Consider the following 103953-nt stretch of genomic DNA (forward strand, 5'->3'; position numbering starts at 1 on the left):
TCACCCCAAGGCTCGAGTGGAAAGGGGCTGTGTGAAAGGGTTTGGAGAGGGTTTTCTGCAGGTGGGGTTTCTCCAGGAAGGTAAAGCTGAGTGCATTGCAGTCCCTGTCCAACTGCTCTGGTTGCCGAGGTCCAGTTTTGGGTGGGAAACCCAGTGTGGTGTCTTCACAGTGATGGGGAGAATGTGGGGCTGTCCCTTGGCCAGCTCTTTCTGCCAGGAGTGCCTCTGTCTGCTCACCACAGCTGCTCAGGTGGTTTTGGGCCGTTCCCTCACCTTATACCCCTGGGAAGCTGCTCACTGATCACAGCCAGCAAAGCTGTGGTGGAGGCCCCAGGGGAGAGCATCAGCCCACAAAGGCAGTGAGGAAACCCATTCCGTGCCAGGTACCCAGGCAGGCACTGTGCCCCCTCCCACAGCTCCCTCACCACTCTAAAATACCAGCAATTCTGCATGGGGGTGTGTGTGTGTGTGTATGTGTGTGTGTGTGCGTGCTTGTGCAGATATTGTGTTTGAAAATGACCAGTGCAACATCTCAGCCTTCCCTGCTGTGCCTGTGGACTGAAGTGATTCTGACACTAAGCAAAGGAAAAGGAGGCTGATCGAAGCTGAGTGGAATTTTTTTATTTTTTTTTTTTTTATCTTTCTTTAAGTGCGAACACCATCTGTCTCCCCCAACTCCGTCAGCGCTTCCAGTCCCCAGGCAGCTTCGTTCTTCCTAATTACTGTCATTAGGCGCTGGGTAGCAATTAGGGAGGGATGCTGATGAGCAGCATCAGGAAGGCTGTGGTCCCCTGACAGCATCGCACAGGGAACTGGCCAGCCCCTTCTCTCCAGCCCTGGCCTTTTCCACCCGGGGAGCTTGGTGGGTAGCACGATATTTTCCTTTTTGGCAGAGGCCGACAGGGTGGAGAAGGAAGGTGCTGGCTGGCAGGTCCGTGTCCTGGAGAATGCTCAGAGAGGCCTGACACCACTGGGAAGGGGCTCCTTGGGGGAGCAGGACGATGGTGCTGGTGGGGGATGGAGCAGCAGCTCTCTGTGCCTCTGGTTGCCCCACGGGTGTCCAGCCACCAGCGACCGTATCTCCGGAGCAGCCCAGAGGCCGTGGGGATGGGCTGTGTGGGCCGAGCCAGCAGTCGCCCTCCCGTCTGGCCCAGGTGGGGCCGGGCACAAGGCTGGCTGGCCGTGCCAGGTCCCGCAGGCTGCCCTGGGGCCCCGGCCGTGCCGTGCCGCTCCCGGGTGTGGTGTCAGTGCCACCTCGTGGCAGCCGCCCCGGGACCGCTGACCTCGCTTCTCCCGCAGCCTCCCACGGCTGTTCCCCGAGGATGGCAGGGGCACACACGTGTCGCCGTGCCATGGCTGGCACTGGGAAGTGAGCGATGGGAAAGGTTCCTGTGGGACGGGATGAGATCCGTGTTCTGCAAGCAGATGATGGGGTGGCCACACAGCCCCGTCCTTGCAGCAAAGTGGGGGGATCAGGGACAGACAGACCCTGCCGGACGTTTGCCATCGGGGCATTACTTCATGCATGGGATGAAATGGTGCCAAGTTGCCCTCCCTGCCCTGCCTGCTGTCAAGGCTCTGCCCATGGAGGGGCAAGCTGGGGCTGTGGAGGCCTGTGGGAGTGCTTTAGGCTGGAGTATTTGGGCCTTTGGGTGAACTATCAGGAGACTAAACTGGTGGGTGAACCAGTAATGGGAGTGGAGAAGAAAAAGAGAGGGAGGAAAGCCTCACTTTGGAGACTGGGGAGCCTATGGGATTGAGAAGGCTTTGGCAGACATGACTGGTGGCTGCAGAAGACCCTTGGCCAGGTGTTCCCTCTCCTCACACTGCCGTGCACTGTTGGCCAGCTGGCTCCTGCCTCTAGGACCATGGATGACAACAAACCCATTTCCAAAGGGATAACAAGGCTTCTCTCCTTTACTACCAGCCTTTTTGGCGAGACTTGAAGGAGCTCAAATATGCTCATTACCTCTTCCAAAACAGGGTCAGTGGAATTGAAACGTCATGGGAGATACCAAAGTGATTTTGTAGTGAGGAGGACTTTAGCCTCAACTGCTTTCTCTTGTGCAGGGGTTTCCTCAGACTTTCCCCTGGCTCTCTCTGAAACCTCATGCCTCTGCAGCCAGGTGAAGCCCAGCTTCACCAGCCTTTCTAGGCAGTTGTGCAGGCAGTGGGGTGGGTGCCAGGCTGAGGAGGAAGCACAGCTCCTGCCTCACAGAGGGAAGTGAGAAACTGCTGTGGAAAGTCAAAGACAGGCAACATTTCCACCCCAACCCCCCCCCAAAAAAAGACTTTCCCTAGTTTTGTCCTAATGGCCAGCTCCTGGCATGGCTGTGGGGTGAAGCAGGTAGCCAGGCTTGGCTGGTTCCTGGCCATGCAGGCAGCCATGTGTAGGGAATGTGTTGATAAAGCCACTGTCAGGGGAGCCTCTCTGGCTCAAAGCCCTGCTGGACCCCTAAAACCAGGAAAACGGGGACCCCATTCAGACCTCTGAGCATAACAATGTGTTCACTTTATTCTTTAATTTTTACTGCCATATTTTTCATCTCTATTCCCTTGGCTCTCCATGCAGGCAGGATGGACAGCCCTTTGCACTGTATCTAAGGAGAGCACAGAGCAGGTTACAAATCCCTCCTGGGCAGTTTGGGAAGAAGGGCAGCACCGCCCCAGCACAGTTGGGCAGACACGATGCAGGGAAGACATCCCTGTGCCATGACAGAGAGGAGATCCAAGGGGATCTCGCTGCTTGAGGAATCCCGTGTGGATCCAGCTGCCACACTGTGTGCTGCAAATGCCAGTGGCATCCCATATAGGGAGGTACCTGACTTAAGCTCCAGCAGAAATGAGAGCAGAAAGAGGGGCTTTTCAATAGGATTTATATGGTTGTTTCTTTTTCAAATTCCCAGATCTGGGGTGGACAGTGCATCCACAGGGCTGGGCTGCCACTGTCACTGGGAGGGAAGTGGAGGTGGCTCCTGACAGTACCGCTCCATTTCCATATCGCCCCCATCTCCCCTGAAACAGGTTGCAGTGCTTCTAGTGACAAAACATCCCCCGACATGGCTGCGGCTCTTTTCCCCACTCCAGACACACAAAGGGTGTTTGAAGTTACTTCACAGGGTTGGGTGCAGAGCAAAAGGATGAGATGTCTGATCCATGCTGTGGCAATACCCCCTCTGCAAAGGGCAGGATGGCTGTTGTGGGTAACTGGGACACTGGCCCTTGAGTCTCCACAGTTTCTGCCACCCGTGTCTGATGTCCCAGGAGACAGCCACCGGGCACATGGATCATTTCTTCCACCACCCTCAGCCCCAAGGCTGAGATGGGGATCCATCCCTGGGTCATGCAGAGCCTCAGTCAGATGAGGGTTCACCTCAGTCAGTGTGTTAAGGTCTGGGAGAGGAACTGTGGTGAGGAATTTTGGCCTTGGCACCTGTAGCAGCGCCAGTGGTTGCCTTTATGGGACTAATACCATGAATCTGGCTGCAGTGCTACAGACAGGGGAGAAGAGAGGTGGTCACCCTTTAACAGTAGCGTCTGTCCTGCAGCTCCAGAGAGAACTCGGGCTTGGGCAGGGAGTCACCTTCCCATCATCAGAGGGACATCCCCTCCACAGAATGCCTCCAGCTGACCCTGCTGGGAGTATGGCACTTGGTGGCCCATTAGTGCCCGGTGTCAGTGCCCCCACACCTTGCTTGGCCAGTTCTGTTCAGTGTCCAAAGCCTCCCGGACGAGGAATCCACCTCATCTAGGGAAGAGCAGACCCAGAGATGGTGCTTCATGTAAATAAGCCCTCAAAGCACTTCTAAGTGACTAATCACCTTCTCCAGGGACTTCTCGCCAACCCAGAGTCTCTGTTCAGCCAGGGGACATCAACTGCTGTAATTACTCAGAATCAGCAATCCCACACTAATGAGTTCATTTCCCAAACAGAGCCCTTCCTGTGCAGTAAAGCCACTTACAGGTGGGTGAAGAAACCCATCTACGAGGAAATGCCTGGGATCAGCAATGCCGACCAGCTCTGGCACACAGGCAATGCCTTCAGGACACTCTTATAAATTAAGTCATCCTGCCTACGCTCACATCACTCCCTGACTGCTTTTGTGCAGTGTGGAAGCATCCATCCCAAGTGACACACGCTATTTCTGCAGCGACAGTGAGCTGAAGTGACGGTTGTCTGGGGCTCTAATGACAAGTTCAGGGAGCTCCACTGGACTAGCTGTCTCCACTGCCTGCCCCTGGTCCTCTCTAACTTCATGGACTGTAGGTCAGAGCAAGGACAGATTTTTTTTTCCCCTCTTCACTGCTTGGGAAGATATATGTTTTTCCCATCCCCAGGGCTCCTGGCTGTGGAGGGGGTTCCCATGAGTGCCAGTGGATGCCTGGCATTGTGTGAAGAGAGCCCAGAGGGTGGAAAGACCTGGGTGTCACAGAGTGCAGAAGACAGGGAGGCAGGACTGTGAATGGGGTAGATGTTGGATGTGCCTTGCTTCATATGGCCTCAAGTCTCCTTTTATTGAGGTCAGTAGCAAAAATCAAGCTGCTGTTGGGTGGGATTTGGTCCTAAAGTAACTCCCTGCTTCCTTTCCCCCTTCTGGTGTTCCAGAGCAATTGCCCATCCAGCGTGAGACCTGTCCAGGCACAACAGCTGCCTTGCAAATGGCACAGCAGTCCCTGCCACATTCCACCCTCACCAGTTGTGTCTCCTCTGCCTCTTCCCAATGGTTCAGCCATGGCAGCTGTCAACAGTCCATTGTAACTCAGCATGATCCACTTTGGCTTCCTCCAGCATTTACAGGTGTAAATGGGACTCAGCACAAAAAGGACAGTCATCTTAAAAGGCTGATCTTGCTAAAGGCAAAGCCTGGTTCTCACAGAGCTCATACCCATGGAAGGCTTTGCTTGTCCCAGGAACAGGCCAGAACTGTCAGTGTCCACAGGGGTTGGCCAGAGCACTCCAGCCCCATTCCCCTTGCCCTCAGACTCTCTCCTCTCTGGCACAGTTCTGGGTGGTTTTGGTGGTGACCAGTGCTGTGGCCCCCAGCTCAGTGGCGGGCAGTGGGAAGCTGTGGTTGCATTCCTCAGGCCGGGGGTACACGGCGGAGAGCAGAACAATGTCACCGTCAGCACTGCCCTGGCAGCATGGCCTCTGCTTTGCCTTGGCTTTCCTGGGTGGTCCTGGCATCTTCAGGCTCTCATCAAGATACAGGCACGGAGTTGGGCTCAGGGCACCATCTCCCTCTGGCATGGCAGGGTCCTGGCTGGGCAGGGGGCTGGCGATGTCTGTGTTTTCTGGGAAGGGACAAGAAAAGGGGGTTACTGGGCTCATGGAGTGGGGTCAGGCAGGTCCCAGGGAGATGGTCCTGTCCCTAGAGGAGAAGATGGATCCGGAACAGGAGGAGTCTGCAAGGTCCCCACACTTCTCCTGCTGCATAATTGCTCCTGCTTACAACCCGATGGGCTTTTCCCCCCCTAAAAGACAAGAGGGAAAGGCCGAAACTTGCACTTCCACTTCAAGTCCTCTCGCTGAACCCTGCCAGCAGCAGAAGAGCCCGGCCCGTGGCAGCTTGCCCTCCCCGACTGCCTCCCACTTAAAAATAGACTTGTTTACACACTTTGAATGCAGCCGTGTGCCTCCAGCCCCAAGCCTCCTGCCGCTTTCCACACATCCAGTGCCACAGCACTGGGCTTGCTGTGGTGCAGCCTTGGGGGACAAGGGGGATGTGGACCAGGGCATGCAACAGGAGACTGAGTAGTGCCTCCAACACTCTCCATAATGGCCAGATCTCTCTCAGCGCTGGATTTCTCCCTTCTCTTTCGTTTTTGGTATTTTTCCTAGGCATGTGCGTCACGGGCTGTCGCAGAGCAGAAAGGCCCCGGGTAATGTCCCCCCGGTCTGAGTCACCATCCAGCACTGCCAGAAGTGTGCAGGCAAGCCAGGGCACAGGGACCAGCTGCCCCACTGTGGACACCCACCCGGCTTGTGGGGCGGTGGTGAGAGCCAGCATCCCTATGCAGTAGCCCCTCTTGGGGGTCCTGGGGAGCCATATCCCCTACCTAGGAATGGGAGGAGTGAAGCCAGGCAAGACCACTTCTGAGAAGATTGTGCAAGGCTGAATCAGTGCCAGTGCAGGAGCCCCCAAGGGAGGAAAGAGCCGCCCCAACAAAATGGGCCATCATGGAGCACTGTGGCCTTACTCTTCTGGAAGTCCCCTGCTAGGAAAGGCTCAGCTCCATCCCTTGAACTCCAGCCCTAATTTTGCACCAGATAACCCTGTGCAGTGCTGCAGTGTCAATGGGGCTGGCCCTGATGTCTCACTAGGGTCTTTGGGATATGTGTTAGAGGATGCCGGGCATCCCAAGCATGAGAAACAAGCTGGGTAGTCCACTTAGGACCCCCATTGCAGCACCAGAGGGAGGGGCTGCCTCTGGAGCCATCCCCAGGTGTCCACCACTGCCCCCACTACTCCCAGTTCATCCATGGTCCTCTGGTTACCGGGGGAGAGGGCTCTCACCAGTGAGCTCACAAAGCTGCTCACCAGTGCTCCATCTGTGTCCCCTGTGGAGGGGTGATGGTGCCAGGACATGCTTTAAGCAAACAAAGGCACAGGGAGACCCAGCAAAGGGAGGGATGGCTCAGCAGGGTTGTGCTGGCAGTCAGGTACAGGCATAGGTTCCCAGGGAATACAGGACACTGTCACTCAGGCAGTGAGTCAGATGTCCCAAAATGCCATAGGATGCCTGCAGAGCTGATGTTGAGGTGGAGGAGCTAGCCTGGACAGGGATGTGCCGCAGGAGAGCCAGCAGTAAGTGATCCCATCTACTCAGGGTCTTCAGGGTGTTGTGAGAGGAATAGGAAGAGGTCTCCTACCTTTGTCCTCTTCATCTGCTGTCTTCCTTATTCTCCTCCGCTTTCCCATCTTGCAGGCCAGGAAGCCACAGAGGGCAGCCAGAACCAGGATGAACCCCACCACCACCGGGACTCCGAAGGTCAGGAAGGTGCTGGTCAGGGTGGGTGCCAGGGTAGGCTCTGCTGTGGGGTGAGATGCCAGTAGTGTCAGGACACGGGGGAGAGTTGAAGGAGGAAGGAGGGCAGCAGCATTTTTCACCTGGCTAGCTGGCCTGGGGGCTGTGGTGGCAGGGAAGAAGAGTGGCACTTAACTGTGACCCAGGTGCCACCAGCAACAAAATATCCCCCTGCTTGATGAGACCCTTACCCTGCTCCCTGTCCCTGGGTGGTAGGAGATGAGAGCCTCCTGCTCTTCCCACAGTCACCCCTGGGGCAGGTTGATACACCCTAGGGTGGATCATCTGACTTCTCCCTGCACCGTGTTCCTCTCACTGGAACGGTCTGCGCTCTTCCCCTCTGCTTTAGGTGAAGGTGGTGCTCCATCCTCCATTGCCACCCCCATAGCCATCCTCAGGAGAAGGTGCCTTCCACCTGCCCACCCCTGGGGTGCCCCCAGCCTCCTTGGCCCACCACCACCCAGCCCTGGGGAGCTCAGACTGCAGCTGCCCTTGTCCCCTTACTTGTGTTGTCCTTGAACAGGTCGGAGCACTTGATGCACGACTTGGTCAGGGTGTCGAAGCACTCGAAGGAGAGGCAGGAGGGGGCAATGGCAGCTTTTCCTGATGAGGACATGGCAGAGTGGGAGTGAGAGCCCAGCTCTTGCATGGCACAGCAGTGACGGGGCCGCCGGAGTGTGAAATCGCAGCGCCCCAGGCCCCGTGGCAGAGGGAGATACAGTCTGTCAAGCTGCGTCGTCTCCCTTGGGGCTCACAATCGCTGTGCTTGGCCTGGGGCGGATCTTCACCAGGGAGGAGGAGAGCAAGCGACCAAGCCCTACCCCTGCCTGCCTTTGCAATGTGCCCTCAAACTACCCCTCTCCTCCAAAATATGCTTCCGAAATCCCCGCAGCCCCTCGTGTGCCTCAGCCACGCAGCACCTCGTACGCAGCGGTACTGTGTCCCAGCCTGACCTCCTGGATCCTCACTCCTCCCCTGCCCACCTGAATGTTGCCCCCAGCCCAGGCATGTCCCCCAGTCTGCTCCTTCCTTTGCTTACACTGAAAAGCCCCCTCGACCTCCTCCAGTGTCTACAGGAGACTTTCCTGTGCACAGATCTTTACACGACTCAATCCCAGGGGCACAGATCTGGCTTGGATTGAAAATGCAACGGACCAGAGGAGAAAAGAGTGAAAGGGTACTGATGTTTCCCCTTTTAAAAGCTCCCACTGGTCCAAGGACACGTCCTGCCAGTGACTGCTCTGCAAGCAGGCCAACTGTTGTATGTTCTTCACCCCTATTGACAGTGCTCTCCATCACCTTGCTCTCTGCATCCTGTCCAACACAGACCTGGACCTGTGGCTCCTCAGCACCATCTCTCATTCTCCAGGGTTCAGATCTGGTTCTGCTCAGTAAATGTGCAGGGCATGGGCAAAGCAGGTCACACCAAGCAAGCCTGGTCCTCAACCATTAGAAAGGACTAAAAGAACCCTTTAATAGTCTTAAGCATTCCTGATCAGGAGCAGGAGCTCTGCCACCAATACCCACGAATCAATGCCTGATGCTTGAGACCTGAAGAGATGTATTTCAGTGCTGTAGGTGGATTTCTTCCCTTCCTACTGAACAAAAGTCCCATCCTCTTTCTCTTCACTCCATAGGAAAGAAAGGGGCCAGCCACAGTTGTTCGCTGGCTCTCAGCTGAGGGAAGCAACACTTCCCTCAGTGACCTGCCCTACCCAGGAGATTTATTGCTGGAGTCATGTCCTTCCAGCAGCTACAGCATCTGGACTCCTTCTAGGGAAGCCTCTACTGCCCAATGTCCTGGATCAAGGCTGGGAGGGGAGGACAAAAAAATCGAAAGGGTTCTCTGGCTCAAGCTGACAGAGTACCAGGTGTCCCCACTAGGCAGCTGTGGTCCTCTGATACAGGCCTGAGGACTTGGTCCCTAAATGTGCCTGCCCCTCACTAGTGACTGTTGGGCAAGCTGAGCCCACAGGCTCCACATCCCACCTCCTGAAGTCTTCAGTAGGATGCAGTCACCAGCTCCCCATGCTAGATCTCAGCCCAAGTACAGTTAGTTCTTTGGTACCCCATGCCCTGCAGGGGAGGAGCTGCCCTACAGCACATCTCCCTCCTTGCCAGCAACATTCCTAGAGGATAGTTTGCATCACAGCAATGTCAAAGCAGCCCCAACATAGTCTCAGCCCCACTGTGGGCACTGCAGGGCTCCAGGCAATCCAAAGTCCCAACCAAAAACTGGTCACTGCCCACAAGTTCCACACCTGCCATGGTTTCACTTCCCCATCCAGCCAGTGTGCCCAGGCCCTTGGTCCCTCACCCCTGTGCCATGCCAGCAGGAATGGCTGCCAGAGGGATGTGGGATGCACTGAGGAGCTGTGAGAGGCCAGCCATTCTTGTGCCTGTGGCTCAGTTATTCCCACTCCATCTTACTCAAAATAAAAATCCCAAGTCGAGTGAGTGGCACACCAAGCACTTCTCTCTCTCAGCGCAGCCCTGAGCCACAAATGGCACAGACAGCTCAGCACCCTCTGCCTCGATGCTTGCCGTGAGCAGGCTGCGCTCACCCTGCTCGTACCTGCTGGGGAAGCTGGGTCCAACAGCAGGACATCTCTCCATATCCCACTTTAGCTGACCCTCTGCCTCTCACACACCCCAGGTGAGGACCAGGGCTGGGGTGCAGGCATGGGAGTTGGAGAGACAAGTGTCCAGCAGCAGGGCAGCTGGAAGGGATGGAAAGCTGTGATGCAGTGCCATGACCCACAGCAGGGGGGAAAATTAAAGCCAAGGCTCACTCCAGTCCACATCTGAGCTCCACAGTGGAAAGATCTGGCAAGGAGAGGGCACCTGGAATCCTCACTGTTCCCAGTAGGCAACTCTTAGAAGTGCAAGTGTAGGATCTAGGGCTGAGAAGATACTTTGTCTTGTGAGCTGGTGGGGCTGAGGACATGCATGTAGGCAGAGGATCCCCACAAAACATCCAGTGCTCTGTCAGGATACTTATCCCCAAACCACCTCCCTGCTCCAAAGGCCTTGCTGTTCCTCTTGCCCTGGGGTGTTTCCACCTGCTAGTCTCCTTTTCCCAGAGACGTATGCTCCTCCATCATTCCCATTTTCCTCACCTCTCAAATGCCCCCACTGCACTTCCCCCATGTTGATCATCACTCAGGGACCCCCAGCCCCTATTTCTGGGGGTCCCACAACAGGACTGTCACCCTGCCTCTCTTTCTCCTGTCTCTCCCTCCTGCTTGGCCTAAAGTGTGGAGTGGGAAATGGTTCCAAGCATCTGCAGTACCACACTTCCAGATTAACTCTGTGAGCCCTCCAGTCAAATACGCACACTGGGGAAAGCCCAAACCAAGTAACCTACACAGTGCTTTCAACACGGAGAGTGAGATTTACATTAAAGCTCAGGAGCTGACAGATCCCATTTCAGGACATGGAAAGAAACCTTGAAGTTTCAAATGCATAGTGGGGAGCCCAGGGATGGCAGCCATCATGTCCTCCTGTGAATGAAGCATTCCCAGATCATGTTACATGGAAGGAAGATCCTGTTATATGTTGGAGCCTCATTGATGCCACTGATGTTACCCAATTTTCCCCCCATTTTCTCACCCCTCTTTATCATGCTCTACAGGTCTTCCCTGCCCTCATCCCAGCTTGTCCGCCTCCTCCTGGGCCAAGAAGATATGTTTGAATTTACATGATAATGCTTACTCAAGGAGAAAACCAGTGCTGACCATCCCAGCAACACTCACACACGTGTCTGCTCATGAGCACAGCCCAGGTTCTGGGCATCAGCTGTCCTGTTTTTCATCTCCCCCATCTTTGCCTCCCCTTCCCTTCATAACTGTGATCCTTTCTGGAATAGCAAAAGTTAAAGCTTGGTGAGTAGTTCGAGCTGTTTGCATCTCAGAGCTGAATACGCTTGATAATCGCACAAATGCATAATTAAAGAGCAGAAAAAATGACTCACTGGATAAGGAAATGCGCTTTTCTTATCTCCTCTGCAGAGAAATGAAAACCCCAGGAGCCTGGGTCTCCGGCTAAGTCCTTTTATTAAACAAATAAACCAGAAAAGGTATCAAATGAGCGATTTAAGAATTATGTCTTCATCTCAGAGTCAGACAGCTCGATTTCCAGTGCCGTTTGCTCCCATCCCACACCTGGAAGGCTGACTTTGGCTGAGGTCAGCTCGGATCAGCTGAGATCCCTGGGATCCCTGTGGGGGACAGGGCAGTGCTGGTGCTCCAGGAGCATGGAGAGTTGGCAGTGGCCTGCGAGGGCTCGTGCACACATGAGTGACTGGACTCGTGTGAGCGGTTCCTCTGGTCTCAGGGGTAGGTGAAGTGACTCACGCACGCACTTGCAAAACCGCGTGTAGCAGAAAATATCCCCCGAAAGTTCACCTTGTGCTCGTGCACACCGGAAACCCAAAGGCTTGTCGATCAGAGAAGCTGTGAGGTGTTTACTGAGCAGACCCAGTTACCTCAGGACAAACGTCTGACAGGATGCACCCAACGCCTCGGGAACATCTCGGCACAGCCTGACACCTGCCCCGCATTCAGATGGTCCAGTAAAATGCCTTGGCTGGAGCCAACTCCCAAAGCCCATTCAGCACCTCATCCTAACATCCCTTCCCAACATCCCTGTGCTGGCTGGTGGGAAACATCCCTTCCCAAAAAGTACCACTATGGCTATTAGGAGCCGATTTCTCATAGCTCCAGCATAAGCCTTCTCCTCGGGATGCCCTGGGATCCTTCGTAAACCCAGGTGGGCTTTAATTTTAATTTTAGGAATAATATAGGAAACCAAAGGTTTCAAGAGGTTCACAGTCACTCTAAACTCTAAACCCCAGAGCACCTCTGTAGGTGCTCTGCTTGCTGTCAAGGGGGTTTGTGACACTGCTTAACCACCTGTATGGGGTGTTTGGTGTGGGGCAGTGTTCCAGCCTGTGGGGCAGAATTTGTCTCCCTTCTCCTTGTTTATATGTCCCTGGACTTCCACAAGGCTGAATAAAAAAGGTCAGGTGTCCTTGCCTCCCTCTGCAAGGGGCCTTGGACCCCCACAGGGATAATGCTGAATACCCAAGGTAGACTTCTCAGTGGGCTGCTTGTTGAAGAACTTTCTGGGGTTACAGAAGAGTGGGTCAACACTTCCTGAGCTCAAACTCCCTCTGCCCATTCCCTCTCCCTGATCCACAGAGCCTAAGAAGGACAAAGCAGCACAGAGAACACAGGAAAAACCTCGTTTGTCTGATCCAGCCCTGAAGAGGCTGAGCCCTTGATGTCCCCCGGTGGGGAGGAGTGAGGGGTTTTTCCAGCTGGTGTGCTGGCTGCTCTTGCTGCTCTGCAGAGTGTGGGGGGGACTCAAGCCTTGGGTCCCTGGCACTGCGCTGGCTCCTGAAAGTTCCACCCCATCATGAGCAACACAGCGTTGGCTGAGCCTGGCTCTTCTGCCTGAAGGTGAACAAACAGTACTCCCTGCCCACTCTGCTTTGCAGCCGGGATGCTGCCCCCACCCCCATCCTGTGGAGAAGTGGCATCCTGTCCTGTCTCCCTTGGGCAACTGGGGGGGGAGGGTGGGGAGAGGGGGCAAGTGCCCCCCCAGTTTTGCCTGTGGCTGTTCACAGGGAGTGTTCACGTGCCGTGTCAGGGCCAGGGCCAGGCAACATCTCCAGCGCCAAAACAGAAACCAGTGGCTGAGGGTGATGTGCTGCCACAGGAAAAACCTCTGAACAGAGGGTTCAGCCAGATCAGGCATCCTTGAGGCTAGGGCAAAAATCTTCCCAGTACTCAGTGGGAAGCCACATCACTGCACTCTCAAGGCATGAATCTCCAGCAGATGACTCCAGAGCCAAAAATCAAAGCCACACTTGCCCCAGAACCTCCATCAAGAGAAGCCAACATCCTCTGGCTTCTCATAGACCTTTAGGTCCAGCCTGGTGTAAAAAGGCCAGAGTGCTTTTACTTGCACAGGCTTGAGTGCAGAGCAATGTTATGAATTTCCATGAGTGTGTTAAGGATGCAGTGTTAGAAGAGAACTGACAGGTGAATTTGGCCTGTGCACATCCTCTCCTGGCTGGCATCTGGGCACAATGCCTTGGCCATCCTGCCAAAGCCCAGAGAAGAAACAGGAGTGCAACACACAGAGTAGAGAAGGAGATAAAGGGGAGTATGAGGAGCTGCTGCAGCTGCAGGGCTGAGGAGGTGGAGAGTGACTGCCAGCAGCCTTGTGCCATATTCACCATCCCTGAGGATGAACTCCAAGGAACCTGTGGGCAATGTCTATTGATTCTGTTTCAAGGGAAGAACCTCCTCTCAGCTCGCAGGCATTCCCTCTTGTAACAGCCACCAACTTCTGAGCCTTTGAGGCCTCAAAGGCTCTAGCTGGAAGAAGGATGAGTTGCTTTGGCACAGGCTGTCACAAGAAGGGAGATGCTATGGGGAGCAAACAGTTCTGTAAGGCAGGAAGATATAATCCCCCCTCCCAAGATCCCCTCCCCATTTCCTATTGCAGGGTAACCACCTACATGGAAGTGTTGCCCTTTGCCACAGTCCCCAGGGAAGGCTGCCTGTCCATCCCTCTGGAAGTTTTCCTGGCCAGCAAAGGTCCCTTTCTCTTCCACACCGCACTCACAGCCCTGCAGAGGGCTGGACCACCAGAGGATGCAGGCAGGCTTCTGAGGGGCTGTGCAGCAACACAGCGTTTCCCATCACCCAACCTAAAAATGCACATTAGAGGCTGAGGGCAGGAACAGCTTTATACCCCCTAATAATCTTGTCTCTAAGCTAGATAACTAGGACTGCAAATCCCTGGTGATAATCACAGCCACCATGCCTGCAAGCTCTCCCCCAGACCATTCATCTGCCTTGATGATGCTTTAAAGAGACATCTAATGAGGATAATCTGATTCAAATCCCCTCCTGCTTTTGGGCAGCAGAGCAATTCAGGCCCCCTCAAACTCCTTCCTCCTCCATGGCTGTCTTTATTTCCCCTTCTTATATGAATCACTGTGGGGTTTCCTTTGCTTTTTGCATTACTATTTTAAATCTTTGATATGACCACTACAATCAAGATTCAGTCCCTTTAGAACCTAATTAACATGAAATCAGACTCAGTTTTACTCATAGCCTTATAATGGGATGCTGGCCGCTTCTTTAGCTCTCACTTCGGGTGCTGGGAACATTGCAGCCTGCTTAAAAAATTCCCTCTTTACCTGATTCAATCAGAACCACTTACAGGAGATACACACATTTCAAGCCTGGCAAGAGAGTCAAGCTTTGGGAAGTGGGGAAGATCTCAATCACACTCAGCTTTCAGTGCAGAGCAGATGGCGAACATTCTGACTATATAATTTATAGGACAGCATCACTGTGTATTAGTCCCATACAGAGGCTGAGCTCAGCCAAACCGCAGCTCATGCACATTCAGGGGGACTCTCACAGGTGATGCTCCACATGCAACCTGGGTAAGACCCAGGTTTTGAAGAAAGCACATGCTTCATGTTTCATCTCCTTTAAAACACAGAACAGAAGATGCAGTGCAGCAGCCCTTGTCCCAGCGGGTCTTTCTCTTCCCCCTGGATTTCCCAGCCTGCAAACCTGTGTTTCAACTAGGTCTGTATTACACAACATCTGCGTGCAAGCAACTCCCCATCCCTTCCCTAAGAGCAGCTCCTGCAGCAGCATGATGGATGCCAGGGCAGCCCAAGGCCAGGTGTTGGGGTTTGTTTGCCCTTCTTCAGGGCTGCCATGGCATGCTGGCACAGCCTGGCATGCAGCATGCTGGGGGTCACAATGCCCAAGAGGGATGTGCATCACCACCACAGCTCAATTTCAGCAGTGCCTAGCCTAAGCTTCTCTGCCCTGCCTTTCACCCAGACACATCCACAGTGAGTACAGTGAAGGACCTGTAGGTCAGGAGGGAGAATTGCTCAGGGTGGCCAAGTTGGGTTGTAATGAAGAGGTAAAAAGGCAACACCAGGTAGTTAAAACACTCCCTCTGGAGCAAGGTGATGGCAGCTCCAGCCTTGTCTCTAAGATTGCAGAGTTTTCAATCCCCTGCCTGGCTAAGAACTGTCCTGGAGATAAGTGTGCAAGATTGAGCCTTTACAGGTGCCTGGTGTGCAGGCAGAGCGACACTGTGCTATCCCAGGGCTTCCCCAGCTCCAATGCCTTTGATCCTCTGCTGTTCAGCATAGCAGCACGAGGCACTGAGTCACCTCCCAGGCCCACAGGGGAATGAGGATTAATTAGTTGATTCTGGCATCTATCTTTAAAGAGGGATACTCCACCACCACACGAGCCACAGGTTGTTACTGAGCTGAGTCAAATGCAGCCCTGGCTTCATATCTGTGATCACTGGAAGAGCAAGAAAAAGAAACAGCAGGGGGGGGAAAAAAGTTGAATGTTCACACTTGGGCAATGCCAATGCCGCTGTCAAAACTAGGACAGTGGCCAGCACAGAGGTTCAGGACAGCTTTCAGCTGACTGGTGCAGACAACGATAGTGCTTCAAGGACTGCCAGCCCTCAACAAACACCCAAGGTGTTTCAACAGTCCAAGCACAGGGCAGGAGCAAGGCAGGCCCAGTCACGGCATGGCACTGTCACCTTGTCACTGCACGGTGAGCACAGAGCAGGACGGGAGAGCTTTCATGGGACAACAGAAAAGCAATACTCCATAGTGACAGAAAATGGGGAAAGCCTCCTCAGCTTGTTTAATGCTGGCTGGGCTTTTTCGTTTTTTGCAGCATGTCTGAGCACAGGTGCTGCAGCTGGCCCTTCTTGTAGTGCCAAGAGGGTGTCGCGATCCAGAGGCCAGGGCAGAGCCTGCACACCGGGGCCGCCTTTCCCAAAGGGAGGTGTGTTCTCTCTCGTTTGTTTTTGTCCTTGCCCCACCTCGGTGCTCCTTCCCGTGACACACAGAGCCCACGGGGCTCTCGTAGCCAGCCCGCAGCTGCACCTGGCCCGGCGGCGAGGAGGCTGCCTGCATGTATGTAAAACACGGGCTCTCTTCACACGCCGCTGACTTCCCTCGGCAAAGGAGGCGGCAGGGCGCGGCACACGGGGCCTTTCCTGCCTCCTCTCCAAACGGCCCAGCACACGGTCAGCTCCGGGGGGACCAGGGATGTGACATCGCCGCATGTGGCAGCTCTTGCAGAAGGGGCCTGTGGCAAAGGAAACGTGGCCCGGCACGGGCTGGGAGCCCACGCTACTCAGCTGCCAAGGAGTCTGAGCAAGTCACATCATTCCAGAGTCCCCCGTGCCCGACCTCTCTTGCACACCGGCTCTTCACAGCCAAGACAGCCCCTCCTGCACAGAGCTGACCCGAGGGGATGCCTTCCTGCCTGGTATCGCCGTGCTGTATTAATATTTAACAGTGAGGAACAGATCCAGAGACTTTGATTTCCCCACTGGCCAATTCAAGGATAATTGAATTGTGCAGGGAATTTCAGCGTTTCAGAGGGTGGTTTCGTTCCAGTTCACACCAAAACCCAACCGTGCCGCAATGCCGTATGAGAAGGATTGCAGCCACTTTCAGGCAGCCTCCCTGCCGTGGAGTCAGGCATGTAAGTAGCACAAAAACAGCTGATCTCAGGAGGTGCCCAGACGGCAGGCCCCACCAAGCCCTCCCCCCCAGAACTAAAGTAAAAGTTAAACTCTGCAAAAGAAGGAAAAAATGGGTTTTTTTCTGAATTTTTCCACTCCATTCCAGATTTGCGACCCCAAAGTAATGTCAGCTTGCCCTTGTTACGCACCACCAGTGGTGGCAGATCCTGCTGTAGAAGCAGATCGAGCCAGGCACACTGAATTTTCACACGTGCCCGGGGTCACGCAAGAAATCAGCCACAGAAGTAAAATGAATCCAGTGTTTTTGGCTCCGGCCTCTGGGCTGTACCAGCTATTGCTTCCTCTTGCATATAAATCACTTTTCCCCACCAGTGAAGGACAGCTGGCCACTGAATGGAAAGTGGCAGTTGTTCAGCAGCCCACAGCAACACTGCACACCAGCTTAGGGTGGGGAGTGGAGAACACTCCGAGTGCAGAGGAGACTGCCAGGGGATCTGGGCCAGCTGAATGGAAACAGAGCAGCTGGAAACCAGCCACTGTTCCTGCAAAATCAAGACAAGTTAAAAACCCCACAAGAGGAAGCCTCTTCCTTGCTTTTGGCAGCAGAGCAGAGCTGACCTCTACCACAGCTCTGTTGGTCAGCTCCAGGCAGCAGAGCAGGAGTCCCTTCTTGTCCACCAGTGCGGTGAACAGTGGCCATGATGAGAGCAACCAAGGAGCTTTTACAGCTTGACCACAGCTGCTAAGTACCACAGCTGACCTAAACCAGCCACTCTCTTCAAACTACAGGTCTTGGCAAGCAAAGACATCCAGTTTTAACCAGTCCCCAAAGCAAATATCAGAGGTAGCCTCGAATCTAAAACTCTACCACCAGTTTCAAGGGTTGGAAGGGACAGATACAACCCCAGGGTTGGATTTGTCTCTGGTCTTTGTTCTAAGAACAGAGAGATCTTTTACTATGGATGCCATTTCAGTACGCAGACTTTCCCTTTGGCATAGACTGAGCATATCATGTTTTATCATGCTTAAAAGTTGGTCTGATTTAACTGCTGGTGCAGCAGTCACTCTTAGAAAACCTGGCACAGCAGAGAGCTGTAATCCCACTAGGTAATGCCAAGCAAGCTGATTTGTGCCGAAATCTCTCACAGATCACCTCTGTGAGCTGTTTGGCAATCAGGCTGAGGATACAAAATCTTCTTCAAGGGACTGGATTGAAAACAAAATCCTGTGGGTCAACCTGCCATAGCAGAAACCATATTACAACCTTATTTAGTTCCACCCCCCCCCAAAAAGCACTTGAAGACCAAGCTTACACCAGTGCAGCTGGTATGAACTCTTCCATACTAATTAAACCACTTTAATGTTGCTGACATTACTGACAAACAGAAACATCCACAAACTGAAACAGTCAAACCAGCAACACTCACAGGTACTTTCACCACAGAGAGGGGGATTCCTCTTTGAAAATCTCCACAGGGATAGGGAACTGAGGCAAGAAAGAGAAGAAAGTAACTAACTTCAAAATGTTTCTGTTAGTTTATAGATTTCAGTCAGCTTGGCAAGCTCCTTAAAGGAGGTTTGAACACAACAGAACCTGAGCAACCAGCCTTAATTCGGCTTCAGGCCTTCCATGTCTCCAATCCCAACCCAAGCACTACTTTCACAAGACCTTTATCAAACATTAGCCCTGGCTACTCCATCCAGATGAAAGATATCCTCAGCTGCCTTGTCTCCTCTGGTCGTAAGGGCAGTGTTATGGCCTGTCTGAACTAATAGCTGACAGCTCCTAGAGGTATTTACATAGTTGAAGATGTAGCTTCAGATGTGTCCCAACTACTTTGGGTTGTAAAACATGATGGACCTGAGATACAGTGTCATATTCTTAGATACGCTCCGCTTCCCCTGCCAGTTCTAGTAAATACTTTCTCCTAATAGTACGAAAAATATTTGCCCCAAGGTGAAGCAAGATGCTGCTCTTAAGGAACTAGATTTTATTATGTACCAGCTGAGATTCAGCCACCTGTAGGAAGTAAAAACAGCATCTTTCTTCTTTGAAAGTAGTAGAAGGGAAGAAATACCACATCTGAAACATAACAGTGGAAAAAAAAAAACCGTGCTTGAAGGTGCAGGGATGGACTGTAGCACATGTGGGTTACTCCAAAGCATTCTGTGTGGACAAAAAAAAAAAAGTTTCATTTCACTAAAAAAGGCACAATGAAATTACTCTTGAGGCCAAAGGGATTTAACCTGAGTCCATCTGTTATTAGAGTCAACTGGGAAGCAACCTAGGAGATGGAAAAGTCTCCTTGCCTTATAGGACTTGCAGAGGACACAAAAGAGTGGCTCATTTTATACCACTTCCCTTCCTTTCCTCCCACAGACTGCACCTGCACATCGAGAGCAAATCGAAACCAGCCTATTCTAAGCCATGGTCTTCTTTATTTTGAGGGACTCAAAGCAAGAGCAAGGCTGAGACAGCATAACCAACGCAGAAACTTGTTTCTCAGCATGATTTTCCCTTCTCTGGTGGACAAGTCCCGGTTAGTAACTTCAGGATGGCGAAGCTAGCTGAAAGTAGGGCATGCCCATTAAGCTTCCAATCCTCCTTACACAGCCACGACAGTTTGCACATGTCTTTCTCCTTTGGGTTTTAGCCAGAGTCCAGCCCTTTTGGGCATCATAACACAGCTGAATGGTTTAGCTCCTTTTGTTTCAGCTGACAAACACCCTGGCCCTCCCCCACCAGCAACAATACAACTGGAGCTGGGATTTGTGTGTCCTCTGAGCAAGGATACAGGCTTTGTGCCTTGCTGAGCTGTCTTTGCAAGGACTGCCAACACTCACAGCTGATTAAGCCTGCAGTGCTGCTTTCTGCTTTTCCTGTTCACAGACAGATGTCAGAAACAAGCTAACCGAAACAGTGCACACAGCAAGAGCTCTGCACCTAGGAACATTAAAGCAGACTAGGGATTAAATAAATTAAAGTAGAGGGGAGCTTAACACATTCTCTCTAAGCTTCATTTCTACCTGGCATGCAATTCTGGGCAAGAAACATCCCAGTGTTTCAAAAAGCACTATGCTGGCAGGTGGCTGAACTCAATGAACAGAAAGGGCTGTATTTGAAAAGCTTTTGCCACCACCACATGGTTGAAGCCACGAGTGCAGCAAAACAAATAACTGGGAGTTCAAGCTGCAAGCAAGGACCAGCCTACCAGGGCAAACTGGGGCAAGTGTTTGCAGGTTTTAGAGCCCATGCCACATCACTAATAGAGAGCACACAACTATTACATATTAGTTATTTTATTAAATTAGAACTCTCAAACCTTAATGACTTGCAGTAAGCACAAGGCACAACTTACTGCTGGTCAGAACCTGTTAGTAAAGAGATTATACACAGCATATGCCAAACCAGCTGAGACAACCTGTTTTCTGTGTGCTGCTGTGGTCTGGTCTGCTGGGTTTGCACCTCTGGTCAGCCCCAGAGGCTGCATTACTGGGGCTGTCTTGTAACAAGTGCAGTATTTTTCTTTGAGGATCTAAATGAAAGCTAAAGTGCTAGACTGATTATCTTCTTTAGTCTCTTCCTTCCCAATTAGGTACCAGGCATGGAAATAGTGAGTCCTTTGCTGGGCAGATGCTCACACAGCTGGATCATTACCTGCCAAGCTGCAGGCCAGCCTTCCTTCCCCTTTCTTCTCCTGGTGGACAGACAAAACCTGGCAGCAAGGTTTCACATTAGACTAAGGTGCTGCCTTTCAACTGAAAGAAAGCTGGAGCTTGTTGCCTCTTCTCTGGTACTTTGGAGACAGTAGCCTTTCAATATCCTCTCAGAAAATCATGTAGCTCTTGGCCACTGGCCAAGTGAAAAAAACCTCAAACTTGATCATGAAATGGGATTCAGATGTAATAATGGATAGGACTCCCCAATTCAAACTGCCCTCCCTATCTGTTATCCACTGAATAGGAATCAAACTTTTCTTGAGGTAAGCAACTAGGAATAGTTCTGGATAAGTAATCATGACAAGTCACACAAAAAAGCTTCCCAATGTGATTCCAACTGCAGCAGCTAGAATGCCTGACATGAAAAAACCTGATGAATGCATCTGAAGTATCACAATGAGAAGCTAATCAACATCAGATTTCCTCATCAGTGAGACGAAGGACAAGGCAGAAACTCCTGGTATGTGACCAGCACAGATCTGTAATATTCGCAGAAGTCGTTGAGCAGTAGCACCTCGAACCCCTTCCAACTGGAAACAAAATGGAGACATTATTTCATCAATAGAAAAGAAGAAGAACAACAGTAAGCTTTGATCAAATAAAGAACCAGAACAGGCATCAAGTGGCTAGCTACAGATAACCCCAAACACGCCCATTTCCTTCCCTAATGTTATGGAAGGTTCAGCGTTGCCAGCTGAAGTGCTGAAGGGCTTGCCAAAGGCATGGATTCTACCTGCTGGTAGGGAAGCAGTCTCTGAGGATGCAGTGACAAGTACACAGAAAAGTGAAGTGTGCTGCTGCTGAATGCCAAACTCTCCCTCCAGCTTTTCAGACCAAGCAGGTAATTGGAAAGAGTGGCATATCAGATGGCAAAATGGTCAGTGAAACCACAAAGTTTGACTGACACAAAACATTACATGGGCAAGGGAGTCACATGGCAAATAACAGCTCAGGGGCTCCCAGGAAGAGAAAATGCAGCAGGAAACAAGTGTATAGAGGCTTTGCATATCAGGGATGTTTTTTGTTAGCTTAGGCTTGGCTTCATGAGGTTTTGAAGTAGCACAGGAAGGATCAGATTACTAGAAGACTCATTTCAAGGGCAGCCAGACTCCTGTACCTCTACTGTTCTTGCAGCCAGATTCTTGTCTCTGACACTTATGAAAGCCAGTAACACATGTATTTATTGTTACATGTATTTATTGCTAATATAATAATGTTTCTAACAATCACAGAGCAGTGGAATTCAGCAATCCCTTGAGATGTCAAATAAGCACCTTACCTCCAGCTCACAGAATAGCACAGGACTGCAGTAAGCTTCTCCTAGTTTACAGACGGCATTCGTATCAATGCTGCAAGCATTCACCCTGCCAACTGAAAAAATATTTTCCTACATTACAAGCCTCATAGTCAGTCAAGAGAAGTTGTAGGAAATTCCACATCCACAGAACAATCCAGAGCTAATTTTGAGAGCAAAGTAGAAGGTAAGGCAACAGTGAGCAGTACAAACAGAACAGTACAAGTTTTGAAATGGAATTAGCACAGAAGTCTTTCATAATACTAACAGCAGGAATAGTACTACATCACTCTTCATATAACATTAACATCCTGCATAAGAGATCAGCACACCATCAGCGAGGAAGAGTCTTCCACTCACTTAACAAATGTCCTCCTGGCTCATATAGTATCACAGAATGGTCTGGTCTCCAAGGAATTCACTTCATCAAGACAGCCATAACACAAGACAATGCTAAGACTCCTTCTCTACCTCAGAATTAGGCCTCCTGACCCCCAAACTCCAGGGGGACAGCACCCATGTTCCAACACTGAGCAGTACAGTGCTCCAGTTCCTCAGAGCTGAAGCAGGGAGGGTACACAGGAAAGCACTGGGAGTCAGAAGGATTCAAGGCACAACAGGGCCAGACAGTACACAGCAGGGATACCAGTCTTGTATTAAGACTATGCTTCATAGTTTTGTATCTCATCCATTTAGATTCACTTTATTACCACAGTATCATATGCTTCTCACTGCTCATTAAGATTATCATTATGACAGATCTGCAAGAGCAGATAGAACAGACTTCTAGAGTGCCACACATACACAAAACAAATCAATAACACAAATCATATTCAGGGATTAGGGACAGAGAAGTTAAGCCTAAATGGCACAAATAAAAAGGAGAGAGCAAGTGAGCATGAGAGAACTTTGTTTTATCTAGGAAAACAATAAAAAAAAGCAGAGGAATTCAGAAATAATTTAAAGTTTCAACAAAGCCACTAGTTTCCTTTAGTTTGTTTCAAGTTAAGTTAGTGCCCTGTTTTAAAATCAACATTAAGTTGTGCTGCTTGAAGAGAAGGAAGAGGTGCCATACGTACCCCCAGTGACAAGAAAGCACACTTTCCCCAGGAAGAAGCTGGCATCCACATAAGCCAGGGAAGTTTCAACATTCTTCAAGCTGTCAGAAAAGTACAGACAATCTAGTTAGACAGGGAGGTTAAACTAGTGCAGCATAAGGACAACAGGAATAATTTTCAGAAGCACAATTAGAAAACCAATGATGTTAACATCTGCTGATTTGTGAGCTCGCAAAGTTCTGCTTTATGCTAAAAGCATGACATCAGAGACCTCTGTAATACCCACAGCTGTTTAATAACCCATAACATATCCTTTCTACTCAAGACTCAACAGTTAGAGTTAGTTTGAACAGTGTCCTCCATGATTTACAGACACTAAGCATCTGAATTCATTAATATCCAATGAAACTTCAGCACCACTTTGGCTCTTTCAGGAAGCGCTTGCCCACACATTTCTGCAGCACCATCTGTGCTGTAAGTATGCAGCTGGGCCTGTCATTTTTGGTAAATGAGAGCCCAGGATCATCAGTCACAAGTTAAGTAAGTACTAAAATGCTGACTTCTGTGCCTTAGCAAGTCTTTACTTGTGGCCTAGGGAAACAAGTATCATTTCTACAAAGGAGAGCACAAGATGATAGAAAAAGGATCAATCCCTGCAGACCTTCCTCTTTTGCCTAGAGACATCCGTAGTGCTGATCCCACTTGACCAGGGTTATCAGTGAACTGAGGACACAGACACTTGCTGGTTTTGGGCAGCACTGCCCAGCACACATCGACTTCTGCATATCACAGAACTTCACAGCAGCACCAGCACTTCCATCTAATTCTACAGACAGCATCTTTCCAAAGCTCAGTCCCTATTGTCATATATCCAGATCCAGAAATAAATTCTGCCTCCTCTGCTATGGCAACTTAGTGCACAACAGCCATGTTATTGGACAGAGCAGTTCAGTCCTAATCCGCTGCTGGAGGCCAGAAAGCCACTGCATATATTACTGAGTTCTTCTACCACAGCAAGTCTTGGGTTTGAAACCCACTATGCAGCAATTCCAACACAGTAAAAATGTAGATTTAGCCATCAAACCAAGAAAGAATATTAGTCCCCCCTCTCATCTTTTTGCCCTTCTTTTACCTGTACTTGCTCTTGATGTCAATCATAAACACAATCAGGTCTATCCTGGGTCGAAGATGATCCCTCTCTGAAGGTAAGGGGAGGGATCTAGCAAGGTGACTGAAAGATAAAAAAATTTCCAGTTTAACCAAATAGCTTGGCAAAACAGTATCCACTTACCCATAATCCCATAACCACAGCAGTTCACCCTGCAGCAAGTTACCAGGAAGCCTACTAATAACTAAATACGTGGGCATTGAAGAGACACTGTGATTGTTTAAGTGGTACTCTCATATCTTAGGCCCACTCATAGTTGCTGACAGGCACAATGGTAATTGCTAGACAAGGCTGGTCATAATGGGACACTTATTAGAGCATAACAAGGCTCACAGAAACATTTTCTCCTTGCAGATCTGTATGGCAAATCATTCCATTTAATTGTTACAAAGAGTCCTTTCTAACAAAGCGAACCCCGATTCTTTACTGGAATATTTTGCTGCCAAGTTTCAGTTAAAATGCATCAGTGCTTTTCTGTCACATTGCAGAGACACTGCTCATATGCTCACACAGGAGAGGTGACCTTTCCAGGTACTGATGAACCTTAAACCACAATTCTGTCACTAGGACAGCTTTATAGGTTAAATTATAACTCAAAAAGAACTCCTATTATATCACTACCCCTTCTTTTAACCCTTTCACTATGTCAGGAGCTACTAGGTTAGTTTAGGCATCCTTCTACACAGTACCACCACTGCTAATTAGAGCTGTTGGAAGAAATACAGGGTGGGGATTTTTGCATCTCTTCCCACTGAAAAGGCCAAACAACCACAAGCAACTAACAAGAGAAAACAAACAAGCAAATAAACCAACCAAAAACTCAGCCAAAAAAGATTTCAGCAGTACATAACTGGATCTTCCGCAGTGAAGAACATTATCAGCATTGCATTTTTGGAAGATCACCTTAATTTAAACTGGGCAAACAAACATCCAAGAAGTTCAATCACTCTCACAATCCACTTCCTCTCTGGAAGCCAAGGAACACTGATTCTGGTCTTCTTGGGGAATATTACTTCTAGCAATTTGGTCTCAAGGACTTAACAGTTTTCTCCAGCAGCCACAGACCATGGTACACATTCCCTTCTATTCCCTTCTGAGTAGTTTGTAGCTTTGTTTGCTAGTCTCCAAGTACAGGTGTTTTGTTTCTTCCATTTATGGAAGATATGATTTAACAAAAACAATCTGAAATTAGCAAAAGAGATGAGCAAAGTGAGCTTGAAAGACACACTGCAACACAAACCAGCTTATTAATTTAAGGTGAAATTTAGGGAGACTCTTTGATGAAAGTATCAGATCTCATTGTCTAGGGAGAAGAAAAAAGCGACCCAGAAAAGCACTGCATTATTTGGAATTCTGCTATATTTAAACCAATGTGACTAGATGATGTCAGCAGTCTCCAGATATGCACTGCAGAAGCCTCCCCCCCCCCGCAATAAGAAACACAAAAAACCCAAAGCCTGTAATTCTTTGCCCAACAGCTGTACCTGACAGGTAGACCTGTCAGATTACATATCATATTTGTTTGTAATGTGTATAATCCCAAAGTACCACTGTGGGGGTGTGGGGAAACCCCATGGACTTTGCTTTCCTGGCAATATTTACACAGGGATGGATGCATGCTCTGTAGCATGAGCACACAATTCTGTGCCTTTGGGCAGTAACCCAGCTGTAGTACCAGCAGCCATCCAGTTATGGCACTCCACAGCTCAGCAGAGGCTGCAGGTTTCACATAGAAAATGGGGTAATTCATTTACTATTAGTTAGCACAGACATCCAAGATGCCACAATCAGAGCACTACAGTCACTCTAATTAGCCACCAGAACATTAGCTCAGGTTGCTTTTACTGCATAGCCATGGATTACAGCAGCAAAATAACACAAACACCTTCTGAAGAGCTGACTAAACTCATTTGGTCTTGGCAAGAGAGCTGTCAAGGACATTTTATTGTAAAAAGTTAGTTAATCAAGCTTTTAAGACAGGACATGTCATGCAGCTAAAGCTGAAATTCCAAGTGCATCTTAATAGCTCGAGGAGGAAAAGCACGTGTGTGCATACAAACCAGAAAATAGCTACAAAGAGATCCAAAGCAATGACATCTTCCAGAAACACATGTTCGCCTGCAAGTACTTGCAAGCATTGTACCTGTCCCATTTTGTCCCAAGATGTTTAATTTCTGTCTTTCAGGCAGGGGAGAAAAAATGTGTTGCTCTCACACCTTTCCAACTTCGTAATCCAACATCTGTGCAACGTGCAAAAGGCGAGGGTATGTGCATGGTGAACGTGGGAAATGCTTTCCTCCCCGTTCCCAATCATGCCCAAACCGCCTGCCCTGAGGACAGAGGGGTTTGCCCGCTGCAGATGCGCTCACATCTGGGCAGTGGTGCTCTCTAGCGTTCGCAAGAGCGAAGTCTCTCTCTGAACCGTGTGCTCTACAGCTCCGACTCGGGGATGGAACCTGCGTTTTTAACCAACTTCGGTACATAAGGAATCTGAAGCGGAAGCTTTCCGTGAATTCGCGTCACGGCCGCTGGTCTGCACCACTTGGACCAGGTGGCAGCGGGCCCCGTACGGGCCCGGGGCCGCAGGCGGCGCATCCCGCTCCCCACCACTCACATGCTGATGTTGAAGTCCTTCTTCTCCTGGAGGATCGCCTCCGCCAGCTTCTGCTGGAGCGCCTCGTCCGTGCCCACGAGCTGCGGGCAGAGGCGAGAGCGCGGTCAGCCACAGCCGCCGCCGGCCGCACCAATGGGCCCCGGACAGGCAGCGCCGCGGGGCGGGGCCGGCGAGCAGGCAAGGCCCGGGACGGGCGGGCCCCCACAGCGAGGCCCGGGCTGGGGAAAGGGAAGGAGAAGGGGTGTCGGGGCCGGGCTGCGGAGCTGCGCCCCCGCCGGACCTACCAGGAGGACGCCGGAGTTGAGCATCGGGAGCTTGTCCAAGGGCCGGAGCACCGCCATCCTCGCGGGAGACGGCACCACCCGCCCGCCCGCCCGCCGGAATTCAAACGGCAGCCGGGCTCCGCCTTGCGCTGACGTCAGCGCTGGGGCGGGGCCTGAGGGGCGGGGCCGGGCCTGAGGGGCGGGGCCGGCGGGGCGGGGCCGGCGGGGCGGGCGCGGTTACCGGCGGGCGGCAGGGGGCGCTGCGGGGCTCGGCCATCGCCTCACGGGATATCCCGGCGCGGGAGGGAGCCGCGTCGCGTCCGGCTCCTGGCCCTGCACAGGAGTCACACCACGGGCCCCAGGAGCTCCAGGGGTCACACCGTATGCCTGACAACGTCGTCCAAACGCTTCTTGAGCTCTGTCAGGCTTGGTGCTGTGACCACTTCCCTCAGGAGCCTGTTGCTGTGTCTGAGCACTGTCTGAGTGAAGAAACTTTTTCTAATATCCAGCCTAAATCTCCCCTGACACTGCTTCAGGTCATTGCCCTGGGTCTTTTCGCAGATGGCAGAGAGACCAGTGCCAGCCCCCGGACTTTCCCTCACGAGGAAGTTGTGGAGTGCAGTGATGCAGGAGCACAGTGTGAGGCCCCTTTCAGCGCTCAGGTACCACACGGAGTGACAGACCACCAAGGACGGCAAATCACCATAAAACCCTGCAAAGCAGCGCTATTCCTGTGGCATCCCCATGTCCAGGGATCTGCTGGGCCTGAGGCACTCGCAGGCAATACTGGAGGGATGCTGAGGGGAGGAACTGGCCTTGCTTTGGTTGTGCCAGGAGGATCATGAATAGCCATTAGCTTCTGGGAAGCAGAGCCCTTAATTTCCAGGGCTGTGCTGCTCCCTGGCCCTTGCCATGAGCTGTTGTCCATTTGCTTGCTCAAGACTGAACAATAGTGAAGGCTTCAGTAAAATTCCACTGCCTCCTTACATTGCAGTTTATAATGTGAACTAATACATGGAATCATAGGATCATTAGATTGAAAAGACCTCTAAGATCGTTAAGTCCAACCATTAACCCAACACTGCCATGTTCAAAATAACCATGTCCCCACATGCCACACCTTTTCAAACACTTCAGAGATGGTAACTCCAACACACACTTGGGCAGCCTGTTCTACTTCCTGACCACCATTTCAGTGCAGAAATGTTTCCTAATATCCAATGGAAACCACCCCTGGAGCAAATTGAGGCTGTTTCCTCTTATCCTAGTGCTTGTTATCTGGGAGTAGAGACCAACCTCCACCGGCTACAGCCTCCCTTCAGGGAGCTGTAGAGAGCAATAGGGTCTCCCCTGAGCCTTGTTTTTTCCAGGCTTAACAACTCCACCTCCCTCAGCTGCTCTTCACAACATTTGCACTCTGGACACGTCATCAGCTCCTTCTCTGCCCTTCTATGGACATGCTCCAGCACCCCAATGTCTTTCTTGTAGTGAGGGCCCCAAAACTAAATGCACGATTTGAGCTGTGGCCTCACCAGTACCAAGTATGAGGGAAAAATGTTAACATAGTTAATACACTTCCATACTATAAAGACTGCTTGATAACACAGCTTGGGAAGGGAATTTCCCTACCACTGTGTGGCAGTAGCAACTGGCTTTGCACACTGAATTATTCTGTGTGAGGTTTTGCAGCAGCTCCAGCAGGCTCAGGCTCCATCCTGCCCCTTCCTGGGTGCGTTCCCCTTCACCCCTCAATCTGGTCAACCTCTCCCCTGCCTGTGATACAGGCTTGTGATACAGAGGCAATGCAGTAACAGAGATAGGCTCAGATTTTCCCATTCCGAGGTCAGAGCAGGAGGATGACATGCAGCTATGTAAAACCTCGGAAGGTCCAGTGTACCTCAGTGGCCTGTGGTCCACCTTGCTGCATCTCCTGATCTTTGCCTCATCCCTGAGTTTGGCTCCACCTTTGTGTGGAAGGCTCCACATGGGGTCCAATGGGTTCTCCATTCTGCTGCCTGCTGGTGCTGGCTTTCCCTGCCCTTTCAACCAGGATACCTGCAAATGGCAGGAGATGTGCTGCTGCAGTCAGGGGAGGAAGAGAGCTGCAGGAGAATGAAGACACATCTGCATCTCTGCAACAATCTGGAGAGGGGAGGCAAAGGGGAGAGAGACAGGGTTAACGAAAGCTGACATCACATGGCCACTGTGGCGTTTTTGATCTTGACAAAGGCAGACGGTTTCCCTCATTGCCAGCATGAGACAAATTACAGGTGAAGCAGAAGAGATTGCAAGATATTTCTGGCTGTTTTTGAGTTTGGTGGGGGGAAGGGAGGATGAATTCAGGGCAGATGTGTCCTAAAGATGGGAGACAAGCAGATGCAATAAAATAACAAAAGCTGGCTCCCAGGCTGGGGGGATGTAGAGAGCAAATAGAACAATGATCCTTTTGGGCTGCTGAAGGTGTGGAAATATGTTAAAAGCTCTTGCACACACCTAAAAGGTGTTTGTCCTCTTTCTGCCCCCTGTTGCCTGCTCTCTGGCCCCACTGAAGGGCCTGGGTGGCTTTAGTGTCTGGTCAGGGACATGGTTGCTGTGCCCTGCTGCTGCAGGTTTCCGTCTTCTTACCATGCTGGTGTCTGTTGACATTCAGTGGATCCAGATGAGTTACCACTCATCCCACAGTTAGAAAATTATTTTTCATGGTAGAGGACATTATAAGGAAGTGGAGGTTTGGGTTGGCAATGTGCCTGCAGCTCTTGCCTAGATTTGTAGGTTGGCAAGGAGAGGAAGGGAGAGGGATGAGATGTGGTTGGTGTTGGAGGCCAGGGTGTATTTTACATATCCCTGTGTGACTGTGTCAGGTTGTTTCACCTCTTTTTGCTCAATTTCCAGTTTGCAAAGTGGGACTAATGAGTTGATCTCTGCTTCTGAGTGGTGCAGGAGAGCTGAGACAGGTGTCAGTGCACTGGCCCAGAGTGTAAGCAGAAGGAACAAGAGCGGGGCATGATATGGAAGGAGAGAGCTCCTGATTTTACTCTGTGTGCCACTGTACATTTCTCTGATAGCACAAACCATTCCACAAATGGGCAGAAGTGTATTGCAGCCAACATGAAGATGCTGCCAAAAAAATCACAATTAACAGCAGCAACACTTGGCCTGGCCATCACCAGGGGTTGCTCAGAATGGGTCAGCTGCTACTGCAGCAGGACTACACCAGCCAGTACAAAAAATGTTAAAAAGCACACTTAGTCCTCATGTATCCATGGCCAGTTTGCTATATGATTCATCCAGTGCCTGCATCTCAAGATAATTTCTCTCAGATTTCTCTCTTTCTTCTTCTCCTGAGCAGCCAGAGGAGCAAAGGAGACAAGCTTCAAAGATGGTCTAGAGAAGAGCATGGTCCCAGTTGTCTTAGTGACTGCTCCCAGCTCCTGAGAACCCCATTCAGTATGAGTTCAATGAGATGTCACCTGCTCATGCTTTATTGGCTCCAGGCTGACTTCTCATCATCCCTCCTGGGAAGCCTGCAAGATAGAACTCGTGTGTATTTGATTGCACTTGTTCTCTCACTAATAGACAAAAATTATATCATTTGCAGCAAGTGCAAATTATTAGAGAAATTAATGACATTTTCACATATGTTGCTGGCAATTTCTGCTTCCTTTGGCAAAGGCTCTTCACAGCTATTTTTAGACCCAAAGTAAGTCAGCTTTTTTCATTCTGCTCTTTAATTTAACTCACTATACATACTTAGTTTTTGATCAACTCAGCAAAGCTTCTCTAATGGGTTTCCTTTTCTGAAGCTGCAGTAGCACCCAGAAGGTGAGTTAATCTGCTTTTCCACCAGACTATCCCCAACTGATGCCCTGCCATGCATCCTATGTGCCTTCTGCCTCCTGCAGCAGCTCCCTCACCTCCAGCAGCTGAGCAGGGAAGCATTTCTGTGACCCTTTTGTGTCCTCTACTGCAGACCTTGGGGAAGGCGAGTTTGATAAACTCCATCTTCTCCCATGCTTCTCTTTACATTGGGAAAGTAATATTGGGAGATTGGTGTTGCTTTAAAGACATGCATTGACCTGGGTCTGGTCATCTCAGAAGATGCTGATAAAAGCATCAAGAACAGTGAAAAAACTTGTTAAGAAAGCCTGGAATAACACTTAACCAGGCCTGGGATTAAGCTGAGTTTAGCACTTGCTTATGCTGTGATTTACAGGCATGCTACAAGCATGCTACATACAGGAAGTATGTGCCCAAGGTTGCCTGATCATCTCCTTTTTTTTTCCAGCCAAGGCTTTTTTCTTTTGTTTTGAGAAGGGTTTCATGATTTCTGGTCTGGCTAGGTGGCCCTCTCACATCAAACCTGACTCCATGTTTGCCTTCATCACGCAGGTGAATTTGTGGTTGCCCAGAAATATGGAGGGAGTCAGAGGCATGGTAATAGGCAGGTGTCCTGGGATGAATGGCTTTGAGGGGCTCAGTGTATGCACAGACACTCAGAGGCTTCCTCCAAGCCAGGTGAAGGGGGCTGGAAGGCCCCAAGGCATCAGGCAGAATGATATGCACAAGCTTATGCCTGGAAGACCTGAGTGGCACACAGCAGCCTCATCTGAGGTGAAAGCTGAACTGCAGCTGAACTGTTTCCATGCAGATTGAGCTGTACTGGCACATCAATGCCTGGAGCTGTCTCAAAGCTTCAGTTCTTGTTGGAAACCAAAGGATGTGACAGCACCTGAGCGCCCTGTCACAGGCAGCAAGCAGCTGTGTCAGAGGCATAGGGTCTTCAAGCGTGTCCCAGCTCCAGCAGCACAAAGCCCCATGTCTTTTTCTTGCTGCATCTAAGGGTGCTTCAGACTCATCTGGGGGGACTCCTGCTTGAAGCAAGTGAGGCTGCCATGTCATGACCTTGCCCACTGCTGTGGTGATGGCTGCAGAAAGATGTGATCACCATTCCTTGTCATGTGCTCCCAGTGTTTGCATGTCAGAGAAGTGAGCCAGAGGAGAAAATGACCTCGTGAGTCAAAACTATTGCTGTTCTGGGGTTTTGGCTGCCTGAGCAGCATTCTGGCATTAAGCCTGAGCTTAAACCTGGGAACAAGTTGAAGACTGACAAACACACACTGGCTCTGATGTGCCCCTGAGGTGACCTAGAACAGAGAGTTGGGACAGTTGGCTAGGGACAATGGGAGGAGCTTACACCTTGTGGCATGAGGATGCCTGGCCTGGCAGGCTCTACTGGGTGCCTGCAGCTTCACCACTGACCAGACACCTGGATAAATGAATAGTCTCCTACCTTGTGCCAGCAACCACTGATCTCCCACTCATTTTCCTTGCACACCTGGAAAGGGGTTTTCCTTTTGCCCTCTCAAATGGAATGTCTTTGCCTGTCCTTAACATTTGCTCTGAGGATGCAATAAACAATATCCTTCCATTTATTTTTAAAAATCTTTTCCTCCAAGCCACAGGTTTCTCTCCTAGTATGGTCAAAACTGTGAGGCTTGTGTTTTCCACCTCCTGCAGTGTGATTAGTCAAGCAGTTACTGTGCTGATGGTCAAGGTGAGTGTCATGTCTGAACTTCACTGAGGTTAAAATTAAGGCACGATTGCAGGCTCCACAATGGCAATCATCTGGAGTTCCCACCTTACTGGGGCAAACCAAGAAGCAGATAGCTAAACCTAATGGATCTGATGCTCCATGCAGATATCCTGCTAGGTATGGAGGGCTTGCAAGGTCTATAGTCAATGTTTCTAAGCTGTTATAAAGTTACATCAAGAAGAAGTGAGGCTCAGGAGGACCAAAAGAGGATGAAGAGGAAATCACAGAGCATATCAGTCAGCTCCCACAGCTCCATCACAGCCTGTCTCTGCACTGGTGGAAATCCTGGCACAGACCCTTACTGTGCATTACCCTTGGAGCTGGCAAGCGCACATGGGCTCTGTCACCATCCACAGGTTGGCTTGGAGAGAGGATGAACTCATTTGTGCCTGAAACATAACCTACTGGGAAGTAGTACCTCAAATCTCACAGCTTCTGGAGTGTAGCAGTCACAAATTTGGGCCTCATACATTTCAGTGGATACTATTAATCCTGAAAACCTTTACAATAACTCACTGGGGCACATCTGCAGGGCTATAAGTGTCAAAAACTAAGTGGGTGGAGGTAGACAGCACAGGCAGGAGAGCAGGCAGTTCTTCAGGCTGGAGCCAGTTGTTTGTTTGATTTTGCTAAAACTTTTTTGTGTTAAACAATTTCTAGGTCATGATGAAAATTTCCCTTTGTGGAAAAAAAAAACCAAACCAAACAACAAAAAAACTCCATTATGAAAAACCCAAACCTGTAGGTTTGCATGTTCCTATTTTTGTGCTGCTGAAAAGCTGAAAATGTTTAAACAAAACATCTCTTGTCAGCAGCAGCAATGACAGAACTGGGTAAATGGATTCAGCAAAAAGGTATTTCACTGAAAGCAAGAATAGTACTTCAGACAGTTTTTCTGTTTCCTGATGGAAGATTCTTTTGGTCAAAGTGTTGATTTCATTTTACATAAAAGCCCTGAAGGGAGTAATAACCTCCTTGCCTCTTCCACCCTTCTCTCTCTCTGCCTCCCATCCACTGATGAAAAACCACCAGCCCCCAGTCCCTGGGCTGCACACGCCGGTAAATCTGTGGAGCCTGAACTTTGTGTCCATCTCCATCAGCTCGAGCTCACACACGTTTGCCCCAGCGTTTCTCCTCCTCCGGGGCTGCAGCCGAGCTGCGGATGATGCGGGAGGACGGAGAGCATCCCGCGGCCAGCTCCCCGTGGCTCTGACCCGGGTACCATGTGCGGGTGAACTGGGGAGGCTCGTTGCCATAGCGACCGCTGCTAAAAATGCTCCCCGCTCCCCGCGCCGGGATGCAATCCGTGGCAGACAGTCGTTCTTGTGTGTGGGGGAAAGCCGGCTGTGGGGTACCCCGGGGAGGCTGGAGCGGGGCTGACACTGCCGGGGAGGCGGTGGGGGAAGCCCCCGGGAATCCCGGTGGGCAATGAGGCCACGCTGCTGGCTGCTTGTCCTTCCCCCGCCCGCCGCAGCTGCTCCCGCCATCCCTCCCTCCCTCCCTGCCTTCCTCCCGCCCATCCGCGCCTGTCGCCTCCCGCTGTCGCTCAGCTCTCCCGGCGGGGTCCCTTCTCCCTGGCACCGCCTGGCCGGGAAAGGAGCCTGACTCATCCCGGCTGGGACTCGGCAGGTGCCAGAGGGAGCAGTCTCGTCCCGTCGCCCTGCACCCGTGGAAGAAGGTAGGTGGCAGGTGGCAGGGCAGGTAGCGGTGCTTGCTGGGGATGCGGTGCACGGGAGCGAGGTCACGTCTGGGTCCCCAGTCAGCGGCAGCTCCGTGCCCCAAGCTGCAGCCTGCCCCAGGGTGCCCAGGTCCGGGGGAAGCTTCTGCGGTCAGGGTGAGCCCACGGCTTGTAACGCTGCAAGCTGGGTTGTGCTCCCAGCCATGCACACGGGAGGCTTCTGTGCCCAAATTCTCCTGTGTTCGGGCGTGCTGCTCCCAGCCTCCCCCAAGCAGTTTCAGCCCCGCCGCTTGCAACATTCTCCCTGGGGCTCCTGTCACAAGTGTACCCACGGCATCTCGGGGGCAGTGGGAGGTGGCATAGAGGATCCACGGGTGACATTGAAGACAAGAGGCTGGAGTGAGGTGTAGCACGGGTTTAGAAGGGGTCAGACAGCTTATCTATATGAGACACGCTTTTGGATGGAAGACCAAGGACTCTTCCGTGTCTTTGTGGGGACATGGATGTCCCACTGCAAAATGAGGTGCTGAAGATCAACTGGTCCAGCAAGATTAAGGCACATTTAATATCTGCAGAACTGCTCCAGAAAAAGCTCCAGAAAGCTAACATCTTTAAATGAAACTCCCTCTTTTCAGTATTTGCGGCCAAAATCTGCTCACCCGTCTGACAGAAGCAAGTTGGTTCTCCAGGCCAGCCCTGCAGAGGCTGGAGGGGGGCTCTGACACCTCAGCCAGCGCTCGGCTTGGCCATGATGAGGACTCTTCGTTGAGGGGGCGGGGACGGGTGAGCAGCGTGGGGACACAGCAGGAGGATAGGGCTGCATAGCAAGTAGACTGAAGAACAGGCTGCTGGCAAGGAGCTAGGAAATGCTGGCTCTGCTAGTGATGGAGGAAGGATGAATTGGGAAGTGTGTAGGGCTGCTTTTTATTGCAGTGCTTTTCTGGATGGCAGCTTCATTTGGAAAGTGGATGATCAGGGAAGGGAATGAGGTTATTGGCTTTCCTCCCATCAGCCCAAGAGATCCAAGCTGAACTTACCTTCACAGTGTCCCTAACCCTGCCCATTGCTCTTGCAGCCAGGGACAGATACCAGCTGCTGAGATACCTCTGAAAAAGGGGTTTGCAGCAGCCTGAGCTTCCCAGGATGTCTGCAGCTGCAGCTGGGGGTGCAGGGTGTGCAGAGGAGCTACTTTTGCAGAGCATGTAGGAAAGCTGTGCTGAGGGGTTTCTGGCCCAGAGTTCAGACCCAACTCTGGTTGCAGAAGGGAAGTTTGTGCCTAATTCCTTACACGATCCCTTAAAGTACGATAAGGGAAGCCTCATAGCTCCTCACAAAACCTCTGTGATGTTGTTGCAAGTCATGATGGAAGTTTTCCTCAGCAGTTGCTGATCTGAGGTAGGCACAGGCAGCCACGAAGAGGCAGCAGCAGTGCCCAGAACAGATCCATGCCAATAAGTGGGAGGAAATCAGGTGTTTTCTGCAGTTTCTTTCTTATGGTAATAAGAATTGCAGCTTGTTTCAAATCTTACCTTGTGACAAAAGACTTACTCTTACACACCCTCTTGGAACAAGAGGTGTCCAGAAGATAAATGCTGCTGGGCACATTGAAAACAACTGATGGCTGTGGTATATAAAATAAAATAGAATAACATAAAATAACATAAAATAACATAAAATAACATAAAATAACATAACATAACATAAAATAACATAAAATAAAATAAAATAAAATAAAATAAAATAAAATAAAATAATAAAATAAAATAAAATAAAATAAAATAAAATAAAATAAAATAAAATAAAATAAAATAAAATAAAATAAAATAAAATAAAATAAAATAAAATCCCAGCTCCTGGTGTGGAAAAGGCATCAACCTTATGGGTCAAGAGCCAGGAAGAGAATGGAAATGCTCAGAGCTCTCCCCAGCCTCCTCTTAACCCACCCTGTGGAAGGGATTTGAGGATATATGGTTATTGCAGAGGGATGACTTGGGTGCCAGTCAGATGTGACATCTTTCATCTATCTGGAAAAGAAGGAATTTGATGTGGGTGCAGGTCTCCCCTAACTCTGTCCCCACTGAAGTCAATGGGCATTTCATCACTCCCACCAAGGGAGGGGAGGGTTACGGAAAGCCTCCTTTCAGGACTGCATTTTTGTGCCACCACTGTGCTTTCCTAAGTGTGAGGGTCCCAGGTTTAATCCACCAAAGCCTTTAACAAGCAGCACATTCACAGCGCAAAACCCAGAAGATCTAGTGCCTGGTGAAGTTGTAGCTGTGCTTTTCACGGGAGATGCTTTTGGATCCCCTTTTCTGTGCATGATCCATACCTTGGCTGCCATTTTGGTGCAGAGCAAGTGGCAGAGCTGAACAGGCTGGGCACCTTTGTGAGTTGCAATGTGGGTTGCTCTCTCCTTCCCAAAGGATGGGGATAAGGGATGGGTTCAAATATGATGCCATTACAGATTTAAATGGCCCTAAGTTAGGGTACATGCTCTAAGCATGGCATCAGCAGGGCCACAATGGTGGGAAGAGAGTGTGCCAGGGCACCAGCAGGTTATGGGGCTGGGACCCCGTTTGTCCACCCCTCCAAAAATCTTCAGCCCTGACATCTGGACAAGGAGATGTTTCTCCTTCCTGCTCTCTCATTTTTAGTGCTGGGCCAGCAGCAACTACACAGTGCGGTGTTGTTTTGTGTTCCCCAGGGCAACGCTGCTCCAGACTCACCTTGCACCCGGCTGGCCAGGGGTTCTTAGCAAGGCAGATCAGCTGCTCCTGGTGAGTGTTCCCCACTGCACAGTGGCTGATGTGGTGGAGGGATCTCACCTCTGTTCATAGACTGTTCAAAGGACCCGGAGCCCTGGCAAAGCAGGACATGAAATTGAGGCGCAGTAAGGGAGGGCTCAGTCTTGAGCCAGACCAGCTCAGACTGGGAAGTCAAAGAGGTGATGGAGTGTCAGGGGAAGCAGATTTTCCCTCAAACAGGAGGTGAGAAGCAGCTGTATTTACCCACTGCCTACCTTTAATCACTGGCAGCAGGACCAACCCCCTTTGTGGGGAGGGAGCAGGACTGACTCTGTGCATGGATCCCAGCAATGATCCCAAATGCATTGACCTCTCCCAGTGGATGAGGTGCCTTCATGTGCAACCAAGCATAAACCAGGTCCAGCAGGGCTGTGAGGAGGGACTGGGCACTGCTGATGAGGCAGGTGTCTTGTGATCAGTCTTGGTGGAGGTGTGTTTTGGGTGTTCCCACTGCATGAGCTTTCTCTCCTTTTCTCTGGCAGCCATGCCCCACTTCTTGGATTGGTTTGTACCCGTGTATCTGATGATCTCCATTCTCATCCTGGTCGGCTTTGGAGCTTGCATTTACTACTTTGAACCAGGACTCCAGGAAGCCCATAAGTGGCGAACACAGAGGCCAATCATGGAGCGAGATCTTCGGAAGACACTGATGATTCGGGACAACCTGGCCTTTGGGGTGCCCGAGGTCTGACAAGCTGTCCATCACAGCCAGAGGAATCTCTCCTGGGTAGGCAGCAGACCACAAGCCTCACGAGGGATGGCTGTCCTGCCCTGGTAAAAGTGGGGCTGGTCATCACTTTGCTCTGTGCTGATCTGGGTCTAGTACTCATCACTCACCATTCTGCCTCTTTGCTTCTTAGTCAAGGTTTGTGTGGCTGGGGCTTCCCATGTGCTCACAACTCTTCAGCCAGCCAAGGACTTCTGCTCCTTCCCTTGGCCAAGACTGATGGACCACTCAAATGAAATATGCCTTGTTAATCACTTGAGTTTGAGCTGCCTGGCATCTTGATGGGACTTTCAGCAGGAAAGGTACCTGGTTTTGCAAAGGGATACAGAACCTTGTATTCCTGTTCCCTAGGTTAAATCTAACATAGTCTGTCTAAGTCCAAGGGGTATTTTGGGGAAAATAAATGGGGTTTCAATACAAATTGTTGCTTTAGCTGAGCTCTTCCCAGCACCCACTCTCAGTGCTAGGATGTTGAGCTTGCTGAAGCTCTGTGCAGGGGTACCAACGGCTCAATGAGCCTCAAAGACTGAATGCCTTTATCCTTGCTAAATGCACACCCCTTCTGTGTCTGTTTGGGAGATGGAGAACATCCATCCATACATCCATTCCAGATGCACCTCATTCAAATTAAAGGTCTTTATTAAAGAGGTTTGTTCAAGTCCTGTGTCAAGCTGAGAACATTCTGCAGGTCTCCATGAAGGGGTGCTGCCAGACTTACCACATGAGCTGCTCCTGATCTGCCTTACCTTCTGCTCCTCCGTCATGGAGGGAGATGGGATAGTCTGTGAAGCAACTTGCACTTGTTCAGTCCCCTGCACTGCAGAGCCCTACAGCCTGGATAAGCTCTCCCTTGACTGTTTCCCAGTGAAAGCTGGGAAGCATCCGTCAGCCCTTTTTTTCCCTGCATGTCTCTGAGAAAGAACATTGAGCCTGCCATCTAAATGGGCCCATTGTACCACCTTTGCTTTCTGGTCCCAAGCCATATAATGTAGGTCTGGCACAAAATCCCATGTTTATAGACTATATGCACTGTCACAGGGATAACCAGCCACCAAAATGCTGTATGAAGCTGTGACATTGAAGCTGAGAGGGATATTCCCATCCTCTCTCTCCCTTCCAGCCCAGTGCAATGCCCAGTGTGTACAGGGGGGTTTGAGAGAGCAAGGAGCCTGTGGCAGGAGGTTGTGTCTCCTCTCCTCCCACCCCAACATCCACCCTTTGCATGCATGTAGGTGCAATGGTGCTACCTGTGCATGCTCTGGACACAGAGGGATCCTGTGTGCCCCACTCCTGCATATCCCAGGTATGTTAGCTGGTACCACCATCCTATGTGCACATGTCTATGCATCCTGTGCCATCACCTGGGGCAGCCAGTGTAATGGCAACCCACATCTCCAGCATCTTTCCATTGCTATGGCTCTGTGCTCTAGTCCCCAGTGGCTTCTTTCAGCAGCAGGGGTTCCTCAAGCCAGCTGTGAAAATCTGCCACAGCTCCTGGCTTGTGTCACTCAGCCTCACCTGTGAACATGGAAGCAGGAAGTTTGCTCCTCCATTCCCAAAGAAAGGAGAGTTCATTGGGCTGCTGGGAGTGATTTCTGCAGGAGAACTCAGTGAATGGGATCACTCCCGTGCCCAAAGTTTTGCTTGCCCTGGCAAGAAAAGGCTCAAAGCACAGGTGCATTATGAAAGCTGGTAATTCTCTGGGGATGAAAGTTAATTTTTAGCTCCAAGGAATGGATCAGGACATCCTGCAAATATCCTGGGTCTTTCTGGGACATTTAATCTACCAGACTGCAATTGCATTACTCTTCTTTTCCACACCAAAACCAGGCACACTGGAAGGTTTCTGGCTTTGTTTCAGACAGATGACAAGTCAGGAGTCCTTTCATTCAGCCAAGCAACAGAGGCCGTGATGCAAGCACCCTAACTGGGGAATCTCACTCAGCAGGGAAATGCAGTGAATGGGATTACTGCTGTGCCCAAAGTTATACTTGCCCTGGCAAGCAAAGACTCAAAAAGCAGGTGTAGTCTGAAACAGATACATTTTTGTGACTTGGGGCTGTGAAATGGAAGTAACAAGGGGCTGGGTTACATGGTCTGATGTGCCACCCTCAGCTGCATGGCTCACATTCCCTGCCCTCTTGCACATCACAGCCATATCTCCAAACACCAACTTGGAAATCTGCTTCCTCACCTTGACTCCCCAGTAGGTGGGATTGCCCTGTAAATGAACACAGCTGAACTGTGGGGTAGCATAAATACCTCTCCACTGGAGCTGAGGGACTTGGAGCAGTTAGGAAGAAGTTAACCCATCCCTGTGGGAATGGGAGCCTGCACTCTCCCTTTCTCTGCATGCTGTTGTGCCTGTTTTGACCTCTACTCTGCCTGTGACAACACAGAAACTGAGCAAAAGAAGACAGCAACCAGGTGAGGGCTGGATTAAAGGGAATCTAATTGTTCATCTCCTCTGGCTTATGTTTTGTGCAGTTTAGTCCTGACACAATCAGCATTAAGCCAGGTATTTTCCATGGCTATGAAGGACTTTACTGTCAGCGGTGTCAAAGGCTTCACCAGTGGAAGTGTGTGACAAACTGTATGGTTGATGCTTTATTTTCCTGCTGTTCCCCCTGGGAGCTGCTTCCTTCTAGCTCTGGGCAGGCAGCAAGGAGCAGTCTGCAGTGAGGTTTCCTTTCTGACAGGGTAGGTCTCCATCGGGCTGGCTCCTCTGCCAGCTACACTGCCAGGCTCTCTGGGAATAATTAAGCCAAAGGCAAACACTGCCTGAAAATGGAGATCATTTCTCCTCTGTGGGATCTGTGCAGCCAAGAAGACCTCAGGGGAGAAGGAAATAGTCACAGATACTGAATTAAACTGCATAAAAATCACAGAAGATACTTAGTGCTGGAAATACTACACAGTATCAGGTTGGGGTTTTTTCATGTTTTCTGTCTCTTTGCCCTTAAGGAAGCAGAGAACTCACACTGTCCTGGGCTCTGCCTTCCACCAGAGTTCCCAAAGGCTTGATGGGGGTCATTGGATGGTTCCTCTTCCACTTCCCTCAGGCCTGGTTACCTGAAGTTACGCAAACATGGTTACTGCCACACTGTGGGTGCTTGTCTCTCCTTATCTTTGTTCCCACTTGCTCACCAAACCATTCATATTCTCATCCCATCCCACCAAAATGCCTTACTCCTTTCCTCCTTGTTTATTGTGTTGCCCTTCAAAGTCTTCAAAGCCCTCAAAGTGAGGAAGGTGTTGAGTAGCAAGCTGGACCCTCTTGACCCTGAAAATGCCACAAAGCTGGCAAAATTAAGAAACAATCATAAGAATGATGATAATAAAGAAGCAAAAGGAAATCAGAGTAAGAGCATGAAGCATCAACTTGGACAAATATGCAACAACTGACCATTGAACTTGCACAGTGGGATATAAATTGTTGCACTTGAATATGCCACTTGAGGGCAAAAAAACTAAGAGAGGAAGGGAAAGCATTTCAAAAATTCAAATATTTTAATTTTTTTTTTATTTTTTTTTTTAATCACGCCCAGTGTCCTTGGAAGCAGGCAGCACAGGCCTGACCTGGCAGGTCTGCATCACCCCTCCACCTCCTGCCGTGGGAGCAGGGCAGGGGGTCAGTCATGCTGTGGTGCTGCCCATGCTGTGGGGCTGCTGGTGGCAGGGGGCAGGAAGGTGCTGGGCAGGGGCAGGAGTGGCCATGGCACCCAGCGTGGGAGCGAGCCATGCGGGCCACAAGAGCCCCATTGTCCCAGCTGGAGGCGGGCTGGCCGGACAGGGCTGGAGGTGGGGGCTCAGGCACGTCAATGACAGCAGCCCCAGGGAGCTCTGCACCCCGAGACACCACAGCCCTGACAGCAGGGACAGCCTGGGCCCCCAGCCCGGCCTGGCACCCCCAGCACCTCCGCTGCCGGCCGCCATGGAGGAGGACGTGGCCCTTCATCGCAGCTGCCTGTCGGCCCCAGGGAGCCCCAGCCGCATCCCGGGCCCCTCACGGCGGCGGGACAGCACCCTCGGCGTCGCCGCCTCCACGAAGCGGAGCTGCCTCTCGGTCACCCTGCGCCGGGCTGGCGGGGGGCTCCCCTGGGAGCGGCTGCGGGGCCCGGCCCCCGTCACCCCAATCCCTCCCCGGCCCCGGCCCGTGGCGGCCGAGGGGCCCCAGCGACACGGCAGCTCTGACGGGGCCGAGGCCACCCCGGTGCCGAAGATGGCGGTGTCCTGCGCCCCACCACGCTCCGGTGGGTCTCCGCTGGCGGGATGGGCTGGGCAGGGGGAGGGAGGCACCAAAGGGTCCCCTGGTGATGACATGGAGCCCAGCATGGGCAGGACCCTTCAGGAGAGGTAGGGTGATGAGAGGGAGGACGGGGACTTGCTCCTTTTAGAGTGATTTCCTCTTGACCGACACCAGAATCATGGGTGGGCAAAGCCCCCGAGTTTGTGAGCCTGGCACCCAGCAGGGAGACAGGCAACTGTGGTCACCCTGTCAGGAGATTGTCTGGGTGCTGGAATGCCTGCCTGTCTGTCTGTCTGTCGGAAACCAGCCTAGCCCGGGGTAACTGCTGACAGATACTTCAAATGTTCTGTAACCTGCAGTGGGTGCAGTTTTCTTTTTGTCCATTGTAAAAATAAGATTGTAAAAAGAGGAACCCCAAACCATTGCCAAGTCTGCCATGTATCCTACAGCTTGGCCTCCACTCAGGGGGGTTGCCTTGTGGTGGGGGAACAGGTGGTGCTCCTGTCATCCCACTGACTAGAGGGTCAGAGCATTCCCAGATGTTGGTGTCCCAGCACAGCACGACAGGGACACAGTGCGTGTTGGGGCCAGGGTTCACAAGTGTAGAAGGAAATTCAAAGCAGGGAAAGGGCATCCCTATCCAAAGCTGCAAGCAGCCAGAGGTATCCACACGGCTCTTCAGGCATGAGCACATCCACAGGACACATGGAGGTGCCTGCCAGGGCACATGGGGATGTGACCCGTGTACCCCAAGACGGTCCAAGTGGGAGGACCCATCCCTGCTCACCACACACAGGCACACACGTTTGTACACACATGCACAGAGAGGGGACAGCGCTGGCTCTGCCTCTGCACCTTGGGCTGACAGCCAGGAATCATGGTGCTGGAGGAGAAAAGGTTTCTCACACCTCCGCAGGCAAAGCCGAAGGGCAAATCGCTTTTGATGAACCAAAACATTCCTAATTTCCTCCCTCTGGGAAAGCAGAAGGACATTTTGCAATCCTTTGATCCCAAGAAATACCTAGGGGCAAAGATCGCCGACTTTCAGCCCCGCCGGAACTAAGCTGTGAAGGGTTAAATATGCCCCTCCCTAAACAAGCAGAGATGCTGAAAAGGCTGGGGAATTGGGAGGGAAAAGGGCAAGGGAAGGCCTATGGGGTGTGGGTGTGCAACGAGGGCCCCTCCAGGACATGGGGGCCCCATCGGCAGCGGCCCCTCCAGCCCCGAGGCCATGCCCCCCCCGCAAGTCAGGGAGGCTGCCGGGGTTTGGGATGGAGCCGGGGTTTGGGATGGAGCCGGGGGAGGGTGCGCGGGGGGAGATTTTGCGGAGATGTTTAATATTCAGGTCACATGACGATGGCAGCAGGAGCAGCACCAGCATCCCCGCTCTGCTGAAATATCCACTGGAGAAGGAAGGGAAGGAGAGAGGGGGGAGAAGAGGACACAGGGAAGAAAGACAAAGGTAAAAGCAAGTGGAGCCTTGTAGCCCACCGTGCTGCTTCATCAGCGTCAGGCTAGAAAAGTGGGGGGAGACCCATCCCCTTGGGAGAGGATTTGGAGACAAAGGAAGCTTCATGTTCAAAGGTAGGATGCTCCGGGCTTGACAGGGCTGGGCAACGCCAGAGGGACACCGCTGGGGCTTTTTGCGCAGGAATCCTCCACCATGCCCCCACGCTGCCCAGCTGGGCATGGGGGAGGGATAACCCTGGAGGGCAGTGGGGGAAATCGGTCCTGGCTTTGTCTTTCCTCTGGTTTTTTTCCTTTTGGTGGCAGCCTTGTATGAAGGAGAAGGAACAGGGCTGGTTGTGGTGCTGATGGGGAGTAGCTAGTGCCAGGCACTGCTTTGAAGGGAAAGGGATAATCCAGCTGGGGAGTGCCCACAAACTCATCAGCACCTAGCTTGTCCTTTGCCAGTGACAGGCAGTGGGAATGTCCTGTGCCTCTCCCTGGGCATCCTGGCACAGGAGCCAGCAGGCATGTGGGCACGGGCACAGGCAGCTGTGGTGGTGTGGGTACCCTGGTCCAGGGGTGCTCAGCATCTTCATGCCTTGTGATACAGCTGTGCCACCCAGGGGGTGAGCTAGGACATGGGGCACGGGTTGTATATCTAGAAAGCAGCACCAAGGGCATGGCTGGGGCTGTGGTGGCTGGGCTGGGGATGTGCCCAGCTCCTTCACCTCCGGCTTCTGCATCTCCAGAGAGGCTTCGGCACATGCTGCCCTAGATTTCACTGCAGCCAGGCTCTTGCCCAAGCCCTTTGCAGAGTGCTGAGGGGAAGAAAGGTTGCTGTCAGGAAGGCTGCGGCAGCCCAGAGGATTGGGACGATCTTCAAGCCAGACAAAAAGATCTAGTAAGAAGAATCGTTCTGTTCTGTACTCTGAGGTCAGGCAGTACATCCAGCAGGGCTCAGCCATTCCCTTGCACAGCTGAAAGAAATGCCCTGGGGTCATCATGGGAACTGAGGAGGGAGAGGTATTTTTTCAGTGGAGAGATGCTGAGTCCAGCACCTCTGCAGATCTGAAGCAAGGAGCAGGTCCTGATGCCCATTAGCTCCAGGGAGGCTGTGCTACTGAAGCAGCTGCTTGCTTTCTTTCCTAGGAACCTGGCATCACCCTTTGAGGGCCTACTTCTGCCAGCTACCTTCAGGTTTTGAACCCATCCCTCATCCCTGTTCTATGTCCACAGCGAGTGGATCTGTGGGTCCAGGACCACATGGGTGGAAGGGGGTGGGGTGAGATGTGTGTGAGGATCACTGCCTCCAGCTGCAGAGGGACAGCCTTGTGCTACACTGAAGGAGAGCTGCAGCAAGGCCATCCATGTGTTATGTGGGGGTTAAATAGCTTCTCCTTGCTGGAAGCTGGTTTGTGGTGAGCACTGTTTGCAGCTCTCCCTCCCTCTTGCCAGACAAAGGATGGGAAGGCAGGGGGAGGGGATGTGACTGTATCTGGGTTATCGGGACTTAGTAGATGTTAGTCCCCACTATCTGAGCCCCTAAGGGACCTGCAGGGCCACCTCTGTCCCCACACAGCTCCGGTGAACGTCAGAGCATGAAGGGTGAGCTGCAGTACTGGTAGCTGCTGCTGGCCACATATGCCTGCCTTCCAGGGAGAGGTTTTGGGGTGGATCAATGGGTGTCAGAAGCAGGAGCTAGCTGGGACCATGGGGACCTCTCTGGGCACTCATTCTGGTTCTGCCTGTCCCTACCTCAAAAGTGGCACCTTCCCTTGGTCCAGTCACAAGGAGCATCATCTCCTGTGAGCCAGATATTCCCTAACAGCCCAGCCCAGGGCCACCTCCTACTGGATCTGGGCAGCAGGGTGGGTGTAACCAGCTACAGCCCTCTTAAGTGAGCTTCTCCTAGCACACAGAACAAAGCAGTAGGGAAAAGGGGGGCCTTGCAAACAGCAGATGTGAGTGGTTAACCTTGGATACCCCTCTATTCATTATCAGCTGTACTGGCTGTAGTGCCCTCTCACACATTCATGAGAGGGAACAGCTGCAAGGGCTGCAGGATGTGCCCAGGACACATAGTGCCACCCCTTCACCAGGCACTCCGTGTGCTCAGGACGCTTCCTAGCATCGTGTAGTGCACATAAAACAGAGCCACTCCCAGGAGAGCAGGCAGACATGTTTCATTCTCAGGGTGCCTCTTATGGCTCTGGTCCTAGTTTTGCACACCCGGATTGCCCACAGCAGTCTATTCCTCAGCTGGATCCTTGAATTCATCTGTGGAGGCAAAAGGTGACAAATCATGTGCAGAGAGATGAGCCCCAGGAAAAATTCAGCAAAATGGGGGCTTCCCTGCCTGTATGGGAAGGAACCTCACACGGAGAGGAAGGCAAGTGACCTAGAGGAGAAGGGCAGGTGGCTTATCCTGACACCTTGAATGTTCTGATATAAAATCCAGGAAACATATTTAAGGAGACTTCTGGAGATCTTTTCTCCTGGTCTCAGGGTTTTCTATAGCTGCTCAAGAACCCGAATCTGAAATATCTGCCCCAGTCACTGGAAGCTCCTGGCTCCAACAGTGAAGCTTCCAAAGGAATGTGTATTATGATGTCCACAGCAGTTAGCAACATCTGCTGGCTCTGGGCAAGGCTTTCCTTGGTGAGATTGAGGGATGAGTTATGAACCTCTTAGTGAGCCTTGAGGCTGACAACAAATTCCCTCCTTCCTCCTCCCTTTGCAAGAACAAGGGTGGAAGGAATGAAGGGCAACAGATTCCCTGAGGACAATCTACCACCCAAGCAGTGAAAGGGTCACAGCCCACATGGCCCATATCCTGCACCCATCCCATGCAGCTGCTTAGCTGGGCTTTCTTCCCTTCTTGACCTGTTCCCTTCCACTTTTGGGGTTTATTTGCCTTCATTTACTCCAGTAGCAAAGTACCTTGCTGGGGCCACAGCCCCCTGTCCTTAATTCCCTCATCGTTCTGTCTCTCTCTCTCTCTTCTCCCACTCTTAGGGCTAGGTAGGACCCCAGCAGGGCTGTGTGGGGTGCGTATGGAGAGCGCTGCTGCAGCGTAAGGGACACAGCCCAGCCACACAACCATGATACAGGTGATGTGGGCAGCCTAGAGAGGATGAGTGAAAGGTAGGGTGCAGGAGAACTGGCTGCCCTGGCCCCCTGTGCTGTACACAGAGAGATGGGCTTTCCTGGCTGCCATCAGATTTGATAAAGCTGAAAAAAGACAACGGGAGCCTCAGGGGATGCTTCGTCAGCAGGAAAGGCACATACTGGTTGTGATGGCTGTAAGAGAGGATTGCAGCTGAGAAGCACTTGGCTCGGCAGGCTGCCTCCTCCAGCAGCTGCCCGGCAGCATGAGGTGTTCTAAATTGCCAGTCTGACTCAAGCCAATGGTCCATCTTGTGCTCTGGTTCCCCCAGGGTGCAGCTCGCTGCTTCAGGAGAGGGTGATGATAGTCCAGGGTGCCCTCACTCGGTGGGGAAAAGCAGGAGGGGGGCCATCCTCTCACTGACCTCTCCTGTGTGGGCAAGGTGAAACAGAGGTGGCACAAGGTGTTACCCACAGTGCTGTACATGAGTGGCTGTGTTACCATCATCTCACACAGAGGAAAGCTCCTTCTCTCAGTTTAATATAAAAGACTTCCCAAGCAGAGAAAAGGAAATGGGTGGAAGCACCCTTTCCTTATCAAGGATGGCCCTTCCACAGGGTCTTTCCTTAGCACATGGTAGTGGGATATTACAGCTTATAAAAAATGTAAAATCTTCACTTTGTAGAGCAGCCCTTGTGTCAGCACAGGAGCTTTGATGTGGGAATACCAGGCAGGGTCCCCATTCAGCCACGGAGCCCACTGCAGTCTATCCCTGTCCTTGAACAAAATCTCTCTGACCTCTTCTCAGTCTGTCTCTGTCTGGCTTGACTAAGCTGTCACAGGGACCCCAGATTGGTGCCATCAGTGTCCCCAGCCCGGTGACTTCTGAGTCATTTTCCTTTTGAAAAGGGGCATGTGTCACCACCAAATGGCAGTCGCCTGCCTTGGCTGCTCATGTCCTTTCCTGCTGCCAGTGGATTCTGATAAGTGGAGGAAAAAACTCTGCCAAAATGATGGAAAGGGATAATTTAGTGTGAGATACTTGAAGTGGCATCCAAAACAAATGAAGTACTTACCAAGCAAAAACACATTCTGTCTCTGTCCTGGAAAAATAACCCTCTAATGAGACAAAGCATGGGGGAGTCAAGTAATTAGAGTGGGAGAAACTCTAGTTTGCAGCTGGCTTGTATATGAAAGGTATTTGATTCCTATCCCCTTCATCTTCCTTTTCAGATTCATCTCTCACGCCTCCCTTCCCCACCAATTACAGCTTTTCTTCCATGCCCTGTCCTCTCCCAACCTCCACTTCCTCCCAGCGGGTGGGAGCTACTCACTAATGAGACAGAGATAAATGGGTGAGGCCTGCCCCTAGCAATGTGTGCCATCATCCAAAAAAGGGTCAGGGAGGCTGGAAAGCCCTTAGGGTTTTCTTTTTACCCAATTGTTTTACATGGAAGAAGTGAGGAAGCAGAGATGAGGAGGGAAAGATGCAGATAATTAATTTTCTGATCATGATGATTAGTTTCTTGAGTATGACAAGGAACATTGGTCTACAGGTGGGAGGCAAGCACAGAGATTATGGCAATACTTTCACTTGCACCACTGTCTTCCTCTGAGGAACTCAGCCTGTGTGCCACAGCCAGTAATCCAGCCACTCCTGGCAAGGGCCGAGCTTGCAAGTCCTCATGGTGCATCCCAAACTGTGTTTCAATGCCAGGACTTCACACATAATTTTTTTAAGTCCGTTCCACTGCAAATTTTATGGTGAAGTTGGAGGGGCAAAATGCTGGTGGTCCTGTTGAGAACCAGGAGACAAATATAAGGAGACACACCTGGAGCTTTGGGCACCTGATTAGCAGCCCAGCCAGCCTCTCTGCCCTTGCTGTTTGGAGGTAGCCATCAATATGCTTCATTCTCAGTGAACCCCACTTCATGTCCTTGTCTGGAGTGCTATGTTAGAAGTGTGCTGGAAACTCAAGTAGGTGTTCCTCTGTGGTGAGCCTTAGCACTAAAATCTAATCCAGTTATCCTCAATAGCCCTTGAAAAGGCTGCTCAAAGCTGCCCTCAGCCCCTGCGACAGGTCAGCAAGGAGGTTTGTTGTTACACCTCAGTGATGATTTTTCAATCTTTGTCCCTGTACAGGACCAGTGGAGAGCAAAAACGAAGCAGCCATGTCTGAGCTGGTCCCAGAGCCGCGACAAAAGCCAGTTGTACCAATGAAACCCATGGGCATCAACGCCAGCTTGCTGGGCTACATCGGTATTGACACCATAATTGAGCAGATGCGCAAGAAAACCATGAAGACGGGTTTTGACTTCAACATCATGGTTGTAGGTAGGCAGCTGAGGAACTGGGAACCATGGCCAGGGACTGTCCCCTCTGGCCAGGTGGGAGAGTGAGCCTGCGGGGAGGGCATGAGGGAGCACACAGAGCACATGCTCTGAGGGTAAACAGAGTCTGCACACGGCAAGGAGACACCTCCAGCCCCTTCCCCTGCAAGCCTGGCTCTGTTCTCTGGGCCTGCTGTCATCACCAGGCTGTAGCAAATGTCACAGCTTCCTCTCTGCAATCCTCAGGTCAGAGCGGACTGGGAAAGTCAACGTTGGTAAACACCCTCTTCAAATCCCAGGTGAGCCGCAAATCTTCAGGCTGGAACCGGGAGGAGAAGATCCCCAAGACAGTGGAGATCAAAGCTATTGGGCATGGTAAGAGCCAGGCTGCCGGGGTAGAAGCAATACTGATGCCTCATCATAGTCTTGCAGAAGATCCCAGCAGTCTGCACAAATAGTTCTCTGGTATTAGGCAACTCTTTCCACATAGAAAGCTGAAAGACAGTTTTATATGACCTCAGAGATAGACAAGGCTTTTCTTAAACTGGTGCCACAGCCAAAAGTGAGGGGTAGAGAAATTGTTAGAGAGATTTCATCGCCTAAGACATTAGTCTGCAGTTGTTGATTAAGCCTTGATGTAAGTCATTTTCACCTGCAGTTACATTTAATAAGCTATACAAGGTGCATTGTTGAGTCCTGTCCTGGTAATGCACACCTCCTCACAAAGCATCAGCACAGCTCCTACAGTGGTGCAGGGTAATGAGCATCATCTCAGACTCAGGATGATGTGTTAGAGGGGGGAAGCTGTGTTAAGGTAGGTACTACCTTTGGGCCACAGACCGAGCACAAATCCATTTTCCTGTGGCAGAGTGGTGAAAGGTGGCTTTTGTGTAGATATTACCAAAATTTGGGGTCAGACATGCAAATGGGGGTCATAACTGTTGAGGCATGATACAGGCTGATCTGGTCATGCTTTCTGGGCAGGGATGAGGGCAGAGCTATTTTGTTCCCTTGTGGGACACAGAGATGTGTTTCATGATAAAGCAGGTCCCCAGGGAAGAGTATGATTATTTGCAATTTCTCCCCCAGTCATTGAAGAAGGTGGTGTCAAAATGAAGCTGACAGTGATTGACACACCAGGATTTGGGGACCAGATCAACAATGAGAACTGGTGAGTTTTAAAAGGTTAAAGCCTTGTGTCCCAGAGAGGGCTGAAGTTAAGATGATATATGAGTGACTGTCATCCATTTGGCCCTTGAAAGTGTCTGGAATCCTACTGCACTTGGGGGGCTGATAATGGGGCTGTGGGGCAGTGAAACTGTGGGTCTGGGTGTGTGACTGCGGGTATGCACATACTATATGATGAGTGCTTACTTCTGTGTCCAGTTACAGAAACTTTAATCATTGTGCTGATGGCAAGATGCTTGAGGTGGATTTTTTTTTATGCCTGAGACTGCTTTGCTGCTGTCAGAGCTGGGAACACTGTAGGCAGGAACACGAGGAGATTTTTACCTGTCTGTTGATCTCTCTCCCCCACTTTAACAGCTGGGAGCCTATTGAGAAATACATCAATGAGCAATATGAAAAGTTTTTGAAAGAGGAGGTGAATATTGCAAGGAAGAAACGAATTCCAGACACGCGCGTGCACTGCTGCCTCTACTTCATCTCCCCTACAGGCCACTCGTATGTACACAGTCCCTTGTCCTTCCTCCAGCCCTTGGTACCTCTGTGCCAGATATATATCCTACACTGCTGCACCTCAGACACAGATTCAGGGATCCTGCCAGCAGGGCTGGCCACTCCTTAGCTTAACTTTGGGTGCTGTGGGGCATGAAAGGGTCTAAGATTACAAAAGCAGGAGAAATGCCACTGTGCTTTTTGTGAGAGGGCAGAATGGATGGGAAGAAGGAGATGAGAACATGGTGGCAGCAAGCAGGGTATGTACAAGGGAGGGTTCACTGGTGCCCTGATGCTTGGACAGTCATTAGGATGAAAGGCGAGGAGGGTAAAAAGTGACCTTTTCCATCTTGTTCCTTCTTGGGCTGCAGCTTGCGGCCTTTGGACCTGGAGTTCATGAAACATCTCAGCAAGGTAGTGAACATCATCCCAGTTATTGCTAAGGCTGACACCATGACCTTGGAGGAGAAGACTGAATTCAAACAAAGAGTGAGTATCTCCTCTTCTGGGTGGGATCCTTCCCTGCCCTGGCTTGGAGGCAGGAGAAATGAGTGGTGTCCTTCTTCCTGGGATTGCAGTGCAGTCCCCAGGGTGTGCAGAGAGTGCAGTGCAGGAATGGTGGATAAATCCTAAAGATGCAGCTGTTTATATCTCTGAGGGCATCTGTTAGAGAAGGAAGAAATGTATGTACCCCTGTGATGTCTTGTGATATGTTCTGTCATGGGAACTGGAGAGCCAGACAAGTAACTGAGGTTGGAAAGAAAGACTCATCGTTGCTGCCTTGTGTCCTCACTTTACTGTGCACTTCCTTGGGACAATCCCTCAGCTTCTGACCACTGGAAGAATGTCCCAGATGTGTTTGCCTGGCCTTGCCAACTGCCTTACTTTCAGGTTTGTGCTACTTTGTGCTCCAAAATGTTTCTCTGCTTAGGTGCGCAAGGAACTAGAAGTAAATGGGATCGAATTTTATCCCCAGAAAGAATTTGATGAGGACTTGGAGGATAAAACAGAGAACGACAAAATCAGGGTAGGAAACATTTTATTGTGGGAGGGAAAGGGGTGATGAGAAGAGCACCACATTTTGTTCTGCACTTCAGCATCATTGCCCTCACACATAAGAAATAAACTGCTTTTTAATCTCCATTCCTGTGGTAATTGCAATCTCTTTCCAGGGATATCTATAAAGCAGAGTAACCCTATGAACATCTGCACAACCCTATGGACTGCAGAGTCTCCTGCACTCTGTGCTCTGGAAACAGATAGTTTCTCCCTGTGCTTAGAGATATGAGTCCTCAATAGCTTCACCTACTGTCCTACTTCCCAAGAAAGCTGCACTTTTACTCCATTTCTGGCTTCCCTCAGTACAATTTCAGCCACTAAACCAGATGAATGTTCATGTGGCTTACGGGGAAGGGTTATTTGAGTCCTGTCTTTCTGTTCTGAAGAACTACAAATCTGGTGAGAAATATTCACCTCAAGCTATCCATATGAGCAGCCCTGGGCTGGACTGACCCTCTGTTGGTGATGCTAAGGTACTTCTCTGGTTATCCTCCTCCTCAGAAATGCTGGAGATAGGAGCAGAAAAGCTCTGCCCCAGCTCCTGAGCCCTTGGGACTGCTGCAAGCTACCCACTAAGCTTGTTGGGGTGCAAGGACACCTGGAAAGCAACAGTCCAGAATTCTAGGGATAGCACTGAGGGGTGAAAAGGACAGCCAGTGAAGTTTTGCTCTGGAGAATCTCTTCCCTCGGAGAAGGCATTGTATTTGTTGAGCTGAGAGGTGGAAAGGTGGATGGGGAACCATGGTGGTGCTGGTCTCTGGAATGGGTTCAATGGATCTTTCCATGTGTCTCTCCCCAGCAGGAAAGCATGCCCTTTGCAGTAGTGGGCAGTGACAAGGAGTACCAAGTGAATGGCAAAAGAGTCCTGGGCAGGAAAACACCTTGGGGAATCATTGAAGGTAAAAAACCTCTTGCTTATGGGAGCTGAAATTATTGTCTGCACATCACAGTAATAGACAAGGGTCCAGATAGCATGTCCTGTGGCTGTGTCCTTCTCATCCCATTTGTGACAAACTGCTTGAAATCAAGCAAAAGGAGAATGCTCAAATAGCTGTGCCAGGAGGGAGCTGCCATGGTCAATATGGTGCCACTATCAGCACCTGGCAGAAGCTGGAGCCACTCTGAACACCATGGCATGTGAAGCTAAGCTCCTGAGGTTGCCTTGGTTTCCAAATGAAAATTCATGTGTGACTGCTCAGCATTTCTTAGTGTGGCTCCTCAATGCTCGACAGTGTGGTGTTCAGACAACTGCCTGTCCTTTCTGAAGTATGCAAGTTCTACCTACTTGGAACCTGCCCCCAGGGCAGTGACTTTCCCATCTCTATAACCACAAAGGGGCTATTGAAAAAATCAAATGTAACAATTGCTTGCTTTCTTTTCAGTGGAAAACCTCAATCACTGTGAATTTGCCCTACTTCGAGATTTTGTCATCAGGTAAGGTCATGGTCATGCACTAGTTTGCTCCTGATGAGCTGGGAGTCTTCCTGAGATCCATTCAGAATGAAATAGCCCCTACTGAAAGGGAAATAAAGTAAATTTCAGGCAGTGAAAGCTTATGTGGTGTAGGGTTGGATTGAGTTAAGGAGTAGATACTCTAGTGCCTCTCTTAGTGACATGACCACTATGTCAGGTAGGTGCTAGTTTTCATGTGTGAGCTGGATGCCTGGAGAAAAGCACAATAGTACCACCCCTCTCAAGGCTGCAAAAACTTCTATTTGCTGCTGACAGCAGGTCAGTAATAAGGAGGTCACTACCACATCCTAGATTGTGTTTTCTTCCAGGTTGAAGGATGTGCTGGAACATAAGGGCTGGAAGTGAAAACCTTCATATTTCAGTAGCTTTCATTGTCCTGTCTTATTTGTACTCTGTTTCATGAAGTTGCTTCAGCACAAATTCTGCATAAGAGCTGTAGATCCAGGGTCACCTCTCTTCCCTATAAAAACAACACAAAAAATAAGAAAATAAGAGAAACACAGTTCAACACCAAAGCCCTGTGGGTGTCATTCCACTTGTGGGTACAGTGCCATTGAAACATTTGGCCAGGTACAGTGCTTTGACATCACCCTTTCCTCTTTTTGTTCTGTAATACCTTCTGCAGCAGCTTTTCTAAAGTCTTCCAGTAAAAACATCCTACTCAAATGATCATCTCAAAGCCTATAGCAATCCAAGCCCCCAGGCTGTCTATGGAGGTTAGGGATGATGCTCACAGCAGTGTTCTGCAGCTTATGATCCACAGTGAACCTGATACACTTCCTGATGCTTCCTTGTCTCACCACTGCTTCAGCTAAGTCCCAGTCTGGTCTGACACACCAGGATGGTCAGTGGCTATGTTGGTGGCACAGGTGCAAGAAGGGCAGGGCACTGGCAAGCACAGCCAGGAATTTCAGCCCATGTCCTGCATCCTGCCTGTGTGTTCTCAAATGCTGATGCTCCAGCTCTCAGTTGTGTATGATGGCACTCATGTTGTCCATGCAGAAAGCGGGGTAACAATAATTAGCTAAACAGAGTGACTGAAAAAAATATTCTGTTTATTTGGGGGAATAAAATTATCATCAGAAGAATAATACTTACTGTGCTGACATTGGCTATCATATCCTCTTTCCCAACCCACTTTGTCCCCTGCAGGACCCACCTTCAGGACCTAAAAGAAGTGACCCACAACATCCACTATGAGACCTACAGGGCCAAACGGCTGAATGACAATGGAGGGCTGCCCCCCATGACTGTTGAGACAGAGGAAAACCACGAAAGCAACCTGTGAAAGACCCTCCCCCTCCACGGTCACCTGGTGACTCTGGATAGACAACCCACCCCTGCTACCCTTGACTCAACCATGGGCCTGTCTCTGAAGCATGTGGCACATCCTCCGTGGGAGTGAGAGGATGCAAGTGTGAGTGTGTGCGGGCGTGCATGTGCCTCCCTGTGTGCCGGAGAGGGACAAGGGCACCTCCCCCATCCTTCCCAGAGTGTCCCCATTCTCGGTTTGTTCTTTGCACAGTGGACTGTCTGACAGCTTCCTTTCTCTCATTTCTGTGTCTCAGCTGTGTATCTTGCCTGGGGGAAATAGTGTTGGGGGGGAAGGATTTCTAGGGGCATGGATTTTGGAGGGGGGAGGTGTGGGGCATGCTGTGGTCCTATTTTTATCACTTGGAGACATGGCAAGGAGAGACTCTGGGAGAGATGGCGGAGTCGATGCATGTATGTTTCAAGAGGTGTCAGCAGAGATTTCTCTTGGATCTTCCATGGGTGTAAAGGCAGCTGGTTGGTCTGAAGGCATGGTGGCCTGGAATTTTATCCCTTTTTCTTGCTGTGGCTTCCCAAGGGGGAATGGCAGCTTGGAACAGGGTAGATGAGAGAAGACTGGCACATTTTTGTGGTTCAGAGCAAGTGACTGGTGGGAGGAGACAGAATTAGTTCTCGGACTGTAGCATCTGTTTGAGAAGCAGCAAAGTACTTGGGGAAAATTGATACATTTTCCAAAAGAAGCAGAACCCAGAGGAAATGAACTTGTTCCTGCTGCAGAGGGTGCTTGTGCCCTGGCTGGCACTAAGGTCAAAAGCCATGCTTGTGTCACAGACATTTGACTGTGTGCAGATCAGACCAATCTGCGCTGGGGTCACCCCAACTCATGGGGTCACCCCATGTCCCTGCTGCAGTCCCCCACTGCAGTGGTCTCTCTCCACCAGCACTGAGCAGGTCCTGGCCAAACCCTTCCCCACGACGTGGCCTCTCTGCTGTGGGAGCACAGGGAAGACAATGCCACAGGGGGTCCCTGCTGGGACCTCCCCCAGGGACAGCTCCACTTGGCATAGCACCTTGAGGATCTTGGAGGAGTGCAAACAGCCATGGATTGAGAAGCAAGGGGTCAGGGTGGGGGCACAAGAGATACCTCTTCTTCATTCTCCTCATTGAAATGGCTGCATTTGCTACTGCAGCACTGCTGTTCCTCTGTTCTCTACTGTCCCATGTCCTCCTCCACTTCTGTGCTTTTGTCCTCATTCCCTTTTAGCTCTCCATAGCTTTCTTCCTTCCTTTCTTTCCCTGTCTCACTTTCTCTGTTCTTCATCCTTTAAGTCTCTCCTTCATTTCTCCAAGTACTCAAATACTCCTCCAGACTGTTTCCTCCCTCTCCCAAGCTCTCACACCTTAACGTGCTTTTGTGTCCTGTTGAGAAGCTGTTGTTCTACCTTTCCCTGGAGGGGATGGGGAGGGAAGGTGAAGACCTGTGAGCAAAAAGGGGCACAGCTTTACTGAAGACTACATGCTTGTGTCTAGCTGGTGTGTCAGCTGTTTTCTGGGTGTCCCTGAGCCAGGTCGAAAGTGTCAGGGCTGTCTGGGCAGAAGGAGGGAGGAGAGAAGACCAGAGATGTCCTGAGGCTGGCAGTGTCTCCTTGTCTCTGCATGTCATGTGGCTGTCAGGGGCTGTCCCCTCCAGGAGAGTTGCCAGCTGCACGTAAAAACACGCATGTGGAATGCCATGGCCAGGCACGGCAGCACTGAGAAAGGGAAGTGCGGGGGCTTTGGGATGCGGGTTGGAAAGGCTGGCACTGGAGGGAGGAAGAATAAAACAGCAAATGAGCAGCAGAGGAGGATTCAAGTCAAACTTGATGTTGGTTGATGGAGCTGTATGGAGGCCAGGGCTGGGAACAGGGTTCTCCAAGCCTTAACAAAACTGTCAGGAGCGTATGTCCATCTTGTGGCTTTCTCTGGTGCTGTCACTGCAAAGCAAAGGTTCTTTTCACTCTCACTCCCACCTGTCCACACAAATCAGTCGTTCTCAGCACCACTAGGCTGTGAACACCGCACCAGCACTTCCTAATCCTTTCACCACCCACATTCACGGCTCCTGGTGTTCCTGTATGCAGTGTGTGCATATAGCCTTGCACGCCCTTCCCCCTGCACCAGGCCTCCTCAGTCCTGCAGGGAACAGGAGCCTTGTCACTTGTCACATACCATGGACCCTTGCAGAAACCGTCCTGCCACACTGCCAGCCCTCCTCAGCCCAAGGACATCGAAGACGTGAACCTCATCAAAGACACCACCAGGGCTCTGCTTCTTCACAGCAGTGAAGCACAAAGCCACGTTCCATCACCTTCACCCTGGGCTACAGATCAGTAATCTTTATGACTCTTGGGCCCAACCAAGGGTTAGGGCAGAGACACAATGCTGCCCTGCTTAAAGAAAGCAAAGCAGACCCGACCCATGCAACAGAAGAGAGAGACTTTCCTTTGCCTGTAATATGGATTTCAATGACAAGGCTGTATGTTTTGCCCTGTAGGTTTAGGAATTTTTATTTGTTTGTAATAACGTGGTTTTAACACCCTGCTCTGTAATTTGTTGGATCATAGACTGCTTCTAAAGGATCCGTAAAAGCTTGATGAGAAAAACAAGCTCAGGTACTCCTCACTGCCATCTGCTCATGCCAATATCCTACCAACATCCCGTGTACCTACCAGGAAGTCTACAAATGGCAAATACCAAAATAAATCCCACGTGGCGTGCCAGCGGGAAATACTGTTGGGAAGAAGTCTCTGTGAAAGGACAAGCTGGGAAAAGCCTGAATCGTGCGCCACCAGCTGAGTTCCAGGATGACCACAGCAAGTCAGCTGTTCCCCCGAGATATCCCTCGAGTGCTATCGCAGAGGGGAAGAGTCTAAACCTTACACCAGAGATGCCCGCCCAGCGCATTCGGAGGCTCACAGACTGTTCACCAGATAAGGCGTTCGCCAGAGAAACTTCGCTAAGCACTGTAAATCCTGGACAACTTCCACTGAGGCAACCACGGCAGCGAACGGCCGTGGTTGCACCGAGCAGAGAGAGCCAGAGGAGCGAGCAGGGCTGCGTGTAGGCACCGGTGTCTGTGGTTCGTTGTGCGGCCCGGCGCGGGGCCGGGCGGGGCCGGCCCTCACAGCGTCTCCGCCGTCACCGGCGGCCATTAAACCGAGCCAGCGCCGCCTCGCTTCCGCCTCGCTTCCCTCTCACTTCCGCCTCGCGCGCGCCGCGGGGGGCGGGGCCAGCGGGGCGGTGTCGGGGGCGGGGCCGCGCCTGGGGTGACGTCACTGCCGTCACCGGGTCAGGGGCGGGGCCGGCGGGGCAAAGATGGCGCTGAACAGGAACCACTCGCAGGAGGGCGGTGTCGTCATCCCCAATGCCGAAAGGTACCGGGGGGGCCGCGGGGCCGGGCGGGTCCTCCTCGGCCCCTCTCCCCTCATCAGGGCCGGGACGGCGGGGTACAGTGGTGGGAGTCTCCCGCTGCGGCGACTCCCGTTTCCTGGCCGGCCGCGCAGGCCCGGCTCGGCCCGGGGTCTGCGTTATTAAGGGGCTCCCTGGCAGGGTGGGGACGGGCTGGGGCGGGCAGTGGGGAGCAGGCTTGGCTGCAGTCTGTAGAGCTGCCCCGTCTTCACCGCGGAAGCTCGGGGGTCCTTAAAGCCCCCTTAAAGCTGCAGCGGGAGTCCTGGGTGAAGCTTGAGGCTACCATAGCTTGTAAAAGCCGAAGAATTGGGGTTTTTTTTAAGGTCATGCACTTATTGACGCCAGAGAGGCAGAGACTATTTAAGGTAGGAGTCTTGATCACTTGAGTTATTAAGTAAGGAACTTAAATTCAAAGTTCCTCTGCACGGAGAAGCCCCTCTCCATGGGAGCACAGGCTCTCGCCCCAAGCAGGGATTGACAGACCATTCTGGTCTGAGAAATCCTGGTAAGAGAAATCCTAGAAACCTGAGACCCAGTAAAGGGTCAAAGGAGTTGGTTTGGGTCTGGTGATCAATAGGAAAATTACACTCCAAGAATATGCCCCATGTTGTGTTGAGTTTGGAGCTGACTCCTAATACTTCAATCAGGAAGGTCCTCTGACATGTTGAGCTTGTGCTGATTTAAAGGAGATTTCTCTATCCTTTGAATCGTGGTCTGTATCAAAAGCAGTGTGGGCAGAAGGTCGAGGGAGGTGATTCTGCCTCTGCATTCTACTCACCTGGAGTGTTTGGAATGCAGAGGAGTGTGTGTGGAGTGTGTGACCTCACCTGGAGTGCTGTGTCCAGCTCTGAGGTCCCCACCATAAGAAGAATATGAAACTGTTGGAGAAAGTCCAGGGGAGGCCATGAAGTTGGTAAGAGGAATGAAGCACTTCCTCTGTGAAGATGAGCTGAGAATGTTGGGTTTGTCCAGCCTGGAAAAGAGAAGGTTGTGTGGAGATATTGCAACCTTCCAGTATCTGAATGGGACCTAGAGGGAAGGCACAGAGGGCCTCTGTCAGGAGCTGCAGTGCTAGGACAAGGAGTAATGGGTACAAGCTGAAAGAAGGGAAATACAGGTTAGACATTAGGAGGAAATTTTTTACTGTGAGGGTGGTGAGGCACTGGAATGGGTTGCTCAGATGAGGTGTGAATGTCCCAGCCTTGGCAGTGTTGAAAGCTGGGTTGGATAATGCTATGAGCAGACTGATCTAGTGGAAGGTGGCCGTGGCCATGGCAGGGAGGCTGTGACTAGGTAACCTTTAAGATCCCTTCTGACCCTTAGCATTGGCCTGAGATCATAAAACCATACATTCTTTGAGGGCTGCTCAGTCACAAGTGAGGGCAGTGTGGCTCCACAGGGTGCACATCCTCCCGTGACAGCCCTGGACAGGCATGCAGGTGCAGACCGGTTCAGCAGCCTAATTACTCTCCGTGGTGGTGGCTGCATGTCATTTGCTTGTGTGAGTAGCTGCAAAGCAGTAAACATTACTGTGAATACATGGAAATTCTTCCCAGTGAGGCAAAGTGATGGGAAATGCTACTATAAGACATATTGAGGGAGTGTTCTAGTAAGATTAAAGCTGTCAAAAATATGTTTCCCCCTTGCATTTTGGAAATGGAAAGAGCTCTTCTCTCTCATAAGTCTGTCCCTTCCAGCCAGTCGGAGAATCTCCATCTAGCTCAGCTATGAAGTAGTGTCCCAGTAGAATTTCTTAGGTAGTTTTTTCTCATCAAAGCTAGACTTTTCATTGTCTTCATTCTCAGGTAGCTGCATTTTTCATATACATCTACAGTGTTCTTTTCCCTGAAGAGCAAACAACCTGAAACTATAGGGCATTTGGTTGTTTTTCCTTATGGTGGCCCTGCAGATTCCTCCCTTCCCCAAATAATTGCAGAGTTTCCTGACTTTATTTGATTTTTACAGAGTGCTAAGCAAAATGCATAAGGATTATTTTAAATCCAGCCCATTCAGGCTTGTGTTGGTTTAGCGCTTTGTCACTTTGTTTTTTAAGCTCTTGAACCATAACACACCTTGGAGTCTTCTGCCACTGTAACACCCTGAAGGTTTGTCTGTTTATTCTGGTTCTTCTGTTTATTCTGCAGATTTTCTTACTGTGTGGTATGTTTACATCTGCACAGTAGACTCAGTGACATGCTTTCCTAAGATGACTCATTTTTTTCTGAAAATTTATTAAATTTTTCATGCACCTCTATACCCCTGACCCTGCAGTGTTTACAATTCTCATCTGGGTTTGTGTCAGTAGGAAACTCTGCCAATGTTCCCATAACAATAATATCTTTATTGCTGACATTGCTGACCCATTGTTTCATTCTTTCATGTGGTACTGTTTACTACAAAAACTTACTTAAGTCATGTGAGGCAGAGCCAGCAGTGAGGGTTTCAGTGCAGCCACTTCCTCAGTTTGCACAGCGGGTGTGGCGTTACAGCAGCGCTATTTTCCAGCGCAGTGGACTTGATTTGAGCATGGACTAGGGAGGCAGGATTGTTCTGAGATTACACCTTGGCATCAAGGGGATGGTTTCTGACACCTGACCCTTTCTGTGCCCTCATCCGTGGGCTGAGGGTCTTTGTGTGCAGGGTAGAATTCTCAGTCTGATACCTTTGGAGACACCCCCCGCCCTGTATATTAAAGGTGCCCTTTATGAAGGAGGAACAGGGCTTGTCTCAGATGAGAGGATGAATTCTTCCAATTTGCATAAATCATCCCTCTCTGTTTGAAGTCAAAACAGCAGGGCCCACAGCAGGGGTTTGGGGTAATATTCAGAGTTTTGCTGTGCTGTTCCCTTCCCTGTGTGATGAGGCTATGTGTCAGAGCTGTTACCAAGTTTGTCTCTCCAATCTGTCTGATTTCCTCCTGCAGCGTCCTCAAACAGTGTAAAGATGTGGAGCTCTCCTTCAGTGACGTGACAGGCAAGCCTGAAATCTTCAAAGGCACCAAGAAAGGAATGCTGTATCTCACCCCTTACAGGGTAAGTCTGATGCCAGCAGGGTTGCTGCTTTCTCTAGGGATCTTGTAAACTTTAAAGTAGTAACCTAGTTGATGATAGAAGAAGTTTTTGTTGTGGAACGGACCACTGGCAGCACTACGTAGCAAAACGAAAGGTGGAAATGGGATAGTTCATACCTATGTCACAATTCCAGTCCCCTGCAAAGGCACACTAAGTCTTGGAAATCACTGTCTAGAGAATATATTTAATATAATGTGTCAGTCAATGATATTTCCTTTGCAAACTCTCATAGCTTATCCTTAAAAAGCAGAACAGTACAACTCTTGTATAATGTGCAGATGTGTTTTAAGTGGTTTATTATTTTGGAATGTCCATGATTCAGGTGAGTGAGCCATGTGCCATCAAATCTATTTGGGATCCCGAGTATTAAAGCTGTGAAATAACTCAGTGCAATACTCACACTAGAGGTTGAGTTACCCTCTTTTTGGGTATGATGAGATACGATGAGAACTCCATCATCACTCTCTCCATTGAATTCAGAAGCATTCCCTCCTGTCTTGCAGATGATCTTTGTGTCCAAGGGCAAGGATCCTATGCAGTCCTTCATGATGCCGTTTTATTTGGTGAAGGGATGCTCGATTGAGCAGCCTGTTTTCTCTGCCAATTACATCAAAGGACAGATCCAGGCCGAGGCCGGAGGTACGTGCCAGCGCTTTGTAGATTGAACTCTTCCCAAGCCTCACAAGGCCTTTTTTGCTGAATGCCAGACCAGCTTATGTGCACAGGAAAGGCAGAGTAGCTGTGGTGGTATAGCTGGTGTGTCCACACTGAGGTAACTCCTCTCTCCTGCACTTTAGGGCACTGCTACCATGTCACTTTCTGCCCTGAGGCCAGGGACTGACTTGCCCTGGGTGACTTTTAATTCTTTAACTTCTGTATTGCTGTGTGTATCATGTTTACTGAGTTTCATAGTGTGCTTTTCTCTTGTCTTTGACCTGGAAGGTGGGTAAATGACCGAGGCACCAGTGCCTGCTGTTGATACACAGAATGAGAATTAGCAACCACTTTTGGTTTTTGGGAAATCAGGAGCCCGTTGGGTATGGTTCGCATGGATCTGTGAGTCTGCTGTCCATCATTGATTTAGCTTTGATCCCAATTTGGTTGTGAAGCCACAGTAAGACTTAACAGTGGTGTTTATGGCCAGACATGGGAAATTGCAAAAGATAGGGATTAGAAACATGGCTTCTGGTTCAAATTTCTTCCCTCTTCAGCCCTTTCTTGCATATTTTCATGGCATCTGAAGTGTTTATTCTTTTTGCTTTCTGTTTGTAACAATATTTTAAAGTGACTGGGTAGTCTGGGGATTGTGGATCAGCCCACTTTCTTGGGCTGAAGTCATACTAAGAGTGGTTTTATGGAGGTGAGTCTTCAAAGGAATTACTTTATCCATGATGTACGCTTTTGTTACTGTTCTGTGCTTTGTCCCCAAGAGACTATTTCTCTTGATACTAATTTGTTAGACAAGGAAGATAAATCTTATATTTAAATGACACATACTTTTTGTTAAAAACACCAAAACCCAAAGCACCTTCCACCAAAAAAAAACCAAATCCCAGAAAGCCCTAAGAAAACAAAGCACTCCTACCTACCTTGCAAGACATCGCAATCATTGAAATGATTTTTTCTGAGAAATTGCTGTTACACCCCAGCATTTAATAATTTTTGTGAGCTTCTATGTATCAATAAGATTAAAGATGTTGCATTTGATTTAAATCCTGGCTTGAGTTGCATTGATATCCTTAATGAGCTACAGATCAATCCTGGTCTGCAGTTCACTGAGGATGTCAATAAAACTTCATCTGAGGGCTTTCAGTTAATATCATCAATGAAATAAATGTTCGATCTTTGCACTGTTCATTTCTGGATTCCATTAAACCTTTCAGAAAAGAACAAAACATCCTTGTATCTAGAGTAGGCTGCTTCTACATGACTATAACTTTCAGAGGGTAAAATGTTAAATTCCTGATCCTCTTGAGTTATTTTGGGGGATGTCTGATAGCAGTGCCGTGATTCTTTCTCCCTGGTAATAGGATGCAAAATAGTTTTGAAATAAAGAAGAAAAAAATGATTGAAGTATAAACAATTTTGCTGTCTTGGATGGTACTGAGGAGGCTAATAGTCTGATTCAATTCTAATTCTCTCTCCTAGGTGGCTGGGAAGGGCAGGGAACATTTAAACTGACTTTCAACAGTGGAGGAGCCATTGAGTTTGGACAGCTGATGTTGAAAGCTGCTTCTAGTGGTAAGGGATTTTCAGATCTTGTGGTTCCCCCATGGTTGGCTGAGCTAGTAAGCAAATTGTGCTCGTTTTGAACTTCATGGGAAGAGGGGTACCCTAGGCCCTCTTTCACAACAAAGTATTTTCTCTTTTTCCAGGGAAGCTTTTGCTGTCCCTTTCAATCCTTTTTCTTTATTTCATCTTACTTCTTTTGTGCAGTCAGAATATTCTGGGGTTTGGGCTTCTGATGTGGACCATCTTTTTTTACAGAACCTTATTTCTCCTGGAAAAAAGTTGACATATGTGATGCTGAAAAATTGCTTCACTTACCTACTCTCAGCTCAGTCCTAAAATAGTGCAGTAAGATGGGGAAAGCTAACATGCACATTTGGAGAAGGGAAAAATAGGGTTTTAAAAAACAAATACTTTTTAAAATTTTCAAATGGAAGAGCAAATACTTTTTTCTGATAAAGTTTTCTTTTTAAAGAAATGTGTGTTTTAAAATGTACTTGTTTTCAGAAAGAAAGTATATTAAAAAAAAGGAAAACACGCTGTACTGCTACTGGCTTTAGAGTAGTCTTTCCTTAAGCAGTGGGAGCCCTGTGAGGTTGTATTTTTGTAGCTGGTTTCCTTTAGCACTCTGTGACTAATGCTTTTCAGGCACAGTACTGTGCCAGGACTATATGGTGAATCTAGATAAAGGGAAACAGTGCTGCATTAACAGGACTTTTTAAATTTTATTCTGTACATTTAGTTTCAAGAAAAGATGTCTGGCTTACTAAACATGTGTTCCTTAGCTTCCAGTGGCGTTCCTCTGCAGAACCCTGGCTATGGATACACCCCTGTTCCCGGAGGATTTACACCTGCCCCCGGGGGCTACTCACCTGTGCCAGGAGGCTACGCCGCCCCTCCACCACCAAACGGACCTTATCCGTATGCTCCACCTCCAGTGAATGCCTACGGACCTGCTCCACAGCCCATGGGATATCCATACGCCCAGAGCCCAGGTTTGGAAGTTGTGTAATGATGACTGTGGCTGATATTAGCTGTGAAGAAGTGACAGTGGTATGGTGAGGGTTACAGTGAGGGTTGCTGTAGTTTTGTCTCCATCCTTGTGTTTGCAGAAATCTGTCACATGCCGTTGATTACACCCATGTGTCGCTACATGAGTAGTTCTAGCTACATGAAAGTGTGGTTTGCAAATTGTGCTGCTGCTTGGTAGAGAATTATTGCCTGCTGACATCACAGGCATTAGCAAATTGTCAAATCCCTGCTGTCTGCATCCCTACCAAGCCTGGAGATCTTCCCTTACCACTGCTCTTGTCCCCAGCTAATGTGCTGTTGGGCCTGTGAGCTCTCTCCCCTCTGTCCCATGGTCTGTGGTCCAGAGCATCAACCTAGTGTTGTCTTTTTCAGGTATTTACCCACCACTTCCAAACATGAACCCTGTGTACATGCCGCCTCCACCCCCCTACTCTGGGGCACCTCCTGCAGGACCCTCAGCTCCCCCAGCCTGGGTGAGCCCAGGAATGCCAGGTAAATGGGATTGGGCAGTTGCCAGGATCTGGGTGCAAAAGAGTGCCTGGGGGCTTGGGCTGAGGGTGGCATGGGCACAGCATGGAGTGAAGAAGCTGTTGTTACAAGAGCTCCAAGTCTTCTCTAGGGAGCTGCTCAGCCTTGCACTGCACAGCCTGTAGTCAGCCCTAGCCAGCTTTCCTGAGCTGCTCTCAATTCTAGCCCAGCTTGCTGCAGCTTCTGTTGGCTTCTTGGGCCTTTGTTGCCTCCTTGGAAGAGGTGAGGCTGAGGAGAGGGCTCTGGAGCTAGGGCTATTGCCTCAGATATTCAAGGTGGCTTCTTTACCTTCCTTTCCAGGAGGCAGTAAGGCCATGGAAGCTGCTTCCAGTGCATATTACAACCCTGCCAACCCACACAACGTGTATATGCCCATGGTGAGTACCATGCCTGGTCTTCATATGCCTACTCCTCCTTCTGTCACTAGCAGAGATGGTGCTTTGCTTTCTTAGCAAAGTCTAGTGTACCTTCATGTTGAACATGCACAGAAAGTATGCATTTTTCTGGGAGGGAGGCTCCCATGAAGAAGGCTGGTTAAATTTTCAGTCAAGAAAGGAGAAAAGCCCTAAGATTGACCCAGTAACAGCCACTTACTACCTGTCTTACTCCTAAAGGCATAACAGACTTGCATGGGTACGGAGAAAGCACAGAGCTCTCTGCATCCATTGGGCCTGAAAATGAGGAGAGTTAAAGCGGAATAGGTCACTTAAAGATGACGGCATGTGGGTTTCTGATTTGCTTTCTTTCTGGGCTGTGTGGAGACAGGGAGGTCTCTTACTGTTCAGTGACAGCCAGTAGGTTGTGTGTAGCCTCCATCTGGTACATGGCAGTCTGGCTGTGCCCCTCACTACCTTGGTTCTGGAGGGCTGGAGACTGGTGGAGCAGCAAAGCTGGCCTTCAGCCCAGGGTTTGCTGTCTGCTGGGTCAGAGCCATGAGCTTCAACAGAGACAAAGCCCTGGGAGGGAAGATGGCATTTAAAACAGATTAAATAGTCCATTTGCAGCAGACCATTTGTTACCTGGTTTTGAGGGGACTTTTCCTAGAAATGTTATGGAGACAGCATGTATCATGAACATAACTGATATTAGAGAGGAATGGTGTGATGAAATGACAGCTTAAACCATAGAACTTGGTTCTGTCTGTAGCTCACTGCAGAGCACTCATTTCTGGTGAGCCAAGCCTGAGAATGCCTGGAAAGAGCTGGTCATAAAACAAGCATGGTTGTTGACTCTATTGTATCTCTTTCCAGGAACAGCCACCTCCTTATACACCTCCTGAGGATAAGAAGAACAACTAACAGAACAAGATTGCAGCCAGCCTCCCACATTCTCTCTCCCTGAAGACAGCTTGGCTGTTAGTACCCCTCAAGTTAGCATATCTCTAGATCTCTGTTTCTCTACAATATAGTGCTGGGCAGCTGAGCACCTGCCCTCCTTAAACATTGAGTCAGTGGCAATACAAGGCAGGACAACAGCACTTTCCTACTTACTTGCTTTATCTCATGGGGTCGAAGGACTAACCTTTTGCCCTGCCATTGGCTTGAGGAGAGAGATGGACTTCTTATTAAACTGTATCACATGACTAATTTGGGACTAAAATGTGAAGGCCCTGGGATCTTGTTGGAGTGAAACAACTTGGAATGCCAAACTTTTGACTTCGGAAGCACCATCCAGGAAGAAAGGTGTAGAGAGCTATGAGGTTCCCTGCATTGATCATCCAGTGCCCTAGAAAGGTGTTAAAGTTCCTTGAATTCTAGGGCAGTTTGGTGTGGGATGGGACTTTGGAAATCCTGTGTTGTGTTGGAAGTGTGTGGCATCCTGGACTAACAGCTGAGGGGTGATGACCTTGGGAAGTGCATTTGGAGACACTGGAGCCTTTGGCTATGCAAGAGGGAAGGGGATGAGTCCCCATCAACCTATCTTAGTAGCCATTGAATAGAGAAGCAAACAAAGGTGTGCCTCAGGGCAGTGAGTTCATAGACTGGCAGGCCTGAGGATCAGTCTGTCTTTTCCCTGTCCGAGCAGGCTCCATGTCTGTGCAATAATCCTGTGTCAAGCAGCCGTTCTTGAGCGTAATGGAGTCAAGCGCTGCACAGGAGGCTGCCTGCCTTGGAGCAAAATATGTTACATTTGGCAGATGACCTGGCACTAGCCTTGTCAGGAGACAAGTCCTGCAGTCCTGGCTCCCTCTGCTGAGCAAACTTGCGCTGTGTGCTACCTCCACAGGGGAAAACTGGCCTTTATCTTTTCCTTCAGCTGCTGGAGCCAGGCTGTGTGTGCCCACATCTGAGCAATGTGGGCGCTGTAATGCCACAGTTGGTTGCTTACAGGTGCAGTGCTCTCAGCTGGGAACTGCTGTCTGGGTGGGAGTTACTAATGCTTGGCTCTCCTGCAGAGACTCTGGCTGCTCAGCCACAACTTTCCTTTTCCTTAGGACATAGTGCTGTTAAACCTGCTCTGAAGAGTCTCAAGTCTGGTGGAGACCCTTGTGATCCTTTCCATAGAGGGTGTTTGTACTTCCTACAGCCTCCCTACCTTCACAAGGAAGGGGGAAGGAGTGTTTTCCCTCTTACTTCCCTGCATGGCAGGGCTCTCCTGCAAGTCAGGTTTGCACAGCTTAAAAGTATGAATTCCTAAAGCAGTTCCACATGGTGGGAAGTAAGTTTCCTTATCAATAAACACTTTTTCTGACTTAGAGATATTCTAACAACTCTGTATTTAAGAAAAAAAAAATCAACCATGAATGTTTGTAACTTTCTGAATTGCACTTTAATACAGGAGTGTTGATACCTTTATCTGCCTTTTCAGAGTGTTGTGTGTGTGTTGATGTCAATTCTTGCATACTGCACAGAAGGCTGGAATGAACTATGACCACTACTGCTGTTCCCTGGGGTCACCTGTGGGTCAGTACATCTCTCTCTCCCTGGTATGTGGCTAAACTGGACCTGGAATCAAGTAACTTGAGGGAGTGAAGAAGATGGGGTTTATCCCCTTGCTGCCTGGGAAGGGTGGAAGGCTGGCTGGTGCCTGTGGTTATCCCCAGGTATCCAGAACTGGCACATGTTCATGTCCCATCACTGCATGTAGCAGGGGCTGTGTCACCACACTGCTACTCACTACAGCTGCATTCATAGCACCTCTTCTATGTACATTACACCAGAGGGAAGGCCATTAAAGTCTTTAAAAGAAACTCCTTGCCAGCAATTTTTTTCCAGCAATGGAAAAATAAGTATTTAATAAGGAAAATGGCACTTGGCTATAGACTGTAAGATCTGTTTCCCTTGTGCCAAGAAATGCTGCTGCCCTGCTGAACGTGTAACTACTGGAAAGCCATTTCCTACTCTGCATCAATCCAGTTTCTCACAGGAAACCAGTTCTATTTCCTAGTATAGTTGTTCCTGGTTTGAGGTAATGACCCTGTAATCCTACATTAACCAAGCAGCTATAGCTAGCAATACATGAGACAGAGTCTGTGATCTACTTCCATTTATTTCAATCAATTTCCCTCAATCGCTCCCCAAGAACAAAGCCAGCTCCTTGTTTTGTTAGCAAGTCTTTCCCTATTAGAACTGTAAGCATTGTGTTTAGTATCTTGACCCTGCACCCCAGAGAAAGTTTCTGGAGAGGTCCAGAATCAACCATTTGGTCCTTCAGGAACCAGAGTGGACAGATGACCAGGAACCCTCCCACAGCTGAATAGAGAAAATTTTTTTCCTAATCTAAAATGTTATATTTCTCCAGTCTGAGGCTTAATCTTGTGTCACCTAGAACTCCTCCATAGGTAGACTGCTGTATTAAGGTGAAGCAGTTGAGGCTTTAGTGTCCTGACACTCACTTCCAGTTTATTAGTGCAGGCTTCTCCTCAGGATAGAGCTGTGGATGCAAAGGCCCTTGGGAGAAGAAGCCTTTCCCTGAGAAACCCTGAGTTTTCAGCCAGCTGGAGCAAGCAAAGCCTCACTCCACAGGACTATTATGCCTCCAAGAGCTCTTGGTCCTGGTGTGGATATGTGGGAGAGATGCAGCCCTGTTGACAGCCCCTTATTCTAAACCAAGCTGATTAGAGCAAAAGAAAGAAGGTGACCAAGTCTGATCCTTGACGTTAATGCCATCACACACCTAGGATGTGAGGCTGTGGGAAAAGGAGATGTCACAACCCTAAAGCACCAACTAAAGCACCCAAAGCCTTCCTACAGGTGTAGTTCAACAGCCCCTGCAGCTGCCAGTAGTACCCAGTTCAATGAAGGTGTCAGAGCTGCCAAACTTCAGTCGTGGCTGGGTTCTACTTGTATGGCATCTTCCACAGGAGGATCTCAAAAGGCTTTGCAATCACTGAGGCAGTATGCTCTGCACACCCTTAGGCAGTGGGCAACAAGAATTCCTGATTTACACAGACGGAGCAGACATCATCAAGCTGGTAGCAGGGGATGGATGGTCACTGCCCAGCATTGCTGGGCTCACCAGCAAAAGGCACTTGTGCAATGAAGAGCCATGTGCTTTGGGGTCTCACAGCTCACCCTGGCACTGGTCCACACCCTGTCGACTGGGCCCTGTCACACAAGGGCTGGGTGGAAACCCTCACCAGGGGCTTGCTGTCTGCCGACGTGCCAGGGTTGTACCGGGAGTGCCATGGGACGGAGATACCACATCACCACCCCCGAGGGGTTAATAACCACTGAGAAGTTGTCTGCTGTCTTTAAGGCCCCGATGATCTTCCCGACATACACATCTTGTACCTGAAAGAGAGAGATGGAGCTACCAGCCATTCCAGACCTTTCACCTTAGGGTCCAGCTATGGTCACTGACATGGCACAGTGGGCCAGGGCACAGCAGAGTGACCCAGTGGGCAGCTGCCGCTTCATCCCAGAGGCATGGTGTTAGAGTACTCCCTCTCATCCCCCACCAAAATGCATAGAGATCTGGGAAGAGGGGGATCCATGTGCCATGGGCTTGCCCTGCTCTGCAGTGTGTCAGTGGGGCTCACCTCATACACAGCATCCTCAGGGAAGTGGAGCTTGGCCAGGCTGGTGGTGTAGCGGAAGGGCATATCTGTCCTCCGGCTGAAGAACACAAGGGCACTGGCAGCCTGGGACAGTGGGCGCAGAAACACCTCGATGTGGGATTTCTCCTGGAGGTGGGGATAGGTAGGTGAGGCAGAGCTGCTAGGAGCAGTGTAACTTCTGACTTTGCCCTGTGGGGCTGCCACACCAACAGGGCCCACAACTCCCACAGCTTTCCTGCTCCTGTTCCTCTGCATTGTTTCCCTCTCCCTCTTTATTTTGGTGCTCTGTGCTACTTCTGTCTGCTCTGCCAAATGCATCTGCTTTCCCCCTAACCTTGACAATCCTGCGCCCCTGGATTCCCAGGGGGTCCTGGTTGATCTGGATCATCAGGCGGTTCTGCAGGATCTCCTTGGCACTGGGGGAGATGGTGCGGAGATCCGTGGACATGAGGAGCGGAGCTGCCATCACTGTCCACAAAGCCATTTGGGAGCGCGACTGCTCATAGCTAAGGCCGAAGTTTCCAATGATAAGCTGGAGAGGAGATGATGAAAATATGGAAGAAACAGAAAAAGGTTAGAAACCTGTCTGCTTGTCATCCGTGGTGATGCTGCTTCCTGCTGAGAGGGAACGCACAAGGGAAACCTCACAAGCATTTTTGCTTCCCCTTAAGTAGTCCACCACTCCACCACTGCCATCACAGCCACATCCCTGCTAGCAACACACATTCAAATGCACTCATTAACATTCTTTGTTTCACCACTATTTGCCCTCAGGCTGTGCAGGGAAAGACGAGAGCACCTGGAGAACTTGACAGGTAAATTCAAGTAGTGAAGGGTTCATTTCAACCACGGGTTTTTCCCACAGCTTAGCCAAGGGCAACACCAGCTTTGCCTCTGCAGCAACAGGGCTCCTTCTCCTGTAGCTTCTCCTTTACTCTGCCCTTAGAAGAGGATCCCTGTAGATCCTCATCCCCAGACAGGGCCAAAGCACCCATCACCCGGCCGCACCATGTCTGGGTCATTCCAGTGACCGGGGCCAGCTGCCGGCTGCAGCACGTCCTGGTTTGTGAAGAACCAGTCCACGATGGAAAGTACACTGTCCCAGGAGTCCTGGATGTCGTCCCAGTTACGCCACAGGTTGCAGATCTCTGCCAGGAGGGTGTAGTTCACCTGACAAGGAGAACAGTGTCAGGCAGGAGAGAAAAAAAGAACTGTTCTGCAAGGCTGGGGAGGCAGGGACAGCACTGTTGACTGTTGAGAGCTGCACTGTCCAGAAAGTGTGTGAAAGGCAGAGGAATCTGGAGAAGGGTGAGGAGGGAAGGGTAAGGAGGCAAAATCCTACTATGTCTGGGCACACTCCAGTACAATAGAATGTCTGGCAAAACAACCATAGAGGCCATGGAGAAATATGATAAGCTATCAGCTCCAACAATGAGAGCAGTTCAGCACTGACTCAAGAAGTGAAAGAGGAAATAAGTGAGTACAACCAATTCTCAAGAAACATATACTAGGAAGATTATCCTGTTTCAAGCACTGAAACCAGACAGGATTGTCTCACAAGAAGATTGTCAGCACCAAGCCCATACCATCTGAGTAGGGTGGAAAGGATACACCCTACAGCCTTCTTCCCACAAACTCCCATCACCTAGCTGTATTGGGACCCCCAAGAGTCCCCAGATGCCTGTCAGGAAGGCGACATTCCCTCTGGGGAACTGCAGCACCATCCAGGGGTAGAAAAATAAGTGGGGTGTAACACCCTGCTGCTGGTGCTCTAGCAAGAGCTCCTCCAGGACACAGGGAACACGGGAACTTGCCAACAGATGGGAAAACCCTTACCTTGGGGGGAAGACCCCCCTGATACGCTGGCCAGCTGCAGGAGTAGACAATGGGGCGGCCTGTGGCATTCAAGGCCCTCGCCATTTCTGGATATCCTTAGGGAGAGAAGATGACAACCAGTGAAGGGGGTGGCTGCCAACAGTCTATGTCCCAGGAGCAGCCTTTGTCCCAGCCCACCCAGCAAGGGGAATACCAGGCTAGCCTGGCTTCCTTCCTTACACCAGCTCCAGGGCACACAAACTCCAGCCTCTTTTCCCAACAGTTGCAGTAGGAGACACAAGGGAAGAACTGGCTGGCTAAGTGTTGCTGCAAAGAGCCAGCTGCCCCAACCCAAGCAGCAGGGGGAGGAATGCCAGAGGCTGGTGAATTTTTACCCTTTGCCTGCTCCTCTGCAGAAGAGTAGCACCCATCCAGCTTCAGCATATCCACACCCCAGGCGGCAAAGGTCTGGGCATCCTGCTTCACGTGTTCCAGCATGGTGCCCGGGTAGCCCCCACAGGTGAAGATGCCCAGGTCACCATAAATGCCCAGCTTCAGGCCCCTGGCATGGACCTGTGAGGAGAGCAGAGCTGCAAGGAGCAAATGAAGGCATCCAAGGTATCTCCCAGGTATCAGGGTCCTCTATTGCTTCCCAGCTCTCCCACCATACTGGCATGAGGACAGAGATCCCCAGTGTCTCCCAGGAAGCACTCACATAGTCAGCTAGAGCCTTAATTCCGCTGGGAAATCTCTTGGGGTCGGGGACCAGCTGTCCGGCCGCGTCCCGCTGCTTGGCAGACCAGCAGTCATCAATGTTGATGTACTCGTAGCCCAGATCCCTCCAGCCATCCTCTGCTAGCCGGTCTGCCATCTCCAAGAAGAGCTGCTCGCTGTGGATTGAGGAGACATGGCAGGCTGAGACCCTGTGACCCTTGTGCCTCACCAGGTGAGGTAGGCAGAGGGATGCGGGGCTTAACTGGGGGCTCTGGAGGGCTGGTCCGGGCCATAGGAGGGTCTCCAGTGTTCCCACTTAAACCCTGTCCGTGTTTATTGATCTCACCGAGGGGGAAGCATTTCCCCGACTGCCTGAAAAGCCTGGCCACATCTGTCAGCTCTGAGGGCTCTCCGTCCCAGCTCTGGGGCGTCTGAGCCTCCCGCCTCCCTCGCACCATCCACCCCGGGGCCCAGGGCCAGAGCCAGACGCTGCCAGAGCCATCCCGGGCCTGAAGTTCGACCCGACCGAGCCCCATCCGCTGACCTGATGCAGTTGCGGGGATCCGCCTGGCAGTCCACGTTACAGCGGAACCTCTCCCAGGACATCCAGCCCATGGGGGGAGTGCGCGCCAGCCCGTTCTCCAGGGCCAGGGAGGGCAGCGCCAGCGCCAGCGCCAGCCCGCTCAGCACCATCGTCTCCATCGCTGCCGCCGGGGCCCAGAGCGGCTCTCCCGGCCCGGCCCGGCCCCGGCCCCGTTCACATGACGCCGTCCGCATCACCTGACCGAGCGCCCACGCCTCCCGCCCGCCCGCAGCCACCGCGCCCCGCCGGTGCTGCACCCCGCGGCAGTGCCACCCCATCGCTCCCCCCGCTGCAGCCCTGTCAGTATCGCACCCTGTCCGTGCTGCACCCCACTGCTGCTACACCCCATAGCTGGTGCCCAGCCCGTACCGCACCCCATTGCAGCTGCACCCCGTTGCTGGCGCCCTGTCACCTCCGCCCCCGCGCCTGCTGCACCCCAACAGCGACGCTGGGGGCGGGGGTTTAGGTCCCCCCCAGGTGGCGACCCCGCAGAGGTGTCGGGCGGAGCGAAGGGGTGCGGGAGGACGCGGCTCCGGTCTGGCTGCGCTGTCCCCGGCCCCCCCGCTCCCCCGGCCGCCGGCGGGGCGGTGCTGCCGGCGCGGCGGGACGGCCCCGGCGGCCGCTGGAGCCTTCCCCCGCCCGGCCGCGGCAGGGCCGGGCTGCCCCGCACCGCCGAGCAGGAGCGGCCGGAGGTGAGCCGTGCCGGGGTGCCGGGGTCCCGCAGGGGAGGCGCTGGGCAAGGGCCAGGCGGCGGCCGGGCCGGGCCGGGCCGGGGCAGGGCGGCGGCGGGGCGGGAGCGGCGGCGGGGGTCGCAGGCACACGACGAACAGACACACGGAAGGGCACACATGCACACGGAGGGGCACACACACGCACAGAGACACTCAGCCCCACTGCACAGGCGTGCGCCCGCACACAAAGACACGGAGCCCAGCACGGCACACGTGGGACCCCCACAGTCCCCTCGGTCAGGGCCGGCCTGGGCCGCCACGGCTGTGCGCAGCCTGAGTGTGCCAGGCTGGAAGCTCCCCAGGGCAGAGCACCTCCAGGGAACAGCCTTTCCTTGTGTCCGGTCGGGGTCTTGGGCATTTTTCAACTGGGGTCTGTGCCCCCATGTCCTCAGCCGTGCCTCACAAGCCCTGATGGGAGAGAGTGGCTCCGGGAGGGATTCTGGATGTTGCTCAGCACTGGGGAGCTCCTAGCGCCCAGATCTGTCCTGGGAGTGGTGGCTGTGGTTTGTTTTCTGCATATTGCTATTTGTGGAGTTTTAGCGATTGGAAATCCTTTTGCAATTGAACAATCCACAAAGGTTGAGCTGATTCTGACCTTCAAGCCTCTGTTCTCCTTGACTTGCAAAGTCGCCTGCCACAGTCGCCTGGGACAGTGACAGCTTCTACAAAACATTTATTTTTTTCTTTTAATAAACCCAAAACAAACCCAGGAGCCAGAAAACAAAGCCACAGGAACACTGGCCAGAGCCGGCATGGGGCTCAATCTTTGAAGTGAGTGCATGTTCCCAGAGTTTTGCCATCCCAGTTTCCAGTGCAGCTTGCCTGCAGTGAGGACCCTGGATTTCTGAGGTGGGAGTGACACAACTCTTAGTCAGTCCCAAACTGTTCTGGTTTGTAACTCCTTCATCCTTTTCCTCCAACAAAGGATGGTGCTCATCACGCTGAAGCTTTGGACACCCTCAGCTAGGGAGCAGCCTGGCCAAGGAAGACAGCGAGGCTTTGCAGTCTGACCTGCACAGCTGGTACAGCACCTTGCACCCCCCTGCTGGTGAACCTGCTGGAGCTGGGAGTTCTGCTGCCAGGAGGGCTGGTGGGGATGGTCCTGCATGGAGACAGGGAATAGAGAACAGGCAGAAGTGTAAGTTCCAGAGCCCTTGTGTCTGAAATACTCTCCTTATCCTGCCTTCTAATAGAGAGCAAAATGAGTGCCTCGCAGGCAGAGGCAAATTTCTTTGATGTGCCCCATTAAAAACCAGCAGAGTAGGTCACCTGTGGAATACCAAGTGAAACAGCGGTGTGGGTGTTCCCAGGAAAGGCAGGTGTCTGGGTGGTGAGGCTCGGGTAGTGACCTCCTCTTTGCAGCAGTGAGGAACGAGCCTGCCCTTTGTGGGGGTACCTGTTGAGTTAGACGCTGTCCTGTATCAGTGGCTGCTGGAGTCAGGGCTGCTTTTTCCTGGGAGCAGGATCAGGCCTCTTCTGGTGGGGCCTGTGCTCCTCACACCAAGACAACCTCTTCCCCCTCTCTTCCTCTGCTCCTAGGTGGGGCGATGAAGCTGAATGAGCGGAGCGTGGCCCACTACGCCACCTGCGACTCACCTGCTGACCATGCTGGCTTTCTGCGCAAGCGGGTGGAGCGGCACCACCACCATGCCCACCACCATGGCACCTCCTACCAGCGCCGCTGGTTCGTCCTCAAGGGCAACCTCCTCTTCTACTTCGAGGAGCGGGAGAGCCGGGAGCCCATGGGGCTGGTGGTCCTGGAGGGCTGCACTGTGGAGCTGTGCGAGGCCGCTGAAGAGTTTGCCTTCGCCATCCGCTTTGATGATGCTGGTGCCAGGGCTTATGTGCTGGTGGCTGACGGGCAGGCTGCCATGGAGGCCTGGGTGAAGGCACTCTCACGGGCCAGCTTCGACTACATGCGGCTGGTGGTAAGGGAGCTGGAGAAGCAGCTGGAGGAGGCCTGCAAGAGCTTGGCTGCTTGCCGTAAGTCTCCACAGAGATCCTCCTCTGGCAGGAAGAGGCATCTCTCCAACCCTGCCTTGCAGCCTCTCCAGGAGAAGCCCACCACCCTGGAGAATGGCTACTCCACGTGGAGTAGTGGTGGTAGTGTCGCCAGTGGGGCCACCTGCAGTGACCACGATGGGGGACAAACGAAGCCCCCGCCCCTGCCTCCACGCCGGCGCTCGGCCGCCAGCAATGCCACAGGATCCCCAGCACCTGGCCTCTCACCAGCCATGCCAGAGAGCCCAGGGTCACCGGAAACAATCTGCTTCTCCAAGCTGCACAACTGGTACGGGCAGGAGATCGCAGTGCTGAGACGGGAGTGGCAGGAGCGGCAGAAGAGGGGACACCCATGACTGGGGGTGTAGAACACAAGTCAGTGGCCAGCTGATGCCCGGCGGCCTGATCTGCATGCAGAAGAGTGAAGGACGCTGCTTGGCCCCTGCCCTCATGAGTGTCTGAGTGTGCAGTGTGTGTATGCTTTACTTGGGAGGAACCCAAATCTCTAAACCTCACATTTAAATTCCATGAGGCTTTATACAGCTGGAGGATGTGTAACAGCAGGGGAGCCACCTTTATTTAAACTCTTTGTGCTGGAAATAGGAGCTGCCCAAATCAGCACATGTGCAATGAACCTCAGCCAATGAGCTTGGCCACTTGCCGTTCTGACATGGTGGATGCTCCGGATGTTTCACCCCCTACCTCTCCTTCACCACTTTCTTTTTTGTTTTGTTTCTCAGCATGGAAGTTTGCTTTTGACCAGTGCTTATTACTGTCTGTGGTCTTGTACCAAAGTCCTTCTGCCTTTGTTCTTTTGCAGCAGGTAAGGCTGGGCTCTTATGAAGTGCCTCTGATAGGCCACTGGCCCCAGTGCATGCCTCCAGCCTTGTACCTCTCTCACTACAGGACATATGAGCCACTGCAGCTGTTGCTGGGGCTTTTGCATTGTTTTTTTACTTCCATCTTCACTAACCCTTCTTTCAGCTAAATCCTTCAGGATATGGATATCATGGTCTTGCAACTGTCTCTGTGTGCTCATACTCAGCAGCAAGGCTGAAATGGAGACAGAGCTTGGCCTGAAGCCACAGCGAGGACACCAGGAGCTCCCCAGGGCTGATCTGGACTCTGTCAAGCAGTAACCAAGCCTGCTAATATCGCTGGCTCAAGGTTTCTCTGTTCCTAAACAGGGATACTAAAGCCTCTTTTCCTGGGCAGGAATAAATTTCTCAGCCTTTGCTTAGACCACAGCCCCTGCAAAGTGCCATATAGGGCTCAGTCAGCTCATCGGGCTGCTTGCCCAAGAGGGTGTCCAGAGCCACACTCCTGCAGGGCCTCTCGCAGTGTTGTGGCTCTGCCCAGCTCCTGGCAGTTGGAGAAGAGGCTTCAAAGGAGTGGGGAAGGAGAGAGGGCTTCACTTCTCAGGAGAAGTGAAAGTGTGGGAGTGAGTTGTGGGTGTTGGCAGTGTCTGGGCTTGCCTCTCCAGTGTCAAAGCCATATTGCTGCCTTCTACCAAGCCTGCACCTGGCCTGCCGGCACCTCCCTCTGATTTCATGTCAGCATTGCTTGCCTGATCTCTGCAGCACATCCTGTTCTCCCAGCGGGCTGGGAGGGCTGCGGGGAGGCATGCCTGTTGCCTCACTATGGGAACATCATCATCCATCAGGAGGTCAGAAACCTTGGCCACAAGGCACATGGTACAAGTAGGTGGGTGCCAAGTCCAGGGACTAGAACACCCTTGGGGGATAGGGTTTAAAAATCTCACTTATCTAGTTGCATGCTTCCCACCTAAAACAGTTAAACCTGGTTTTATTGTCCTGTTTTATTAAAGAGCTTTGCTAGGAAAGCAAAAGCCCATTTCAGGTCATGGCTGGCTGGGAACCTTTCTGGACTTGAACACACTCAGCTTCCTATTTTGCAATAGCCTGTGGAGGTAGCCAATGCAGAAATCAAATTAATTCTATTAACTCTTGGTGCCTTTTAATGTGCGTCTCTGGTAGTTTTGGATGATGAGCTTCCAGCCTCCTGCCTAATTATGGCCTCGATATTAGAGGAAATCAGATCTTAAATTAGATCTTAGAAGTTATTTTGGTCAGTGAGAGTGTAACCTTCACTTGTGAGTAATGCGATACAGTCCTCTCCAGTTCATGGTTGTATTACTTCACAGTAACTGTCTTTAAGTTTGGGAGGATTATTTTTGTTCCGCTTTTGTGAAAACCGTTCAGAAAAATCAGGAGCGGGTGGCCATGGGGCAAGGCCCTGGCTTCATCAGCAGCTCAGCTGGTTGGACCTAGGGGCTATTTATGCTTCCCTACCCTGCTGCTTGAAGAGTTCAGTACTGCAGCATTCCTGGCTGCATGCGTGTCCCTTTTCCCATGCCAGGGCAGCAGCATCAGGGGATTGCATTACCTGGTGCCTCCTTGCTTTGAGCATGGGTATTTTGGGACCAAGGTCAAATTTGTCAAGGTCAAAGCATTTTCCTGTGGTTATTTTTTTTTTTTTTAATATAATACAGAGAGAATATTACTGATGTCTCAGATTAACATAAGGCAGATTGACAGTAAAGACTCAGCTTCCTAAACAAATCAAAATGTGGTGGCAACTCCTGCGTGAGACCCAGGAATTGTGACTGACTTGAAAGGGAAAATAAATTAACAAAGCCAGTTCTGTCAGAACTGAAACTGAGACAGTATTATTCATTTAAGGGCAGTCTCATTTTTAAGAAGCTTAGTTTGTCTTAATAAGCCAGGATTGTGCCCGTAACACTACTAAAGAGCTTATATTTAATGCTTTAATCTGTCCCATTCAAATGGCACAATTTCCACGCTACCTACCTTGGCATTAGCACATATCCCAGCTAAATCTCAAATCCTGCAAATGAGGCACTCTGCGCTCTGCTTTCCTTCTGATTGTGTTTGGAGTAATTTGGTGTTTTATTCTGCAGTGCTGACAAGAAAATGGTCGAATCCTGATTCACATTTATGCTCAGCCCAGCCATCCATGCCTTTGGTAGGTCTCCAGAGCACTGCGTGACTTTGGATGTGCTTGATCAAGGTTTCCTCACCATCCCAGGCAGGCCCTTTTTCTAAGTGAAAAGGGCCACAATTGCAGCCATGCCTAAATTTGTATGGGAATACAGGTGTTTTAATGACCACTTGCTTCATTAGGCAGGAAGCACCTGAGTGCTGCACTGCCCCCTCGGAGGTGGAGGCAGCCGAGCCAGCCCTGCTGAATTGGTTGTGCTGTCAGTGCCTTTGAAGCAGCCCCTAGGCAGGAGGTCTGGATTTCAGCTTCCTGAGGTTGAACATTTAGCTGCCTAATGGAGCAGCCGGTCTGTCTTTCTGCAGGCAGAGATTGTTACAGGAAAGGCAGAGAGTTTTCACTGCACATTGTCCCTGGCAGCAATATAAGACTCATTGCCAGCCAGGGTTTTTTTTCCAGTCGTTCAGGTTTGGACTGTTTCACCTCCTGTCTCCACTTTCCCTTATTTTTAAAAATAGAGAATGTCTATCTAAACAGGTTTCATGGCAAAAGGGGAGCTGAACACTGAAGGTGAAGGGGTACTTTTCTAAAAGAACTGAAGTAAGATCATTTTCTAAGAATTTTCTTCAGGGCTCAAGCAATGAGAGAAAAGTGCTAAAATTTAAAAAAAAAAATTGAAAGAGGAAGGGCAATTCTAACATTGCCTTTGTGAGCTGTGCCAAGAAGGGCTTCTAATCCTGCTAAAATAGTTGATTAAATCCTTACATTTTTCTGAGGCTGCCATTTCATATTTGAGCCTGTGCTATATAATTTCTGCATATCTTTATTTTGTAAAACTGTGCTTGTTTTCCACTGAGTCCAGGTGAAGAGTAACCTGAAGGTTTTACCCGTGGCCGCTCTTAGCCAGGTGGTGGACAATCATGACCAAGATCAGACATTTTGTGTTACAGTGGCTACCGCACCGATAGTGCCTGGCAGTCCCCTCAGTGTTACCTCTCTCGGCTGCCTTTGTACGGAAGCTGAAAAAAAAACCCCGCTGAAATGCACAGGGGCATCTTTCACCAGCAGCACCAAACTCGTATTCTCTCCGCACAATTACCTGGAAAACACTACAGGCAACTGCCTTTCCAAGCGCTTCTATTTTAGGGGTTTTTTTTAGGAGGCGGTTTTGCATGCGCCTTTGTTTTACACGCGGAACTTGATATTATACATTGCATCACATTGTTTAGAGTTTGTTTTACGCCGGAACTTGTACTACGTATCTCATTACATTGTATATTATGTTTGTATTTTATGCCACGAAGCCGAATAAACCGATTGGATGTGTAGCCCTTGTGCTGCCATTGGAGCCGCGCAGCCCCGGGGCGTGTCTGCAGGGGCTGGCCATTCCCTCAGAGCCCGAGGGGTGGGCAGGGGGGCGCGGCCTCGCCCCGCGCACGCGCGGCGCCGATCTCGCTTCCTCCCCATAAGCCTCGCGAGATCCCGGGTGACTGCTGGGCTGGGCCGCGGCTCGGGGCAGGCGGGACGATGGCAGCGGCAGCCGGGCGGCTCCTGGCGGCGACCGTGGCTCGCTCGGGGCGTGCGGGCTGGGGTGAGCCGGGCCGTGCCATGGCCGTGCCGCTGGTGCCCTCCCGAGGTGCCACCGTCACCCGTAGCGGCGCCATTTTGCCCAAGCCGGTTAAGGTGAGTGAGGGGCGAGCGGGCGGGGGCGGCAGCAACGGGCGGCAGCGGTGGCCAATCGGGGAGGGCGCAGCTGGTGCGGGCGGGGCGGTGGGCTGAGTGACAGTGCCTGGGGCCAATGAGCGGGGGGGCAGTGGGCGGGGATGCGGAAGCGCTCGGCAGCGGGAGGGAGACGGGAGCGGCCCCCCGAGCGGGCGGGGCTCACCCGGCCCGTGCCCCTCGCGTCACCCCGAGCGAGGCAGCGCTGCGGCCTAAGGGGGAGAGCAGCACACGCCTACGCACCGCCCTTTGTCACAGGTGACCGCCTCGCCTTTCTAAGGCACGGGTGTTCCCTGCCCCGGGCTCCCCTCGCTGGTGCGGGAGTATTTGTACTATTATATTATAATAAAGCGCGGTGCGGGGGTTGGCACTAGGGACGCAGATTGTTCTTCTGGCCGCTTCCCGGACCCTCTGCGCGCCTGTGGAGCCGGGAATGTGCCGGTTCAGCCAAAGTGCGACTTGCCTGGATGTAAAGATCCGCTTTTTACAATCGACTCCTTGCAGACGCCCTTCGGCCTCCTCAGAGTCTTCAGCGTCGTGATCCCTTTCCTGTATGTTGGTACTCAGATCAGTAAGAACTTTGCAGCCTTACTTGAAGAACATGATATCTTTGTCCCAGAGGATGACGATGACGATGATTAAAGGGTATGTCATTAACTGCATCAGCAATCTAATCATTTGTGCTTCCCATTTGGCTTGGGGCAGGGAGAATCTCAGACAAGGAAATACAGCCAGCAACAGCTTAAAAGACGCATTTGCAGTTAAACACATGACACAGATATGTCTTTGGCTATCAACTTTTTTGTTTTGTACCAGAGTAGGCCAGACTGGTATCTGCAATCTCCACACCATGCATTCCTTAGAGACTGGAAAAACTGATGGTGTTTTCCATCTTGTCAACTAAATCAGAAATAAAATGTAGTCAGTGAGGGTCTATACTGCAGACAACAGAGAGTGTTCCTACATTACACATCCAAAGAAGGACAACAGAGCTGGTGAGGAGTCTGAAGTACACCTGTTATGAAGAGTGGCTGAGGGAGCTGGGGCTGTTTAGCCTGGTGAAAAGAAGGCTCAGGTGAGAGCTTATCACTCTCTACAGCTACAAAAGGAAGCTGTAGCCAGGTAGGGTTCAATTTCTTTTCCCCAGTAACAAGCAACAAGACAAGAGGAAATAGCTTCAGGTTGTGCTATGGGAGGTTTAGATTGGATATTAGGAAACATTTCTTCAGGGAAAGAGTTATCCAGCATTGGAGCAGGCTACCCAGGGAAGTTGTGGAGTCACATGCCCTGGAGGTAAGGACATGGTTAAGCACAGGACTTAGAAGTACTGGGTTAACAACTGGGACCCAATGAGCTTGAAGGTCTTTTCCAACCTAAATGATACCATTATTTTGTTTTGCTTATTTACCTGTTTAAAGTCTTCTGTTTAGAAGACTTCTTCTAACTTGTGGAATGATTCTTTTAAAACAGAATCACATACTGTCTGAAATTCTCATATAGGTGAACAATTTATGAGAATTCCAGAACCCATCAGAACAAACTGGTGGGTGTTAAAACACTGATTTCTGGAGAAGTTGGACCATTCAGACTCATTGCAGAAAGGAAGAATGGAAATAATTCACCTTTATCTGCACTATGCTACACTTTGTACCATTTTCTATTACTATGTTTAGCTACTCCTGTGTTTGGTGTATTTGAGTCTTTATAGATCAGGGAAACTACTTCAGAGAAGTTGTTGTAAATAATGTAGATTTATAATCAGTTTGGTGGGTGTATTCCAGTTATTAAGGGGTTTTCCAGTGTGCACTGTGCAGCTAAAAGCTAAGACTTAAAGGATTGCTAAAACTTAAAAGATTGCAAAGACTGCACTGGCCTGTTGGAAACTCCCTTTATGTAAATGTCATTTTGTATAGTTTTGGGAGGATAGACTGCAGCTCAGTAATGTATCTGTAACAGCTTGTTTTTCTATTTGCAGCACTGGAACAGAAGAACATAAAGGAGAAAGCCATTGACAAAACAATGGTTCCAACATCTGTCACCTGTGTTTTGTCCTTCCTAAAGTGAACAGGGGGCTTTGTATCCCCTTTTGCCAGTGAGTGTCCTGCACATCTCTGTATGCTGGAAATCTGTAGATCAGAGTTGAAGGAAATGCTTGATAGGCCCTGTGTCCTTGCACACACATGCTCACCTCATCAAAGACTGCTTGGGATGCCTTGAATTAGCAACATGGGAAACAATTAAAGGTTAAGAGATTGACATGTGCAACTAAGTCCTGTGTTTTTATACATTATTTGCCTATGTCCTAGCATTTCTGTCTTAACCCTTCTCTGTCTGTATGTCTGTTCCAGCAGGGATGCTCTGCTCATGCTTATTTTCTCGTTTGAGTCCTTTCAGTAACTCAGTACTGATCTACAGGACATGGGGAATCCTAGGGGAAGCAGCAGCCCCACAACACAGTTCTGTTAAAGAACAGAGTGCACATCAACAATGGCACTGTAGTTCAACAATGTAGCAGCTGTATCAGATGGGAACTGTGTCATTGTCTTTCATCTTCAGTGAGGTGAAGTTAGTCTTATCATCACAGTTAAAACTTTGAGTGGCTTTGGTAAAAGGCTGAGATCAGCAATTGCAAATCAACTTGCTCATGTTTTTTATAGCACTTAATCTCTGAACTCTGGCTGCAAGTATCTAATATTTCCTAGGTAGTTCAGTCCTTCCTCCTGAAAGAGCCCTAATGTATTTGTTTTCTTCACTGCATGAAGTTCAACTCCTCTTTTCATAAAAGTGTTTGCTATTGCACTTAAATCCTTGTATGATATGACTTTAAAGGTCTTCTCTGTTGTTACGGCACAAGAAGAGTCACATCAGACCAGCTGTCCTCTCAAAATGAAACCCTGATAGCTTGGTAAATTATTTATTTTTCTTAAGCCAGCACTGCCCCACTGTCTCATGGTTTCTGGTCACTAGATCTGGTCTCTTGACTGCCCCCTTCTTCCTTCCTTATTGGTGTTGCTGTTGAAGTGGGAGCAATGTATAGTTCCAACAACATTTTTTCCCCTCTTCTTTGGCACAGCTTTTAATGTTTGCTCAATAGCTCTCCAGCATGGGTACGGACAAAGAAGGGAGCCTGTAATCTGAGTAACCCCAAGAGTTGTAGCTAAAGGCAGCTGTCAGGTTCCTGGGTCACTTGGTATCAGAGTCCCAAACCACCTGAGAAGTGGTTGTTCCAGTTTATATGGTCTTGGGAGCCAAACTGTACCTGCTTCTGTTTTATATGCTGCCAAAATCCTTTTCACTGCTTTGTCCCACAGTCCTTCTTGACTGTGGCACAGAGCTCCTCCTGATTTTGTCAACCCTGTCCTTAAAAACATACCAACCCTGGAGCCCCAAGGTACCTGTGTCCACATCCCCGAGGAATGCTGTGTTACAGTCCTCATGGGGAAGAAAACCCCAGTACTTGCAGGATAAAAAGACGTTTATTTAGGCTGGAAAAAGGGGAGTTTTAGTGTACTACAAATACCCAGTGCTGGTCACATCTGGAAGAGCTCCAGCACCAAGTTACTTGCTGAAAACCTGTTCTGTCTGGTGAAAGAATAAATTCTCCTTATCCCTCTCAAAAGGGAACTAGTAATTCCTGATTCAGTGGATGAGGTGATGGCAGGACACCATCTCCTGCTCAGCTTCCTGTTCTAGAAAACAGTACAAACCCTTTTTTCCAGGTAATTTCATTTTACAGAGAAATGGGCTCTACTGATGTTTTAATGCAGAAGGATTTATTTGCCTATTGGATTTTATATATTCTCTGTGAGAAACTGAGACTAATGTCCAATAAAAACACAAGGTCAGTAAAGTCATGGCATGAAACTGCACGACACTGCATGAGTACATATGTGCCTCAAGCACAAGAATATTTTTGTGAGTACAGTGGCTTTTCTGAAGGCCCACCCTTTTCCTCACAGAGCTAACATCTACAGATGGGGCTGCAGGCTAAGCACAAAGACCCACAGCCAGGTTGTGTTGTGGTTATTCAGCAGACACCCCAAGTCAAGTGATGGGATAAATACCAGCCACTGAAAATGCACATTGGCAAAACTAGGAAATTACAGCTCTTCAAAGAGATCATAATCACATGCACATACTCTGGATTCATCTAGTCATTGGGCTCCTAAGATGCTAGAGAATCTCTTTGTATGGATTTTTTTTTCCATTGTATAGAACTTTATTTGTAATATAAGGCAGGAAGACACAGAGTCAGTTTCTCAGGGATTGTGGCCCGCATAGAATTTGGACAGAAAGTCTTTAGGTTGCGGGGTTTCCGTCTCGTGGAAGTACCTCATGATGTGAGTCCTCTGCTTCCAGACATTAATGGTTTCTTGAAGCTCCATTTTCCCCTGCACACACACAAAAGGATTTTAGACTAGTTGGCAGTTAGAGCCCAAGTCTAACCACACAGTGCTGTGAAAGTTATTTGAATCGACTTAAAAACACCTACAAAAATAACATCTGCATCAACAGTTCTGTACTGTACAGCCTGCATGCATCACCTACACTGACAAAAATACACTGTTCCTGCCTTGGGACTGAAGTTGATTTCTCTGCAGCACAGCTTCCCAGCCCTGTGAAACAGGCAAGAGACTCTGTTCCCTTCTTAAAACTTGCTTTGTTTCTCTCCTGACCAGCATCTCCCATAAAATTCTACACAACATTCCTAACTTTTGAGCACCTCTACTGAATTTGGGTGAACAGCAACAAATGAGCTGCTGCCAAGCTACTGCTTTGCAGTATCACTGCCACAGAGCCATGCAACTTCTTCACAGTTCTATTGTTTTATACTGGTTTTATAGGATGGTAGCACAGAGCAAAATAAGACTGCCTGGAATTGTCACTTACCATACTACCTAGGATTCTGTTTCCAGGTTTTTTCATCATGTAAAGAAAGAGTAACTCTTCTTGAGATGCAAGAAACAAAACAGCTGAGCATGACAGTCCTTGGCTGGAGGCTTTCTAATGCATTAGAACTGCAGAGGTCAGTTACTGTTGCTCAGACACATTTTGAAGCCTGTTGTGCTGATAATTGCTTTGAAGCAGACAGATCTCTCAAGCCTCTAACACCACCAGATGTGTAACAGAATGTTCTGCTACCCAAAACCAGCTTCCTATCAAGTACTGACACTAATATATGTTTCAGAATCAGGGAAGAAAACCATTTTCCAATCCAATAAAGGACTGTAGAGGGTAGAAAATTTAATTTTTAATAGTAAACTAGTGAGCAGCACCTCTTTCCCCTTTCTTTGACTGCTGTTGTCAAAAAAAGACAAGCAAGCAAGCAACAAAGAACGAACTTAGTATTTTAACTACCGCTTTGCTTGACATACACTTGCTGAATTCCAAAGCCACCTGACCCCTTATAAACAGGTTTGCCGACATAGATACACCAATCTAACTGCAAGAGGCAACCACTCCATAGACAGGCTGGTACAAAGCTGTCTCTTTCCTCCACCACATTCACCACCGGTCATCCACATTCTCTGCAGCTTCAACAAAACAGAACTGTACCTTAATGACCAGCATGTCTATCACGCGTGGATCCGTAACGTGGGCATTCTTCATGAACATCTCCCGCACTTTGTTACGCCCCTGTTTCACCGTGATGTCCAGCTGGTACAGGTGCACTAAGAGAAACACAACACCTACTGCGATCATCCACGTCGCTCCGCACTCGTTCCACCGGCAACGTGTAACTCAACCCTAATCGCTACACTGTCACTCGCTCATGCGATGCCCGCCGGCTTCACCAATGTCATTAAGGCCGTTCCGACCTTGAGCCCGCGCGGCAGGCCCCGCGTCCCTCACCCACCCGTGTTGGGCACCTCGCGGTACCAGGCCCGGTACAGCTCCCTGACGCGCCGCTTCGCCTCGCCAAGGTCCCGGCTGAAGATTGGCTTCACGGCGGCCGACACCACTCCCTTGCCCGCCACCGCCATCTTGCTGCGGCCGCCACTTTCCCCGCCGCCCGCGGGAATGCGCAGGGCACGGCAACTTCTTCTATTGGCCGGCTGAGCTGCCACTCCAGCCTTACGGGCCGGCTACCTCTCATTCGATTGGTCGGGAGAAGCGCCAATCACTGCTGCTGCAAGGGTTGGGGGTGCGGGTGGGCGGGCCCACCCTGGGCCCCGCCTTCTGAGGCGGTGGGGCCCGCTCGGCCCCTCAGAGCCCGCTCCTCCCTCAGGGCAGGGCTGGGCTGTGATTTGGAGCGGTCGATTAACTCCCTGTAACTCCCTTTGCCCCCAGAACGCTGTAAGCGGCTGCTGTTCGGTCGTGCAGCTAGACTTTCTCTCAGTACACTCTTGCATGCTAGAAAGACAGTCCCTACTCTAGCTATACCCACGTTTTTACCCAAATACACGAGTACCGGGACCCTCTCTAAAGTTCTTTTGAAACACGCTTGGGTATGCGCTGGCCGCTATAAATCCGAACGCATTCAGTTCAGTGTCATTGAACAGACCAGAAAAGTAACACTGAAATGATCTTGAAAGACGCAGGTATGGTGCTGGGTGTGAGGAGAGAAATCTCAGGTGAGTCTCACCTGAGGCAGGAGCACAGCAGGACTGAGGCAACCACAAAGAGAAAGAAGATTTCACGTCACTTTTATTCTTTCAAGTTATTTTGTAGATGAAAAGCATAAATGTGCTGTTCCTGCTGAAGTTCAAATCTTAATTATGTTAATAAGTATTCACATAATTCAATAGCTTTCATAGCTTCCAAAATTACTGCTACACAAAATTACTTCTGCACACATGCACTCAATTTCAGATTATTTTTTTTTTAGTGGTGGTTATACTTAGGAGCTCCTTTGTGCTATTGTCTTTTCACATGTGGTAAGGGAGCTACCACTAATTTAAACATCAACTTATCTGTACATTTTGCAAAACAATTTGTCAGGAATATTGAAGAAAGGTAACTCTGAAATCTATGGCCCTACAGTTTCAAACAGTATAACTCCATCCCTTTCTGAGTTCCAAACCTGTCCAAGAGCTGACTTTATGTAATAAAAAAAACCAAAAAAAACCAACCAAACAAACAAAAAAAGTTTTAATTAGAGGAGATCGTAAATCTAAACAGCAGGATTTCTCTTTAAGTGTATTTATCAAGATTTCTGTATTTCACAAATGACCTCCTGTGGCTGAAACATCATATGGATTATTTATCTACTCCTTGGTATTTACTCCTACTGGAGGGCATAGTGTTATAAGGGTTGTGAGGATTAAAACTTACTTTCTTGGAAGCTATAAATTAAGACAACGCAGTATTTGTTCAGCATACAGGAGGGTGTAATAAACAGGAAGGAATGAAGGGGACATGTATGTGTTGGATGGTAAGATTTTTCAGAAGCACTACTCTGAAACTACATTTTAATGTAACCTGTTGTAGAAGCTGAAGTTCACATCTGATTCAAGAACCAGAACTAGAATTAAGCTAAACAAGATGTTTGCCTAGATCCTTACTTTACACAGATGGGGCCCTCTGCACAGACTTGAGATTGAAGCTGGCATGATCCTGCCTAGACCTGCAGTGTTTCTGGCAGAGTTTGGGTGGGTGGTGGTCTGTGAGTGAAAGGAGAATGGTGTGCATTTATCTTGGGAGAGCTCGCAACAGGTATGGGTGTGGAGAGTTCGTGAGTGCAAAGTGAGCGTCCTCTCGTGGCCTGGGCTGCTCCTCAGGGAGCACGAAAGTGAATTTCTGCAGGAGAGTGGTAAAGAAGAGGAAAAGCTCCATCCTGGCCAGCTGTTCTCCCGGACAGGCACGGCGACCTGCAAGAGAGGGAATAGGAAGTGTCTGTCAAAGAGGGCAATCATCGATGCTAGAATTGCTGCAGCGGGAGCAGATCACCCTCCTGCTGTGCTTCTGACTTGCAGCTGGATCCTCCCCTCAGATTTACCTGCTGAGAAGGGCAGGAAGGCCTCTGGTTTCACAAACTGCCCCTTTGCATCCAGGAAGTGCTCGGGGTAAAACTCGTTTGGTTTCTCCCAGACTGTCTCATCCTTCAGCACGGAAGACAAGTTGATGATGATTGTCGTCCCCTGCACTCCCCCACAAGAGGAAACAACTTAAGTGAGAACAGCACAACGGAACAGTGCTGGTCCCTCTTTAGTCCGTGTCACTCATCTAATACCATCCATTTCCACTTCTGCGTCTTATCTGAAGCAGAGGTAAAGCAGGGCCCTTTTCCAGTGGCATATGGTGCCTGCCCTACACTCTGAAGCATCTGAACCTTTGCAGTTTGTATCCTTACAAAGGCTGTTGCATGCAAATGCCAATTTCACGGTTACACAGTGGAAACAGCCTCTGCTTCTCAGATCCTCCTGGACTTGTTTTATAGCTGCAGAGAAAAAGCTGACTGACAGACTTCAAAGCCCAGCTTTCACAGGGACCATGGAAAATTGCAAAGCTTTCCTGTTTCACACATCAAGGTTCTAAGTCAGAGGAAATACCACACAGCTACAAAAAAAAATACAAAAATATCCCAGGCTTGAATTCTGCCACTGCTGCCAGGGCAGCAGCAGAACTGGTCTGAATGCCAATGGCATTTGAGTAGCTTCAGAGGTTAGAATTTAACTACCACCATCTCAGGAAAGTCAGGAAGCTGGTGTTGAGTGCCTCCAGAGAGCCTGTTAGACTTCTTCTGACAGGCAGTGAATATCATGGCTCATCGAGAGGAAAGGAAACCTTTGCACTGAGCTGCCACTGCAGTTGCATTCCCATACAACAAGCGTAAGCCTAGAACACAGATATGACTTGCCTGAATTTAGCATTTCAAAATATCTTATTTTAGTGTTCAACAGTGACTGTAATTGGGGCTGGAAGCGCAATGCTGCAGGGTGGGATGGGATCATCCCCACCCCATGCCTGGCATCTGCACGAGGAGAGGCTGCTATATTGCTTATCTGGTCACGGTCACCTTGGGAATAAAGAAGCCTTGCAACTCAGTGTCCCGGTATGTCATGTGAGGTAGCCCAACAGGAGCAATATCCCCGCAGCGCTGCACTTCATGGATCACAGCATTAGTGTAGGGCATGCTTGCCTGGTCCTTCATGGTGGGGGGTCTCTCTCTGCCAATCACTTTATCAATCTCTGCCTGGACCTTACCTGGAAGCAGAACAGATAAAGAATTAGAGGACCCTCAGATAACCAGAAGCAGAAGCTGAAGGAAGACTGGCTGCATGAGATTGTAGGCACTGTATGAGAACGGGACAAGCAGTTAGAGACAGAAACAGAAACCCGATGGAAAGACATTTTTTAGTTGATTGGTGACTCTGTAAAACTGTTCCTTGCTCATAGCATCTTTAATAAAGGCCTTTCTATTTAACATGCTACCTTACCCCTCCCCTCTGCAGCTTGAAGGCTACCTAGGCGAGCAGCATTAGAGAATTTAAACCAATTAGTATCTACTCCAAATGCTGAAGAGGGTACACTGATCACTGCAAGTTCCCAGGTGAAGCCCTCAAAATGAAGGCAGGAGCAAACTTGCCCTTTGAACTCCAGTCTTTTTATCACAGCTACCCCTCTGAACAGCTGTTTGGGAAGTGTTTCTCCTGTATTTCTCCTAGACTAACATTCACCAAAGCTGTTCCTCATTGCAAAATCCATGAACTGCTGTTCCTCATTGCGAAACCCTTGTGGAAAAAATGAGTCTTGAAGGGAAGAGGCTACACTTCTGTAAGGAAGTTTTAACTTACTCTGTATTTCTGGGTGGAGAAGCATATAAAGCAATGCCCACCGAAGAGTGGTGGAGGTGGTCTCAGAACCAGCTGTAAACAAGTCTACGGCCACCAGACGAAGGTTGCTATAGTGGAAACCATTCTCTTCAGCTGCCTTACCCTGTGGAGAGAAAAAAAGTGGGTGATTGGAGCTGTCAAGAAGACCACTGTCCAGAGAAGTGCTGAGAAGCAGTAGATCCATTTTTAGCATGTGTTCCTGTTTTTCATTGTGAGAGTAAAGCACAGCACAGGCAACAGTCTGAGCATGACTGATGTACTTTGTGTTAACTCCTGTATTTGAAAGTCCTCAACCACCTCCAATATAGTCAGAGAAGAATTCTACCCCTGCCTTCAGGACAGAAGTAAATGCCTTGCACTCTCAGCTCAAACACACAGCAGGCCCTTGCCACTCACTGTAACATCTTCCCCCACAGGAGCTGAAACACAGTTATTCAGGCTTGATCAGAGGATAAAAGCCGCAGAGTAGAGAGGAGGCTGTTCTGATGTGGCAAATGCAAAATTAGCATTATTTTAAGGCAGTTATCTCTAGCTATGCATTACAGATTTTCACTGCTCCTGCCCTGGTATTTTCTTACAATTGAAAAAAAAAAAAAAAGGATCAGGGTTATCAGGTTAAAGGATTATTGCTGCCTATTAAGTCTGCAACACCACTCTCAGCAAAACTGGTCTCTCATCCAAATGCTAATTGAGCTCAAATTTGTTAGCATATGAGATATGACAGCCTCTCTGCATGAGTTCATCTGCTTGTCTTTTCTAATCCTCTTTATACTTCCCTTTCCTAAGGACTAGCTCCTCTTAAGTTATACTGTATATTTAGATGCTGTTGTAATATGGATAGCAATTAATAATGCATTTAAGACTCAACTGGTATTCCTATAAAAGATCTCAGACAAGGGAGTTTGGGACTGACTTGACCAAAGTTAACTCAGGAGAGGGATTTATCAGAATGGCTTATCAGGTGATGTTAGTGAACAGAAGAGAGATGTGACCACGGTCAGGCTTACATCCAGCTCCAAGCTGTACTGTTTAGTGCAGAGTAATGTGGGTCACATTGCTCTGCCCATACAAGCTGGGGGGGCAATGCATGGGCTTGAGGTGCCCGACACCCACAGCATGGCAGGGTTTGTTATGCAAAGCAGCAGTCCAGCCTGAGGACTTGGATGGTGGAAGTGACTTGCAAGCAGAATTTGCCAATATTGCTCATCTGGCACTTGAAATTCAGTGAATCCATGTGCAGAAACATATGGCAGATGGACGGGCTGACCAAATATCTTTGATTTTATACTGACTTTGTGCCTGACTGAATTAAAGGAAAGACTCCTTTTAATTTCAGTGGAGTTCAGATTTAGGCCTTCCTCTGATATCTAGCGAACTAGTTCTTAGCAAGTAATTCAAAAACATACATGCCAAAGGAGACACTAGTTTCAAATCATAACTTGGTTTAACAGCAGGCTATGGATGGGGCAATGACACAAAAAGTCAATATGCTGCTCCACTTTTGTGATTGATTTTGAGGCATCAGTCATTGAAGCACTGACATTACACAGAATCTTGCATGCTGACTTGTTCCCTGGTGCAAACCTAGGACAATTAATGAATTCTCAATCATTGCCTTTAAGAGCCTTCAAATATTTGTAGGCTGGAAAGAGGGAAGTTTCTAGATTCTGAAGGAAATGCCAAGGCAGAAAACGGAAACAAGAACATCAGCAGATAACATGGTGTCTTAACCAGTAAAAGAGGTTATAGCATGAAGAATATCTTCTCAAGATACAATGTGGAATGAAAAAGTAGGAAATGAGTTGGTAAGAGGTTTTATGTAGCTCTGTGAGGAAAGTCAGCTTCACAAGCTTGAACAGGCAAAGAAACTACTCCTGACCCCAGAGGGTCTGCTAGTGTCACCCTACCTTCTCCATCTCCTTTAAAAACACATCCGTGAGATCTCGGGTGTAAGCAGGGTCCCATGTCTTCATATGCTTATCTATGACCACATCTATGAAGTCCATTAACTCCTTTTGTGCTCGAAAGGCTTTCTGTGGCACTCCAGGGATGCGCAACAAAATGGGCACCACATTAAGAAACTGGAGTGTGAGGACCAGAGAGAGTGAGAGAGAGAGAAGATATTACATGATGCAAAAAAAGGAAAATTATGAAAACACAATCCCCTCAAACAATAGAGGGAAGCTTGTGGCTTACCTGAGGCAGGAATCCAGTTTCTTCATTCAAGGAATTTTGAAATAACTGTGACAGCTTGTTGAATGTCTCATCACCGTAGTCAAAACGGTCTCCAAAGACAATGGTGCAAATCATATTGCAGACAGCATTATTTATAAGAACATGTATATCAAAAGATTTACCTGAAAATGGAAATGGAGACCAAGCCATGAAGCTCAGCAACACCAAACTGCTGGACCTCATCTGTCAGCAATGAAAATACACAAATACCACCTTGATGACACCAGGAGAAAAAGCCCCCAAACCACTCAAAGCACCACACTAGGAAGTGGAGATCATATCATTCTTACTAATATTTGGTTGATCTATGTTTAAAGAAGAAAACTCAGAAGAAAAACTGAGTTGTAGGGCTGTTCTGTGACTTGACAGGTAACACTTTGTTCTGTGTTTGGATAACAGGCTGTGAACTCTCAGCTGCACTTTTATTGCATGTGATAGTATCAATATGTTCCACTAAACTTCATAAGGTTAGAGTTACTGAGCTCTGGGAATATTTCTCTTTTACCTCTCTGTTTCTAATTTCCTCTTTGTTTACTGTTTCAAATGGATTAGTGTTACAGTTGCCCCACTGTGTAAAGCAGAAGTGGCTCCAAGGAGTGCACACCGACTAGAAACACTGCATTTTCACGCGAAGAGAGCACTGCATGCGAACAGGAGTGGCTGTAGTATTACTTCTCTCTGCATCACTGTATTGCCTTTTTCTGTGATTTCCCCATCCTTGTGCATGTCACAAACCTTCTTCAGACTTTATTTCAGCACAAAGAAAGCCAGCTTCTTCTATCACTCGCTCCTCCAGGGATTTCTTTCCCATCCCAAAGTTCCTCAGCGTAGAGAGTGTGAATCTCCTTAGCTCCTTCCAGACGTGCCCGTATCTTGCTACAACAACCCCTGGAATTGTGGATGAGCAAGAAATGTCAGATATCTGACTTGTACATCAAGCAAATTTTGCTAGAGAACAGCAAAGTGAGTCTGGAGGTACTCTGTATATCCAGGTACAGGTGAGTGGACAGATAGAACAGTCAGACCTTGTGCAGTTTGTTCAGACAGCAATTCTGAAATGGATCAGAGAACCTTCTAATACCTGTGCATGGCTGGCAAAGGTGCAGGGGGGATCCACTGGGATCAACCAGGGCTGCCAAGGATAAAGGAATCACCCCCTCCAAACCATTCAGCATTGTTCCAGTTCATTGTGAACTGGGAAACAGCTTGTGCCACCACACAGGAGCTGAGGTTGTGATGTGGGCAGAAGGCAGGAAAAGACTCTGTCTTGAACAAAAGTCACTATATTTTTTTGCAACAACTTACATGTAACATTTTGCATAAGCATTTTGTCTTACATAAGCAGCATAAGCACTAATCTGTGGGTGTTGGGAGCTGGCAGAAAAGTTGTACCACTTATAGTGTCCTTACAGAGCAGAAGTGTGTGCTTGCTGGAGCCGTATTATAACCACCAAGGGGAGCCCCCATTTAATCAATCCGAGTTTGTTGCCACCAAAGGGTGCCAGGCATACAAACAGGTTGACTGGGGGATAGGGTGAAGGTGCACCATGCTGAGAAAATCTACCCAATCCTTATCATGCTAGTGCCATCAAGGAATGTCCATTTTCATGGGACTTGCCTTCAGAATTCTTTCCATAGCCCATATGTTCATATATTGGAAAGTGCGGCCGGTCAGCAAAGTCTTCTGATTTGTGGACCAGAGCTTCCTTCACTGTTTTATACCCATTCAGAACTACCACATTGTTCCAGCAGTTCTGGAGACTGAAGATGTTTCCAAACTTCTTCTGAAGCTGCCAAGATAAAAAAGCATGTTCCTGAAAATGAGCTGAGTGTAACATCAGAAACATCAGCATATCCTTCCTTAGGGCTTTTTTTATTTAGTGAACTTTGAGATACTTTTATTCAGAGATCTTCAGCTGATCTTTGACCTTTATCTTTACAGTGCAACAGCTCTGAACAGTGGCAAGCAGCAGCTGTAGCAGGGATCAATACCCTGTAAATGGAAAAATTTAAAATACACCTATCCTGGCCAAACTGTTGCCATGAACACTGTGCAAGTACTTTTAATTTTGTCAAGAACCTTTTTGGGGCTTTTTAAAGACTGAATACTCAATGATTAATTATTTCCTAATGTTTCTATTTATTTTGATCTAAAAGACTAAGCAAGTTTTGAGTTAGTCTACTTCTGCTGAAGAAAGTATTGATAATAAGTGATATGTAATTTTTACTTAAAGATGCATTTGTACCTAAGGCCTAGGCAGAGCCAAGTTTCCAGAAACACGGTGGGGAAAGGCAATTCCACACTGGAGTTTCAGGTCAACTTTCTCCCTAAAAGGAGTGTACACATCTAGTATGACACCTTATATTTGCTGTGATCTGTAAGCCTCATAAAGCTGAATCAGGATGGCTGCACAGGTAATCCTGTCAGCCATACACTCACCATGGGAGCTGGCCGTGGAGCAAAGCCTTCCCCAGCTAGACCAGTCCTTTAACAGGACAGATTCCTGGGAAGGCAGGTCAAACTTCCCCTGCCAGTCAGGAGCATGGAGCAAAGCTCAGAAGTATGTTGTTTAAAGACAATGCAATAGTAGCAATACCCCACAGTTTTATTTTATTTTTTGTTTTTGTTTGAAAGCTAAGATTCTTGATTTCTGCACTGTAACACTGCAAGAAGCTGAAGTACTTAATATTGTATTTGCAGTAGGGTTGAAAAGGGAATTAGCACTTCACTGGCACTAGAAATACATCATTAAAAATTATTACTGCTCAAGATTGCAGTTAGCATGACCCTGACATGATATGATTTGAAAACGGTAAGCTTTTGGGCTACTTGCAAGCAAATAATACAAATGCTATATTTAGTTTCTCCACTTGGCAGGTTTTGGACAGGCAGCTGAATAGTGCTGTCCTAGAAAAGAGGCCTTTAGAGTTTGCAAGCTGAAGCACAAAACACCCATGGTTTTTCTGCTGCAAGCCGTTAAAGACATGCTTTCCCTTTGAGAAAAGCTAAGCCCTGACTTTGAATAGGAACACTACTGAGATTTTTGAGCATTGCTGCTGGGGAAAATCCCACAAGCTGGTCCCTTTAACTGAAACTGTCACATGCCTGCAGGCATGCTTCAGTAACTCACAGGGAAGCCTGCCATTCCTGCAGCCACATTCCCAGCCCACAGATACTTCTTTGTCTCCTCTCGTTAGTACATCCCCCTGCTCCTCTGTGTCCAAGCCTGCCCACATGTTAGGCTGACAGCCAGCACCTATCACTGGGGCACAGCAGTGGTGTCCCACTGAGCTCATACAGAGATGGGGAGATAGAGGTCGGGGAGTGTTGGTGTGTGATTATCTCTTAATCTGTTTGGGCCAGAGTCCTGTTTGGTTAGAGTCCTTAGGCAGTGACTTGCTTCATCCTGGACTTTGGAGAGAGCATTGCTCTTCAGCAAGGTAGTGATACTGAAGTTGGCCAAAAATAAACTTTCTAACATAAGCTGAAGTATTAGAAAGCAGGTATTCTTTATTTAGGACTGGACTCTTCTAACAGAAAGAGTGTCATTAAACTTTACAACAGGGTATTTATTCCATCATGATCATACATGTTCACTACAGCGTGCTTCCCAGTTACTACATAAACATCACTTTTCATAGGACTTACGTGCACGTGTCTGTCCTTTTATGGTCCTAGCAAGTCACCTAAAGGTGTCTCTGGGAGTCACACTCACTGAGTGCTTCAATATCACCGGTGACCTTTCCTCAAACATTTTCTGTGGCCATGTACTGTTGTTTCTTGTTACATAACTTGCCAAAACACCCACTATATTCCTCATAATCTGTTTATCCACTGTTTCCAGCTATGTTTATCACTCTCTGTACATAATTTTGCATTATTTTATCTTTTTTTGCTAGTTAGTCTTAAAGCTCTATCTAGCAACTTCAGGGGAAATGCAAATTCCTATACTCTGCGTTATGTATCTGTAGCTGCTGCCAGGGTGTGACCCACCCCTCCTGGGCCCACGGTGGATTGTACGTGGAGTGTTTTGTTCAGGGGCTGCCACTCACCTGGCGGAAGGAGTGGTGGGGTTTGTGGAAGTCAATGGAGAACATGGTCCCGATGAACGGCAGCGAGGCCGGGCCTGGCGGGTAACGGCTCCAGGTCTTTCTGCGCTTCATGAAGTCAAGCAGTAAAGTAAACACTGTAAGAAAAACTCCCAGTATAGAGATGTTGCTCCAGACGGATGACAGCTGGGAGCCCAGCCACAGGAGCAATGCCATTTTGCAGCCTGTCTACCCCTTGATCTTCCTCTTTTGACCCCCCAGACTGTTGCTGCCTCCCTTTGCCTTTTCTCTTCTCCTCCCTCCCACTTTCTTGCCCTGACAGCTGCCCCTTTCTCCTTGCTTCCTCCTCTCCTTCCCCACACTGTCTTTTTCTGCTGCTCCTCTCTCCCTGCACTTGCTGCCTTTTGAATGCAAAACTTGGCTCTAATTATAAGCTCCTCCTCTGCTCTGTTCAGCCTTAGGGGAGTGGTGACGAAGATCATCTCTCCTCCTCCTCTTCTTTTTCCAAAGCCTGAGCTGAGGGCTGTGCCTCTGTTGCTGCTGTAAGTGGCGGGTGGTGCTAACAATGCCCTCAGTGGGGCAGGGCTGGGTGAGCCCTGGGTGTTTGGATGCCTTCTCTCACAAACAACGAGAAGTTTACAAGCAGCCAGTCTTGCTGCATTCTCATGGGGCGATTTGGAAAAAGTTTGTTTAAATGTGTGTCACCTTCTTGTCAGCACTGGCAAGTCAAGGAAGAAGCAGCTCTGAAACACAAGTCATACAGGTTTCTGTTTGCAGGCTAAGGATAGGTTTCACTGGAACTTGGGAAAGTTCAGGTTAGATCAAACATTCCCTAACAGAACTTACTACAGAAATTAGCTTAAAACAGTCACCTGAGATTTTAAAAATAATTTATGTTTCTAGGATTAAAACTTTTTACCAAACTCCAAATGTCAGTCAGCACAATGATCTCAGCATTTGTAGAACACAGCTCAGCTACAAGGAAGAAGTCACATGTATTACAAGGTGCCTCAAATATCCAGCCTTTGGGGCAGCAGTAATGCCAACACAATTATGGAGTTAGTAAAAATATTTCCTGAAGCAGCACAGCTGTGTGCTCCTGGCATCTCTGCCATCAGAGATTAATAAACCTTGCCCTTAGGACAGTCAGCTCTAGATTAAAAGAAGCAGTAAAGCCATCACAGCTTGATCTGTGATCTCAGCATGATCAGAGGAAAATCTCCTAATGGAGCAGCTGCTGCAGCAGTGATGGAGAGCTCAGGCTGCAAGGCAATGCACCTACAAATGCTGTGCAGGCAGTGCTGGTGTGCAGCCAGGGCCTCAAATGCCCTTTTCCCTGTGAGGGGAGACACCTCCATGCTCATATCTGTGTGCTGATGTTACCTTGCTGGAGTCTCCACAGCAGGATCCTGTTTTGAAAGCATCATGACTCAGGTTTCAGGATTTGTCTCAGGTAGTTTTAAACAAATATGTAGAATGGAAAACAACTGGGGGAATTACCAGCTCCCACACAACTGCAGAACTGTGATTTCTTTTGAGTTACAGAGACATGCTGGGGTAGTTCACATATCTGGAGAGCTGCCACAATAGGCACGGTGTCTTCAGGAAGCACAGGCTGGAAACAGTGAGGAGTGGTTGTGTGTTGTGCAGAGAAGTGCCCAGCACCTGGCCATGGGAGAGGTGATGGGCTGAGTGCCTGTGGACAGGGAGAAGGTGACAAAGTGCTATGGGCAGTGTTGTGCCAGGCACTCACAACAGACTTCTTGGGAAAGGAGAGAAAGTCAATAGAGCCATCCCTCACAATTACAGGCCTTAGGACTAACTCACAGCATGCTTTAATTGAAGGGCTGCATGGTCAGGCATAATCTGGATGGTTTCTCAAGTGTGCTCAAGACAACTTCATGATGCACATGACTGATGAGACAACTGGAGGAGATGCTGTGCTGGGTTTGCTGTTCACAAAATAGGAGGAATTGGTTCAGGATATGATGGTCAAGGATAAATTTCCCTGCAGCAACCATAAAACTGTGAAATACTAAGTCCTGCAAGAAATCAGCAAGTACAAATAGCATTACTGCCCTTAACTGCAGAAGAGCAGGTTTCATTTTATCCAGAGATCTCCTTTGCAGGATCCCAAAGGGAGCTGCCCTGGAGAGTGAAGGGGCCCAGGAGAGCTGGTTGTTCTTTGAGGGCAACCTCCTCAAAGCATGAGATCAGCGTGTCTCATTTATTTCCTGGACAGTGTAAAGCCTTTAACACCAATTTCTACAGCACCCTTTTGGCTAAATCAGTGACATACAGACTGGCAGGGTAGCTGATAAAGTGGGTGGGTGATTGTTCAGATTGTGGGGCTGAAAGAAGTGAGATTAGCAGCACAGAGTCCAGCTGGTGGCTGATCACCAGTGACGTCCCTTAGGTGTCTATACTGGGGCTGATAAGATTTAGGTTATTAACAACATGGCTGATGGGACAGAGGGCACTCTTGGCAAGTCCAGCCTGGGAGAGCCACCAGACCTGAAATCTGTTTGTGGTGTAGCCTGGAAGTTTGTTGGCTTTTGAATACCCACCACATTTCAAACAGCTCTTGTGTTGAGGTCTCGGGAGACAGAGCTGGAACAGTTCCCTATTCAGTGGGCTGACTTGAGCAGGAGTTGGTTGAATGATAAAAGGTGATCAAGGGCTTCCTCCTATATTGATTTTAGTGACCCACGCCCTCAGATGACAGAGGAAAGATGGGAAATGTGGTCCCAAGAATGTCAGCGGACATTTCCTCATCACCCCACCAGTAAAGGGATGCTACCTTGCCTGTTTCACTCTATTTTGAGATCGACCTTTATGAATTTCAGCTGAAAAATATCCACCTAGGTCCTTTCAGTTTTGCTTACCTTGGCTAGAGCCAGAGGCTGTTGAACTCCCACCATTCACCTGTGGGCTCTAACAAGGATAGTTGATCAGAATTCAGAGAGTGGATTTAATTTTAATGATCATCACCTTGGAAGGCCATCAGAATAGGAACTCTCCAGCTACTCTTGCTTCCTATGGCTCAGCCTTGACATAAAGTGACAAAGTTGCAACCTGAGAAATTCATCAGCTTAAGAAAAACAAAAATCTACACTGACACTGAGTTCCCAATTGACATCTTTCTTAAAGGTCATTTGGTAAATGATCCTTTCCTGCAAACTTGACAGCTCCTTCACTTTTGCCTAGTAGCATGGATGGCCAGCCCTGCATAGGAGTGGAACAAGTGCTATAGATTCATAATTTCAAAAGAACAGTTTTCAAAGACAGCAAAGAAACAATTGACAACAAATCTCTTTCTGACAGAGAGAAAGAGAAAAGGGTAATTATTCTTCTGAAGAATGAAATATGCTTATTTGCATTTCTTTTCAATAAAGTAATATTTTGAGCAATTTTCAAGTCAGGGAAAAAAACCCTCCAAATCCATACATATTAATTTTAGCTAACTGCTGCCCTGCTGCACTGGGTGCATGTCTTTGACTGTGCACAGTCAATTTAGAGATGAGCTTAGTGGAATTACAGAAGTTACATGCAGACATCACCATTCTTTGAGTGAAGACACTGAAATACAAACAGAAACATATCTTTAAGGAAAAAAAAATTAATAAAATAAAAAAAAATAAATTAATAAAAAATAAATTAATAAAAAATAAATTAATATTTCAAAACAAAGCATCCAGAAGCAAGATAGGAGTTGCCTGTATTTTTCTTTTTTTAGGCAATTTTAGTTGAGCCTTTTTGTTCATATTGTCCATAAGATCATATTTAATTATAATTACATGCTATATTTCTTTTATTCAGTGCACAGAATAGATGATGATCACTTACTAATCTGGTTTTAATTAGAGCATTTGTCTTCAAAGTCTATTTTGCCACCTACTGTTCACACCCTGCCCATAAAGGTGGTTTAGATGGGCTTTTCCACAGTGAAACATGAGGCTTGCATGGGTGAGGAGCAGGCAGCCATTTGTCCCCAGAGCATCCCTCTGAGATGCCACCAATGGAAGCAAATGATCTTCTAAGTGTTGGTACATGAGAGAAAAAGTCTAGAAGGTGCCACACACAGCTGTCCCTGCATGGCACCTGCCCAGCTCCCAGCTGAGGCTGCAAGCAGCTTCTGCAGATCTTCCTGCAGGGTCACAGCTTTGGCACCCTGGACATGGAGGTCACATATTAGTGCCTGTTCATGAAAACTGATGTCGCAGTTATTACCCAGCATCACATACTTCTCTCTCCACAAATGTGGGGTGAAACCCTTCCAATGGCCAAAGAAACACCCCTCTCTCCCTCCCTCTTTGCTTCAAGCCTGGAGCCAGCCAGGAAGCACTGGTCACATAGCATGAATATTTCCATGAGCTTTCAGAATTTTTTTCTCCAAATCCCAGCAGGCTGACTGCTTTCCCCTTAACACCTCAGATGTAGACGGACACAAATCCCAGCAATTTTTCATTCTGAAGGAACAAAGCCTCTTGGAACAACATTGGTTAGTGTGAAACCTGCTGCTCTCATTCCCTGGCTATCCATCTCCCAGGCTACAGCAGAGCTGGGGCTGGTGCAGACCCCAGAAACCTTCCTTCTTTTCTGGGCCTTTTCTAAGCCCAGAAAACATGGTCTCCCACCTAGTCCCAGACTTTTTTTGGATCCTTCCTCCACTTCCTTTTTCCAGCACACAATCTCTCTTTTCGCTGTTTTGCCTTCGCTCAGATGGCTTCTCCCCCGACCATTTTGGTGCTGGAAGGGGCAAGGGGTGCATGGCAGAGACCAGCTTCACACTTGTCATTCGCCCTTAGCAGCCCCTGGCAGCCGGCAGTAACCACCACCTGCTCCGCTCTGACATCTCGGGGGAATTTTAGATTGAGAACTGAGAGCTCTATCAAGTGCACGCGAACTGGGTTTTCAAGTGCTTGTAACACAGCCAAGTTTGAGCACAGTTTTAGAGAGCTGGTGCAATGTGTCTTCCTAACAGAAAGCTGCCTCCTGCCAAATTCCGCGTGTAATGCTTCAAAGCATTAAACTGAGAAAGGAAAATAGCACCAGAAATTTTTCTAACGGGTTAGGAGAAGGTCAGATAAACAATGGATTTCTAAGAACAATGTTAGCCATTAGAAAGGGATGAAAAAAATTTTGGCTGAATGTTCCCAAACAAATTTAGCCTGAAGCACAACCCCAGCTCAGGAAATTTTTATCTCAGCTGGTTCATTGTGACTTTCTTGGCCTTCAGATGGGGGTTTTAAACATTGGAAGTAATTCTACAGCCTTAAGATGGACTGTGCTAACAGCTTGTTCATAATAAAGCAGTCAGCAGAACTGAAATAGCCAAGTCTTTCATAGTTACTGTTACTATGACTTACTGCCAGCCTTCCCACGTTGCAAAGAAATCTGTTCTTCAGGCTTTTCTTCCTTAAATTCCCCATGGCTTCCTATCCTTTTTCCTACATCAATCACACTAATTCACTTATCACCAAAGTGAGTTGAACTTCTTTCACCCATCCCTCCCCATGCCAGTATCCCTCATGCCATCCCATCCCCATACATGTCTCTTCCACTGAAAGAGCAATGACTGTGAGCTTGGTACTAAAAGCAACACGTGTCTTGGGCCCCATCTTTCACCTCAGAGAGACAGCTCTGTGCTGGTGCTGGAAGATGTCAAAGAGACGGGCTACAGTGGTGCTGTGAGCAGTTTGGTAGAGCGAGCTGTGCAGCTGCTGCAAGCGTCAACATCTCTGCATGAATAAAGCAGTCATTGAGATGAAGTCACTCCTAGGAAAGCCTTGGACAGTAAGGGCTGAAAAATCAAAATGGTAAGAGCAGAATGGTTTTATTTTTACTTGACATTTCACAGAGCTTGAGATGATCCAGGACTGAGCTCACACATACAAGTAACACTGTCCAGCAATTGTTTCACGAGTTCAGCAAGCCCAGGGTGGTTATGGGCCCTAACTACAGCAACCTCATCATGTTAATTGGGGTTAAGCAGAGATCAAGGCAAGCTGGCTTGGTTTTAATTGCCAAATTCTGGTTGTCTCACAGGCTAAAACGTTCCCTCTGTTACTTCAATCTGAGTAAGGCAAACAGCTCAGAATGTGCAATTTCTAAGCCCAGAGTGGGGAGGTAATGAATTCAAGGTGCTGCTTTACACAGGTTGTGGTTCCAGCTCTGGTCCAAAATGCCTCCTGTAGATTCCATTAAACCTCTGTGATGTGTCTGAGCTCTGAGAAGATGCCTGCTCATTCGGAAAATGACTGGCAGCAGTTGCCTTGACTCACACTCTCTTGTGAAACTGTCAGGAAAATATGGCTTACGCCCCCAGTACCATAGGCTGTTGATTTCTCTCAGCTGCTGCTTTTGGTTTCCTGCTTTTTAAGCTTCTCAGGAGCTGTGAATATATATATTGCTTTTCTTTTAATTTTTGGTTTAATACTGATACCTTGGGGTTTTTCTTTGCTGTAATGGGAGCATCCTGGGGAGTTTTGGACACAGCTGCTTGCTAAAACCCTGTTCTTAATTTTTTTTTTTTTCCATAAGAGATGCATTTAAAGAGATGCATTCTATCCGTGAAAACTCATGCTACTTTTCTAAAGGGTGAGATCAGTGGACACCTTTGGAAATAATGGTGTAATTAAATCCATGTTTTGGAAGCCAGACAGAAAAAAGCCATTAGTTTCTGTCATTAATTTGTGTGGTGACACTGATCAGTTAATAATAATTCAATTTGTTTATATTTTTCCTAAACTTTTTGAGCTGGAGATGCCCTGGTTGTGACTTGTGCATATTTCAATTGTGGCATTTAGCACCAGAATATAGTAAACTTGTAACAGCTTTCCTATCTACAAATTTATATATGAAGCCTACAAATTCATTTATGTAATGGAAAATGCAGACAGCAATATAAAACTTGTTTTGCAAACCAGCAGATTGCTGTTGGAACACACTTTCTCTGAGACCTGGATCAATAAGGAATGCATTTTAAGATTCTAACTTTTTTCTGTGTTTTCTATGGCTTTAATTAGCCTGGCAGAAATAATTTCCTATTCCATGAATGTGATCCTGTATGACTCTTCTACTTAAGTGTTCTGAAGTTGCCAGGAGAACAACATTACCTTGCCAGGGCACAGGGCTGGGCTTTCTCACAGGGCTGGGCTTTCTCATAACTGCCTGGGAAATACTGAATACCTGTTTTAAATATTAGTATTTTGTAAGGAAAGAGTATGATGTATCCCAGCCCTAACTTTCCCACAGCAATGTTCATGAAGCCAAAAAGCAGAAGATGGAAAAAGGCTAATATTTCTACCATATACATTTCTGGGAATATGGACAGCAGAGACTGGATGTTCTGTCTGATATTTTTCCTGGCTTTATGATTTTCTTTGGACTCAGATACCATAATAATAAAAGTAAATTTCTCCAAACAGTAGATATGTAGATTGTATAGGTGACTTATATGTCCATCCTCAAATGAAAGGTATCATAACTTTGCAATGCTGAAAATTTGTTTCCAATAAAGCTATTATTTAATAAACAGTTTTTCTGTTTAAACTTTTCAAGCAAATAATTAGACTAGCTTCCAGTTAAATTCTTCTAGTTTTTCTGTTTACTTACACTTTATATATAAGAAGTAATGACACTGTGCTTTTAGGATATCTTTTTTCCAAGTATAATCTGAAGTGTAATATAAATATAAGAAGTCTGACTTGCCTCAAAGTGGCTTAATACACTAATATAATTTAAGAAAACATTTTAGACTGAGTATGGAGTTACATTTGATTTTCTGTATCCATGTGGATAAACAAAGGAATGTTACCTGAAATGTTTTGTGGTAGGTCCAATAAAAACCCTGAATGGAATTTGGGTGTAGAAATCAAAAATTCTAAGTCTGGAGGCATTACTGGTTATCT

The 103953-nt window shown here is 49.3% G+C and overlaps 10 protein-coding genes and 3 long non-coding RNA genes across 22 annotated transcripts; 7 read left to right on the forward strand and 6 right to left on the reverse strand.

Moving 5' to 3' along the window:
- Positions 1-2491: 2491 nt before the first annotated feature.
- TNFRSF13C (TNF receptor superfamily member 13C) lies at positions 2492-10556 on the reverse strand. 2 transcript variants are annotated; one of them, XM_023934499.2, is made up of 3 exons: positions 7531-10556; positions 6872-7033; positions 2492-5292 (listed from the first exon to the last, which is right to left on the reverse strand). In XM_023934499.2, exons 1-3 carry the CDS (start codon positions 7673-7675, stop codon positions 4979-4981), a joined length of 621 nt encoding a protein of 206 aa, XP_023790267.1. In that variant the 5' UTR covers positions 7676-10556; the 3' UTR covers positions 2492-4978. The 2 variants fall into 2 exon arrangements, with proteins under 2 accessions (XP_023790267.1, XP_023790273.1); XM_023934505.2 differs by having other exon boundaries at positions 4476-5292; positions 6872-7030; positions 7531-7761.
- Positions 6573-10749, forward strand: LOC111934437 (uncharacterized). The gene is made up of 4 exons (XR_015285862.1): positions 6573-6661; positions 6737-6806; positions 6928-6990; positions 10661-10749. It is a non-coding gene; the product is annotated as an uncharacterized LOC111934437 (long non-coding RNA).
- A 72-nt stretch (positions 10750-10821) lies between these two features.
- On the forward strand, positions 10822-11112 carry LOC147653548 (uncharacterized). Its single transcript, XR_015285864.1, has 2 exons — positions 10822-10910; positions 11037-11112. It is a non-coding gene; the product is annotated as an uncharacterized LOC147653548 (long non-coding RNA).
- An 8768-nt stretch (positions 11113-19880) lies between these two features.
- On the reverse strand, positions 19881-26916 carry CENPM (centromere protein M). The gene is made up of 6 exons (XM_086885773.1): positions 26735-26916; positions 26451-26530; positions 23801-23899; positions 22690-22769; positions 21596-21687; positions 19881-20846 (listed from the first exon to the last, which is right to left on the reverse strand). The coding sequence occupies exons 1-6, from the start codon at positions 26789-26791 to the stop codon at positions 20721-20723; spliced, it is 534 nt and encodes a 177-aa protein (XP_086741899.1). The 5' UTR covers positions 26792-26916; the 3' UTR covers positions 19881-20720.
- A 6976-nt stretch (positions 26917-33892) lies between these two features.
- Positions 33893-37731, forward strand: SMIM45 (small integral membrane protein 45). Of its 3 annotated transcripts, XM_086885777.1 has the most exons (4): positions 33893-33984; positions 36689-36761; positions 37271-37515; positions 37649-37731. In XM_086885777.1, exon 3 carries the CDS (start codon positions 37273-37275, stop codon positions 37477-37479), a length of 207 nt encoding a protein of 68 aa, XP_086741903.1. In that variant the 5' UTR covers positions 33893-33984; positions 36689-36761; positions 37271-37272; the 3' UTR covers positions 37480-37515; positions 37649-37731. The 3 variants fall into 3 exon arrangements, with proteins under 3 accessions (XP_086741903.1, XP_086741901.1, XP_086741902.1); XM_086885775.1 differs by lacking the exon at positions 37649-37731 and having other exon boundaries at positions 37271-37564; XM_086885776.1 differs by lacking the exons at positions 36689-36761; positions 37649-37731 and having other exon boundaries at positions 33894-33984; positions 37271-37564.
- A 3467-nt stretch (positions 37732-41198) lies between these two features.
- On the forward strand, positions 41199-57350 carry SEPTIN3 (septin 3). 3 transcript variants are annotated; one of them, XM_023934434.2, is made up of 11 exons: positions 41650-41768; positions 43110-43348; positions 48463-48654; positions 48897-49025; positions 49740-49821; positions 50196-50333; positions 50699-50816; positions 51259-51354; positions 52186-52285; positions 52769-52820; positions 54012-57350. In XM_023934434.2, exons 2-11 carry the CDS (start codon positions 43339-43341, stop codon positions 54145-54147), a joined length of 1053 nt encoding a protein of 350 aa, XP_023790202.1. In that variant the 5' UTR covers positions 41650-41768; positions 43110-43338; the 3' UTR covers positions 54148-57350. The 3 variants fall into 3 exon arrangements, with proteins under 3 accessions (XP_023790192.2, XP_023790191.2, XP_023790202.1); XM_023934424.2 differs by lacking the exon at positions 43110-43348 and having other exon boundaries at positions 41199-41768; positions 52189-52285; XM_023934423.2 differs by lacking the exon at positions 43110-43348 and having other exon boundaries at positions 41222-41768.
- Positions 51350-57362, reverse strand: LOC111934409 (uncharacterized). Its single transcript, XR_015285863.1, has 2 exons — positions 53476-57362; positions 51350-53319 (listed from the first exon to the last, which is right to left on the reverse strand). It is a non-coding gene; the product is annotated as an uncharacterized LOC111934409 (long non-coding RNA).
- A 26-nt stretch (positions 57363-57388) lies between these two features.
- Positions 57389-67233, forward strand: WBP2NL (WBP2 N-terminal like). 4 transcript variants are annotated; one of them, XM_086885766.1, is made up of 8 exons: positions 57389-57544; positions 60502-60610; positions 61153-61288; positions 62798-62890; positions 63664-63873; positions 64283-64402; positions 64739-64815; positions 65689-67233. In XM_086885766.1, the coding sequence occupies exons 1-8, from the start codon at positions 57486-57488 to the stop codon at positions 65734-65736; spliced, it is 852 nt and encodes a 283-aa protein (XP_086741892.1). In that variant the 5' UTR covers positions 57389-57485; the 3' UTR covers positions 65737-67233. The 4 variants fall into 4 exon arrangements, with proteins under 4 accessions (XP_086741892.1, XP_086741896.1, XP_086741893.1 ...); XM_086885770.1 differs by having other exon boundaries at positions 57464-59683; XM_086885767.1 differs by having other exon boundaries at positions 57543-57943.
- Positions 67234-67909: 676 nt separating this feature from the next.
- Positions 67910-72758, reverse strand: NAGA (alpha-N-acetylgalactosaminidase). Its single transcript, XM_023934418.2, has 8 exons — positions 72511-72758; positions 71968-72142; positions 71648-71825; positions 71274-71368; positions 70446-70607; positions 69772-69969; positions 69420-69563; positions 67910-69171 (listed from the first exon to the last, which is right to left on the reverse strand). The coding sequence occupies exons 1-8, from the start codon at positions 72741-72743 to the stop codon at positions 68989-68991; spliced, it is 1368 nt and encodes a 455-aa protein (XP_023790186.2). The 5' UTR covers positions 72744-72758; the 3' UTR covers positions 67910-68988.
- Positions 72759-73120: 362 nt separating this feature from the next.
- Positions 73121-79588, forward strand: PHETA2 (PH domain containing endocytic trafficking adaptor 2). Of its 2 annotated transcripts, none has more exons than XM_086885771.1 (3): positions 73121-73241; positions 74206-74418; positions 74820-79588. In XM_086885771.1, the coding sequence occupies exon 3, from the start codon at positions 74828-74830 to the stop codon at positions 75635-75637; it is 810 nt and encodes a 269-aa protein (XP_086741897.1). In that variant the 5' UTR covers positions 73121-73241; positions 74206-74418; positions 74820-74827; the 3' UTR covers positions 75638-79588. The 2 variants fall into 2 exon arrangements, with proteins under 2 accessions (XP_086741897.1, XP_086741898.1); XM_086885772.1 differs by having other exon boundaries at positions 74206-74302.
- Positions 78491-82248, forward strand: SMDT1 (single-pass membrane protein with aspartate rich tail 1). Its single transcript, XM_086885774.1, has 3 exons — positions 78491-79943; positions 80484-80624; positions 81955-82248. The coding sequence occupies exons 1-2, from the start codon at positions 79788-79790 to the stop codon at positions 80619-80621; spliced, it is 294 nt and encodes a 97-aa protein (XP_086741900.1). The 5' UTR covers positions 78491-79787; the 3' UTR covers positions 80622-80624; positions 81955-82248.
- A 1482-nt stretch (positions 82249-83730) lies between these two features.
- NDUFA6 (NADH:ubiquinone oxidoreductase subunit A6) lies at positions 83731-86023 on the reverse strand. The gene is made up of 3 exons (XM_023934387.2): positions 85837-86023; positions 85536-85651; positions 83731-84370 (listed from the first exon to the last, which is right to left on the reverse strand). The coding sequence occupies exons 1-3, from the start codon at positions 85961-85963 to the stop codon at positions 84239-84241; spliced, it is 375 nt and encodes a 124-aa protein (XP_023790155.1). The 5' UTR covers positions 85964-86023; the 3' UTR covers positions 83731-84238.
- A 586-nt stretch (positions 86024-86609) lies between these two features.
- On the reverse strand, positions 86610-98550 carry CYP2D6 (cytochrome P450 family 2 subfamily D member 6). Its single transcript, XM_023934384.2, has 9 exons — positions 96044-98550; positions 93609-93780; positions 92726-92878; positions 91952-92112; positions 91663-91836; positions 89717-89858; positions 88939-89126; positions 87919-88060; positions 86610-87790 (listed from the first exon to the last, which is right to left on the reverse strand). Exons 1-9 carry the CDS (start codon positions 96254-96256, stop codon positions 87612-87614), a joined length of 1524 nt encoding a protein of 507 aa, XP_023790152.2. The 5' UTR covers positions 96257-98550; the 3' UTR covers positions 86610-87611.
- Positions 98551-103953: the final 5403 nt, after the last annotated feature.

The sequence above is a fragment of the Cyanistes caeruleus genome, chromosome 4 (assembly GCF_971803275.1).
Source record: "Cyanistes caeruleus chromosome 4, bCyaCae1.hap1.1, whole genome shotgun sequence".
In the NCBI taxonomy this organism is placed as follows: Eukaryota; Metazoa; Chordata; class Aves; order Passeriformes; family Paridae; genus Cyanistes; species Cyanistes caeruleus.

What these genes read in the sequence shown, in the direction of transcription:
- SMDT1 (XM_086885774.1), top strand. Translation starts at nt 79,788, where the DNA reads ATGGCAGCGGCAGCCGGGCGGCTCCTGGCGGCGACCGTGGCTCGCTCG. An exon ending in TTTTGCCCAAGCCGGTTAAG is followed by an intron (nt 79,944 to 80,483) that starts GTGAGTGAGGGG and finishes GACTCCTTGCAG; the next exon opens with ACGCCCTTCGGCCTCCTCAG.
- CYP2D6 (XM_023934384.2), bottom strand. Translation starts at nt 96,256, where the DNA reads ATGGCATTGCTCCTGTGGCTGGGCTCCCAGCTGTCATCCGTCTGGAGC. An exon ending in CTATGGAAAGAATTCTGAAG is followed by an intron (nt 92,879 to 93,608) that starts GCAAGTCCCATG and finishes CCACAATTCCAG; the next exon opens with GGGTTGTTGTAGCAAGATAC. An exon ending in AAGGCTTCTTTATTCCCAAG is followed by an intron (nt 88,061 to 88,938) that starts GTGACCGTGACC and finishes GGGGGAGTGCAG; the next exon opens with GGGACGACAATCATCATCAA.
- TNFRSF13C (XM_023934499.2), bottom strand. Translation starts at nt 7,675, where the DNA reads ATGCAAGAGCTGGGCTCTCACTCCCACTCTGCCATGTCCTCATCAGGA. An exon ending in CCTGTTCAAGGACAACACAA is followed by an intron (nt 7,034 to 7,530) that starts GTAAGGGGACAA and finishes CTCACCCCACAG; the next exon opens with CAGAGCCTACCCTGGCACCC. An exon ending in AGCAGATGAAGAGGACAAAG is followed by an intron (nt 5,293 to 6,871) that starts GTAGGAGACCTC and finishes GTCCCTTCCCAG; the next exon opens with AAAACACAGACATCGCCAGC.
- SMIM45 (XM_086885777.1), top strand. Translation starts at nt 37,273, where the DNA reads ATGCCCCACTTCTTGGATTGGTTTGTACCCGTGTATCTGATGATCTCC.
- WBP2NL (XM_086885766.1), top strand. Translation starts at nt 57,486, where the DNA reads ATGGCGCTGAACAGGAACCACTCGCAGGAGGGCGGTGTCGTCATCCCC. An exon ending in GTCATCCCCAATGCCGAAAG is followed by an intron (nt 57,545 to 60,501) that starts GTACCGGGGGGG and finishes TTCCTCCTGCAG; the next exon opens with CGTCCTCAAACAGTGTAAAG. An exon ending in GGTGAGCCCAGGAATGCCAG is followed by an intron (nt 64,403 to 64,738) that starts GTAAATGGGATT and finishes CTTCCTTTCCAG; the next exon opens with GAGGCAGTAAGGCCATGGAA.
- SEPTIN3 (XM_023934423.2), top strand. Translation starts at nt 41,231, where the DNA reads ATGGCACCCAGCGTGGGAGCGAGCCATGCGGGCCACAAGAGCCCCATT. An exon ending in ATCTCCCCTACAGGCCACTC is followed by an intron (nt 50,334 to 50,698) that starts GTATGTACACAG and finishes CTTGGGCTGCAG; the next exon opens with CTTGCGGCCTTTGGACCTGG. An exon ending in CTTCGAGATTTTGTCATCAG is followed by an intron (nt 52,821 to 54,011) that starts GTAAGGTCATGG and finishes TGTCCCCTGCAG; the next exon opens with GACCCACCTTCAGGACCTAA.
- PHETA2 (XM_086885771.1), top strand. Translation starts at nt 74,828, where the DNA reads ATGAAGCTGAATGAGCGGAGCGTGGCCCACTACGCCACCTGCGACTCA.
- NDUFA6 (XM_023934387.2), bottom strand. Translation starts at nt 85,963, where the DNA reads ATGGCGGTGGCGGGCAAGGGAGTGGTGTCGGCCGCCGTGAAGCCAATC. An exon ending in CCGCGAGGTGCCCAACACGG is followed by an intron (nt 85,652 to 85,836) that starts GTGGGTGAGGGA and finishes TGTTTCTCTTAG; the next exon opens with TGCACCTGTACCAGCTGGAC. An exon ending in TAGACATGCTGGTCATTAAG is followed by an intron (nt 84,371 to 85,535) that starts GTACAGTTCTGT and finishes GTGTGTGTGCAG; the next exon opens with GGGAAAATGGAGCTTCAAGA.
- NAGA (XM_023934418.2), bottom strand. Translation starts at nt 72,743, where the DNA reads ATGCGGACGGCGTCATGTGAACGGGGCCGGGGCCGGGCCGGGCCGGGA. An exon ending in GATCCCCGCAACTGCATCAG is followed by an intron (nt 72,143 to 72,510) that starts GTCAGCGGATGG and finishes CTCAATCCACAG; the next exon opens with CGAGCAGCTCTTCTTGGAGA. An exon ending in ACTGGAATGACCCAGACATG is followed by an intron (nt 69,970 to 70,445) that starts GTGCGGCCGGGT and finishes TCTCCTCTCCAG; the next exon opens with CTTATCATTGGAAACTTCGG.
- CENPM (XM_086885773.1), bottom strand. Translation starts at nt 26,791, where the DNA reads ATGGCGGTGCTCCGGCCCTTGGACAAGCTCCCGATGCTCAACTCCGGC. An exon ending in AAGGACTTCAACATCAGCAT is followed by an intron (nt 23,900 to 26,450) that starts GTGAGTGGTGGG and finishes TTTATCTTTCAG; the next exon opens with TCACCTTGCTAGATCCCTCC. An exon ending in GACATCAAGAGCAAGTACAG is followed by an intron (nt 22,770 to 23,800) that starts GTAAAAGAAGGG and finishes CTTTTCTGACAG; the next exon opens with CTTGAAGAATGTTGAAACTT.